Genomic DNA, 139716 nt, shown 5'->3' with positions numbered 1-139716 from the left:
GAATCTTCTCCCAGTCTTGATCGGGATACTGCAGGTCCGTACCCTGGAGTTAGACCCGAGGGGATGACTTCGGGTGGTTTACATGTTCCTATCCGTGAGGATAGTGAAATCTGATTTGGCATATTACATTTACCAAGAGTCAGGAGTTGATCATCTAGATGGTTAGACAATCTTCATGAAGTAGGGATCTATGAAGTTCCTTCAAGGCATAAATAGAAATCGAGTTTGCATATCTCATAAGTCTTTCGAAGGGCTAGGACCATTCCATACGCGAAACATGTCCTCCCACCAAACACGTCTTCATTTAGATTCCCGTCCCATGCCGCTAGACAATAACCCCTTACTGTTCCCCAGTTTCCTTTGGCTTTTGGCCAAAGACGGAAGCCCTAATTCTCGAGTCAGTAATAATCCCCTAAATCCTGAGGCGTTAAGGAGCCCTCTAAGACACTTACGTCTCGTAGTATGCGTGATTCTTCCGGTTGTGCAGCTCCTTGCGCACCGATGCGAGATAAACTTGTGTCTCCTCCAAGCCCCAGCCATGCACATTGGTGAGCACGTAAAGGGCAAAGCCTTCGAGCCCCTGCTCCGTAGCGATCAGATTATACTGTCCAATTGTCTTCCACTTGGGATCCGCCGGCCACGAGCCCAGCGGCAACTTAATCCTCTTCTCCTGGACATTTTCGAATCCCGCGTCTTTCATCCAGCCGTAGTTATTTCGATCGATAATGACGGAAAACGTCCGGCCCAGCTTCTCGCCAGCCTCGATGAAGATTTTGCCCCATTGATTCCACGGCGAGTCGGACCCAACTGTCCCGTCGTCCGAGACGACGCGCGGATCGTAGTCTTGGTGCTCGAACCAACCGCCCGGCTTGAGGCAGCGGTAGACTTCCTTGTAGAGAGCGGGCCAGTCTTTGATGGAGCCCATCATGAGGCGCATGTGGATGTAGTCGAAGTGGTTGTCGGGGTACGTCCAGGTGAGCTGGGCATCGTCAAGTTCAAATTTGCAGTTGGGAGGGACCCAGAGGGGCTGGGTAGGGGAGATGTCGGTGCCGGTAACTTCGGCGGATGGGAACTGGTCGGCAAAATCTCTGCGACGGGGAAAATGGGGTGGATGTTATTATTATTATCTCTGCTCGTGATCCGGAAAGAACGGAAAGTGGGTGTCTCACATTGCCCAGATACCCGTTCCCGTACCGATATCAATCACTCTCTGCGGGTCATCGCCGATCGGAGCATGGTAGAGCTTGTTATCCATCGCAACGAGGAGCATCTGGTGGCTGGAAATAGCAATTATCAATTATCTATTAGCGCCTAGTCGTCGCTGAACCGTGCCAATCGTGTGGAAGATGTCCTACTTGATATCGAGATGCTCGTTTTGCCTCTCATCGTTGGGGCCCCTAAATTGAAATGAATTTAATCAGCAAAGAGCTCGGGGCGGAATCCAGAAGCTGGCGAGGGAATGAACGAAAACGAGACGAACCAGTATTCGGTGTCGGTGTTGAAGTTGTGGAATGTCCGGCCATGGATCTTGCGGAATTCCAAAATACTTGCCGAGAGTGAAGTGGTGGAACTTGCACTGATCGCCATCATATCATCAGTAGCCATCTTAGCATCACGATGCTGGATCGAATGAGGTTCCTGGCTGTCCTACACGCTTCCTCCTAGCAGGGAATCGCCATCATCATCGGCGCCTTCGTGGCCGGGATCCTGCGTTAAAAGTAAATAACTACATTACGCTGAAAGAAACGCCGACGAGTGTAGAAAAGTCGATCTTACCACCTCGATGTCAGGGGATGCGGCCGGATTCAGCGGGGGAGATTTTGAAGGTGACTTGGTGGGGGATCGAGGAGATGGGCCAGCTGCGGCACCAGCTTCTTCGGCGGTTGAAGCCATGGCGAATGATAAGCACAGGGCAATAAAAGGTAAATTAACAAGGACACTCAGAGCCTATCGCAGAGGTTTCCACCAAAGCAGATCCAATCTGTCGGGACTCGAGGTGAAGATGTTGTGGAACAAACCGCAGTCATTCAAACATTCGGAGTGGGAACAAGCATGGCGGGGATTCAACCTCATCAGGCATGGATACGTCCTTCGTACTTACGAGGTAGCAGTCGCATCGAACGCATGTCGAGTCTGAGCTGAGAAGCATTGTTCGTGGGGGTTCACCGGCTGCAGTGCTTCTTCCGCGGACCAATGGCACGGATAGAATCACTTCGATATTTGCGATGGATGGCACAACGCTAGTCCCTTCGGGGAGACTGGCTTTCCCTGCGGGACCGTACCCGGGTTCACGGGGCTATCCGAAGACGTTAATCAACTAAACGTTTAGAACGTGGGAGGAAATTATTAGTCCAAGGGAGAAGCATGGGGCGTTCCCCCACACTTTGACTGCGATGCCCAATGAGGTCGTTGATGCATACCTGCGAGTTTGAGGGGAATGATGCCATCCTTACAAACTCGATCCGATAGCACGATCCTGCTGGAACAGCGAATGGAAACTGTCACCGCCTCTCCAGAAGCGTGCAGTTGTCTGAGCGCCAAAGATCTTGACCAAGTCCTGAGAGTTCTGACATTCGTATATATATATATACCTCGAAATGCGCTCATACGAGGAAATTTTTATGTGAGTCTTTTTTTTTTTTTTTTTTTTTTTTTTTTTTTTTGTCTTCCAGGTCAGCCTGGATTCCTCGATGCCATGTTTTGTACTCAGTATTTAAGTCATAAAACTAGCGCCGGCAGATGATGTTATAGGCATTTTGGGAGTCCAGTTATTCTGGCGCATAAGACCGACTCTCACACAGCTCAGTCTGAGTTGCCAACCGTAGTCTCTAGTAACTCGAGTAGGTGAAGAGTGGATGACTATTTTCATCTCAGCGTATTCTTCGTTTGTAAACGACCATGAATGGGAAGAAGGCTCGTTGAGGAGTGGGAGGAAAACTACGGTTAGATATTTACAACGAACTTCCAATGTACCAGCCTCCTCTAGGGATATGTTCCGCTAATGTCCGGGAGTCTTTGGCCGCCAGAGCCGGCCGACTAACCTATTGTCATGCTATGGAAGTGGCCGCACGGTTACGTATCCTTATTTTCGCTGCTAAGCATGTAAGGCCGTCGTTCAAGAGTGAATGAATCGGGAAAGTAGGCGAACTGGTTAGTATCTCGTCTCATACTAGACCCAAATCCAAGGCATAATCCAGACTTCTCACGGCCTTACACCCGGGCGTCCTTGAAGCGGGGCACACATTGAGCTGCATGGCAGGGGCATCTGAGGGCTCTCACTGGACCAACAGAGATGTTGAGATTATAACAAGGTCTCGTCAACTTTTCCGAGATTTGAGATGTGGATGGGATCTACTGTGACATTGACCTTCATCAAACACGGAGGCGGCGTGAGAAGAGCCCCCAACGACCCATTCATTGATTAAATATTCCCAAGTCGAGAGCCTAGTTTGTGTCGCCGGAGCCATCGCATCCACAAACTTCTACAGCCAGCGGTTATGAGTACTTTTAACGTGAGTGATTTCAAGGCGTTCTCCCAAATGTCTTTGACACACTTGATTCCTGGGTTGAATTGTATCAGTTGGATCGTGGGCCTGTATGGGGCAGGTGGATGGGTATAGCACAGTTGAGGGTGAACTTGGAGAAGTGTCAGGAGAATCTAGAACCGAGCCTGATGCAGTACATGAATGGGAAAGTGGGAAATAGAGGAGAGCGGTATTTTGATATTTAAAGAGGTGACAGTGATTTGGGTATACCAGTCATTCCTGTTAATTCCTCAGCTGTGTCATTGGGCTCGCTCCGCTATTAGGCTTTGTCTCTGATATTACTTCTCTCTCACCTATTCGGATTCAAACCCAAGGCAGTGATACTCAAACCTGTCTCGCTCGCTCCAAAGACCATCATGCGCCTCACCAACAGTAGCTCAATGAAGTTTGAAGGGTTTTTCGATGGTGCTATGCCTAGGCACGACATTCTTCCCTATACTTGGGGCAACAACGAAATATCTCCCCAGGATCAGCAAGGAGAGCAGAGCAGAGCCGAGCTTTCCGAGGCCATCAATTCTATGTACAAATGGTATGAGAATGCGTTTTACCGCTTCGTCTTCCCGCAGGAGATCGAAGAATCCGACCCCGATGCCGCAGGCTTTGGCGAGAGTCATTAGTTCACACGGAGCTCGGCGTCGCAAGAGCTCGTCTCCCAGAGGGGTGCTGTTCTATAACAAAGACTGGGCTTTTATCGCTCGAAGATCTGACAAGCGACGCGCCATCTCGGATGCGACTGGCATCAAAGATTGGTACTTGGGCCATGATGGACAGCATTGGATGAAGCGAACAAGTGTCGCGGAGAAGATGTCGTGGGCAGCTAGACGACGGGTGCCTCCTGGGTCCCTTTGGAGTTAACATGCCGCTGTTATACGGCGGAGGGGATAGGGAGTTGTATTTATCCGACTCCAGGACGAAATCGTCAAATCACCCAATGACCAGGGCATCTTTGCCTGGCGCTACGAACCCACCGGCGAGGAAAAGAACGGCCACTTCGATTATTGGCATGTTTCACCACGTCGCCGCAACTGTTCGCCCACTGCGCATCCGTCGGCCCCATGGGCAAGACGAAGGACGGCGCCGATTTTGAATACTCCACACTCCCCCACCGGGTGACTAACGTCGGGGTGGAAATGACGGTCGGCCCGGCTCGTCCGCGAGACCATTCGCTATCTTGTCCTGCCAAGTTGATGGGTAGGTGATTGGTTTTCCAATTTCTGGCCTCAAAGAGGCGGGGCTAGAGCATGTCAAGGACGGTGTCTGTATACACCGAATAGTCGCATCGCCTACTCCTCAATTCCCCGCCCTGCAGACGTGGATTTTTGAGGTGGTATGGAGGAGAGCTGTGATTCTCGATGCACTTCCGACTTGGCCTGAGATGCGGAGACATGGTTGAAGAGGACGGTCCCTTCTCCGACCTCACTTGTCGCAGGCAGATAGGCGGAGCATGCCTGAATAATTGACCCCATAACCTCTCTCTCTATCTGCCTCCTCGAGTTTTTTCTTCATATTTTTTTCTTCCTTATTTTAGCTGGTTGATTAGCAGCCTTCGGACCTGCGTGAATAAAATCCCGGAAAAAGAAATTCGCCGTTGTTACAGCGGGCTTGTTGAAATGGCACTCATCTCTAATTATTGTCCAAGGTATTGAACTCCCCAGGATCAGAATCACCCATCCCTAGTCTCAAGAATATGGCGAGAAAGGCTTCGCCTCCTTTCTCGTCGGTGACTCCTGTGCCGCTTGACCGGTCGCCCACTCTGAACCTGCCCACCCATCGCGTGATCCAGTCCAGATCTGGGATCTGACCTGGGGTGCCTGGGGAAACCAGCATCGAACGTTTATTGGCCACGCCAGCACAGTCCGATACTACCGTGGCTAAGTGCCACCGCCTGGCTTTTTGCGGGGTTTCCTGCAAAAAAACTCTCTTCGGCATGGGGTAAATTTGCCTTGGCGGAGGGAAAATAGGGGACGCGGGGAGGTTCGGCAGCACCTTGAGTGGCTTGATCAAATCAAATTGCGGTCTTCCCCACAAGAAATCCCCCCTAAAAAATCTAGGGTTTATTGCCTTGTAGGCGGAGAAGCTCTTTCTGTTGACGTTTTGACTCGGTGACTCGCATTTGTAGTTTATCAACTATCAAGGGAGCTCTACGGCAGATGTCTTAATATAGACAAAAGAGACCGAACAGGACTGGACCGGATGGAACAGGACAGTCGAATTAGGGGGAAAAGAAAACGAAAACCGAAATAATGGATCGAGAAGCGGCTGCCCGGTCGCTTTTGATGACGGGGAGGGCGCGACATGCTTGCGTGAGATGCAAGCGCCAAAAGCTCAAGGTATGATGAGGCCATCGTCGGGACCCTCTCGGCAATAGCATCGCCGCCCGCTCGTCCGTCCGGTTTAGTGAACGTTTCCGGGCTGACCATATTTTCCTTTTTTTCCCCTTCTTTTCTTTTATTTTTAGTGCGATAACCAACGACCGTGTTATCCGTGCATGCGGTCGGGGATGGAATGCAGAGATGACGATAGACGGTAAGCTTAATGGCGATCCATCCACCGGATTCACCTGCAGCATTTCACCTGCAGAAGTTATGTACACAGGACAGCTCGGTAACAATGGGATACAGAGATAATCGGAGATCAAAAACACGGAGTAGCCCCCGCAAAGCAGAACTCAACCGAGAACGATCGCGGACGACGGAGACTGACCGGGACGTCACTGTCTCGTTAGCAGCATCGCCTGCACCGTCACCTGCACCGTTGACTGGACCGGCAACTGCACCACCGGCCAGTTCTCATGGCTCACAACTATATATCGAACGTACCTCGACATTAAGGGTTGTCCAGCAGGTATGTGTAGCTTTGAAACATTAACAAATGCTTAGAAGCGCAGCCTCTAGATCCTTGCTCTGGAGAACTCATGCTCACAGCTCGTTTCTCTAGGTCTACCGAGAGCATCTCGGCAGTGCCACGGCATCAGGTCATCTCGATGCCCTCCCGGACAGTCCCCCCGACAGGGTGCAGCCCACAAACCGCCCCAAGAATGCCGTACCCATCGCCGAGCTCATCGGCGTCGAGCTCCCGCCCGTCCCCATCATCGAGTGCCTGCTCGAGACGTACATAGGGTCCATCCACTGGTATGTGACGCTATTTCACGAACCGACCCTGAGGGCACGTCTCCGATCCCTCCTCGCCTCCGGTAGGGCAAACGCCGACGACTTTTCCTTCCTCATGTTGATCGTCATCATCCTTGGCATGGCGGCGCGGTATGTATCACCCCAGCAGATGAAGCAGCACGGCGTGGAATTCAACGCACTTGCTCTCGAGGCCAAGCTCGTCGCCGCCGCCGAGCAACAGCTTCTCCAGGTCCTCGAGGACCCTACTTCTATGGCTGTTTCGTTCTTGGACTTGCTTGCGTCGCACTACTTGTTTAACCGGAAAGTGAGGCGGGCGTTTGTCATCATGGGTGTTGCCATGAGAGCTGCTCAAGCTATGGACCTGCATAATGAGCCGGCGTGGGGAGACATTCCTGCTGTGGAGAGGGAATGTCGTCGGCGTCTTTGGTGGACGCTCTACACTAGCGAAAAGTATCTTCACACCTTGTTATCTACCACTCCCTCTCCTCCTCATCATCATCCTCGTCATCCTAAGGCTCGTTCACACCACCTCTCTCAGACATCGTACTTACTTGCCGATCTAGGTTTGTCGCGCAATCATATGGCCGACCCGCCGTTATTCAAGACATAGACGTAGAAGTCAGCTTCGCAGACATGGACGACGACTCGTACACACCAATGCCCGTCACATCAAAAGAAATATTCGAAAACGGAACGCAAAAATTCGTCACGGCGAGCTCTTATCATCGATACAAGGCCAGGCTGTATCGGATCGCCGCGCCTATCACCAGAGTCATGCGGAAGGCGAGGACGGTCGCCGAAATTACGAACCAGATCCGGACGGTCCACGCGCAGATGCTCGAATTCAAGCGGGTGTTACCGATGGATTTGAGACTGGAAACGTACGAGGAGAGTAACCTGGACTACAACAAGAAGGGCCTCCGATCGATTCTTCATCTTCAGTCGCTGGCGCTACGAATTTCTTACGATAATATACAAATGCTTCTCCATCGGCCATTGATCTCGATTAAGGATCTAGAGAAGCAGTCTACAGACACGTCTAGTGCTACGCTGGGCAGAAATGGTGGGAGTGGTGGGAGTGGCGGAGGCGGAAGAGGAGGAGTAGGCGGTGGGCAGCAATCGGGTGACCTGAGCAGCGAAATAAGCGAAGACATGATCGCAGCATCGCGACGACAATGCTGGCAATCGGCCCTCCAATTATCGCATCTCAGTCGCCACCGGGGCGCTCTCGAATTCCTCAAGAACACTCCCCTAGGCGCCCACATCGGCATGAACTGCTTCACGGCCGGGGTCATGCTCGCTATTTTCGCGCTATCGAAGCCGTTCACGACGCAGGCGCAGGAGGCAAAGCAGGCTCTCGGTCGGCTCATCCGCATCGGGACGTGGGCGCAGTTGTCGATTGCCTCATTCAATCAGAGCACGGGCATCCTTAAAGACCTGCTGCGATTGATCATGGAGAAGGAACTCAAGGCGTTGACGGAACCGAATGAGCACGAGACGTTTTCGAGTCAATCGCAACAGCAGCAACGCAGACCGATCGGGGAGGACGTTTCGAGGGCCGGAGATAATAATAGCGATGCGGCAAGGGTGCCGACCGAGAATTCAATTAACCCTCATCATGTCGAGGCGCGGGTCGCTTTAATTCATCACGTCGATGCGGTGCAACAAGGGATTCAGCCGCAGCCGGGCGCATTCGGGGGCGGAAGCGGGCAGCAATACGCGTCGGATCCGTTTGGGGGGTTCGTGGACTGGTACGGATCCAGCGCAAATGAGGGGTTTGATGCGGCGCTGTCGTCTCTGCAGAATGGTAAGTTTGTTTCTCTTTGTTTCGTTTCTTCCCTTTCGTCCTTGCTTCCGTCCCATCCCGTCGCTCTTCACTCTTCTCTCTTTCCCTCACACTCTCTCTCCCTCTCTGCCCATTCTCATCCTTCCCATCCTTCCTATCCATTCCGTCTCCTCTCCGTGGAGAAAGACGAAACAAACAACAACAAAAATCACATCAAGCCACGCGCACAAAAGCAGAGAAAACCCCTCTCGTTACCCTGGCTTTTTTTTCTTTTTTCTGTTGGCCTTCCTTTTCTCCGAAAGCCCGAAACGCTCCGCTTTCCCCTATTGTCTCATTTCCCTTCCCCATCCTTTCCTCCACCTTCTCTCCACTTCCTCTCCACACCATCGTCGCCATTTTGTCTTGGCCTTCCCCGTTCCCCGCATTCCGCCGGAACTTCTCCAAACTAACGACGCGAATTCCACCGGAAATAGCCTTTTTGGGAAACGCCAGCAGCTCGGTCCTCGATCTAGAGTACCCTGATTGGCAGCTGATGCTAGACGAGCCACCCACCCCGAGGGGCACGGGGCAGATAGTTGGAGATTGCCAGGACGTTTCCGGTAATTCCGCCGGAACGTGGCACGACCACGAGGTGGAGCAGGACCACATCCAGCTCGACCCTCCCCATCCCCAGACTCGTCCCCATCCTCTTCCCCACGAGGGGCAGATGTAAGGTTTTCTCTGTCAGTTTTTTGGGGGGGGAAACTTAATTACCATTTGTTACCCAAAATAAGTGGGAAAATCTCTTTTCTTCCACCCTTCCCACTCCCTCACCGACCTTGACTGATAATCAAGACATATTAACAGCGTTCCCCCACTGTTTTATTTTGTCACGTCTTTTGTCAATCAGATCAGGTCATCAGTGGAAAGAAGAGTGCATCCAAATAATTGTTCTATTTTCTTTTACTTTTTTCACACACACACGCACACACACACGCACACACGCACACACACCGACACACACACAAAAAGCAATGATGCCTTCCACCCGTCGGAAATCATCCCTCAGGACCTCTGGGGACTCTCAGAAAGAAGTCACCTTCCTCCACTCGCCAGACTTCTCTCCCGCCACTCCAGATCTATCACCTCATTCTCCAGAATCCTCTCCGCCTACGCCGGGTTCCTCTGTTACCGTCACCACTGCTACTTCCGGCCCCTCACCCAAGACACCCACCTTCTCCCCCGCCGAGTCCTACTACGCCCTCCCCGACGAGATCGCCGCCTACGATCCCCTCGCCCACTTCCGCCCTGTGCTCGCCAACCTCAGATTGACTCCCCACGAGGGCAGCTTCCTCGAGACGCTGCTCATGAACCCTCGAGAATGCTACACACAAGAAAAGGTGCAGGAGAACTCTCTGCAAATCCTAGACGACACGTGGTACATCCAAGAGAGGATAGAAAACCCCTCGAGCAGCAAGAAACTCCAGGCAATGGACAGCATGTGGTTCCAATTCCGCGAGAGGCAAGCAAAGACACCCTCCAGCACATTGCAACCCACGCCGAGGATCACACATCGTGTCCCTGAGACTACGGTGACGAGGACGACGACAAAGCCACACCCCGCTCCAGCACCCAGGGAGATGGGACAGAAGACACACGGCTACTCGACACACGCCCTCGACGAGAAGTGGTACCAATTCGACGATCCCTGGTACGTGTATGACACGGACGACGATGAGGAGCACTACATCGCGCCACGCAAGAGGCCCCGCCTGGAACACAAGTTGGGCGTCGTCGAGAATGACACGGGACCATTGGGCATTCTCATGGAGTTTTCCAATCTTGACTCGGCCTTTGAATGTTGGAACAAATAATGCGGGGTTTTTCTATTATGATTATTCTTTAGTTGTGTCCGCGTGTGCATGTCTTTTTTTACTCTTATGTTTATCTTTTTATCCAAAGGGGTTCTAGGTATGGATGTTTATGTTCATTTGGGCAGGACGGTCTTGAGCTAGTTCATGGGGTGACGCAAGGGCTGCGAACCTTCAAATTTGTTCAGTTTTTTGTTTTCTTCACGGCTGCGAAAAGCATTGATGGGGTCTATCTCGTTACGATTGTCAGGCGGCGCTGGTACTGGAGTAATTACTTTTGAATATTGCAAACTATTCCCTCTGACATCAAAGCCCCATTTTCCCGTCCGCTGTGCTCTCCCGTGCCTCTTTGACGACAGGTACTCCCCCAGGGATAATGTTTAACTTCGTAGACGGCTGTCCATGAAACACGACGAGGATGAGCTACGGGAGATGAATGGCACGACCTTGGAAGGATGCATCGGATAAATCGGTCCACTGAATCCTTCCAATTCAATGACGCGATTAACAAGTCCGAGCACACCTGGACCGGCTCTGGCCCTCTTAACTTTAGACGACAATAAGGTTAAGTCATAGATACTACAATGGTTCAATCATGGTGCCACTGAGGCTTTCCAGATCTCATTCTTGCATGGATATATCCACGATGCCCGACGGGCGAGATCACTGAGTCTCCGACAGAATCTAGACATTTCTTTCACTCAAAAAACGATGGCCCCTTGGCGCTTGCCCCCGATCCCATTGTCCATTTTTACGTCACCCCCACGCCTTCTTCCCCGATCGCCTCAACCTTATCCCTCCCCTTATTTTCCCGCCAATACGTTATCAAAACAACAATGGTGGCTGTCATGGTCACACAAATCATAATAGTGAGTCGACATCCCAAGTCCACGAAATATTTCAACATCTTTCCCTAGCAAGGTGGACATTGGGCCTCATGATCGTGCCACAAGCGCAAAATCAATCGTTCACTTTTTGGAGACGCGGCAAGGATATTCGTGAGCTAGCTCACCGTTAAGGAGAGGGCGAAGGAGGCGGGGGCTGTGAAAGAGGGCCGGAAGGGACTCGGAACAGTTGCGGAGAATCAAAGAACGGATGGAAATTAGCATCATGCTCCTTGATTTCCGGTGAGCGTTCGGCCGATGAGGGGAATGGGCTCATTGCTCGACTTGAAGGCAGCCAGAGAAGACCTTTTCGAAGAGGCCCACGCTGTTTCTCACCGAGACACCCCAATCCAAAGAACCCGGCCTTTTACAGTGATGCCATTGTGTCTTATCCCGTGTCATGACGCGAGTCTGCCTCGAACCAGTGGTCTCCACCGCATGTCAACCGACGAAAAATCTTCGACCCTTGTGCCCAAGAAGCCTTGGCCGTCTCTAGCCTACCGACCAAAAGCTCAAGCCCCACGACGATGCAGACCTTCATTAGATATGCAAGAAGTGGGCCATTGTAAAGGGTACAGCATTCTGGTTGACGCGTTGGGCAGCGGGTAGTTCAATGGATCATATCTCTATGGGCTAGAGAAAGAAAAACCATCTGACAGCAGGGCGCTGTGACTATCTGCTAAACTTATACGGCTTCAGAGGGGTTGGGCAGAGGAATTCAGAAGCGGCAATGGCGTCTGAGAATACGGACACTCGCGTCACGACAGCGCAGTGAAGGAAGACCATATCCAGAGCGACAGCATGGGCATTAAGAAGAGGGTTAGGAACTCTAATCAAGGCAAAATGTCGACGGCGGTCCTGGACTATAGTCGGCTCTTCGAGTTATCGTGTTAGGGCGAGATGACTCTAGATATCAGACTTGACTCGCAAAGACGACGAGGTACACGAAGGATAACCACACCTGCCAGACTACGTCGGCCTTTTCTCGGGATCCCCGTTTCTTTATGTGGTGTAAGGGCAGTACCCGCACCATCCAAAGTGGCCCCCCTTCTCGTTATCGCGATGCTAAGACGTACCAAGGCAGCGGCTCCGGTAGAACTTTCTCCACATTCTGCGCCTTCTCGTGCCTGTCACCTGCAGCTTCAACGCTCGGGTTGGCGGTTGGGCTGCAGGATGTTGCCAAAAAGGATCAAAGATGGAAACGCAGAAGATGATGCTTGTGAGAGCAGGAGGTGGAGATGCGAAGGACTTATCCCAACACCAGAACTACCACCATGAGCCTACCCCACCTCTACTCTACGACACCAACTGATTTCCAGTCGTGCAAAAAGAAAAATGGCATACTGCGCAAATTATGGAAGACATCAACGTGATTTCAGATCATCATTCGCAAAGACAGGTATCCATCGCGACAAGTGTCCGCGTGGGGACCAAGACATAAACTTTGTGAACATGGATAGTTTTGCGGGGACCCCAGATATTCATGGGCCCATCTCCGGCTGTGAGTCTGTGTGCCATGTGCGAATGCGGGGATGGCACTTCAAAACAACAAGGGAATGTGGGTGTGGGGAGACTGGGGAGAGCCAGGGACCCCCATGATTGGCAATTTCCGCCGGAATTTTGGAAGATGAATACGACCCTCCAGACCCGCCACTTTGGAGATTCCGCAGGTCCCGGAGACATGATATTTGAGTCGTTTCCATTGGAACAAGGCATTCATAAAAGTGCGACGAGGTGGTCAGACCTTAACCAGGTTTACAGATGCATGATCTGTCTGAATCCTTCGAGACAATTCCTTCTGGTCGCATATTGCCATGATTGGCCGACCAAGTTACTGAAACGAGCAAATTCCGGCGGAAACGCTAAGCATGGGTGGCGACACAAGAAAAGCCGCCGGCAAAGGACACGACACCATCCCCGGAATTCTTTCAGCCAGCCAGAGCCTGGCCTAGCATGAACCTTGTTGGACTCCTTTTATTAGTGCAGTGTCTGGCCCTAGCACTTCAACTACTGCTTGTGGTAATAATCCCCCCAAATGCGAGATTTTGCATGGGAAGACTGCCTGCATCCGTCCTTCGAATGACCTCCACCCCAGCGGCACCTCCTAGTAATAATGCTACCTTCGTATTACCAACTTCATCCCACAAAAATTGGCATTCCCGGCCAGTACTTCGTCCATTAGAGTTTAGCGTCGATCTCGGCATTGAGCCGTTTGTCGTCTGCAAACTGATAGTAGTAGTCCAGACTCTGGGGATTCGCTAGGGTTCCAGATGGCGTAATCTTGAGGCCCGACACGATCTGCTTGACCGGCAACTCTACCTTTTTCATGTTGACCGTCGTCTGCGACCAAGTTAGCAAGAACCCCACATCGGAGAATAGATTTAATCCGAAAAAAAAAGGGTCGAGAAAAGCAAGAAGAAAAAAAAGGAAAAGAAAAAAAAAATAAGAAGTAAAAAAGAAGAGAGTGAGAGACTTACCGGAATCTCTGGCGTCTCAAAGACAAACGCCGGGACATGACGAGGACTCAGATCCGTCCGAATGGCCTGCTTAATATCCCGCACAAGGGATTTCGTAAACTTGTGACCCTCCTTCATGAGCACAAAGAGCAAGACTCTCTCATTACTATCCTGAGGCCGCCTCTGTCCCACGCAGATGCTATCAGCGATGCGATCCGCAAAGTGCGCGTTCAAAACGTTGTAAATCTCCGCCGAGCCAAACCGCACACCGCTCGGGTTCAGCACGCCATCGCTGCGTCCCAAGAAGGTGACTTGCTTCGTATGCGGGTGCACCTGGATAAAATCGCCGTGGGTCCACACGCTCGGGAACCGCGCAAAGTAACTATTGAAATACTTCTCTTGGCCACCGGGTCCGAAGAAACCGATGGGCATGGTAGGGAAAGCGGACACGCACACGAGCTCTCCGGCCTCGCCGTCGGGTAGCGGTTTTCCTTCCGGGTCGAACGCCTGCACGTCCATGCCCAGGCCGCGGTGCTGACATCCACCGGCGTAGAGGGGCATGAGGGGATTCTGCATGGTGAAGCAGGCGGCAATGTCGGTTCCGCCGGAGATGTTTCCGAGGTGGGTGTGGGCCGGGAAGCCGACGTCGTAGAACCATTCGAATAACGCCTCCGGGAGGACCATTCCGGTGCTTACGACGACTTTGAGGTGACTCAAATCCAGCATCTCTCGCGGGATGATTTTCTCCCTTTGTAGCTCCTCTAGATATCTGGGACTTATTCCTAGGTGGGTAATTTTCAAGTCTCCCACGAGGTTTAAGAGGACGCGGGCGTCGGGGAAGAAGGGGCTTCCGTCGTACAGGACAGGGTGGGCTCCGAGGAGGAGCGAAAAAGGTACCTGGACATACATAATCCAACCTGTCGTCGTGTACTGCAGATGAACACTGTTCTCGTCCACGCAGTGGTGCAGCCGGCCCTCCTTGTGCGCCGTCAAGATCAATCCGCCGATTGCATGGACGATGCACTTTGGCGGACCGGTCGTGCCAGAGGAGAAGACAATCAGGGCGGGGTCCGAAAACGAACACTCCTCGAAGAAGGGTTCACCCGAAGTATTCGTCGCATCGGCGATAAAGTTCGACCACGTCTCGCAGCGAGCAATGCCCGACACATTGGCGGGTTGACCAAGGAAGCGCTCCTGCGCGACCACGCCGCGAAACTCCGGGATGGACTTCATACCGTCGATGGTGTCCTTTATCTTTTGCCGCAGGTCGATCTTCTTGCCGTTGTACACGGCCCAGTCGTCGAAGAAGACGTAGGCCGGGCGGATCTGGAGGAGACGGTCGAGGATGCCCTTGATTCCCATGTCCGCGCTGCTGGAGCTGAACAGGGCTCCGAGGGACGTCGCCGCTAGGAACACAGTAAGGGTATCGATAGAGTTGCTGGCAACTAACGCAATTCTGTCGCCCTTCTTGACGCCGCGGGTTTTCATGGCGCTGGCTAAACGAGCGACCCGTTCTCGGAGCTCTCCCCAGGTCAATTGTCGCCTTAGATCGAGATGTCCACCTTCTCGGACCTCGGTGAGGGCCACCTTATCGTCCTCCTTGTGCTTCTTGGTAGCCCTGCCGCTCGCATCTCCGGTGTAGAGTATGTTCTGGGCCAAGTTGAGCTTGACGCCGGGGAACCAGACCGGGTTGGTCTCGATCTTGGCGGACTCATCGACAACCTTTTCGGGCAACACTCCGTGCCATACGAGTGGAAAGGACTCGAAAGTATGTCTCCAGAAGTCGGAGCGGTTTGTGACCGAGTAGGAGTGGAGATCTTCGAAATCCTGTTCATTGTTTTAGATCATTGTCGCTCACATCCCAGCTTTGAGGGGCAGGGAAGGTGATGAAGTATACCTTGAGAGTGACGCCGGCTTTTTGTTCGAGGCTACGCTTGAACTTGAACATTTCCGTCGTCTCTGGCGCTGGGTGCTCCCAGAGCTTGCGCGGTATGGGGGGACTCATGTTGGGGTTGGGGCGGTGTGAGTCAATGACTCAAGATGCAGCTGGGTGACGAGAACGAGGAATCCGCGACAGAGAGGCGTTGCTTCCAGCTTTAGGAGCTTAAGAGAGAGGAAGGGGGAAAGAGAGAGATGGAAAGAGATGGGCCCAATGGCTCTTTTCCAATTAGCTGGCTCGAACAACCATCTCGACGTCGTATCTTCAAAATCTGGGGATCACCGACAACGGAAACGTGAACCTTCTCATTCGCCCGATCCAAACCGAGCGCGGTGCTCCTCTGCATCTGCGGGGCTACCGTGGAACCGGGGAATGCAAAACCCCCGCATTTCGCATCTCACAAGTGCGCAAACATACCTCGGGTCGTGGGCTCGTTATCTCCCTTGAAAGCTTACTTCATTACGTTAGTCTTCGCTCGAATTTCGGAGCAACAGAGCCGGTTTGCAGACCGACCTAGCCGTCCCCACGCACGAGTTCACTAGAGTTACCCGAATTGGGGGTTGCCAAACCAGGGATGCTGGGGAGGAGCTTACTCTGTACTTTCCCCGATTCATACCATCCATAGTGTCGACCCCAGAATTCTGTGGATTGTTACCACGGTAATAAAGGCTAGTTCGGGCCGCGACTCTCCTCGGATCGGAGGTGGGATAAACTGGCTAGTTCGGCACTCTCCAAACTACCAAGGTAAGATGAAGTTGGCAGTCGACTCAACAAGTCCTCAAGAGGGTACAGGGGCCGATGGTCTAGTGGTATGATTCTCGCTTAGGGTTACACCCTCAGCTTGGTTGCGAGAGGTCCCGGGTTCAATCCCCGGTTGGCCCCCATCTTTCCCTTCTTCTCGACATTTTTTTTTTGGTTGTTTGCTTTTGTTCGCTTTTGTTTGGATTTTCATCTGATTTTTATTCCATTCATTTCTCATTTCTTCTATTGTAAATTTATTATTCTCCTCCCGCGCACATTCTAAAAGTATTAAATTCGTCGCCCAAAAGCGAATCAATTGAGCTTTGGAATAGTAACACAAGTTCAAGAGTGGAGAACATCGACAGTCAAATGCTGGATATTGATGGTGTACATGAAACATTCATTCTCTATCTATTATTAAACATGGCTTTTGTACAAGACGCTTTCTTTAAGCAGTATCCAAAACGATAACTTCGGCCTCCGCATCACCGATGCTCTCAATCGCAAGCTTGTCACCAGCATTAACAGCATCGACAAACGCTCCGTCGCCCTCATTCAATTCTGCATCTTCCCTTCCGTCTATCCTAATCTTGGCCGCACCCTTCTTTGTCATGGGCAAGTGCACATAAACCTTCCTCTTCGTCTCCTGCGTCGCATTGCCCCCGACAATCCACTCAAACGACTTGTTCGGCGCAATGATACCGGCCGACATGACAAAGTCGGCGTGGATCGGGATGGTATCGGGGACCGTCGGCACGGCATCCGCTTCCTCCTTATCTGTGGCCTCCGGTCCAGCCTTTAGCGGGCTGAGAATTTTGACGAACCCTTGCCTCTTGGCGTCCTCGTCGAAATGCAAAGTGTGGTATCGCGGCTTGAGACCCTTCTTCCAAGGGATGGCCCAGATCTGAAGGAAATGCACCGTATCAGACTTGTGCTCGTTCATCTCCGAATGCGCAATCCCCGTGCCGCCCGTGGTAAACTGCACGTCGCCACGGTGCATGCGGTAAAACTTGTCGGACTGCCCGCCCTCGTTGCCCTTGGCGAGCATGGAGTCGCGGTGGGTCAGCTCGCCGCCGAGGATGTAGCTGAAGATCTCAAAGTCCCGGTGGGGGTGTGTGGGGAAGCCCGAGTTGGCCTTGACGCGGTCCTCGTTGAGGACGCGGAGGGAGCCGAAGTGGGTGTATCTGGGGTCGTACCAGTTGGCGAAGGAGAAGCTGTGGTAGGTGTTTAGCCAGCCATGGTCGGCGTGGCCCCGGGAGGAGGACCGGTGAGGGGAGATTTTGGCGTGGCGGAGAGACTTGGCCATGTTCCTAGCTGTGTTGATCATTTATCGGGGGTGTATGTGTGTTGTGTTAGATCGAGTCTTGTTTGTGTACTGGGTGATCTTGAAGATTGGAAGAAACAATTAAAGAGCTTGTTCTCGGTCTGGTATGATTGATTGTATTGGTTTTCTAAAAAATCAGAACTCAGAGGAAGGGTCCAAGAGCAGCTCTTATATATTGGAGACTCCCTCCTCTGCGAATCGTCATGATGGGTCTTCCTGATTCCATCACGACAGCACCCGCTGCGATTAGCAAGTTACATAATGCTTCTCAATCTCAGCGTCAGCAGTGTGAAGTACTTCTCCAGTTGTCCAATATGGAGTGATACTAATCATTGTGCTTCGCAGCGGACACATCCAAATTTCTCTGCAAAACTCAGTCATGATTTGGGCAAGCCCTATTTGCAAAGCTGTATTCCAGGCTTAGACGATTATTAGCTAAGTCCGTCATCGAAACGTCAAGACGTAGGACACCATATCCTTCATACGAATCGCATATGTTCATAAGCAAGTTTTCACAATGCAATTAAGAGTCTACTATCGATAAGAATTCTCAATTATAATTGGACGATGCCGGATGACTAAATCTTAGTCCCCACCCACTAAGAATTACGTCACTTCCCACAAATTTGTGATGTTCACAATTATCGAGATTTATGGTGCGGATTTGTCTCTCCTTCGTAAGTTCTTGGTGAGCCTCCCCTGCCATTGAAAGTAATCTGGTCACTAGAGTGTCGGAGACGTCGCTAACGGGACGGGAACTCCCGAAGACCGAAGATGACCGTTGGGCTGAGGCTGATATAGTTTGGCGATGACGATGGGATGGCGAAGGTGGGGAGAGCATAATTTTGTGCAGTTCCAATGGTGGATTTATGTCGGTACAGTACATTTCGTTTTATGCAGCATCCTTTTTGGGGGCGATGGATGTACCTCGGTGCTTTGGTACCACGAAATCCTCAATGACGATCTCAGCATCAGAAACAATGCGAAAAACATATTATCCTCTAAAATAAAGAAATTTCGTTCAATTAGAGTATGGCATATGCCTCAATCGCACCAGGAGTTGCAGCAATTTCCGCTATCGAGGTGGAGTCAGAGGGAGAGCCCAGCCGCTCAGTGAGAGTTTCATCGCATCGGCCTGTTCGATCGACGGAGTTGACAACACAACACACAGCAGAGGATATAATCCAGGTTAGAACGAACACCTGGCACATACGACCATAGCTCGCAGAGAATTGAGGGTCCCGTCCGCTCCCCTGTACACAAGCTGCGAAGCGCCGGACTAGTAGTTGGGTCGGTGACGACCAGCGAATCCCTGGTGTTGTATGTTTTTTCTTTCTTTTTTTTTTTTTTTTCTTCTCTTTCTCACTTCTCTGTCTCCCCCCCTCCTTTTTTCTTCTCCTCTTGCCTCTTACCCGGCTCTATTAGGTACGAATATCAAATATGTCCCCTATGCCGGCGTGTGAGCTATGTGAGTGAGGAGAAGTAGGAGACCCGCAGAGGCAGCTGGATGTAATGGCTATATAAGACCACTCACGGTCAAGTGGTGCGGGTCGCGACATTTAGAGCATCCTTTTGCTGTTATATAGATCAGCTGTAAGTGAGCCAACCATGACGAGACCCCAGAGTCCAAGGCTGCCAAATATAACTGGGTAATGCGTGTCTAAAACTGGGGACCAGCCGAATCCAAATATAAACAACAGTTTCATTATGTGAGTAAAGACGACGAAAGAATGTGCCATGTACAGACAGTAATATAGAAACCAAGTAAGAACTTGGTCAGCCATCCACATTTCCCCTCCAACACCTCAACGCCGGATATCCCCCTACCAGTCCTTGACCAGATATACTACCTTACCCCATAACCAAGTCACCGTGACAAGTCCATTCCCCCCAAATTTTCTGTGGCTTGCACCGTCCTCTCCTCTAGGAGTAATACCTGCCTCACTTCAACAGTACGGATCGTATCATACATCATGCTTCACTATGACAAACTGCGCTCCTCCTGAACGGAGCATCTCCTCTTGCGACTCGCTCGTCGTCGGACACCTCACGCCAGCGTGCTTCCTCTCACTCGAGAGTGAGCTCAACACCACGCTGTTTTTGCGAGGGTCGTTATTGCTGAACTGGTGGTTCCTCGAGTCGTTGCGAGAGCGCTTCGCCGAAGCACGGTTCGTGATGAGAATCTTGAGAGGAGGGAGGCTACCAACAATGACCGCTAAAAGAAGGCAAGTTAATGAAATGAACATTTTTATGTATGCCTTCTTTCCGTGTTCTGCATAGATCAACTCACATATGGAAGCCGCAAGAGTAGACCAAATCATGAGCAACGTCAAGTTGACAAAGTACTGCGGCACGAGGACCTGCTTCGCGCGGATGATGGAAAAGGCAATCATGACGAAGCACAAGCTGAACACGCAGGCAAGCCCGGCCTTTTGCTTCAGAGAAATCTTTTTGACGTTGAAAATCAACTTGAGCGGCATTGCCATGACTGAACCATCTTGTTGTCAGCAAAAGATATCAAAGGCTCTCCTTACTAGTCAACCACTTACTGCAGAGGTCGGTAAAAACATCAATGGCCGTGCTAAAGTAAATGCTCAAATTCGACGCCCACACCTGCTGGGGCCCACCGCACTGCGCAAACTTGAAAAAGTTGTCGATGGGCCCGCACGAGACGCACAGCGTCGTCACGCAGCCAGCGTACGCCAGCACCGTAAACACGGCGAGGACATACCACGCCTTGCGGTAATGCGGCAGTTCCTTGAAGAGCTTGAAGTACAGCGCCAGAAAACTCGCCTTCACAAACCACAGTACGCTCCAGAAAAGTATGATGATGGCGAACTCGTAGCGCAGGTACTCCTCGGTCTGGGACATGAGCTCGGTAGAAATTGGGATGCGACCCTGTATGACGGCCGTGATGTGGTAGAGGCTCGGCAGCTGGATGGTCTCGAGGATGCATAACGTCAGGAGCGTGGCGAGGGCGAGGAAGATGCCGTAGTCGTCGACGGTGAGACGCGTGGCGATCTTGAAGCGGATGATGGTGCGTAAGACGACGAAGAGGAGGGCGGCGCTAAAGGAGGTCCAGACTAGAGCTAGGAGGGAACGGTGAGGCACCGTTCCGACGTTGTCGAGGGGGTCTGCTGCCATGCTTTTTGCCGACGGGTCGTCTTCTGTCTGTGTGCTGAGGTCATGGGTCGAGATGTAGTGGCCGAACGGAGGCGCATGGCGGAACAACTAAAACAGGGGGGTGAGGGGCTTCGAAGCCCCAGGAGGGAAAGGAGACAGAGGGAGATCCGTGCAGTATTATAGACTACGGGTTTGGTGTGCGTGACCGTTGTGATAAGGAGAAAGGTGATGGAGAAATGGCGTTTAAGCAAGGAAGCTCCTAGGAGCCGAGTTGGGTGGGCCATTGGTCCATTGACACAAAAGAAGTCACAATCACACGAATCCTACATTGACCTACTAGGGGAGGCGAAATGGGTCCCCTCTCCTCTGCTTTTGCGCTTCTCCAGTGATGTCGTGCGTCGCGGGATGCATGACTCGCTAGAGATGTATATCCTTGCTGCATCGTTGATGGGGTGTCTTGAGCGGAGAAGAACCACTGCCCGTCGACCCGGCTGTCCAGTGAGGGGAGAACTCCCTTCGGATACGAGGTAGCTGAGAGCGTGGGAATCTCTACGGGCTCTTTCTGCGTATGTTAGAGGCTACAACTGCTATCAATCACATCTCTTCCTTAGATGCCATGGATGTTGGTTCATGCGATAGGTCCGGAGCGGGGGTTCGTAGGCGTTCCATGATATTGCGCGTTCCTGGTATTTCTGCAACTCTTGCATCTTACTGGCTTGACGGCCCGTTGCTTCGAGGGTGATATAGCAGGGGGATGTACGAAGATTCTGGCCAGTCAAAGTCGAGAAGAGCATTTTTTGGATTTGAGCGCAGCAAATCGCCACGACGAAAAATGGACAGCGACGACGGTATTGGTGGTAAAAGAATCAATATTTCCAGGTGAGGGCTATTAACAATAAATTATATAAAAATATGATGTCTCGCAATGTGATAATTTTCTACGGAATCAATGGCATGTTGTTTTTGAGGGAATTGACGAGTGTCGAACCTCTTATTTTGCTGGTCGAATCTCCAAGATCCTTCAATTCGTTCCGACTGTCTCTTTCAGCTCCAGCCTGCCTGCACGCAGTCTTTCTTCCCTCTTGACAGGGTGCCAAACGGGTGTCCTTGTCAACAGTCTCGAATAACAATTCGGACCCTGCAGTCCCTGGCGTCTGGGGTCTGGGATGGAGTCGTTGAATGGATTGAATGGGATGGACAGACCACCCAGGATGGGATGGGAGCGACCTTGGATTAATTGGCATTGATTCGCCCAGTGGAACGCCATGCCCAGCCCCTCTCATCAAAACCCCTCAGCTCAGTGCTGCGGTATTTGGTCGGGGACGAAAGATTTGAACCGGGCGTCACAGGGAAACCGGGGCCAAGAAAAACCCCCGAGGTGAGACACGCATCTTGGGGACAAGGTCTGACTGACAGAAGAGTTTATATAGATCTGATATGCACTCCATTCGATCGGGTCTCATGATTCTTTCCTTCTCGTCTTTTGACCTAGCTTTTCAGGCCGATGGCATCTCCATCCCTACCCCTGCCATTGAGGTTGGGGCCTGACCTGACGGACCCTGGTCGGCCCCAGTGAGAGTGCTGGTCCCGCGCTGCCCTGGTCAATCCAGCCACTGAGTCGAGATCAATCCAGAGGCACTGTCTGTCCCTGAAGCATCTCTGCGGCATTTCCCAATCAGCGCCACATTCGGACAAAAAGAGTTGAGGTCTCTGCAGGCTCAACAAGCTCTAAAAGAACTCGCTGCACGCACTTGACGAAAACTGGGGCAGACGTTCATCCCACTGCACCATCAGACGAGTTTAGTATTAACGTATTGTGCTAGGCAAGCAGTTTCCGCTCTTGGCCAGGCCTCGACCGATCTTCTTCTCGTCCCCTTTCGGTTCCCGTCCCAACCGAGAAAACAACGCCCAACATTGGGCTCGCCCTCACTCCCAACCGACCGTATTCGGGACCCCGCCACGTGGATTTTATTGTTTCCTGTCCTGCGATGAGATCACAACGGTGCCTTGGCCGACACATCCGGTAGTCTGGTTCGCTGGCCAAACAAGCGAGGGTCGTCGGTCAAAGTCCAAGCCGCCAAGGAATCAATTGGACCCAAACCCAATACGACACCAGCCAACGCAAACCGCAGCGAACACGTCATATGGACGGCGCACCATGCGGGATGAGGGCAAAGACTTGCTGACAACACTGGAAAAAGAGGCGGGCTGCGGACAGCATGCAAAAAACATGCAAGGAGCGTGGAATAAGTCCTAGTGCACGATGCATTTCCTTGGGTGAGATGGCACGAATACGGTAAAGACACATCGGACCAAGCTGCGAACTTGGGAGGGCGGTCCTGGATGCGGATTAGTGCTCGCATTCGCGAAAAGCCTTGGATTCCGAGCATTTGAGCCTTTTGCATTTTGAGGACCAGCCACGGACCTGTTGCCGTTGAGCTTTGGGCTGCTGGGGCGTACGATGCTACGACATGGGTCCTTGGATCCATGCATTGTCAAGTCGCCACGTCGCTCGGCCGGTGTTGACCGCAAAATCAATCCTTGTCCGTATCGGCAGAAGCAGGCAATAGTTCACTTTTCTTGTACCATAATTTTTGTTTGGTCCCTTGTAGCATTCGGTATTGAATTCGTGGGGAGGTTGGGACATGACGATAAGAAAAGCTCTTCGTCCCCGTCGAGATGCAGAGACGATTTGTTCTCTCTTCTCTTTCTTCTCCGCATCCGCAATCATGTCCCTTTGAAATTTCCACTTATTTTTCTTCCAAAAGATAAGGAGGGGGGTTTCGAAGGAGAACATACCAATAAACCAAATAAAATTCCGAATCGAGCCATGCGTGCCTTTGATCTCCATTTCCTGAACATCGCCGCCTGCATCCTCCTCCTAGCATCCCTCTTCACCTCCGCCCTCGGCTCGCCGGTCGCCACGCGATCGAGGCGGCCGAAGCCGAAGCCGCGAAAATGCCACGACAAGCACCGCAACTTTAGGACCGTGTCCAGCATCTACAACCTCACCGTCTACCCCAACCAGCTCCCCATACTCGGCCAGGGCGGGGCGGGCGTCCCTCCCGGCCTCTTCAATCAAGACGTGGTCGGGAGGGTCGATCCGGTGGGCGATTTCGAAGGCTTCGAGCATTCCATCGAGTACTTTTTCGCTTTGGCCCCGGTGCCGAGCGGGAATGCTGCCAAGGCCGCCATCACGAGTTATAAGATTACCGAATTTAGCTCGGGGTGTCGGGATGTGGCGGCTTCGGTCGTGTACTTGTACTGCAGCGTCGTGGATCCCGGAGGACCGGATCATGGAAAGGAACTTGCCCCATTGAAGCAGGTGAGCAGAGCCCACATTTCGAGCAAACCTAGTCCCTCCTCGCCGAAGCTTACTTCTGGAAATATATCGACTAATACTTCGTCAGGTGGCATTTTGGAAATTTGACGACGAAGGCGCCGTCCTCAAGTACGACGCCTGGATCCCCAACCTCGACGACTGGGTCGAGGCTATCACAGGCTCCCCAACCAACTCGCAATACCAAGCGCAGACTATCCAGCAAATCTGCGGAGCCACCCAATTCACCTGTACCGGCAATAATACGCAATGGTCCAGCGTCGAAGAGTGCATTGTCGCCTTGTCCCAAAAACCATTCGGCACATACGACAAGGCGTGGGGCGATAACATTGTCTGCCGAACTATCCATCTCGTACTCACCCAAGTGAGGCCCGACGTAAGTTAACTTCCTCCGTCTGATAAATACCGATGCAAATTGAGGTTGCTGACAGTCTGAAAAACAGGTGCATTGTCCGCATGTCGGGCCTACTGGCGGTGGCAAGTGCGTAAACGTTGAATATCCCAACGACTTCTTCACCGACGAGTCCTTATACGGCGACCCCGTCGGAGAGACATTCTTTTGTCCTTAGGAAACCTAGGGGCGACAATTTCCTTCTACTATTTTTCTCTTCTTTTCTAGCGGGCGGCGTACTTGATTTTTTTTCGAGCATTATGACTTGACTAGCTTCGACGGCCATCGCGGGCTTTTTAGGGAGGCCGGCAGCGTCTCTTTGTTTTTTTTCCTTTGATGTTTCTTACGATCCCTATGGGTATGACGCCTGCGACGATTTAATGACTGAAAAATGATGTAGAGCTACACGCATCCACGCGATCTTTCATTTGTTAAATGAAAATAATAACAAATTCATGGCTCGAAGGCAATGTTCCAGATGCAATACTTGACGTGAAGTGATGATCACCGGAACATACCGGATGAACGAGTGAACCGACGTCCAAAAACCGCCGTCCAAACCTGGTTAGCATCCGATTCTTGCATTGAAAATCAATTCAAGAAGCGGTAAGATGGCCGAGCGGTCTAAGGCGCCAGGTTAAGGTTACCTTAACAGTAAATTCCTGGTCCAGGAAACTGGGCGTGAGTTCGAATCTCACTCTTATCATTAGTTCATTTTTTTTTCCTCTCTTCCCTTTCCTCTGCCTTTTTTGCTCCTTTTGCACGGCTTCCAACTTACCCTGAGATGTCTTGCTCGCTTCGTCTCGAGGCTTTCTTTTCTCCAACAAACAACGCGTCAAACGTCATTGATGCTCCCCTTCGTAAAATTTTTTTTTGGTTTACTTGTACTTATGCTTGTACTTGTAGCCATGTAGAAAGTTGGATCAACTCATAAGGGATTACATCGTACAGACTAGGAGTTCTGATATCAAGATGAACCGGGTGCCGGCTAAGCAGAATATCACGGCAGTATGTTGGTTGATGTTGATGTGCAAGAGAATTGCTTTGGTGAGAGAAGATACTTGGTCGACTCCTGACCGTTATGGGCTGTCTTCCAAGATCATAAGGCTCGACGGAAACCACATTCTTAACCGTTTCGGGCGGCTAATTGGAGGAAGCGCCTTATACATCTGTTTGGTATCGATGGATTCGACTATCCTTGATTTGGGGCTCGTGACCCGACATGGAAAGAGTCCAAACCACCAGCGAGGAGGGACGCTAGGGCGTGTGGTCCTGGTTGTCCCGATTGGGTTTTTTCACTCTTCGGAGTTCGTAATACGCAAGAAGAGACTTCTCGCTGCCTTTGTTATCGGCCCCGAAAATTCGGCCGGGGACAGTCTCTGAATGCTCGAGCACATTAACAAGATGAGGTTGCGGCGCTGAGCCCGATCCAGAATATCCTCTCAGCTCTGAAGCGATTCTTGGGCATTAGGAACTAAAGCCAACCAATCATCGAGCATCGCATTCGTTACCTAACTTAAAGCAGCCTCCCGCGCTCGGACATCGCAACCTGAATCTGAGTGGCGCAGTTTCCCGTGATTTCAGCTCCTCAACATTCCTGGACCTTTGTGAAGGGAGAATATTGGTTCCTAGGCGATACCGGCAAGCAAGCAATCTTCTTTTTTTCTCATCCCCGAAGCGTACGTCGCGCCGTCCATACGATGGCAAGATTGGAGAGTTTATCGGACGATGTTATCCTCTACATGATCGAGTGCTTCGAATACGAAAGAGACCTCAATTCTTTCTCGCAAACGAACAAGCGCTTCTACAGCCTCACCAATCCATATCTCTACAAACGTGACTTCCAGAAGCGGGACTTCACGGCTCTCACATGGGCACTTGAATTTGACCTCGTTGGTACGGCGCGAAAGGTCCTCGCCGCAGGCGCCCATGAGCTCCTCCAGGCGCATGCTCCTCACTGGCCAATGCTCCCCATTGTCCAAGCGGCAATGTGGGGCTCGGTCGAAGTGATGAAGGTCTTTCTGGAAACCGACGGAGTCGATCCCAACTTGGTGGACTGGGAGGGTTGTTCGGCGATTGCCGCAGCCGCGCGCAAAGGCCACGCCGAGATCATCAAGCTGCTCCTCGCCGACCCGAGGGTCGATCCTGGAATTCGCAATGAGGACGGTAAGACGCCGTTGGTTATTGCCATCTCAGACTCGGAGTCAGAGGAGTCTTGTGACAAAATAGTGAAGTTGCTTCTCCAAGATGCGCGGGTCGATCCGACTGTCGCTACCCGCCGCGGCGTCACACCTTTGATCTGCGCTATGACGTGCACGGAGAAGAACGAAGCCCTCGCGAGGCTACTGTTGGCCGATCCGCGTGTTGACCCCAACGTCGGCGATGATGAGGGCTGTACACCTTTGATGTGGGGCGTGCGGTACCCCGGTGATAAAGTGGGCGTCATTCAGCTGCTTCTAGCCGATTCACGAGTTAAACTAGATGCCGTCGATCAAAGAGGGAGGTCGGCGATGCACTGGGCCGCGTGTGCCGGCTATGCTCGGAATATCCAGGCATTACTTGATGCTGGTGGAAGTGTTACTGACGGAGAGACCAGTACCGGCTTGACCCCTTTGGCTCTCGCAGTGCAGTCAGAAAAGGTGGACGCTGTCAAGTTACTCCTCAATGTTCCAGAAGCCGACCCAAACGCACTGGACCTCTCGGGCCGCACACCACTCATGCACTCGACGGACTGGGAGCTCCCGGAAATGACCCGGGTACTGATCGCCGATGACCGAATCCTCCCCAACATAGTGGATAACTCTGGCGTCACGGCCCTGGGCTATGCCTGCGCCTCAGGTGACCTTGAGTGCGTGGAAGCGCTTCTAGCACACAAGGATCTCGATCCTAATACCAACTCGCGTAATAAGATTCCTGCCTTGTGCTATGCAGCCTCCGACGGCCAGTACGAGATTGCCAAGAGGCTGGTTGAGGATCCGCGGCTCGATGGGGACAAGGCGGTTGATGACCAGAAGTGGACGCCGGTGCACTACGCCGCGGCGAACGGCTACGGGGACATTATCAAGTTGTTGTACGATAGCGGCCGCTTTCGCATCGACAGCTTAGACGCTGACGGGCGGAATGCGTTGTCCTTTGCGGCGGAAATGGGAACGGAGAGTGTGGTGAAACTGCTGGTGAAGATATATAAGGAAATTGGAGGGATTCCTTGGAACGTACCTGATAATGACGGCCAAACTCCCGAATCGTACGCCGAGGATGGCGGGTTCGATGATGTGGCGGCCATCATAGCTAGTGGAGAGTGCCCGTCGGACGAGGAGATGGAATCATAGTTGGAAATGAAGTAGGACGGATATAGATGGAGTCGGGCCAATATTGCAACGAGATCTACGCAAACACTGGAAATCAAAAGAAGGGGAAAGGAAATCGAACGTGGACTTTGAACTGCTTCAATGGACATTGATCTCGTGTTTATTTTATTTGCAGCGCTTATCAACCAAAGAATTTCGCTATTGCATCTCTCAAAATTGTCTACGGGATATTCGTCCTCAGCGTCACCGTCTTTCCACCCCTTCCAACGAAGCCCCAACCAATCTGATGCGCCAGCTGCACGGAAGTCTGGAGCTCGTCGGCCCACTGCCAAACAAGACCAGGGTTCTTCTGGAACATACGACCGGAACCGACGAGGTCGACGGGCGTGTCGTTCTCATCCTTGCCTCCGACAATCAACTCCTCGGCCAAGGTACCTGTGGCGATGTTGCCAACAGTGCTGACGAGCATCTTGTCGCCGACTGCTTTCTTGATGGCCTTGGCGAAGGGGGCCTGGTAGCCGGGACCGCCCTTGACCTTTTGCAGAGCGCTGTTTCCACCAGTGGAGACGTCAAGAACGTCGACTCCGCGCTCGGCGAACAACTTGGCTAGTTCGATGCTCTGGTCGAGGGTCCAGCTCTCACCCTCGTACTGGGGGTTCGTGTCAAGCCACTCGGTAGCGCTGATGCGGACGAAAAGAGGCATATCGTCGGGCATCACGGCTCGGACGGCCTCAACAAGCTCGAGGGCTAGACGGGAGCGGTTCTCGAAGCTACCTCCGTACTTGTCCGTTCGCTTGTTACTTGCTGGCGAAAGGAAGCTAGAAACGAGATACCCGTGAGCGAAATGCAGCTCAATGACATCAAACCCAGCAGCGATGGCACGCTTAGCACCCAGGACGAAATCCTCCTTGAGTTGCTCGATCTCCGCAATCGTCATGGCGCGGGGCGTCGGGAACCCCTCGGAGAAGCGGATATCCGAAGGTCCGTAGACGTTGTCGGGCCAGCCGCCGGCTTCCTTGGTGGCGGTCGACGCCCAGCCCATCCAGGGGGCGACGGTGGAGGCCTTGCGACCGGCGTGGGCGAGCTGGATGGCAATGAGGCCGTTTTGGCTGTGGGCGAATTCGACGTGTTTCCTGAGGCCGTCTACGTGGGCGTCGAGCCAGATGCCGGAGTCCTCTGGGGTGATTCGGCCGTTGGCCTGGACAGCAGTGGCTTCTATCATCACGAGGCCGGGCTGATGACATCAAGTTAGCTCACGGCATCTTGATCATAGCCGGAACTACGACTTACTCCACGCTGAGCCATCCCGCCGTAATGAGTGGTATGCCACAAAGTGTGGAACCCCTCATGGGCGCTGTACTGGCACATGGGGCTCACCCATATACGGTTCTGCATGGTGATGCCCCGGATCTTGAGCGGGGTGAAGACCTTGGGGATGGGTTTTCCCGAGGGTTGGGGGTCCACGGCCGTGCCCGAGGGAGGGTTCTGCTCGGGCGTGAAGAAAGGCACTCCCTTGGCGGGAACATTAAAGATGGTTTCTGGGTCTTTCTTGTCGCTTTCGGCGGTGGTCTGTTGGCGAGTGACCGGGACGGCGGGGTCCAGCTGGTCTCGTTTCCTGGAGTCGGCCGTCATGATGAAGCTGGATTTTGCTAGGTTCCTGGGTAGAAATTAGGTAGTAGATGGGGTGGTGAACTCGTTATCTCGAATGGTAACGATAATTCAAAACAAATTATTCTAGAAGATCTAGAAGGCATTCGCGAAAAAGTTAGTCTTGAGGCTACTGTTTTATATTTTATATCCTCGCTATTCTATTGATTTATAAGCACGTTTTAGATTATAATTGTCTTCCCGATTGTGGTTGTATTGTTAAGGATCCGGTGGATCTTGAGTGGATCAAAGCGGCATTTGCCCTGCAACTCTAAGGTGTAACTATCGCCTCTGCAACTGCGAGATCTATCATAGTCCGGCGTCATCTAGCATAGTCCCATCAAGGTGCCAAGTCCGGCGCCGCTGCGGATCCGACCGATAGATTTGAAATTGAGCAATGCCGCCCGCAAACTATAGGGCCTTAGACATTGGTTGTCAGGCTCCTTTTCTGCCAGTCTCCCACCCCCCGCCTTTTCCCCTCGCTCTTGTCTTCTCAGATCCCACTGTGGCCCTCGGGATCTCGCTGAACCTCGGTCCCCTGGTAATTTTCGATCCACACCGTTTCTCTGGAAGACCTTCTGCTTGTGTTGGGGAAAGATTTGGTTATCGTACGATTGGCGGTGTCGATGGGGTGAACAGATACGACTCGCACTCCGTCGGGCGCATAATTCGCCGAATGCTTAAAAATGTGACGTCTACATCAGATGTGCCATGTGGGACGGACGCTATCTAGATTAGAGTTTTTTTAATCTACATTAGAAATCGAGATCGGATCCGCCTTTTTAGTCTTATTCTAAATTCACCTTCTCTGGGTACTGCAGGCAATTCCCTCATTGCTTACCAGGCATTTCCAGGGAAACTCACCGACGGGCATTCCGACCCCCAATGGACCCGAAATGTGTGCATGACGTATTGATACTTCTGAACACCAAGTACCTGGCACCCCTGGTCCCCCTGACGCCACCCATGCGCTAGTTTAGCTCAATCGTAAAGGAGGGGAACATTCCGCCAAGGCCAGTGCCGCTGATGGGTGTCGTCCACAGGGCATGGGCCAACACTGCGTGCTGCTGGTGGATGAAGTACGAAGTAGGACTAATCGTTGGACAAGTCACGGGATGGCTTTGACATCCGCGAATTGGCGGAGGTATTTATCTCCATCACCTTGGGTAAGCTGGCTGACAGACTGAGGGCAAATCAGATCGAGCTGGGAAGTAGTGTCGGGGAGATCTGGTCTCAGAGGAGAGACACCGCTGACAGGATCGTCATATCCGTAGTGGGGATCTAGGTGACTTTCGTATGGAGTTAAATAGATGTACAAGACAGACGCAGAATATTCCGGGAACTACTGCCGCCACATACTTCAGCCATCCATAGTCTCCTTGTGGCATATTGAGAATCACGCAAAAAAAGCGTATTCCACGATGGCTATATGACGCCTAAAGGCACCTTGCACCACGAAAAAGAATCCTCAAGCCCAAGACGAGAGTACAGGGAGAAGACGGGGGTCTGGAGCTACCACACAAATAAAGAAAGTGCTGCTGAGCAAGCCTAGTTAGTTGAGATATCTCTTTGTTCCGTCTTGGGATAGTCGTTAACATCGACTTTAGCTATCGGTTCCAGACGGGAAGACACCTACGCTGCATCTACTTCGCCCCTACAGGCTGTAGCACTCGCCAATCCCGGCTCGCGGGGTGGACTACATGCAGGGTGAGGTCGTTGGGCATCAATGCGGCGAACCGGTTCTTCCCCCATTCCTGGTGTTCTTCATGTAGAGTAAAGAGGAGTAGGCGTCTGTGGGCTTTGTGGTGTCATCTATAGGGCTGGAAATTCTGTATTGCCCAGCCCTCCTAGTCTTTATCCAGTTTCCCTTGCTTTTCCTTCCTAACATTAGGGATTTTTAATCTCATCGCTAGACATGGATAAACACGGCTCTGTCAATTTCCTCTCTCGGAGTGATCTTCGCGGGCACTCTGTATCCGGCTGCCCCGGACAATAACATCTAGTTCGTACTAGAGCAGGCCAGAAGAATAACCTGCTCGTTGATTATTGAACGTGGCGCCTATCGCGTGACTGGGAATTCGAGGTCTAGTTGGCTTTGGGCTTGCAGGTGGCTAACTGAGAACCGGGATCGGTGAGTCTTGACGATCTAAGTGTAATAAATACATGCACCATCCTGATTCTTGACGGTTTTGTGCCAATAGTTCGTCGGCGACGCAGCAATAGTTCTAGGCAAGGCGTGCGACCGTGCCGATTCGCGTTTTATGTCCATATTTAGCATTGCTCCTGCAATTCCTTATGAACTTAGCCAGCTCTCTCGCTCGCACTGACCCCATAATTCCCCCACGATTCTCGAGAAACCCAGCCAGCCACATGTCTATTTCGAGGATCATCGTCGAGTCCCATCAAGCTCTAGACCTCTGCGATGTGTGTTTTCATGGATGGATAAAGAGACCATAGCCGCGCGGTTTCCAGACGCTGGAGGGATCTGGGTTTATATGTACATCATTCTCAATTGGAGCCGTCGGAATTGAATCCTTCTGACAAAGCCTGCGGCAAGCCGCAAACGAGAGAAAACGGAACACATCATGGACTACGACCACTACATCCAGGAGCTCACCTCGGACTCGGTCCCCCAAGACCGCGCCGAGAGGGTCATCGCAGAGGCCGTCTGGGCTTATATGAACCGGCTTGCCGACAATGCCTGCGACCTTTACGAACAGAGACTGAAACAGCGGTGCCAGGACCAGGGGCAGGTTTACAGCGCCAATAGGCAACCGCGAGAGAACTTTCCTCTCGAGTTGTTCACCAAGAACATCAAGACCAACAAGCTTGACGCTGCTAAGTGGAATGCGACCATCCAGGACTACCTCGCCAGCCATATGCCAGAAGGCATGTCTCCTCCAGATCCAAATGAGGAGCAAGACATTTTGAACTGCCTTCGTGTCGCCGACCAACAGATCAATGCAGCGTTTCCTGATGAGAAAAACCAGGGCACTTCGTCTCATCGTCATGACGACAAGCTTCCTGACCACGAGCTCTTCGCTCCGGCCATACCATTTATCTACTACGTTGCGTCGGCAGCAGCAATGGCAGTGATGACCACTGCGGGTCTAACTCTTAGCACTCATCTGCGAAGAAAACGGGGGCCCGAGAATATACCTCGTATTCCCTTTGACTGGGACAGTTCCCAGGGACCAGGAGACAGCACGGTTGCGATTGTAGGTCCCTGGACAGGCACTGGAGGTAGTGGAGGGCATCCGCCTTCGCCGCCTCCACCGGCGCCTATCCCGGACATGATCCCGGACCGGCGACGGAAGAGAGAGAGGCGCGAGAAGAAGAAGAGGAGGCAGGGGGACAAAGACAAGCGCCGAAAGGATCGCAAGGACTACTACTTCGGCTACGTCGACCGAGTTGAGCCAGCTGGGGCGGGATACGAGATTCGCGTCGAGGCGATCGCGGAGAACTCGCTGTCGGATGAGGTCTTCATGCGCGAGCTCGAGAAACTCGCCGTGGCAGCTGGCGGCAACCCCGGGTTCGGCCGTTACCGTCTTGCACTTATCTCCATCTATGTTCACAGCGTTCCGCCGGCCGTTGAGGTGGGAAAGTGGATCAATTTCAAAGTGGAGACGAAGAACAAGACGCTTGCGACGACTGATAGCCCCGACGTCTCCGGCGCTTTTACGGACGGAGTCAGTCTTCTGGAGGCGCTGGAGCCCAGATTCAGCATCGTCAACATGAGGATAGAGTGCTATTTTGCGAATAATGATGGTTTTGTTGTCCAGACAGACGTCAACACAATCACCAAGGACATCACAGCTAACGCTTTTGCCATTTTGCAGGCTGGCTTCAGTACTTTCAACTTCGTTACGGAGGCCATCAAAAACTTACTGGACATGTTCATGAATAAGGACAAGAAGGAGGACGAAGAGCCATCAGATTCTGGGGTGAACCCATCCCGTTTCCGTTCGAGATCTCGTCACGGACAACATGCTAGCTAGATTGAAGAAGCCTAGGCAACCCATCAAGGTCAAGGAAGTTGTCTAGAAAGATGCGAACACTGCCCAAATCAAGAAGGTCCTCTTTCGTTCTGGAAAGCAGGCAACAAAGTACAACGTTTATGATGTGGGACAAGGTAACAAACCAACTCTTCCACCCATTTCGCGTCAACGAAGCGCTAATCAAGAGTGCACCGCTTCACAGGTCACAGCGGACGAGTCTTTAATAGTGACCTCACGGAGATGTTTGCCAATGACTTCGGATACGGGAGGGTTGGCACACGCAAGGCGACCGTGTGCTCCCACATGATCAAGGGCCAAGGCCGCGTGCCAATCCTTCTCTCCCACTGGGACGCGGACCATTTCCGTATTGCCAAGAGTTTCGTTGCGAAATATTACTCCGGCTCGGCCGACGACGTCACCTACCGTACCTGGGTGGCACCCGGCGGCGACCACATCCAAGGACCGGTCACCCACGAGCTGGCCTGGAACATCGAGCACCACAAGAAGCTTTTACAATGGCCGAGTGACATCGAGAGCCTCGAGGTCGGCAATGTCGGCATCGTCAATTGTGAGCGCAATTACCAGTACCAGATGCCGGACAAGAACAACTACGGCGCGCTGGCGCTCGTTATCGGCCGCGGAAATGAGATTTTGATTTATCCCGGTGACGCCAACTACGAGTCAATCCCAGGCATTTCGGACTGGAACCACAAAGTGAGCACATTGATTGCGACACATCACGGCAGCACGGTCGCCCTCCAAGGGCCTCGAGGCTCAGTTGGCGAGAGCATCCCTATCGCGAGTTCCGACCAGTCGTACGCTCTCTTTTCGTACGCTCAGGGCAACACATACGGCCACGACATAAAGACGGCATCCAAGTATTACGCGAATGCGGGCTACAAATTGGTCGACGCCACGGCGGCGCTCAAACCCCAGGAAGATACCTTTGAGATCACCAATTTTGGTGGGGATTTTTTGTCGGACAATTTTCTCCGGGCCTCGCCGGAGAACGAGCCTACGAAATCCAACCGGCCTGTGGCGGCGGCGACAGGCGGCCGGGAGATTCTGCCGGGGCTGCAGGCAACGTCGATGCCCCAGCCTCAGCCAGATTGGGCCAACTCGACGCAGAAGCAACCTCCGGTGCAGTTGAGTGACGAAAATAGTGCCAAGCAATTCCCAGCCCAGCTTACTCTCGGCAGCATCCCGGGCGGGGCGGCACCGGGGCCGGGCCAAGATGATCTCCTGAAGTATGCCACCCGAGACGAGGACGGGGATATTGTTATATACGACATCATGGCAACAAAGATCGTCCTCGAGAGACTCCCGCTCTGCGTCCCGTGCAATACCGACTATCCGGTCACGGTCCAGATTAGCTGTCGCGACCTTGAGATTCGTGGCGTCCAACCGCAGGACGGCTTCGTGCCGCTAGTGCGCTTCGACGTCGCTAACGGCTCCGAGTGGGTCCAAGGAGCCGACGCAGGCCAAGATGGCGAGCCGGGTAACCCGGGCTTTGCGGGGGGTCGCGTACGTCTCGCCGTTGCGGGAGAGTGGACCCGCACAGGCTCAGGAGGCTCTTCTCCCATTCGGGGCTTCACTATCCAGTACCGTGAGGGGTGGGGTAGCAGCGGACAAAATGGCGGAAACGGGCTGCCGGGTAGCAATGGAGTCAACGGCGGCGTCATGGCCATCGGCCCCACAGGCAAGGTGTCTTATAGCAGTGACAGACCGAAGGCGGGTGGCAACGGCGGCAACGGCGGTAGGGGAGGCGACGCTGGGGCGCCGGGGACGATTGCGGACTCGGAGGTCCTAGCTGTCAGCAGTAAATGGCCAGGTTGGGAGGTGATCATTGATACCGGGACCCCAGGGACGCAAAGCGAGTATGGGAAGGCCGGGACTGCTGGAAAAGGTATGTAGCTCTCCCTTGCCGGCTTCTATGTTGTCCATTTAGATTTCAGACTGACAACTTCCTTCTTCACCGCTCTCGCAGGAGGAACTGGCGGCCCGGGAGGTACAGGTAGCAAGTACACCTTGGCGTACACCGATAGCCATGGTAGAATGACGGGCTCAAATCTCGAAGAGGCTGCCATGGCTGATGGCGCGCATGGGCGGAATGGCGAGGATGGGAAGGAATTTGGCCGATCTGCGGCCCAGTCCAAGAAGGCGAGGGTGAATCTGAAGATGGTTGCGACGGAGGACGACATGCTTGATCAGATGGCACCTGCGGACTGGAGATTCTATTCGGATTAAGGAACGGTTGGATGCCGAGGGCGGATACCGCGGTGTGGCTCCCGGAAAGTGATATCAGGAATGTAGGCTGGATAAATGTTAGCTTGTGGTCCACACGAGATGAGGTCGATGTCCATACCGGTCCTTAGGTCGCTGCTTAACCGAATTCAACCAGTATAGCATATTCTAGTTCACGTACAATCCTGATCTTCTTTATTAAAATGGTGCCTCCTGAGAGCTTTCAAGTTATGGTCTATATTACTCATTACTAGATATAAAAACAACCAAGGAACCATCCCCAATGCCGTCTCAGGCATTCTTCCAGGACCCATTGTCTTGTTCGACTTCGACTTGAAATGTAGTTGTGATAATAACCTTGTTGCCGGATACTGGTGGGCTGTCCAGGGCCTCAACAGCGACGTTACTCTGAAATTCGGGGCCGTGTTTCGTAACAATCATTTCCTCGCTCGAGTTATTATGCCCAGGCATCGTTTCGGCTGTTTTCCGCCCAGAAAGGGTCTGCAGCATGTGCGAGGGATCTCTGCTGCTCGAGTGGAGATATGTATGACCAGACGGTCTGGTGCTGCTGCCGCCAGACCTACTTCCCTTGAGCCAACGTGACCTGGTGAAGAGTGGTTTGATTGCGGGCGCATTAACGGCGATGATTCCAACGAACTATCACAAACAGCCAGGTTAGTATCCGGTCAAGGAAAGCACCGTAGGAAGTGGGAAGACAGCGTGCTATCAAAGAAAGGATGGAGCATTAAGATAAAGGTGGGAGAGGCATGTCGACTGACCGTTTCCCGAATTCCCCAGATGGTACTGGTACCGATGCCTTCAATGTCTTTAATCGACTCGATGCAGTGAAGCAGTGTAGCAACCATGATAAAGACGCCGGAACATAGTAACACACCGATTGCGATCTTTCGGGGAAGGATAAGGTTGACCTTCCATAGCAGCGGGAGCGGAATGTAAACGATGAGTATATCTGTGCTGTGCGGAGCGTTAATGCGTTTCCAGACGGAGCAGTGTATCGTTATGATCGATTGAGGACTAACAAGACGTTGAGGGCCGCAACAGTCAAGTAAACTGGGACAGCGAGTGCACATGTGTCTTGATATGGAGTTAGCACGCACACGCACACACATATAGTACCGCCGAAGATTCTTAACCAAGAGTCTAGGACTGCCGCGGGGAAGAGGACATTACCTCCAGGATAGGGTATAATCTGCCATTTCTTAAGGATCGGCGTGCAATGGCCGAAAACGACGGCTATTACAGCAACGTATGTCATGGCGCATGCGAGGCCAGCCCACTTGATGAATTTCTGTTGTTTTAGGCCCAGGCTATCTCCCAAGTTAGCAATATGTTCGTGTCGTACACTCGCCTCGGCGCCCAACGTACGTGATACGGTTGAAGAAAAACAGCATGCATCCTTTGAGACTCCAGATGAGCGAGACATAAGCCACCCATCCCGCCAGCAGGACCTTGGAGCCGAATTCGCGCTTGGAAATTTCCTCGTCCGACAAGGTTGCGGCGATTTCATCGTTCAGTCCGACGTTCGTGCCGTTCTGGCCTGCGAAACGAGGTCGTTAGAATGGCATATGAAATACTTCGTATTCTTGCGTATCATACTTCGTACTTACCGATCAACTCTGCAGTCACAAGCAAAAGCTACACAAGCGCCGTCAGCATCAAAATTTGATCTATCACATTCTGGGGCGCAAGGGTTCCATCGGTGGTAACGCGTACAGTCCAGAAGATAAGAGCTGCAACCGCAAAATAGTCATCGCCCTGCCGACCCTGGAAGCCAACGGCCGACCACCTTGCAAAGAATCGAATAAGGAGGATGAGCACCCCGAGGCCGTACTCAACCCAGGCTTCGACTTGGAAAGGGGTATCCGCCATCGTGACTTTACCAGGCAGGACAGGGTGTTGTCAAGAAAAATTCGCAAGTGATCGGGGGCTCAATCCCCTGAGGGAGAAGCGTGGATCATGGCGTCTTAAGAGAGATCCCGGGGGTACTTCGTACACTAGGGCATATTAGAAATGAGGTCCGAGGGCGAACCGTGGCCCCGGAGAGGAAGGCGGACTTGCAGTTTTTGCTGGATCCAGAACCGGACGCTGAGAGCTGAGGTCTGAGCGTATTTAGCACATCCCTGGTAATTCCAAGCCCGGTTATTCATTCGCAGCTGTAATAAGCGATCGGACTTGGACCCTGAGGCTAGGAGGCTAGCGGGCACTAGACAGGGGCTATCTGGAACTATTGAACTGGGTATTTTTCATGCAAAGAACCACGCGAAAATACATGTCCAGATCCTTGCAAGCGTGGTCACGAATTTTAGAGCAAACAAGTCTAATCCCTGGTGCATATCGGACCCGGTGTGATCGATCGAATCGGTATGCCTTATGCCCCTGGCAGCCCTATAGGTTCGGAATACTCCTTTCTAATTATTCCTATTCCACCAAGGGAAATAAACACTGACCAGATGCGCCCAGGATCCATACTATCCAGAACAATCTCAAAATTTTACTATCTGGATTCAACACTTTACTAATCATCACTATTATTTAACTCTATCACTATTTTCCCTTTTTTCTATAATACTTCCCTTATTTAAGAAAATAGATTTATTAATAGAATCCTATTTATACTAAAAACACCCCTTTACCTTCTTACTTCTCTTTTCTCCACCTTATATTATTAGACTTTATTTTAGTTTATTTTAATATCTATAACTAATTACTTAATTACTTTTTATTCTAGATTTAAATCTAGTTAATAATTTTCTATATTCTCTTTAAATTTCTAAACTTTAATTTATCTACTCTAAAAAAATAAAATACCTTAATAGCTTCTAATAGAAAGTAAGTAATATTATTATTTTCTATTTTAGATTAATTTACTAATTATTATTATATATTATAGATTAAAATACTAGTAATTATATTAAGAGGTATTTATTATTAATATAATATAATATCTTATATTATTTTATAATTAGATAATATAAAATTACTTTTATCTAGTAGTAATAAGCTAGTCTATAGATACCTATTATATTAGAGCTATCTAGTTTATTTTATATTCCCTTCTACTAAAGCAATTATATTTTAATAAGGTTATAAGCTATATAATATTTCTAAATAAGATTTTATCTATATTAATAATATAATATAAATCTCTAGCTTAAGAATCTTATTATTTTTATCTTTTTATTAATAGTTTTTTTAAATTAAGAAAAGGTTAGAAAATAAAAAGTTAAGGCTATAGTTTAAGCTTCTTATATAATAACTATAAGATATTATTAATTATAAGATAATATATAATATCTTTTAATATATTTTAGGAATTAGCTTATTTAGTATTTAATTAATTAATAAAATTAAATTAAAATATTTAAAGTAAAAGGATTATATAATTATCTATAGGTAGTAAAGTAAAAACTAGTTGATTATATTAATTTAAGGAATATATAAGAAATAGAAAAGTATACTAAATTTATATCTTTTTTAAACTTAGACTTAGCTTTTATTAGTAATAGTAAAGTAGATAAATAAAGACTATCTAAGTAAGCTCTTTATAGAAAATATTAAAATTAATAATTAAAAGCTAAAAAGATTTATTAATATATTATTTAGCTAATTAATTAAAAAGGTTAGTTATCTAAGCTATTATTAAATAGAAAAAATATAAAATATTATTTTATAGTATATAAGCTTAGAAATCTTTATATATATCTTTATTTAAAGATTATAAATTGTAAAAGGAAAAGGATTATATAGTTATAATAAAGAGATTATATAATCTAAAATATTAATATTAAATAGGTAAAATTAGTTTTTAAAAAGAAGAGGCTACTAATAAGATATACTTAAAAATCTTATAATTATTACTATTCTATTTTTAATTAAGATAACTCTACTATAAAGTAATATATAATATATTTTATAATTTTAAGATCTATTTTCTAAGATAAAGTATTTTTTAGTACTTTATATTATTTATAAGAATATAAAACTCCTTACTTACTAGCTATAAATATATTAGTAGTTATAATATAACTTTTTAATTTAAAAACCCCTTTATTTTTAATTATCTTTCTTTTATTAGTAATCTTCTTAATTTACTTAGAGAAAAAATAATAAGGGATATCTACCTATTATATAATAAGTATAGGATATTATTAATTATAATACCTTATATAATATCTCTTACTATAATTATTAATTTAAAAATCTTTTTATTTATATCTAAACTAAAAATTTTATATTTTAAAAAAAATTAAATTAAAAAATAATATAGGAGGATTATATAATTATATATAGATAATAGGGAGTAAGAGCTAGTTAAGTATAATAGGTTATAAGATATATATAAAAAGTAGGGAAATATATAAAATCTATATATAAATAGTTAATTAATAAATAACTTTAAATTAGAGCTTATTAGGTCTTATAGAATATAGAAAGTTATCTAATAGGGAATCTACTTATTTATTTTCCCTTATTTAAAGATTATAAGTTATAGGAGTAGATTATATAGTAAATATTATATAATTAGAAATACTAGTCCTTAAGGGGCTATTAGTAAATTATAGCTAAAGATCCTACTATTTTTTATATTAAGATAGCTACTTTTATAGAAGTAGGATAAACTATATCCTATAACTTTAAAATCTAACTTCTATATTTAATTAGATTTATAAATTTCTTTTATAAAAGAGAAGATTATATATTACTAGAAGAAAATAAGATTAAAAGGAATATAAGAGATATATATAGTTCTAGATTTAATTAACTTTACTTAGTAAAAATTAGTTAATTATATATAATAGATTTTATATAAAGTAGACTAGGCTTTATAGAACTTAAATAATATAATAAAGGAACTTTATATAATTATTTAAAGTTAGTAATTTTTAATTTTTCTATAAGATATTAAGAGCTATAATTAATAAAGTTATATAATATTTTAATTTCTTTAAAATATATCTAACTTTTATATCTTCCTTTATTATTTAGCTTCCTTACTATTTATTTTTATATACTATTACTTAACTATTACTATTTTCCTTTTCTACTAGGCTTATCTTCCTATAAAATTCCTTTTTTTATATTTTACTTATAAATTATATATTAATATATTTAGTTTTAATATTATAATACTTTTATAAATATAGCTTAAATAAGAATTTCTACTTTATTAATATCTTATATTATATATATTATCCTATTACTTCTTAAATTAATATAAAACTTTTTTAAAAATATCTAATAAAAGATAGTAAAGATTAAAATAATACTATAAGTAGTCTTATATTATATAATTAGAAGATTTTAAAAAATATATAAATTTAGAAATAAATCTTTTTTAATTTCCTATACTTTTTCTCTTATTCTCTTTTTATAAGTACCTTTAATAGCTATAGTAGTTTACCCTTCTAATATTAAGGCTTATATACTTTAGTTAAGATATTTCTATTTAGTAGAGCTTACTTAAACTCTAAGATTACCCTAAAGCTTTTTTAATAGTTAAGGATCTTTATATAATAATACTATATAGATTTCTAATAATAAAGATAGTAAAGATTATAAAGATATAATAAAGAGGAAGAGGCTCTTACTTTATTTATTTTATTTATACTAAAAGTATGTAAAAAATAATAATAAGAAAACTTATAATATTTATATTTTTAATATTAAAAAGTATATATTAATAAAGCTAATAATTAAAATATAGATTTTATAAGCTTAGAGATTTTAGATAATCTATTTATTAGAAGATAATATTAAATATAAACTTTTTTACTTATATTTATAAAATATTTACTTAATTTTAAAAGCTTTAAGATATCTAATATTTAATATTCTTTTTATTAGTAACTTATTAATATAGATTACTTTAATAATTTCCTAAAGTTAACTAAAATAGCTTAGGTACTATTATTTTATATTAAGTATAAGAAAGATAAAGCTTATATTATATAGAAGAAAAGGGGCTATTTTAAGATTAATTAGTTATCTTTCTATATATAAATATTACTAAACTATAAGTATTTTAAAGAGGTATTAAATAATAAGTAATATTACTATAAGGCTTTAGTTTACTAGGATATTAAGGCTAGGAAGAAGCTATATTTTCTAATAACTACTTCTAATTATATAGGTATTCCTTACTATATAGTTATTATTTTACTAAGATATTATAATTTAAAAGGATTTAAAGCTATATTAGAAAATATAATAAATTATTTTTTAAATTTTCTAAGGGAGAGGGTAGTAAGTAATAAGCTAATATCAAATTTAAAACCCCTACTTTATATATAAATTATACTAGTTCCTAAGCTAGCTATAAGGCTAATAATAGATAATATAAAGGTTATAGAAAAGAAAGTAAAAAAGATATTAAAGAAAAGTAATTAAATTAAGAAGTTATTATATAAAGATTATAGTAATATAGTAAATAAAGATAAGGAGGAATTATTTTAATAATATTTTTTATATTAATATCTAATAATATATATATAATAACTTAAGCTTATTTTTAAATTAGGTATTAAAGTTAGTAATCTATATTATAAGATATATTAAGATTTAGATAGAGGATATTTTTAAGTTTAAAAAAGTATTTTAAGAGTTAGATTAAAATTTAGTAGATAAGTTATATAATTATAGTATATAAGCTAAGCTAATATAAGATAGGAAATAAAAGTAGTATAATAAGATAAGTATCTTTTACTATTACTAGCTATATCTTAATATTACTTATAGTAATAATCCTAAAGTACTTACTAACTTTTTAAAACCTATATTCTATAGTTTTTATATATAAGTATATTAAAAAAGTATATAATTTAAATATAATAAGGACTACTTTAGTAATATTTAATAAAAGCCCTGAAGAAAGCTTTACTTACTTTAATAATTTATTTTTTATAATAAAATATTAATTTATATTAAAATACTTTATTATTATAATATTTTAAAATAAATAATTTATAATTAAAATAGAAGGCTTTTATTAACTAAGGTAGTTATTTACTTTAATACTAGATAAAGCTAATACTATTATACTTTTAAAGAAAATCTAGGATTATAAAGAATTATTAATATTACTAGAAAATAAGAAATAGTAAAAAAGATTAATATTAGTTAATAAGTTATTATAAGATTTATCTAATAATAAGTAAAAGTAGTAATCTATCTTATAGAGGTTAGCTATACTTTAGAATTAACTAGTATAGCTTAAGTATATTAGGTAACTATATTTTAACTAGAAGTAAAGTTGTTTATATTAATATAAGAGTATACTTAAAGCTAAGTCTTTACTTTACTAGCTTAATAAATACTTATCTAATATTAGCTTACTATATATTAAGGCTATAATATAGACTATATACTATTATATTGATTTAGAGTAATAGGTTTACTTTTTAGGGTATAACTATCTAAATATAGATATATACCTATATTAACTTATAATAATAGTATTTATAAGTATTTATAAAATCTAAATCTAGCTAGGTATTTAAAAAAGCTTTAGAGAGCTTATCTATAATATAAATTAGTAAAGTAATTATAATAGTAGTTAAGGGAGTTATAGAAGAAAATAGGAGGCCTTAGAAAGAAAGTTAGTAGGATTAATATATATATATATATTAAAAAAAAAGCTATATTACTTAAAGTAGATTATATTATAGTATAATAGTAATTATATTAAATACTAAGCTATTAGTAAAAATTAAAATAAATCTTATATTATTAGTAATTATTATTAGCTAATATATAATACTTACTAGCTATATTAGTTTTAATATATTTCTATAATCTAGGTATCTATATATAAATATAAATATCTTTAAAATAATAATTATTATTATTTTATTATCTATTATATAAAATTATTATTACTGTTTACTAAGTCTAGGCCTTCTTTTATTTATTTTTTTTTATTAAATTATATTATAATATTACTTCTTTTTACTTAGTTAAGTAATATATTATATTATATAATAGTTATAATAGACTAGGAGGGAGAAATTAAGTAGCTTTAAAAATTATTATAAGATTTAAAATACTAATATAAAGAAAAATAGTATTAATATAAAGAAGAATAGTATTAATATAAAAAAGCTAAAAAACTAGTAAAATAATTATAGCTATAAGCTCTCTAGTAATATCTTAAGGCTTATTATAAGCTCTATTTTACTATATAAGTAATAATTAACTATTTTCTAATTATATAAGGTAATATTACTAACCTAACTAACTAAATCTTCTTTTAATATATTATACCCTAAGGTAATAACTTTATAATTTTATAAAAGAAGATTTAAAATAATCTTTTAGCTAGTACTCTATTTTTCTATTTACTTATCTTTCTATTTAAATATTAATTAAAATATATAAAATTATTACTTAAGCTTATTAGTAATAAGCTTAGGCTTTAGGATTTTATATAGGATATTATTAAAAATATAGTTTAGAAGTTAGTAGGTAGTATACTTATAGATCTATTATTATAAAGTAATCTTAGATTTTAGAAAATAATATCTTTTAAAAGCTATATAAATCTTAATACTATTAATAATAATTATATATCTAAGTACTTAGAGTATATATCTCTTAATATAAATAATACTAGTCTATTAAAGTTAATATTAGTTTTAATAGTACTAGTTAATAAGACTTATTAAAAAGTAAGGGGGAAAGGGAATTAAGTAGACTAATTTTATATATATAGGACTTTAGATAGCTAAAATATATTTACTTTAGCTATTAAATATAAGGTATTATATAAGTTAAGTATTAATAAATTTATTATAGGTTTAAAATTAGAAATTTAGCTTAAATATAATATAATTAATAAAAATAGGTAAGGTTTTACTTTTATAGCTAAGGTACTTTCTACTACTATTATTACTTAACTCTTTTTCTATATAATTAGTAAGGGAATTTAGTATAGCTATATATATATAGGCCTAGCTTTTATCTTCTTTTATATTTTAGATAATCTTTCTAGTATATATTTTTTAGTATATATATTAGCTCTAGATATAATAGATAATAATAAAATGTAGTTTTATTAGATAGCTATTATATAGGTCTTTGCTTTTATTTTTTAAGTACTTTATATAATACTACTTTTATAGTCCTAGTATAATAAAGTAGAGAAATTAGGTATTTAAGCTATTAAGTATAATAATATTTTTAAAACTATTTTAGTAATAGTATATAAATTTAAGGAGTATATATCTTTATATAAACTTTAATATTAGAAAGACTTTAAGTAGTTACTAATTTAGATTTATTCCTATTACCTATAGTTTAATCCTAATATTAAATACCTAGAAAATAATAATAATAATAAAGATCCCCTATTATTTACTTTTAAACTAGATTATCTTAGTAAGAAAATTATAATACTAAATAGTTTTTAATAAAGTAAAAAGTAAAGCTAAAATAACTAGTAGGATTATAGCTAAGTATTAAAACTAAATATATAAAGCTAGCTATTCTATATTATAAAATATCTTTTAAGATTAGTATATAATAAACCTATAAATAAAAAATATCTAAACTTAGATAACTATAGACTAAAATATATTAGTTAGTATAAGTTCCTTAATTTTATCTAAAATTAATTTACTATAGACTAAAGTAGTAATATAGATTATATACTACTATATTAATCTAAAATATTAAGTTTACTTTTTAAGGTGTAATTATTACTTTATAGATATATACTTATTATTAAAAGTTTTAAAAATATTAACTTTATCTATTTATAATATAAAAACTAGGTATATAATTAACTTTAGACTATTTAAGAAAGGTATATCTTAATATATCTTAGTAGTATAAATTTAGCTTTTTTATATTATTATAATAATAGTATTTATAAGTATTTTATATTTTTAAACTAGGCTAGATAGCTTATCTTTAATTATTTAAATAAGGTCTAGCTAGTAAGTAGCTTCTAATTTAAGGTAATTAAGATATTTAAAATAGTATATAAGTTAAGAGTTTTCTATTATAATGTAAAGGTATATAATATCCTATATAATAATTATTATAGTACTTTTATAGTTATAGATTTTAAGTATATAGAGTTCTATACCTGCTAGCCTTTTAATATAATAGATTTAAATACCTAATATTAAAAGAGGAAGTATAGAGTAGCTTTAAAATAAAAAAAAGATAATTTTATATAAAAACTAGACTTAACTATAGAAAATATCTCTAGGTTTGTTATATACTTATTATAAGGAGGTACTATTTAAGGAGGTATTATTTAAAAAGTAACTTTAATTAAATAAAGGAAAGAAAAAGAATAAGATATAATTAATATAGTTAACTATTTTATATAATAGAGAGAGGTATTTTTTATTAGATTATTATTTATAAATATAACTTTAAACCTAATATTAGAATATAATAAAATAGTATTTAAATAATAGCTTCTTCTATACTTATATAAGCACATCGCTAGGGCCAGGATATATAAGGTAAGTATATAAACTATACTACCCCCCTCTTTAAAGATAAGATAATCTTCTCTACTTTTTTCCTTTTTAACTCCCTTAATTAATAACTTTACTATTCCTTAAGCTCTTTATATATTAGCTAAGTAAACTTTATTATTATTATAGACTTTAATAATTTCTCTAATAACTTTTCTAATAACTTCTCTAATAATTTCTTAGATAACTTTCCTAATAACTTCCTTAATAACTTCTCTAATAACTTCCTTAATAACTTCTTTATAATAGTAGCTATTATAATAAAATTTTCTATAAAATTTCTAGATAATATAAAGGTATATTAGAGTAATAATAAAGAAAATTTTATAGATATATTTTACTAAAATAGAAATTAATATAACTTCTAGCTAAGAGTTTATATACTATTAAGTAATATTATTTATATATACTATTATAATTATCTAGAAGTATATATATAATATAAAAATAATAATATTATAATTATCTTTAAAGAGGGAATAATAGAAAGATAGCTTAAGTTTTACTAAAAAAATTAGGTAATAGCTTACTCTATCCTATAAACTTTAGCTCTTTTTTCTATAAATTTAGATACTTACTAAATACTAAGATTAATAAGCTTAGGAGTAAAAAAAAGTATCTAGAGTAATACTTTTTATTAATATAACTTAAATTTAAGTAAAAATATTAAGATTAATATTTATATTATATTAATAATATAATTAGTAGCTTATTTCCTATACTATTAAAAATTAATTATAATACTAGCTATATAATATTCTATATTAACTTAATAAATATAATTAAATATTATTATATATATTCTATATTTCTTTATAGTAAAGATAAATATAAAGATTATTTTACTTTTATAGAATATAATTATATAAGTATTAATTTACTTATTTTATACTTTCTTAGATATTAATATTAGAATAGGTTATTTATATTAAGTATTTATAATACTAAATATATAAGGTTTATAGTAAGTACTAAAAGTAAAAGATTATAAAAGTTTATAGTAAAATAATATATTTTATATATTATAAAGATAATATATCTTAGCTTATTACTAACTTTTATAATAAAAATATTATTTATAATATAAGTTTTCTAATATTAATTAAGCTTAAGGTTATATCTTTTATTATAATTATTATAATTAGGTTTATAATTATAAAGTTAAGTATTTTATATATAAAAGTTATTTTTAAAAATAACTAATAGTATTTTAGATTTCTACTAGGGGGGTAGGTTATTATATAAGGAAGAGAATTAAGAAATATATAGAAACTAGCTAATATAAAGCTAATATAGCTAGCTTGAAATCTAATTTAATAATAATAGATTAAGAAGATTAAAGATAGTAAAAATAATTATATTTAGTTTTTTATATTTTCTCTTATAAATCTAATTCCTTATTTTCTAAAATAGTAAATATAAAATAAAAAAGCTATCTTTATAAGTTATCTTATAAAATTAAATCTAAATTAATAGAAAGTTTATTTAATAATTACTATATAGTTATATTATCTTTATAACTATTAACCTAATAATATATTTAAGATTATTATTAATATTTTTACTTTCCTTATCCTAATAATATACTATATTTTAGAAGGTATTAGGATTTATAGGCTTATTAAGTACTACTAGCCCTAATATTTTAAATAACTACTTTAGCTAGTAGAATAATAGCTTAATTACTTATATTAATATTAGTACCTCTTATTAGCTACCTCTTTATCTAGTTTTTAATAAACTATTTATAAAAGATCTTATAGGGCCTTTAACTTTATTATAAAAGTAGTAAAGGTAGCTATAGTAGTAATAGAAATTAGAAGAGTTATATAGAAAGTAGGTCTATTTTCCTAATATATATTAAAATAAATCTAGAAGGGGAGGTTAGTAATTTAAGAGGCCTTACTTTATATACTACTTATAATAGTAAACCTAGGTTTCTAGATAACTATTGATATTAGTAAACCTAGTTCTTAGATAGCTATTAATATTAGTAAACCTAGTTTCTAGATAGTTATTAATATCTAAAAACTTAGTTTACTAAAGTTTATAGTAAAGATTATATAAATATAAAAAGTAGATAATTAAGTTAATAATAATATCTTTTCTAAATTTATAGATAATAATATTTAAATAAGCTATATTATATATATAGCTTTAATAAGAGCTTAAGCTAACTACTATACTAGTACTATAGTAATAGCTCTATAGTATAGGCTAGCTAGTACTTTAAATAGTAGTACTATAGTAATAATATTAATATAAATATCTACTTTGATTTCTTTTTAATTAAATTCCTTTCCTTTTTTTTTTCTATTAAAATCTTTATATATAGGCTTCTATTAAATAGTACTACTTTATAAAACCCTTATATTAACCTTTATAAGTAAATTTATAAAAGAGTATATATTATTTTTTAGTTTTAGTTAAAACCTTAGTCTTTATATTATAAGTATCTATAAATCTTTATATTTATAATTTAGAAAAAGATTATATAAAAATAAATTCTTATTTATTAGTTAAAATATTAATAATCTACTAAATATTAATTAGTTTTTTTTATTTAGTATTTAAATATAATAAGTATAATTATATATAACTTAATAACTTAATTATAAACTAAATTAAAGAAAACTAGAAAAATAATAAAAAAAGAAAGAAAATAAAATAATTATATCTTATCTATATAATAAATATAATTACTAATATAATTAATAATTATATCTATAAAAGAAAATCTAGAGATATTAGAATAGAGGTATATTATTATTATTATCTTTATTGTCTTTATTATTATTATTATTATTATTATTATTATTATTACTATAGCTACTATAGATAACTAAAATATATTTAATAAATATTATTATAATTAGTTCTTATTTAGCTATATATCTTTATTTATTAATAGAGCTATTTACCTATTTTAGAGTAGATATTTTATAAAATATATTTTTAAACTAGACTATTATCTTTAATATATTAGATTTATTTAATATTAAGAAAAATCTTATAATATATATATTTAGCTACTTTTTTTTATAATATTAGTTAATATAAATATAGTTTAAAATCTATAATTTATATTATTTACTTTTAATAAGAATAATACTTAGTAATATCTTTTTAAATATTAGTATTTTATTTTATATAGATACTTTAAATCTTTTTATTTTAGTTATATAATCTAATTATAAAACTATTATATATTTCTCTTTATTAAAATACTTTTTATTTAAATTTAGAAGATAGATATCTAAAATATTTAAAATAGATATTATAATTCTACCTTTAACTAGCTTACTTTTATTATTATTAAGATTATATTCTAGAGTTATCTTATTTTAGCTTACTAGAGGTTTAGGGATACCTTTTACCTAATTTTACCTTATTATTTCTAGGTTTAAAGACTAGGTATACTTTCCTTTGATATATTTATAGATTATAAACCTTCTTAAATTCTTCTTTTAGTAATTATAATAGGAATTAAAAAGTTCTAAGTTTTCTTTTTTTACTTCTTTTTAAAAATTCTTTAGTATAAAAGGGTATATAGATATAAAGGTAATAATTAGAATATAAATTATTAATACTTTAAGATTAGGGGCCTTTCTTAAGAAATATTTATTATAGAATTTAATATTAATATTATTATAATTATAATTAATATAATTAGTTATTAATAATTTCTATATAAGATTATTAAAAAACTCTTTTAGTATTATTGATTTAAATAATAGCTAATAGCTAGTAATATTATTCTAAGTAGTAATATTTTAAGTAGTAGTACTCTAAGCAGTAGTAGCACTCTGAGTAGTAGTATTTTAAGTAGTAATACTCTAAGCAGTAGTAGTATTTTAAATAGTAGCACTCTGAGCAGCAGTAGCATTTTAAGTAGTAGTATTTTGAATAGTAGTACTCTAAGTAGCAGTAGTAGTATTCTAAGTAGTAGTATTTTAAGTAGTAGTACTCTAAGTAGTAGTAATATTTTAAATAGTAGTAATATTTTAAGTAGTAATATTCTAAGTAATAGTATTTTAAGTAGTAATAGTATTTTAAGTAATAATAGTATTTTAAGTAGTAGTATTTTAAGTAGTAGTATTCTAAGTAGTAGTATTTTAAGTAGTAGTATTCTAAGTAGTAGTAGTATTTTAAGTAGTAGTAGTAATCTAAGTAATAATAGTAATCTAAGTAGTAATAGTAATCTAAATAGTAGTATTTTAAGTAGTAGTAGTATTTTAAATAGTAGTAATCTAAGTAGTAATAGTATTTTAAAAAGTAGTATTTTAAGTAGTAATATTTTAAGTAGTAATATTAGATCTAGTAGCTCTTAGCTAGCTAGTACTATTTAGAGTAGTAATATTGTTCTAGCTAGTTAGGTTTAATAGATTAGTAATTTAATTACTGCTATCTAGGGTTTAATTTTCTAGTATAGGATCTAAGATTATTAGTATTTACTAAGTTGAGGTAAGTAGAGTAATATAATTTCCTACTAGCTCTAGATTTTCTATTCTACTTTTACCTTTATTAGTTAGCTTTATAGGGTCTAGACCTGGGCTTATATTAGTATTAGTAGAAGTAGGAGATATAGGTTAATCTAAGCTTTCTTATATATTACTACCTTTTAGCTATATTATAATATTTACTAATATAGAAGATCTAGCTTTATTTCTCTTTAGAAAATATAATTTTAATAGCTTATTTACTATCCCTTATAAATTTTTTTTTAATATTAACTATTAGAAATTATAAATAACCTTAATAGTAGATTTATAGTTAGTATTTAGTACTAGCCTTTTAATATATTAGGTAATGTCTTATAATAGATAATTTCTATTATTATTATTAATAAGATATTTTAGTTAGTGGGCTAATATATACTTAGAGTTGATTTTCTTACCCCTATTACTTTTATTATCTTTATTATCTTTATTCTTCTTCTTTTTATTATTATTATTTTTCTTTTTCTTATTTACTATTTTAAAACTTAAATAAAAAGAATTTTAAAAATAATAGAAGAATAATTTAAATTATTTAATTTTAGAAGCTAGAGTAATATATGCTTAAGGATTAAATAATTAATTGATTAAGACATTAACTATATTTTAGTATAGTGTAAAAGTAGTTAGTTACCTATATATATATAGAACTTATTACTAGGAACTATAAGTTTTAGATATTAATATAACTATTAGGAAATATAGTTCTAGGGTACTAATGTGACAGCCTGGAACTATAGGGCTGGGATATATGCCGGGTATTGACTATAGTAATCCCCTATTATTATTTTTCCTACTTATATAAAAAGTAATTTTCTTATACTAGATATTATTACCCTATAGGACTAAATTAATTTTTGTAATAGAGCTAGTTATAATATACTCTATTATTTTTATAGTTTTTATTTTCTTTTATTTGTTTAGGTAGCTATTATAGCTTTTTATATAATTTTTCCTCTATATACTACTTCTTATATTTTACTTGCTCTTGTGAATAGTATTATAGTTTTAGATTCTCTTTTCCTATTATCTATATATTCTTATTTAGGATAGGAGATACTAGATAAGTATTACCTATATAGAATTTCTAACTTTTAACTTGTATATTTATATAAATACTATAGTCTTCTATCTTAGTAGAGAAAATATTGCTGGGATGGCTAGAATGCTGGCTATGATTAACACTACCTTACTATTCTTTAGAAGCTAAACTAATTCTATTACTAATTTCTTTAGTATTTTTTTATTATTATATTATATATTTTATTATTTTATAAGTAGAGTTGTCTTTATAGAGGAGCTACTATATACTACAATTCTCCTATAATAATTATAGTTTAATTAATTATTGATTTTAGGCTATATTATAAGTTTTATTCTCTCCCCTTCTATAAAAAAAGGAAAAAAAAAAAAAAAAATCTAAGCTGATAAGAGGAGGCCTTTAGTAGACTCTTACTTATTTTCTATATATTATTTTAGTTTATTTGCTACTATCTCTATTAAAGCTTTAATAAGATATATCTTGTGTTATAGCTATATATGGCTAGGATAGAAGGCTGGGTAGTTAAGACTAGTAGAAAAGGGTAAACTATAGAAGTATACTAGGTTATAAAAATACTAGATTATTTGTACTTATAGTGATCTAGGAGTAATCTAGATTATATAGGATTATAATAAGCTAAGGTAATCTAGGGAGAGCTTAGAAGGGAAATATCTATATAAATTATAATTTACTTTATATATCTAGTTTATCTTTTAAGATTTTTTAATAATTAATTTAAGTATAACTATATCCCTATACTTAAATATATACTTCTTACTAATATCTTATAAATACTATTTAACTACCTTACTTATTTTATAATAGGTACCCTATAACCCTATTACTAGTTATATCTACCTAATACTATTAATAGGCTAGTATTAGGATTGTAATAATAGTTATTAATATTTTTTAAAAAGCTATTAAAATTTATTTAATTAACTTTTTTATTAATAAGTTAAAAATAATATCTTTATATCTTTTTATTATTTAAAGATTTAACTAGATATTTTTATTTTAATTATTAATTTATATATAATCTATATCTATTATATTACTTTAATATTAAAAGATATTTATCTAGTATTTAATATATATTAAAAAATAGAAAAGAAAATTATATTTTAATTATCTATTAAAGTAAAATTAACTTAGATCTTAATATTTTTATATATAAAATTAATATATTTATCTCTTTTTTCTTTAAGTAATTATAGCTTCTTAATTTACTTAATCTTTTTACTATTCTAAACTTAAAATTAAATAAATTAATATTATAAAATTAGATTTATTTTCTTATTTATATAATCTTTTTCTTTTTTCTTTTTTCTCTTTTCCTCTTTTTTTTTTCTTCTCTTTTTATAAATATAAACTCTTTAAGTAAGTTATTATAAGATAAGAATTTTAATTAGTTTTTAACTAAAAAATAAAAAAACTAAATTTATAATTTAAACTTAAAATTATATCTTAACTTTAATAACCTTACTAAGTAAAATAATAAAATATTTATAAGAATATAAGAAGTAAATTTATATTTATTATAAAATTATAATAATCTTTATATTAATCTTTATAAACTATTAATATAAAAGCTATTTTATAATTATATTATTTTTAATAAAATAAACTTTTTATTTTTTTTATTTTAATTAAATATATTATAAATAATATTTTTTATAATTTAAAAAATAAAACTATTAAGAAGATATAGAAAAATATTATACTTATCTTATAAGAACTTCTTTAATAAGAATTTTATTTCTTTTTTATTTATAAATATATAATTTTCTAATTTTTTTTTTAAAAAGAAATCTAATAAATTTAATAGTTAATTTTATTATTTACTATATAGAATAAATAATTATTATAAAAAAAGATATAGACTTTATCCTCTAAATATTTACTAATTCTAAATATTTTTATTTAAATTATCTTATTAAAGATTAAAAAAGTAAGTTTTTAATATATTTTATAATAATTTTTATATTAATTATATTATAATTATATAAAAGGTTATTAATATTATTTCTTTAATTAAGTAAATTTAATATTTATAACTTTCTTAATTAATAATCTTAATATTTATAAGATCTAAAATCTTAAGAAGTTATTATTTTAAGATATTTTAAAAAATTTAAATAAAAAAACTTATTTTAAGATATTTATAATAATAAAGAAAATTTTAATATAAACTTTATAATAAATACTTTTATCTTAATTTTTATATTTCTAATAATATTTATTATAATTATATTAATTAATTATTATAATAATTATTATATATTTTAAAATTATTTTTTACTATTAATGGGTAGGTCTGGTTGTAGGTAACCTGCCCTAAAGTATAGGTACCTTCGAGAACTTGTTTGTAATGTTGCAGTGGGTTATGGGTTAGATGGGTAGCCTGCCATGGGTTGGTGGGCTCCCAGCCTACCCGCGGGCAATGTTGCAATGGGCGGCGGGTGGGTGGTGGGTGGGTATTCCGAGCCCTACTTGTGGATCGATAATGAGACGTCGCGCTACCGAGGCACCCCGCATTCTGCCCCGGACTTAACGATCCAGTCGTCATCAACATATTATTAAGAATAGAAACTTCCCCACAAGTCGGACATTTTATCCTTCCCTGGCACCAGCGGTCCCAAGCGTCCGTTTTATCTCCCCCATTTCGCGATTTCTATTGCTGTACTCGTTAATAACGACGCTGACCATGGCCCCATCCGCCGAGGAAGCGACAGCCGCAGTTGCTAGCGGGCCAGATGCAACGGTTGTCTCGTCTGGTCTCGCTAGTATCGGGCCGCCCAAATTTGCCGACCCTCATGAGGAGCGACAGTATTTGAAGGGCAGACTCGCTTTGGCGTTCCGTATTTTCGCGAAGCTTGGTTTCGATGAAGGGTGAGTCTTGCTCAGCAAAGGAGCCGCTTCTAGTTGCCCCGCTTGCTCACAATGATGGGACAGTGTTGCCGGCCATATCACGGTCAGGGTAGGGTCATCAGCGTCTCCATGTGATGGTATTCATTTTAATCGAGTATTTAGGATCCCGTTGAACCAACCAGCTTTTGGGTGAACCCGTTCGGTGTCGCATGGCCTCTGCTGAAGGCGTCGGATCTCATTCGCGTAAACTCCAAGGGCGAAGTTGTCGAAGGTGGTCCAGTCAGACTGCTAAACAATGCAGGTGAGTACATTGCACTTCCTCGCCATTTACGGCCTCGCTCCACCCAGCCTAATCTCCTCCGTAAAGCCTACATGATTCATCACGCGGTCCACGAGGCCCGGCCCGAGATTAACTGCGTTGCTCATTCGCACTCCGTCCACGGGAGGGCATTCTCCACTCTCGGCCGGTCCATCGATATCATTACCCAGGACTCGTGTGCGTTTTACAATGACCTCGCCTTCTATAATTCCTTCGGTGGGATTGTCCTCGGCGCCGAAGAGGGTGTCCGCATCGCTGGGGCCTTGGGGAACAAGAAAGCCGCTATTCTGGCCAATCACGGTCTTCTCACAGCTGGGAAATCTATCGAGAGCACCGTCTTCTGGTTTATGAGCCTTGAGACTTGTTGCCGTGTTCAACTTCTTGCCGACGCTGCTGCTGCCGGTCGGGGAGGGAAAGTTGTGAAAATTGAGGATGAGGAGGCAGCGTATACGTATAAGGCGGTCGGCAGTGAGCTCGCAGGTTGGTTCTCTGCCCAGCCAACGTTTAAGCTTATGGAGCTTGAGAGTGGAGAAGATTATACCTCCTGATGAATTCGGTTACTGCGATAGTTATTTGGCTGGAAGATCCGTCGTGATGAGCAACGACACTAAATTTACGCCCGATTGACAGCTGCGTGCCGACCAATAATTTGGTTCTGTGAACTAATCTGCTAGCCATGATTAAAAGTGCTTTAGGTGGTACCCTTTGGAAGGGCCTTTACCCCATGGCAAAGTCACTCGGTGTGTTGTCAAATAGAGCACGGTATTCGGTCTTTGAAGCAGCACAGAGGCGGAGGTAGCTGTTGGGAACTCCATTCCCCCAGGCGACCAGGCACAGCACTTCAAGACCGTCCCTGTCATTAGGATCTTGTTGAGCCCAAATCACCCACGAGTACTAGTTTCCAAAGCTATACTGTACTTCTGATTAGCCAGTATTGTAAGTTAAAATTGACTCGGCCAGTATAAATCACTGACAGAATGATCGCTAATCGTTAACAATACTCTGCGGCCCCTTATTTTTCCTCTTCTGCCATAGGGCAATCTTTCAAATTATTGGTGGCTATGTAATTTGTCCAGTTTGAATGCATGAGCGAGCACTGCCACTCCCCTTGGGATGGAAGTTCCAAGCCCGCCAGACAGCCTCATGTTCGGACAGGATTAAATTAGGATCTCTTCTTCCGTTGTAAAGTCGGTTAACTAATGCCTAGAGCTCTCGGTGACCCGTATTTGAATTTAAATGGGCTCACTCAGCATCACGCGCATCGTGATGGAACAACCACCGAACCTCATCTATGGACCACTTGACCACGAACGGAAGGAGATCCGCCTCCTCGAACTCATCCCCAATGGAGGTGATGCCGACGCCAAGATACATTGTCGAATGTATGTCGCATCGCTAAATGAAAACGACTTAATCTTTGACGCTCTCTCATACACATGGGGTACAGAGCCCGCAGACCGCCCGATCGACATTGATGGGAAAGCGACGCTTGTGACTGCGAATCTCGAAGCCGCGCTCCGTCGTCTTAACGAGTACTATAACCCCAACGATAAGGACAATGCAAGTGCCACGGCGCATAAAATCTGGATAGATGCTCTTTGTATCAACCAAAAAGACACTCCAGAGAGGGACAGCCAGGTCTCGATGATGCGTGATATTTACGAGGGAGCGAAAGATGTGATCGTCTGGCTGGGTGAATGGAAGGCCCCCGTCTCCTCGACAGGGGAAACACGAGAATGGGGGAATAGTGGAGGCCCAAACCCGAATCCCAATGAATCGGTCGCCCGCGCCATGGCTGCTCTCAGCGAGATCGGCCAGGGCCGCCATGCGTGCGAGATAGACCTCTTTGCCAACCTCAGGGAGCAAGAAAATCAGGAGGCACTCTCGGTGATGCGTTATCTCCTCAAGCACCCTTACTGGCACCGGGCCTGGGTAGTGCAAGAGACGGTTACAGCTCGTCATGCAATGATCCTCTGCGGCAACGTCACAGCCCAGTTTGATCACTTCCTTAATCTTGGTGGCCTTCGAGGCACGCAGGACATGGCCTGCTGCGAAGCTCGCTGGCATAGCCTATCCTACGACCTCCAGGAAGCATATTTTTCTCACACGCCCCTCGTTTGGAATCTAAAGACTACAAGGGAGTCCTTTTACGACCAGGGTAGCCTAAAGATGTCATTGGAAAATCTGCTGGTGCACTTTCGGCAGCGACAATCAACAGACCCGCTGGACATGGTTTATGCCTTTGTGGGCCTCGTTAAGCGGTGGCAGGATGACAAAGGACCTTTGGAGATAAGCTACGCGCTTGAACCTGCGCAGTTGTACACACGAGTGGCGTTCCGCATTCTCTCACAAGGCAAAAATCTGAATCTTCTGGCCCATTGTGAAAGACGAGGCCAAGTGGAGGGGCTTCCCTCCTGGGTACCAGATTGGACAAGCCGCGGCTACACAAAAGAGATGCTTGATGTGAGCTCGACGACGCTGGCACCCCTCATTTACAAGGCCTCTGGCGAGGGTGATGCCTATACCTTTATGCGACCAAAACTCTTTGGTGGATCTGTCTTACTGTTGGGTGGACACAAGGTCGGGGTTGTGACTGGCTCGGTGCCACCAGCGACTCACCCGATCGAAACCATCCAGAGGTGGTGGGCCGCCGCGACCGAATGGTTTGAGCATGACGAGGAAATTGCCCGCGTTAAGAATGCTCATCCCGAGGCTGCGGACATCGGGGATTCACAATCCGGCCGAGGCGTCTTGCCTAAGATGAAGCCAAGATGGTTCTTCTGGGGCTCAGACCTTCAAGATACATCGCTTTATGACTGCTTTTTCCGCACACTACTTGGAGATTTCATCACACCCTTGACTACCAGCGGTATTCCCTTCCGCCGTGCATCTAGCGAAGATGTGGCCCTGTTCCAGCACATGATGAGGGATGCATGTATTATACCGAGCCGTCCAAACCGCGAGGGTTCTGATTGGTTTGATTCGGGAACGAGACCGTACAGAGAGCAGGAGCTCTGGATATCATATTCCCGGTCTCAGAGTCTCAATAAGCGATTCTTTTCTGTAGCTGCTGAAGATTCTGCGCCTATACGCAAGCCAGGAGGGGATGTGACCGCTGAACCGGGGAACAGCCACGCTACAGCCGTTGAACCTCCAGGACGGAGTGAAGGCTACATGGGAATAGGCCCGACAGGGATGCGGGAGGGAGATGAGGTTTGGGTTTTATTCGGATCACCAATCCCATTTGTCCTGCGAAGGGTGGAAAAGTCTGTGGGCGTCTTACACCTGGATAACTGTCTAGAGGTGGTCGGGCCTTGCTTTGTAAATGGCATCATGTATGGCGAAACAGTGGAAAGGGCTAATCAAGAGGGGCTTTTTTTAGCTTGAAGGTGGTTTCTGGCGCGGTGGATATGTCGTTGAGTCTTGCCAAGAGTGGCTTTTTCCAAAACAGGGGGGATGTGCCCGTGCTTCCACAATCGTAGAGAATCGATCAGTATCTTCCTCACATCCCACGCCGAAGCCAGCCCTTCAACGTTGATGGCCAAGTTCAGACTCGGAAACCCGCTATGTGCCTATATCTCCACCTTTTTGGCTAGATATCTAAAAATCGGTCGAGATGGCTCTTCTAACTTCTAAGTCTTTTACCATGCCTGGCTTTCTCTCAGACATTTATATCAAGGTGCATCAATCACGTCCATATTTCGTCGGACGATGTTCTTGATTCAGCGGCTGCGTATTCGCTACCCTTACGATGTAGACCCTAGTTTAGCTATACCAAGAAGATATACGAGAAACAAAGGCTCCGTATCCAGCGTTTTCTCCCCACGCAGTTATGAAGATCCTTAACCAGATCCCTGGGCGGATACCCCACACTCTCATCAGTTCTGGACTCTCGCCGAGGGAGCGTTGACCCCGGGCTACCCCGCACAAATAGCGTTGCTGAAGGTGCCGCTTTGATCAATCCCAACGCCGATTTGGAAAAGGCTCCGATGACAATGTTACCCGTACAGACTATAAGACGGGGGATGCAACTTAGGGTGTCACTGGCCGGGACTAATTCGGTCGGAAACCCTACCTTTCACCCACGCCTATCAGCGGACGTGCCATGTCCACCTGAAGTCATGGATGTCACCGCTTGGCTCGAGGAGGTTCTGTCATTGGCGATAAAGAATTCATTTTCATGTCCGAAGACAACACCTACCTGTGTCTCGATTACGGCTCTTGTCAGTCAAATGATGGCTGATTGGCCGTCACGAGCGTGCTGGTCCTACCATGACGGTATCTCGAGGCCACCTCAACCTACCAATCCACCATGCACATGACTTGTTGATCGACCCCGGCGTCCATATTCTACAGATTCGGGCTTAGTGCGTTGTGTGGCACCCTAACAGCGATTGCATCGCGAGAGTCCTCTATTATAGGCCAGAGGGCGCGATGAGAAATTTGCGTCGGCGCAACGCCTGTTTTGGGCCTTCACTCGAGAGTATAAATTTTGTAGCCGTATAAGTTCGCATGTTTGCCCGCTGCCACGTTGCCGATCGCATACGCCCTCGAGAAGTAGGCGTTGATTCCCGCAGCTCGGCATCGGCGCGCCCCTTTTGTGACGTCCATCCGCAGCAACGTTACGACACGATTACTACCCTAAAGAATGGGGAACTCAGGCTCTCAGGTCAGCAGCTATGTTGCTGCGGACTACTATCCTGCCCCATACGGCGGTTGGGTTGGTGACTGGGCAGATAGCTATGCGAGAGCTCGTGAGCTAGTTGAGTCGATGACACTGGCAGAGAAAACAAACATCACCTCTGGAACGGGCATCTACATGGGTATGAATCTCGTCATTCTTGTCATCCACGTTGCATCTAACGAATTATCTTCTAGGGTACGTGCATGCGATGAGGTTATCACTGAAGGGTCTTATTGACACGTCGATAGGCGCTGTGTCGGCAATACTGGAAGTGCCGAACGCGTTGGCTTCCCTCAGCTGTGTCTAGGCGATGCTGCCAACGGAGTTCGTCTCGCCGACTTCGTCACCGTCTTCCCCGCCGGCATTACCACTGGCGCCACTTGGGACAAGGATCTCATGTACTCGAGAGCCGTTGCCATGGGAAAAGAGTTCCGTGGAAAGGGTGTGAATATCTACCTTGGCCCTTCCGTGGGTCCGCTTGGTAGAAAACCGAAAGGAGGGAGAAATTGGGAGGGATTTGGTGCCGATCCCGTCCTGCAAGCGACGGGCGCGTCCTTAACTATCAAAGGCGTTCAAGAGCAGGGCGTGATTGCCACGATCAAACATTTTATTGGTAATAAACAGGAGATGTATCGCATGTACAATCCGTTTCAAACTGGCTACAGCGCCAATATTGGTATGGCGATCCCAAAAAGTCCTTCATCTAATGAGCGTCGCGGTAATGACTTGAGATATTAGATGACCGAACCCTCCACGAACTCTACCTGTGGCCCTTCGCAGAAGGGGTGAGGGCTGGTGTTGGCTCGGTTATGACGGCATACAATGGCGTGCGCGAACTCTCTCATTATTCTTGCCCGATTTATTACAGAAGCCCCCCTTGACTAACAAAGATACCCCTCAGGTGAACAATTCGGCCTGCAGCCAGAATAGCATGCTTATCAACGGCATCCTAAAAGATGAGCTTGGATTCCAGGGATTCGTCATGTCAGATTGGCTTGCCCATATGTCTGGCGTTGGTTCAGCTTTAGCCGGGCTAGACATGAACATGCCAGGCGACACTCAGGTCCCACTCTTTGGTTATAGCTACTGGATGTACGATCTAACTCGCTCAGTTTTGAATGGATCGGTTCCTGTCGACCGACTAAATGATATGGCGACTCGTATCGTGGCGGCCTGGTACCGCTTCGGCCAAGACGACGGTTTCCCAGAGCCAAACTTCTCCACCACGACTCGGGACCGCGAGGGAGATCTATACGCTGCTGCCTGGCCATTTTCTCCGCGCGGGGTCGTGAATGAGTTCGTCGATGTTCAAGAAGACCACTACCTTGTCGCTAGGCAAGTGGCCCAGGATGCTATCACCCTGCTCAAGAACGATGGCCCGTTGCTGCCTCTATCAACTGATCGGCCTATCAAGGTCTTCGGCACGGGTGCTGCTGAGAATTCCGATGGACCCAATGCATGTTCAGACCGCAACTGTAACAAGGGAACACTTGGTCAGGGGTGGGGATCCGGAACAGTTGATTATCCTTATCTCGATTCTCCCATCGATGCTCTTAGGAAGAATGCAAAGGATGTCACGTTTTACGACACTGACAAGTTCCCCGGCGTTCCCACGCCTGGGGCGGATGACGTCGCCATCGTATTCATAACTTCCGACTCGGGAGAGAATACCTACACAGTGGAAGGAAATCACGGCGACCGTGACGGCTCCGGGCTTTACGCCTGGCACGATGGAGATGCCCTCGTGAAAAAGGCCGCCGAAACCTACGCCAACGTGATTGTGGTCGCGCAAACGGTTGGGCCTCTCGTCTTGGAGCGGTGGATTGATATGCCGAGTGTTAAATCCGTTCTGTTCGCCCATTTGCCAGGACAGGAGGCCGGGGAATCCCTGACGAATGTTCTTTTCGGCAAGGTATCGCCTAGTGGACACCTTCCCTACAGTATCACCAAGCAGGAATCCGACTACCCAAGTAGCATCACAGATCTGGTGACTGGCTCTGGCGTACAAGATGACTATGTCGAAGGATTGTGAGTGCCTGCTTCCCGACGTATTATTATAGATCCTGAAAACTCATCTCCTGACTACTGAATAGATATATCGACTACCGATACTTGAACAAAGCCGGCATCAAACCTCGTTATGCCTTTGGCCACGGACTTACCTACACAAATTTCTCCCTCACAAAGCCTGCAATTACCAAGGTCGCCAAACTCAGCGCTTTACCTCCAACTAGACCTGCAAAGGGAAATATTCTCGATTACTCCGGACCTGTCCCGGGCGAGTCGGAGGCATTGCCCCCTGCTGGATTCAACAAGATCTTTCGATACATCTACTCTTGGCTCCAACCTGATGAAGCGAAAAATGCAGTCAAGGACCGCCAGACGAAGACTTACGATGCATACCCCCGTGGCTACAGCACAGAGCAGAAGCCCGGCCCGAGATCTGGAGGCGACGAAGGAGGGAATCCTGCTCTGTGGGATGTCGCTTACAAGATTTCTGTCACTGTTACTAATTCCGGGGCAAAGCACTCCGGCAAGGAAGTCGTGCAAGCATACGTGCAATTTCCCGACAACATCCCCTATGATACCCCCATTACCCAGCTCCGAGACTTTGCGAAAACCCGGGAGCTGGGACCCAATGAGAGCCAGGTTGTTGAACTCCAGCTTACGCGCAAGGATATCAGTGTCTGGGACGTAGAAGTACAAGACTGGATTATCCCTAATGTGGATGGGAGATTCAAGGTGTGGATTGGCGAGGCAAGCGATCGGTTTTCTATTGTTTGCTACACAGATCAGTTGAACTGCGAGGCGAACGTCGAGCACCCGCTTTAAGGTTCTAGATTTGGGATGATTCAACGAGACACACACATTCCCAAATCGATAAAGCTCCTCTCCACATAGCTTGTGATATCGTAGTGTGAGACCAGCTATTATCACATTGGTATAGGGAGAGAGGGACCGTGGTCGGTGAAAATGAATGAAGTTGAGGAGAACAGTTCATAATACCCTAAGATCCCAAGGTGAACGGAGACCGGAAGTGGCTCCAATACGGCATGTGGCATAATACCGATTCAGAGAGCCCTCCCAGAAGACGTTGGAACTTGGAGTGCTACTAGCTTTCGACCTGACACGGCGCTCGTGTACGGTGTGCGTTTTATTTAGTAACTGCGAGGTAACTTGAGTACCCTCTCACTAATATAATTAAGGATCATCTCACGGCTGACTGGGGCGATTCGCGGGATGAGGCATTCTCTAAACCAACGCTCGACATCATATTCCGCCGCATATCCCATTCCACCATGCGTCAGAACGGCCTTCTCGCAAGCGTTGAATGCGGCCTCGGCCGCCATATATTTAGCGCTATTACATGCCACACCGACAGACTCCTGGGGAATGGCTAGACCATCCACCTTCTTTCCACTGTCGTCGTAGAGCTTGGCGGCGTGGTACGTCGCGAGTTTGGCACTTTCAAGCTTCATATACGCATCCGCTAGGGGGTGCGCAATACCTTGGTTCTGTCCGATGGGCCGTTTAAAGACGACGCGATCGCGAGCATACTGAACAGCCCTTCCAAGAGCAGCATAGCCAAGTCCTAGCGCCTCACCGGCAAGTAAACAACGTTCTGCGTTCATACCGTGGAGGATAATCTTGAAACCTTGACCTTCCTTCCCAATTAGAGCGTCCCCGGGAATCGCGTAGTTGTCGAAGAAGACCTCATTTGCGTCAATTGCCCTGCTGCCGAGCTTCTTGATTTTACGCATATCCAAGCCGGGCTGATCGCGGTTCAAGTCGATGCAGAACAGCGAAAGTCCTTCGCTAAGCTTCTTCACAGCGTCCAACGGGGTCGTTCTCGCGAGGAGAATCATTTTGGAGGCGACCTGGGCGCAAGTGATCCAGATCTTCTGCCCGGAAACACGGTATGATCCGTCTGGCTGCTTCGCCGCCGTGGTAGAGAGCCGTAATGTGTCCAGACCGGCATTTGGCTCTGTGACTCCAAAGCAGACGCGCCACTTGCCCGAGATAATGTGGGGTATCGTCTCCTCCAGCTGTACCTTGGTCCCGAACTTGGCCAGTGGCTGCGTCGCGTAGACGTTGGCATGGATAGCCTGGGCGCCTGCCATGCCCGCGCCGCTCTGTGTAATAGTCTGCATCATCATCGTTGCCTCGGAAATCCCCAGGCCCGATCCACCATGGGCCTCGGGGAGGGCTATGCCGAGCCAGCCGGCTTCCGCCAAAGCACGGTGGAATTCTTGGGGGTCTCGCTCAGTCTGGTCCCGTTCTTGCCAGTAAGTGTTGGGAAATTGTTCGCAGATCCGCGCCACGCCGTCTCGGACCTCCAGTTGCGTTTGTGTGAAGCTCGTCGTGTCCATAAGGCGCCGCGAGGTTGTTGTGGAAAACATGTGGGCGTTGGCCCTAGAGAGCGTGGGTTGCCATAATGTGCCCTGAGTGCGGCCGAGGAGTAAAATTCTCTTGAATGCCAGTCGAGACATGTTCGTGTGCGGGAAATGGTCGAATAATAAATGAACGTCTGATAAGTCAGGGAGAGAAGATATAAAACCCAAGTATTCCAATCATGTATATAACTAGTTGTAGCCTGTGAGCGTTGATGATGGATGGCTTGGTTCTGGACGGGCATGAATCGACCCATGTCATAAAGCCGATATGGGCCAAGTTCGGCTACTTGGTTCCCCACTTACCCGCCAGGCATCGTAGCATGTAGCCACACCGCTGTCTTCAGGCTAGTTCTGATCTCTTCAGGTCTCATTTCACATGGCTTCCCTCCTTCAGTCATCTAGAAAACCAATCATCACACCTAATTTATAATAATGCTCTTAGCAGAGGAAAAGCCAGGAAAACTAGATAGTCGGGCGTTGTTGCTTAGAAAGTGGTGAACCTGGTCCGTGGCGATGACCCACTGCTAGCGTGATTGGACATGGAAGTTCGGTGTTCAAAGGCAGCTCGCATAAAGCCGATCATCTTTTGGGATGGGGCCAGCTCTATTATCTAGCCAAATCGTGAGGAAAGTGTGAGTATTAGGCAATGTTATTTTCTTGTAATAAACCAGGCTTGTGTTTAGATGTAAGACGTTGACTTTGACTCCGATCCTCATTCTTCCAGGCAGGCCAGCACGTTGTCATCCCCCTTGCGCCTCTCTCCCGTGATAATGTTCCGTGACAATGCGAAGAGACGTTTTCTTCGCCTCACCGGTTCCACTTTGTTATTGTGCGATGTGAAATCTACTTATTTTATATATAAGGAAGAAGCGAATCCCATTTTCTTCCTCATCCGGAGGGCACTGTCCACCTATCATCTCTCTCCATAAATCATGCGCCTCTTCGCGCTCTGCAACCCCGTCTTTAGATTCTTCCGCCAATACTAGGGATAATTTGAATAGAGATCGCGCGAGCCGGGACTTGTAAAGCCTAGAGGGCCTCTGTCTGAGGATCCTAACGGCTTCTACGAGTAACATCCTATACATCTAAATTAGCCTGGGTTCTACTAAATCCCGCCATTGGCATCGTTAGCTATGCGATATGTGTGGTTCCCTTACCTTGCGGCTTCTAGTGAAAGGGCGCTGCCCGCCTTGCAATGGCAACAGGCAAGCAGGTGGATTCGCTGTAATTACGGCTCTACGCGAGTGGCCGCACATCCAGCCATCGGCGGCCCCACCTCTGGAGAGCGGTGTTGAAGCGGGGGACAGTAAGGCGACGGTGGTGGTCCGACATTTGCTCGGCGGAGTTGTTGCCTTGGGTATCTTCATTACCGCTACCGAGCTTACATTGACGTGGAACGATATACGAAGTGTTTACAGCTGCAGGAACTTTGGGCAACTGTTCCCGTTGGTGTGGGGCCGTCCAACCTGGCCCGGATATGTTTTCGAATCGCGAAGGCCATTATTATGGGGGACTTGTCCATACGGCTCTGAATCGGCAAGCATCTATTAGGCAATACGGGAACAGCTCATGTATATTTCATGCTGACACGAACTCCATCCTAGCTTGTCACACCGTCACCCTTAATATGACCCTCCCTGCGCCCTCTAATGAAGTTTCTGACTGTAAATTTTCGTTTGATTCGATCGGTTACCACTTTGTAGAGTTTTGTAAAATAGACCGTTCGTATATTAATGCCTTAATATTTGGGGTCCAGGTTCAATTGCTTTGAGTTGTGAGTCGTCATGTCCTCTCATGCCTCAAGGTCACGCTCGAGGCTAATAGGCCTACTCCCTAGCGATCGATCCGACTCCTTCAGAACGACCAGATCTTCTGATTTTCGAGAAGTCTTCCTTTTCCGGGGCGGCCGTGGAATACCAGGAATGCCGAGAGGGTCTGATCTTTGAGCTGCCCGGGTGATAGGTAATTATAGGTACAAAACTCGCGCTATAAGGATAGCCCCAAGAATATATCCACAGTAACTCATCGTCTCAGTCATAAACCCATTCGACTCGGCATCGCCTGAGACCATACTTCTGGAAAATCCAACGATGGGTTTCCAGTCTGGTTGTTCTCCCGATAGAAGCTCATCAGACCGCGCAGCGTCAATCCGGCCTAAGAAGTCAACGGTAATATCTCCACCCAATGTCCCCTTCACAGGCCGCTCTACATTATTTATCTTGAAGACGCCGTTCAGGGTCCATGAGGCAGCCTGGTCGTCAAACCGGCCATTGAGAACTGGGTCAACAAGGTGGACTCGATCGATCCAGGAACTGCTGCTGGCGCGCAGGATGTCGCCTCCCCACCAGGTCTCAGTTGCATTGTCACACTGGCTCATGTTGAACTGTATTCCCTCTGACCGGCTATTACTGGTCCCGAAAAGGCTGTAGGACGTATCAGATAGGTGTGTTGTGGATAGATTCCATCGAGGATCCGCAACACCTACTGAATACCCTCTTTGCCGTGGTCTACAAAGCTCGGATTAGCTCTCTCCAACATCGCAGGCTTATTTTGAACGCACTCGATTGATTCAAGGTGGAAGATATCATCGTTGATCTGCACTGGATAAGGGTTCGTGTTACCACCCAGTGGCCAGAGGTCAATGTTTTCGTCTGGCCATGAGTTGACAATAAACATGACCGGATTGCGCCCCCTGTCCTCTTTATTGGGCTTTACGATTGCTACTAGTGTCTTATAGGAGAATTCGAGAACCTGGTCTGTGAATCTGTCGCATGCTGTTTCGCCTTCATCTTCTTTTTTATCTTGGCCCCAGTCCCGGGGAGTCAGTCGGAAGTTTACGGTTCCGTTATAGTATCTGTCCACAATGTCAGGGCTCTAGTCAATAGAACACCGGGGTCTCGACCCGAATACTAGGTACTCTGGCTCTTGTACCTCTTGTACTTACGATCCAGTCCAGGCATACAGCCAATATGCGAGATCCGTGACGTTTTGAGGCCGATAATTCGATTCCGGGTTGTAAGCTATGTCTTTCGTCCCAAGAGCGGTGGCCGTGAAGAAGAGGAACGCCGCAAGACGGACTGCATAACTGAAAGACACCAAGTACATTTCCGCAGTAGTAATTGGCCACTGGTCTTCCTCAAGTCGGCGACGATGGCGTGTGGACCACATCAAGTTTTCAAATTTGATTCTTGGGCTGGGCACGGTATTTATGTCGTCCTCTGCCAAGAAAATATTCTGACCAAACTTCGGACGAATGTCAAGCCGACATTTCGAAGTGGTCTCGCCATTCCTTTAATCGGCGGTGGGTCCTCAGATGGCCAAGATGTAAAGGGACTAGTCGCAGATGAGGAGTTATACGGATCTTCACAAGGCTTAGAATACCGAGATCTACAAGAGAACACCGGAAAGCTGGGACGTGTTGGAGGAATCGTAAGCTGAGTCAAGCCCTTCTCTCAACGATCTAGAAGCACTCGCATATGTTATCCGAGTTTCGATTAACCTCTTACGAGGACCGTCCCGCCGCCCAATGAAGGCGTAGAATCCCGAGCCTACTCCCAATGCTAGGATCTTAGAATAATTCGGGAACGGTCTTATTCTTATTAAATTATCCAGCACTGGGAAACCATACAGATTATATTATTTGATATCTTAAATCTGGGCACTTCCTGGGGAAGGCTCTTGGTGGTGGGTCCAGGGATGGTGGCGTATGACTTTAAGGTCCTGTTAGTGCTAGGTAGCTGGCGTTCGCAGGTCTTCTCTCCTGCTGCTGCTGGGCTGTAATGGTTGTATGCGGCCCAGCAACGATTAAAGGCTTTGGGAAGTGGGTATTATAGTGGTCACGTGCTTACCGCGCCGCCATTCGCCATCGCAACATCGCAACAGTTTCTTGTTACTCTTCATCTCCAAACCAGGGCCTTTTCTGTTTCTTCCTTTCTACGTCTAGGTCTCGGCGCTAGGCTTTTCAATCGAATCTAGGCATTACGCTTGCGCCCGATCCCCTCTAGACAAGTTCCGCACTTCATCAGCCTGGACCCCGTCTCCATTCCCAGCAGCCATGCGCTATTGTAGATCATGCCTTCGCTAGATAGTATTGACAGCGCGCCTCGATCACGACGGACACGTGCGAAACAGGCATGCAAGAATTGCAACTCACGCCGCGTGCGCTGTAACGTTCACGAAACTAAACCTTGCTCCAATTGTGCAACAGCCCACGTCGCCTGCGAGGTGCCAGTGTCCAAGAGGGGGAAGTGGGTGCAACAAAGCGCGAGCGTTGCGCCATGCATGGCTCCGTCATGAACAGCGAACCAAGACTCTAACGTCCCTCCTTCGCAGGTATCAACGAAAGCGAAGCCAAAATGCGCCTGTGGAAGTTACGCCGCCTGTCCACTCGGACCCATCACCTGGCAACCTCAGGGCTCAACTCCAACTCGAGATTGATGATGGTGGCGCGGCAGGGCAAAGTCCGGGCGATATAGGTTACCATGGTGTCGAAAATCACATTCCTGCTAGCACCACGCAGATTAGAACGCCTTCAACGCTCCTAACACCCCTGCCTGCGTCGCGAGTGGGCGAGTCCCAGACAATAGACAGGACCTTGTTTTTTGGCGAGTCCAACATCTTGACATGCGTTGCCGGCGAGAGATTCGGCGTACCCTAGCCTCCCAACGTTTCCACCCAACCAAATAACAGGCTGGTCTACCCCATATCCGATGCCATTAATACCAAGGCTTGGAAACTCTCCACGACGCGGAATCTCCCGGTTAGTTCGTTGAGGTACGAATATCTGCAAGCTGAAGGCGCTTTCACATTTCCCGACCCGCCGGTTTGCCTGGAAGTATTACGAGCATACTTCCACTGGTTCCACCCATGCTTTCCTGTCCTCGATAGGGCCGAGACGGCGCGGATGTTCGAGGCTGGCGAATTGTCCCCATTGCTCTTCCAGGCAATGCTATTCATTGGGAGTAGCTATTGTGAAGAGGAGATTGTCCGTAGCATGGGATTCAAGGACCGCCCGGAGGCGAAGGCCGCGCTCTACCATCGCGTTCGGCTTCTCTACGATGCCGACTGGGAGTCGAACAAGGTGGCCGTCCTCCAGTCGTTATTCCTTACTAGTTTCTGGAGAGCAGGGCCGCTCAACGAGAAGAACACTCGGTACTGGCTGGGAGCTGCGATCAGTCTTGCTCAGACTCGCGGGTTCCACAGAACGTAAGTCGCTTGTCTAAAAGCCCCCCATCTGGAAATGTTGCTGAAATAGAGCTCAAGGGTACACGCCTCCACAAGAGGCGCGAATGAAGCTAAGATGCGGAGACGAATATGGTGGTCTATATACGTACGGCTACTCTAAGCCTCTACGTAAATGTCAAACTGAACTGACAGGCCACTTTATTTTCAGGTTCGGGATCGCCAATCCTCAGCTTCGCTAGGGCTACCGAGCCGAATACGCGACGAGGACTGTGATGTCGAAATGCTTAGCCCTTCAGATCTCGAGGAGACTGAGGGAATCGGCTCGGATATCTTCGGCACTGGGGAACCAGGACATGTTATGTATGCCCTAGAGATGGCAAAGTTGGCGAAACTGCGTACATTCTAACCTCCCCAAACGATATGACTTTCACGGTGGCTCCATGCACACCACTAACCCGTGCGCAAATAGTTGGCCATATCATAACAAACCAGTTCACCCCTGGCACGGGTCATCTCGATAAGAACCAAAGATCAAGCCTTCTAGATGCATTAGTAAGGTGGAAATCTGAGTTACCGGACAGCTTGCGCGAATGCGAATTGGAAAATCGACCCGGCATGATCTGGACTTACCTGCTCCACCTCTATTACAAGTAAGCTTCCACGTCCCATCTACGTGTGCCGTTTTGGGATTCAGTGCGTTGACCCATGATAGTAACCTGTTGATCCTCCTGCACCGACGTGCGTACGTGAGACCTCAGGATGAGTCCGATACTCAGGCCGGTGAGGTTGCTCTCCGGGCAGCGTGTCGGATCACGCGAATTGTCGAAGACATGCTATCTTCGGACTTGATTAGGTTTGGGCAATTACATGTGTAAGACAGCTCCTGGGAAGACTTTAACATACTATGAATTATCTAATTTTCTTCTTCACTAGGATAACGAGCCTCTTCTCGTCCCTTTGCATCCACACCATCAGCCTTCAACGATCCAAGAATACTGCACGGAGGCTGGCGGAACACAGAGCCCAAATGAGTCTACTTGGCTTGAAGGAGATACAAAAGTATTGGGAAGTCAACAACCTCGTATTGGAGTTATTCTTTCAGTATCTGGACGAGTCAACGGCAAAGAGGCTCCGCGCGGCAGAGCTAGACCCAACTTCTGACACAGCAGCGGCAGCAAACAATCCCGTTGTGCAGGCGGCGGGACACAACTCATCAGGTGTCGGCGACATGGCGACCATGGCAGCCAGCACCGCGGCCGATGATAACGACGACACGACACTTGGCACGTATCCGACTATGGGTCAAGATTCATTATGCTTTGTTACGCCATCCAATATCCTGTGTCAGAATAGCACATCGGACCCGTATGCCTTCCTCGTGGATTCCGAGGCTCGCGTTAATGATGGGCTGGATATGCTGGGACTACAATTTCTTCAACGCTGTCTTTAAAAGATCCACGAAGATCGCCCACTGCACGGAGTTGGAGGATGAGCATCATGATATCTTCTAGGCTTCGGGCCATTTGCCTATGTATCGGTTCATCATAAACGAGATTTCAACCTGCTATATCATTATAACAAGGAGCGAGTGATTCAATACTAATGATGACCTATTGTCAAGCTGTAGCATTCATAATCAACCAACAAGATTGGTCGTCATCGACTCGCCATCGAAGTACTTGTTGACTCACTAGCGAGCACTCTCTTTCCCTTAGACGCTCTGGTTAGAATCAGACGACGGTTGGCTTAACAAAGCTGTAGTCACTATTTCGAGTCTCTCAATCCTATTTCCGCCAGTATCGTCGCATTGTGCTCGCCCACTTTAGGTACGGGGTCCATACGCGGCCTCAGCCCGTTCGCAGCCGCAACAGAAGAGAGACCGGGCGGGATAAGGGCCGGAACGGGGCCAATCGGGGTATTGACCTCGGTCCAACGGCTGCGGGCGCGAAGTTGTGGATGATCCCATACGCCCTGCATGTCGTTGACGTTGGCATTGGCAATGCCAGCCTCATTCAGCTGCACCACGGCCTCAGACGCCGTCATTTTAGAGAGAGCGTCGAGAATAAGGGGGCATAATTCGGCGCGGTTCTGGGCGCGGAGGGAGTTGTTGGCGAAGCGCGGGTCGGCGGCGAGAGCCACATTGCCGAGGATCTTGGAGCAAAACGAAGTCCACTCCCGCTCGTTTTGGATACCAAGCATGACGGACTGCCCGTCACCAGTCTCAAATGGGCCGTACGGGTAGATGGTTGCATGTGCGGCGCCGACGGGCCTGGGACCGGGTGCATTCTTGTACGCGTAGTACATGGGGAAGCCCATCCATTCAACCATGCTCTCGAGCATCGAGATGTCGATCTTGGAGCCTTGGCCGGTCTTTTGGCGCTGGAGAATCGCGGCCAGGATGTTGCTGTATGCGTACATGCCAGCGGCAATGTCTGCGATGGAGATGCCCACCTTGGCCGGTTCGGTAGGACTATTACCGGTGACTGACAGCATGCCTGCTTCGCTTTGAATAAGCAGGTCGTAAGCCTTCTTGCTCTTGTAAGGTCCATCTTGCCCATACCCTGAGATATCACAGACGATCAATCCGGGATGTTGGGCTTGCAAGGCCTCATAGGATAGACCCATCCGCTCAGCTGCCCCCGGCGCCAGGTTCTGGACAAACACGTCTGCCTTCCTAAGGAGCTTCTTCAGCACCGCAAGGCCCTTGGGCTGCTTTAGGTCCAACGCCAAACTCTCCTTGGAGCGATTCGCCCACACGAAATGTGAGGCGAGCCCATCCACCCGGGTATCGTAGTCGCGCGCGAAATCGCCGACGCCGGGGCGCTCGACTTTGATCACTCGTGCTCCGAGATCTGCCAGTTGTCGGGTGCAATATGGTGCTGCGATCGCTTGCTCGGTACTGACAACTGTTATCCCGTCGAGAGGCCGAGGGGCAGTTGTGGAAGGTGATGATGACCCGCTTCTACGATGGCATGTTGATGAAAAGCATCGTATTTGAATCGAATAGTGTTGCGCGGCTGCCGGGCTCTGGAAATGCTGGCTCCTACCGAAGCAAGTGCGTAGAAGGCTGGAACTCCGTGAGGCGCTCATCGTGATGTGATGTCCTGGGGCGAAGATTAATACTATCTAAACGTAAAACGGAGAAAGCCACGACCACTTGTACCGATGTAACTCGGCAGATTTGAGACCGAGAGGAAAGATTTATTTTTGGCCAGTTCGAGTCGGCTACTGAGAGCTTGAGGTGCTCAATGCAACCCTCTCCACCTTGCCGACCCGCCTTTAGTTCTCTCTATTTGAAGTAGCCGACTCTCGGCAATATGCGTGCTGTCTACGAATCGGAACCACTAGTGGCATCCCGGAACTTCCAGCTGTTTTCAAACATCATTCGTCGTAGAATCCGAGCAACCCGAAACAACAAAAACAGTGTATCATTTATGACTTCGCCAAGAGCATTTGGGTGCGTAGTTCAATTATCGGTGGTCGCAGCAAATAGATATAGCTCCTAGAAGTCTAGTATTAAGGTCCAGCAAATTGAGACTCGCCCAAGTCGTTCGCAAAGCTTTCCCGACAGCAGCTACTTGCGCAACCATAAAGTCTTCTTATCGGATGTTCCCGACCGCCGCAAGGTCCGCTGGCCTTAGCCATGAAATTGCCCGCAACTTTCTCGCCCACGCACAGCGCCGCGGTCCGCTAATTCAGAAACAGCTCCTCGACGCCAATCAACTCCTGCGTCTATGCCAGACGTTAGGTCGAAAGGAGCTCCTCCACGGATCCCCGGTGACGGACAGCCCACCGGCAAACGGGACTCCGGTGCCCCCAGGCTATCACCTGGTGTACTTTACACCATCGAGCTTCGAGTCGGAGCTTGGCCGCGACGGCACCGACCGGACGTTTAACCCGTCGGCGCCGTTTACTAGGCGTATGTGGGCGGGCGGTGAGATTGTTTGGTTCGGGGACAACGTTTTGCGCGTGGGGCAGACAGTAACGGAGACGACAACCGTGGTGAAATCGGAACCGAAGAAGACGCGCGACGGAGCGGATATGATTGTTGTCGGCGTAGAGAAGAAGTTCGAGAACGAAAACGGCACTTCTCTGATAGACAGAAGGTAGATCGCACTCCCTCCTCACACAGAGACTTGGCGACCAGTTACTGACGGGGACGACAGAGACTGGTTGTTTCGGCCCGATTTGACAGAGGCCCCAGCGCTGATCCCACGAGGTGAAGCAAAGCCTTTTCCTAGTGGTATGATATACACCTCACAGCCTAGTGAGCCCTAGGCGCGTAGATCTCATCTAACCTCTGAACGACCAGGAACGCATACCCGCGACTTCACTCAAACTCCAATCAGTCTCTTCCGCTTCTCGGCCCTGACTTTCAACGCGCACATGATCCACTATTCGAAACAATGGTGCCGCGAAGTAGAAGGCCACCGAGACATCGTCGTGCACGGCCCCTTGAACCTTGTAAACATGCTTGACTTATGGCGTGACAGCGGAGGGGTGAAGGGGAGTGAGTTTCCTAAGCGTATTAGCTATCGAGCCTTGTCTCCTGTCTACGTTGGTGAACCATACAGAGCTGTGCTAGAGGGAGCCGAGGCTGAACAGGCAGAGGTGAAGTTTTGGACGGCAGATGGCAGGCTAGCCATGCAAGGAGCTATTGCACCTTGAAAGCGAACTTTCTCATCAAGGCAAGTCACGCGACAACAGTAAGACCCTCAGGAGTAGGGACAGAAAGCCCAAAATTATATAAGTTATACACCTAGACTATTGAGAGATGGTAACTGTAGCTTAGTTAAAGCAGTTGCGCCTGCTAGCTAGCGAGTGCTGGTGAAGTTGACAACCTGACAGACACACTCGTATGCTACCTGGCTATACGCTCAAGCACTCATTTTTCCCAGGCCTGCTCTTGCCTCCCCGCGTCTTCGACCCCCAATACAGCAAGACCAGCGCTGTGAGACCGCACGTCAACCCAAACCATATCCCAAGATACGGCGATACAATTCGGTCACTGTCTTCGGGGATCCATTTGAAAAAAGGCATAGAGAAGAATGTCTTCTCAACAGAGAGAATTAGTCTTAGACCAACGTAGCAGGATTGCTGCAGGGAACTCACCGCAAGAGACATTCCCGGGAGGAATATCATGCCGAGGAAAGCAATGGTCTTCATCCGTCCACTGTCCCTTGACGTGTGTTCTGCGATAGTCATGTTTGCCCTTGCATCCTTGCGCGAATAATGGTTCCATTCCTGTTGTGGAAGCAAGCCCGTGTAAGTGTGTGGGACAAAGTTTGGCATTTGGGAATTGTACCATTTGCGTTGCCAAGGACATGCCTCCGAGAAGGGTTTCGAAGTGACTAATCTTGCTATCCAACTCGTCTATCATCTCCCTCAATCTCGCCTCAATCCTCTCTCCGACCTCCCGCTCGTTGACATACGTGTCCCCTCGATCACCTTGCGCGATTGGATAGTGCGTTTTTGCTAACCACTCTGAGTGCTCTATCATCCGTACGAGCTGTGCCTTCATTCCCGCCAGCCCTGTCTTCAGCAAGCACGCAGTCATCCAAATGTCGGTAGCTGCAGAGTCAGTAAGCTCAGAGTCGCTTTCCTCCTTGGGTTCGAGGTATTCCTCAAAGGGGCCATTGGGGGTCTCTTGCTCGGATCGTTCCCTCGGTTTCTCGTCGGAACGGAATTTGTGTTTCAGATAGTTTATCCTATCGTAAACCATACCTTTTTGACCGTCAAAGTCATCAAGGAGACGCCGCCTCTCCAATTCGGCAAAGACCATGGGGAGCAGTAGAGGATGCAGGGCCGTGTCAGATTGGGCAATCTGGTTCATCAACCATTTAACATGATGAAAAGTACTCTCGGTGACCCCGTAGATAATCCCATACGTCTTCCCTAAAGATGGAAAGCTCGTCACCGACATGGCAATATCCTTCCCTTTGGGGCATGATTCCGTATCAGACTGGCAATTATACACTATACGAGTTAGAGCCCGGTCCCAACACGGTCGCCAGCGTGACCCTGAATTGGGCGGAGTGACTTTCACTTACCAATCGACGGTCCGAACGACATATCCACGTCAGGCCAAATAACCGTACGGCATGTAAAAACCGCGGTGGACTTTCTACAGACCACATAACTGATGGACCTGTGCTGAAATAATGTTTTGGCGGCTAGTTTGAAGGTTTCCTGAGTGTGCCGGACAGCAGTAGCCGCCGGAATTAGGCCAGAATTGCTATCTTTCCTTTCGACTCTCGGGTGCATAGCGAGAACTATGCTCGACTGAGGTCGAGAGGATGGTGACGGTATCTGGGGACGCATCGTTCAGCGTAAATCCGGGAACATCGGCTTCGTCGACTTACCATCCGCAGCCATTCCCTGTAATCTTCTTCTGTCATGCAGACACCATTGCTGCATTTCCGAGCCCCCGTCTACCAAACGTCAGAATAAAATTCGACCTTTATCAGAAGTTATTTCAAACATACACTGTCCCTTACTATCTCCACAGTCTGGACCGCACAAGTGGAATCGGGATAAAAGTCGAACTGACTGAGATCCCAGTCACTGAATGTATTTTTTTGATTCAACCATTCCATGACTGACACTGATTCACCAAAAAGTAAGATCGGCAAGAGCGTAGTTAATACACGATGTCGCCGGGCTTGCTGCAAAGAAGTCGCTCAAGAGGGGAAGCTCCGCGTTGAGACACAACGGGATTTCTCCTCACCTAAAATTACCGGTTTCTCAGGGCAGCGCGTGGGATACTCTTGGAATTCGCAGCTCATAGCTACGCGTAGTACCAAAGGAGTGTTGTGATCATATTCGTGCACAGCCAAGTGGCTGTTCAAGACACGTACACCAATTCGTATCCAGACACACCAATACACAGCATGACATAGCCCGCTCTACCCGATGCCGTGTTCCTTTAGCAATCATACTCTCTCCTACACTGAACGTTGTGCCATGTCGGAGTTGATCCAGGACAGATAGTTGTGAGACGGATCATTGAGGCCTGACCGCAATAAAATCACACATGCAAAAAAAAAGAAATTGCAAAAACAAATAACTATGTGTCCAATGGCCCTGAAACAGCTCCCGCCGGAAGCCGCTGCAAGACTCCTTCAAGAACTGGTGGGCTTCGTTTCCGCTGGTCTACGGAATACAATGCTCGGGACACACACACACACACACACACACACAATGGATACTAGAGAAAGCCGCCAGAAACAGAGCAGCCATGTAGAACAGTTGCTTCACAAAATAGATGAACAAGAGGTAGAATATCAATTGATAGGGACGAGAATTAACAGTGAAAGAACTGGATTGTAGTAACTAAAATGACTGGAGAACGGCTGAAAACTAGAAGCCGAATACTGTGATTATGGGTGAACTTATTGAACTGTAACGGCTGATTGCTCGTACGTGAATAGGATCCGTCAATGCCTCCCATATCATTCAGCACCCACCGTGACAGTCAGGGCTTGCCTAGCTGGTCCGCCACGGGCACCTCCGACTCTAGATAAGAAAACAACATGTTCCGCCAAAATGCAGCATACCGACAGCTCAGTGCAACATCAACAATCCATCTCGGTAGCACAAAAGATGCACTTCTGACGTCTTTCGTGCGTGACGGCCCTTACCAGACCTACATATATGACAGCTGTACCCCAATGCAGCACACCATGGCGGCCCCAAAAGAACAGGAAGAGGCTACGTCCTGGCTTCACAGAATCACAAGTTGGATAGCCGGACTTTTCCAAAGCAAAATGGCGAGTTCCCCAGTCTACTGTCAGACGGTCTTTTTCGACTCTCGATACAGAAACGAGAAAGCTATTAGGAAGGGCTTGCATATGGTCGGCTTCGTAGACGAACAGTTCCAAATGAGGGTATGCTGATACTATTTGAACACGTTAACCCACTCCATATTCAAATCTCTGACAACGCAGCACGGAATGCTAATTGAAATGAGCGATCATTAGGATTTGGGTTCTAGAATTGCGGTCGACTTAATCTGTGTCCTCCGAAATGTAAGTGTCTATCAAGCTGTCGATCTTGTTACCTGATTCTTTGGGGATTGAACTGACTTGGAGAAGTACCAACGGGACCAAATAAACCAATACCTTGAGTACTCTTACCTCTTGGAGCGGGAGCAGGAGCAGCAGCAACAGGAGCAACTGTCAGGGCTACAGGGCTAGGGACGAGGGAATCGTCGCGGGAGCACGGGAGCTTGGTTTTCTTGTTGCCTTTGCCCTCGTGTGGTGCAGCGTCTAGAGGGGCTTCGAACTTGGGCTTGGGCTGCTGTAGCAGCCCAGGGCTAGTGGAGTGGCGAGTCATCACTTGGCATGTTGAGGTCATGGAAGAATTGCAGAACTTCCTGTGAAGTGGCCCTTTCAGATACGCAGACGGCCAGCATGCCCCGCTCGACAAAATCAATAAATCTTTTCGTCTTCTCATTGCAGATTTTCTCATTTCTCAGCCGTTCATTGTGCTTTCAGGGGTAATTAGCTGACATATGTTGCGCGAGGGTCAAACCACAGTTGTTAATAACTCACCTCGATCACGGACTTGCGGAGTTCAGCGTCCACATCCGCTTGCTCGTTGCGCTTCAGACGAAAGAATATTGGCGTCGTTTCTTTAGTCATCATGCCCAATTGCTCGAGTGCTCCAGTATCGTGGAAGTCCTTCTCACGGGCACTCCTAAAATTTTCAATGTCGACATAGGAGCCCAAAACACACCAGATAACAAATTCAAGAAAGACACAACCTAGGCTCCAAACGTCACCCTTCAGCGTCAATAGAGCCTCAGTATTCGTATTCGACAGGTCGAATTCCGGTGCGTAGTATATCTGAGGCCTAAATGTTTCCGAGCTCCCCGTCTCGCCTTGGGCATTGACCTGCCGTGCAAACTGGAAATCCGCGATCTTAAGGGTGTAGGATGTCCGCTGATTGACCCTCGTTTGGAAGCAGAGGATGTTTTCCGGCGTGATGTCCGAGTGCAACTGAGGCGTAGGCGGAGTTTGGCCCTGTAGAAGGCTGTCGGTTTGATAACCATGGATGAAACTGAGACCATCAGCAAGACCAGAGCACTGCTCCAAAACCCATGCTAACGAGTAGCACTCAGTTGCTTTCGAATCCGGGTTCCCGCTGGATGGGACTTTGTCTTTCCACAAGCTCTCGAGGCTGCCCCCATCCGCCCAGGGAAACAAAAGATATGGCGTTTCGCCGTGATAGAACGCTGCCAGTAAAGGGACAATATTCCTGTGCAGCGATGAAGTTCTCTTGATGCCGTTGAATTCTGCCTGGAAATCTACCCACTTCCGTTTGGGAGACCTTTGGGTCTTGACAGCGAAGTATGACGCGTCATCCTTCGTCGGCGCATCAACCTTCTCCCACAACATGTCAACGATCGCCCCTGCGGATTAAGAATAGGGGTTCGGAACATACCAAATCATGGTGTCGTGCCCTGATACCGACTTTCTTAACGATTGATTGTCGTATATGATAGGCTATGCCACTGTTTCCGTCATGGCCCTGGTCTGGAATGCTTTGACAGTCGGCCCAAGGAAGCGAGACCTCAGCTGGTAGTCGCACAGGCACGAGCTGTGATATCTCCAATCTTGGGAAAAATGGTGACCACAGAGGCCACTGGTATCGGCACAGGCGACTTACCTCATGGGGTCGCCACTTTTCAACCTGGCCAACTAAAAAAGTATCCCCAGAGGAGGTTTCAATCCCTCCGTTCCTGACGCGGAGAGGAAGACTCCAGTCGCATATTCTTTCTGCGTGCAGGAGGGGGATACATTCCTCCCGCTTAATGAGTAACAGCAACATGAACAGAACCTTGGATCCAGTGCACCGTTCCTCCCCGCAGGAGCATTGGCCGGCTTTTGGGCAAACATACTCCGCCAGCGTCTCGTAGGTGTCCTCGGTGCAAGGGAAAACTTGGAGGAGATTGGACACGTTCTCGTGGTTGAGGTTTTGCAGGAGTTTCCTACGAAGCTCAGAGCGTTCGACCTCGTTAGCCGATCCAGTATTCGAAGCGAGCTGCAGGATTTGCGAAACGAAGTCGCGAGCAGCCCCAGTAGCATTTGGACAGTTCGTGGATTCGCACTTCTGAACAAAGCGTTCGGTTGGAAGATGGCATGAGGAGTCCATCGTAGAGTGAGGGGAAAAGCATGATCCTCAACATCAAGTTCAAAGATGGCCAGAAGGAAAAGGGAGCAGGATTTATACCGAGACTCCCCGTTACCAATATCATGACTTTGCAAAGCTGCCTGGCCAAACCGAACCACGGCCAAGCGATTTTGAGTATGGCCGTGGCCCTGAATTCCGTGGGGGCTTCTCGAAATGGGCATAATGCTAGCCACCTGGAATCTCGCGGTCCATGGGTCAAAGGACTCATAACCAAAGAGGTATCCAGAAGAGAATAGCTGCCTGCGAAAAGTCAACATTTTGCTGCCGGAAACAGCGCCGCATGTGCGAAACGAGCGCGAATTTTCGACACAACGCCCAGCGACTCTCTAGTACTGTGGCCTATTTTGAGTGCGAATTGCGGCTGCTCTTAGCGAAGCCGAGAGAGATGCTTGGCGTGGGACCTTCGTAAAATTAGAAGCAGCTTCATTCTTCGATCCGTAGGCACCCAAGTCAATTTCACTCTGTCTCCGTCTCGCCTTTACCTATTAATCCATGCTGTTGGCTAATGCAGGGTTTGTGATTTGCTCCTTCATTAGATAGAAACCAAACGAAACGGAGGATGGATGAGGCATCTGACACTCATGGCGGCATGATTCACAAAGGTTGACATACTAGACGTCTCTGAATCTGACTGCTATTTATCTACGTTGATTTGAAGTAAAGCATCATTGATAAATGCGTCACATACACGATGGACGCTTCGCGAATCAATAGAGTGACTCAATCATGTGTAGCATCTTGGACCAGCAAACGGGGGTTCTCGTACCGTTTCGCGCCGTCTTAATCTGCATTATCGTTCCCAGTCACAACAGCATCTTGTCAGTGTGCCCTTTCAATTTAGACCACGGCATTGGCCATGCCAGAGAATGTACGGCGTCGGCCTCTTAGTGTCTGTCGCTCTCTCGTCACGGAATCAGCAGCGCGGAAGCGCTGGAGAAAGAAGTTGCTCCACGCCAGCACCTTCTCTTCGCGACCAAGTCCCTCTTTCTCGCTAGAACCATATCGAACATTTCATCACTTTTCAACACTACACATTACTAGAGCCATGAAGTATTTCTCTAGCCCAATATCCAGTGTTCTACCCTCCGTTGCTGTAAATCCGGACTGTTCAATCAATCAGTCGACTCGCCCCCGTGATAACGTTTCCCGAGCCCCCGACCTGCGCGGTTCAGATGGTCAACAAGAAAATAGCATCCCTTGGTCGATCGCAAAAATCGTATCGAATTCAGGAGTGGTGGTCAGCTCCTTATCTCCCTCAATCAAACTGCAGGCCGGCCCGTCCTTGAGAACACGGAGTGGAGAAGTGGGTATGAAAGTGGGCATGAACCGATGACGTGGGGCCGAACTTGCCGGACAGACGGCTCCGAGCGGGAATGGCTCGCAGTGAAAACCTCGTAGTCTTGCACAACCACCCCCATTTCCCTCACGATCTCCTGGGCTAGACTTGGAAATCTATTTTTTTTTTCTCAAAGTGGGTAATTAAGTATGACCTGCCACGAACGCAGATCAACTCTTAGGAACGCCGTTGCCGCGCCCTAGAGAATCAAATCTAGTGAATCTGTTCATAGATTTTCCCAGGATGATGGAAGTCTTCTTCTCCAGTCAGAAATGAGGTTCATCTTGTCTCACCTTCAAAGGCACCACTTTTTTTACATCACCGTGATTGTGATTGAGACAAAGACGCTCTTAAGCGTACCCACGGTGTTTCTATAGATCAACGGAATACAACGTTAGGAGAACTGTATTATAATAACAACCGGCCGGAAACCGGAAGCTGAACACTACACTAATGAATGAACCGATTGAACCGTAATGACTTATTGAATTGAACCTGTCGGTGAAAAGAACCTGAAACAACCTATTTCTGTTTTATTGGGCCCTATTCGCATATCTTCCACGTCGAGAGATCGCTTTATACAACGAGCACATCCAACACTGTCACAATAGCAGGAGATATATATGTATAAGAAACCATGTGTGACGATCTGCCAGAATTGTAGCATGCCGAGCAACTTCAACAAATATATCCCGGCGACACAAGAGTTGCACTTTCTAGCTTTTCCGTGCATGACAGCCCCCACTAAACCTACTTGTATTCTCATTATATCCTCTAAGAACAATACCCTATGGCGACCTCACGAGAACCAGACGAGACTGTATCCTGGCTTCGCAGAATCATCACCCGAATGCCTAGACATCGCACCAAATGGTGGAAGCCCCGAGTCTTCCGTCACACAGTCACTTTCGCCTATGATGGAAGGCGAATACATCCGAGGCTTCTAAGGCATGCCTTGAACTACATCGGATTTGAAGATGACGAGTTCCGAATAAGGGTATAAGATTACTATTTAAATATACTAACTTCCTTAATACTTAAATCTCTGATGATATAGTATAGTGGGCTAATTAAAATGAATAAGAATTAGGTTTTCGATAGGTGGGTTGAGGTCGATTTCGTCCGCGTGTTCCGAGATGTAAGTGGTCATCAGCTCGCTTGAACTTGCTACCTGATTCTTTGCGTATTGAGCTGATGTGGGAAAGTACCAACGAGCCCAAGTCGATCAAATTACCATGAGTCATTGGGGGCTGCCAGAGCCAGGAACAAAGGATCTGTCGTAGGAAAGCGTCTGAGGCACTGAACTTGGACCTCGGCTCTTGTGATAAGATCCCAGGGCTATCGAAGCGGCGGGTTATCACTTAGCATGTTTAGGCTATGGAATTGCAGGGCTTCCCCCGAAATGGCCCTTTCAAGAGACACCGACGGCCAGCATGTCCCGCTCAACATAGTTAATGAACTTTTCGTTTTCGCGTCGCAGCTTTTCTAATGCATTATTTGGATCACCAGTAGCCTAGCGTAGTGCACCAGCCAACACTTCAGCGCAACTAACAGGAAATCAATATGTGACAACAGACAAGCCATTCCAACCGATAATCCTCTTTTCCCACCCCGTCCCTGTCTTTCTTTGGGCCTGTATACGAAGGCAGACAAGTGCTTGAAAGTAAATACGCATATTGTGATGAGACGAATCGCCATGGCGGAGGACAAAGGCGCGACCTGCGTCGACTGCATCATCAAACGTTTTCTCAGGCCAGAGCCCACACCGACCGTCATCGCTGATCCACTGTATAATTCGATAATCTTTCCCATGGTAGTATTTTGATTCTGGATCTTATTTAGATCCAATTATATAATCTCCAGCTGAGGTACCGACTTGTGGTTGCAAGATTTAGTCGTGGTGGTTGAAGGTTAAACCATAAAAGAGAACATGAAAAGAGGAAACTAGACGATGGAACTAACAAAGAGACGCAAGTATCTCGGTCTCCTTCCCTTGTGACAGGTTTAAAACCAATCTGCCGGACGTTATCGTTCCTGGGTATGGATGTACGCCGTCTCAAGAAGCCTATCGGCTTGTATAGATCGGGTGGATTTCTAAATTCTCTCCTAAATAGGCGGGGTTTAATCAGAAAATAATAATAATCTCTGTAACATCCCCCATCCAACCGTGATGCCGGTTCGATATGTTCGCCCGTCGGTGGTACCCATACAAGACGAAGTGTCAGACCATTCTTAAGTCTCTCCGGTTCCGAAAGAAAATAAACAGAAATAAGTTCTCCTGTGAACCTCGCCGCTTGAAATGGCTGCGCGGGTTCACAAGGATGTCGGGTGCTTCGCGCCCTTTGCTTGACTAGTGCTCGAAAGCCACGTCGACCAGGATAGTTTATCATTACTGGTGCCGAGGATTCACAACAAGAGCTCAAATTCAACTATAAAGGCCCGAGTATTCGCAACTTTTAACAGCTTACTCCTCGTCAACTCATCGCCCCCTTCCATCATTCCATAAAGCAACAACTCAATTCCACTATTCCACAATGGCTGCCTATTACGAAGACTCGTCTTTATTCCCCATGGAGGGCGGCTGCTCGTGCGGTCTCATCCGCTACCAAGTCACCAAAGCCCCCATCGTCGTCCACTGCTGCCACTGTACCTCCTGCCAGCGCGAAAGCGGCGCGGCCTTCGCCATAAACGCCATTGTCGAGTCCACGTATCTGAAGCAGCTCTCCCCCGGCCAGCCCATTGTCCCTGCCGGTGGCCAAGGAACTGTTCCCCCGGCCCCCGCTTTCCCTATTCTGGCGCACCCGCCACACGGGGGGGACTTGCCTGACGACGACCTACCCCTTCGGTATGCCTTAATCGACCGCCCAGATGACGCACCGGCACCGAAACGTGTCACTCTGCCGACCCAATCTGGGCGTGGTCAGTCCGTCGCTCGCTGCCCGAGCTGCGGGGTGTGCGTATGGAGCCATTATGGAGGTGCGGGTGGATATTTTGCTTTCGTTAAAGTCGGTACCCTTGACGAGGCGTGGAGGGTTAATCCCGACGTGCACATTTACACGAGGAGCAAGAGACCGTTCGTCACGTTGGATGACGGGGCGAAGCAATACGAGGCTTTCTACGCTCATTGGAATGAGGTGTATCGTCCTGAATCGATTGAGCGCTGGGAGAAGGTGTGGCCGGAGGTGCAAGCATACCGCGTTGCCGCTGCTGAGAGGTTCGAGAGACAGAAACAACAGGGCTGAGCCTGTATCTAGGGCTCGCTGTTTACTAGAGAGTCCGGAAGTTGTCCGCGATATTTGTCCGGGGTATTACCCGGCACCTGTCAGGACAACGTGCTCTGAGCTGCATTATGGCTTGTGTAGCTGCCGGGAAAAGATATGTCGTTTTTAGAATGTCCTACCTACTCGCCATCCTTATGGGCCGGTGACCAGGTCTATAGTGATTTTTAAAATAGTAGGGTTATAATTCCTCGTGCTAATGAATGTGTTAGCGAGTGAATGGTTGCATGTCATCCCAACCTATCGATTCTTGGCGTTCCATTCCAGAGTGGCCTTCAATCTTCGATATTAATGGTCGGAAGGATTTTGATCTTGTCCAATTATGACCCGCGAGCCAATCTTCTCACGTCCACCAATTGTCGTGGTCGGTTGATCATGACGTGGTGACGGTTTCCCCTCTCTTCCATGGTGGTTGCCTAGAGTAAGATGCAGCCCAGCCAGAATGAATGGCGACCTCAGTAACCATATCTAACCCCCCCGAACCCCGCGCAGATTCCTAATTCCAGTCTTTGAAATGTCACAGTCAAGTCTATTCCGCTCCGCTACCTCGCACTTAAAATCCTTGCCAAAATCAATGATACCCCATTCCAAACCTTAACTTGACATCAACTCCAACTTGATAAAAAACACAGTCAGAAGTCAGAATGACACCAAAATATGGCGAGTACACCCAGGCCCTGGCTTCGGCCGCGGGTGACTACGAATGCCGGCGAGCTGGCATAAAAGAGAGAGCCGATGGCACCTGCGAATGGATCTTGGAGCAGGGCATGTTCAAGCAGTGGCTCTCAGACGATGGTCCGTCTCTCCTTTGGCTCACCGGGATCATGAAATCCGGCAAATCAGTTCTCGCGGACTTCCTAGCCAGTGATCTTGCTTCTCGGAAACCAGATGCGATAATATGCTCGTACTTCTTCCCGGAACCGACTATGTTTGAGAAGAAGCCCATCTTTACGGCGGATGCAAGCCAAGCTCTCGCTGCTCTCCTTCACCAAGCACTCACAAAAGAACCCACGTTGGTTGCAGCTGCGAGGGCTCGGATTACAGAAAATGAAATCACCTCCTCACGAATTCCCACTGCAGCCCTCACAAGTGCCCTTTTTGATGTTTCCAAGAAGTTCGAAGCTGATGGTCGACGATTGATATGCATCATCGACGGCCTTGACAGTTGTGAGGACAGCTCTAGGGCTGAATTTATTTCCGAGTTAATATCCATCGACGCAAACCTGAAAGGGAATTTGAAGATATTCTTCACCAGTCGGCCTGATTTCGGCGTTTCCCGGGCCTTTGACGACGTCGGTCCACGTATCCGTATTCGAAGCGAAGACATTCCTGCGATTCTGGATCAAGACGTAAAGAAAGTCATTGAGAGCGAAGCTGATGTACTTCAATCTAAAGGGGTTATTGACGCGGTCAGAGCCCGCATTCTTAACCTCAATCTCTGGGCGGATTTGGACGGCTCGTACCTACGGTTTACGTCGATTCTCCAAGCTTTGGCAGAGGACACGTCGGCTGATAAGCCTCTTCGCCAAATTATCTTCGAGAATCGGAAATACTTCGATCAATATTATGAGACGCTGTTGGAGTCCCTGCCGGATGAGAATGGTACTTACGATTTGTTTCATTGTCTCCTGACATCACGAGATAATACCCTCACCTTGACGGATCTTAATGTCCTCCTAGCGCTTGAGGACAAGGTTCAATCCCTTCAAGACCTGGAGAAACGACTTGACCCCGACATTGAGACTACAATTCAACGGCTAGGAGGCTCCTTGGTGCGCATTTCTAGGTCTAGGGTTGGGCTCGTCAGTAATTCCGTCGTGGAGTCCTTCACGCGCCGGTGGGACAAGGACACGAAAGATGGACCACAGCGCTTCGATAAATCGAGTGCCTACCTCACATTGGCGGACAAGTGCACGAAGTTTCTCCTCCTCTGGACCCCTTCATCAATTCAAGGGTTATCAGCTGCTACGAAAGACACATTCGAAACAGCCTCGCGTGTGCCGGTCTTGTACTGGCATACTTACGCCAAAAACGCCGGGTTCCATGGCGAAAAGAAACCTCGGTCCCCTCCAGCTGACACTGGTCAGGTCGACCGTATATGGGGAGCAATGCAGAAGCTGTGTGACCCATCGCAGGATTACATTGGAACTTGGTGGCGGTACTTTGTAAGGGCGTCCGGTTACCGCTGCTACAAAGACGGCGATACATGGTACGAAGAAGTGAAGAAGCAGCAGCAGCAGCGTGAACCGATCGACTTTATTCGCCGTACAGTTTCCGAGGGCGACGTGACGATTTTACATCATCTCCTCTGCTTGAGGGACAAGGAGAATACGGCGAATGCGATTCTAGAAAGAGCAGCAGACGACACAGACCTGCTTCAATATGCAATCCAGCGGGACAAGGGCGAGGTTATGAGCTATATTCTTAGAGTCCACGGACACCTCCCTCTCCAAAGGGAAGTTGCGCTTGGCGAAGTTCTCGACCGAAACTCTACGTTGCTTCGATATCTTCTTTACCCAGAAGGAGACATCCCACCGAAGACGCTTTTAGCGCTTGCCACCACCATACCGAGGCCCAATATGTCCGAAAACTTGGACGAGGAGAGTAAAGAGCTGTTATCTCGCCATCTGGCTCTCGCGTGTCTATCCTCAGGGGATGAACTTGTCACGCAGCTTATCGAAGAAGGAGCCGACGTCAATGCAGCCACATGTGGATTGACGCCGCTGATGATTTCAGTGCTTGGAGACAATCCCAAGGTGGTGCGTCTGCTGTTGGATAAAGGAGCCCGGTCAGATTATGTGTGTCACTATGAGGATAGTGGCGTGGAACCGGCCCTAATTTACGAGGAGCTAGCTGAAGGTGGTATTAAGGGGAAACTCTTAGAGCACAATATTTTAGTTGTGATGCAATGCCTCTGGGACTTCTTACAACGCGAGAAATTTGTCGAGACGCCGTTAACGCTAGCTAGCCGCCTCGGCCAAACGGGAATTCGCTCCATGCTAACGGGCGACGACCGAGCCACCACAGCAACGACTACGCTTATCGCCCGAAGAGCCTTGGGTATCGAGAATGGAGACCCTAGTCCCGAACTCCGTCAAGTCATACTAAGAAACTTGGATCTCCTCGAGAAACCCAATGTTCTAGGCCGCGAGCTTTGTCATATTGTTGCCAAAGGAGACGCCCCGTCTGTCACCGAGGAACTGATTGTCTGCGATGCCATGAACGCGGCAGCAGATGAGGCTGGTAAGATGCCCATGCACTCGGCAGCGGAGAGCGGAATGACGGAGAATCTCGAAATCTTCATAAAGTACGGGGGAGAGGATGCGCTACTTGCCGCCGATAACAAAGGGTGGGGATGTTTCCAATACGCACTTCGGGCCGGCCGGGTCTCAACGGTGACGAGTCTGCTCGAAAACCACCCAATCATACGTACTATAAAACGTCCCGATGGCATGACAATGCTCCACAACGCCGTCTACGGAGCCGTAAACAAAGGCTGCCTAGACATTGTCGAGACCGTGCTCGGACAACAGAATTGCAACATCGATGATCGGGACGATAAAGGCCGCACCGCCCTACACCATGTGATTGAGGCTGTCCTGCAGTTGCAGACGCCTGACTCCCAAAATTTGTCCATTGGCGCAGAGGTGGCCAAGTTGCTTGTGGTCCGCGGTCTGGAGTACCTTATTGCGGATGCCAATGGGGAGACACCTCTATCGTTTGCGAAGAGGAGACGGAAGGAGAATCAGAAGGGCGAAGATGGAGGCCTGGAGCCTCGCATCATCGATGCGGTGAGAGATGTCGAGGATATTTTGAGACGGGCGCCGTTGTGGGGGGATAATAGGTTGAACCAGGCCCAGATTATGGCCAACTACCAGCAGTTTCTGGCAGGGCGCTGAGTCGAATCCCGTTTACCGCCGTCGCTGTTGAGCAATTGTATAATATTAGATCTAATTATTCCCGCTTGGGGGGGTTTGATCGTTCCGTTAAATTCAACCCGGGCTTTGCGTCACCCAGATCGCGCAATTGATCTTGACGAACCCATGCAATTAGATGAGATAGTTTACCATTACCTGGATTTTTAGGTGCCCTCTTGGTTTTACTCCTCTCTCTCCTCGAGTATTCCCTATTCAAAGGCCATTAGCAGCCCAATGAAAGACTTGCTAAAACAGATGTCGGCATCCCTGTCAGGCAGTTGGATGGCCGCCAAGGGATACTCCACTCGGCTAACCACTAGATACATTTCAAGAGAGAAGTTGGAGAGTGGGGAATTTTTCCAGAGACATTGGTGCGCCTACTCGTTCCGTTCTCTGGTCGGCATCGGCAGGGTCGGGCGCCGTCCTCATGTTAGTGTGGGCACCAATGTGCCTCAGTCTCCCTTCGATCGGAGCCCCTCGGCACCGACAATGAATGGCGACTCCCGTTAAACCCCCAGACTTGCCACTTCGATCATAATCTTCACTTCGCTTCTCCACTCACATCCGGTTCTGGACGTAGGATGCAACCTGAAGATGCGTTAGTAACTGAGAGGTTTTTTCCGTTCTATAAAGCCGAATGAACGGTTCCAATGACGATGCTTCTTCTCTTTCGTCGGCTGCGGATCATATAAACGCCTCAAGATCTACCAAACTCATCAGCCTTAGTATCAAGCCCGGTTCCGGGAGAGAAACGGATGCGTCGGAGGAGCTTCCAGATATTCCTTGCTCTACCTTGGACCGTCCACGTATGTCCGACCAGCCGTGCCAACTTTAACTTTCAGAAAGGCTCCACTTGTAACATCCAAGTTTCCAATCCTGAGCGATTGCATCCTACGATGAATTAGTGGACTCGTCCACCTTTGCATGATTTCTGCCGTTGAGATTACAAACCAGGTCCGGAAGGCCGGGGGTCTCGGAGGGTGCAATGACGTCTGATGTCTTGGGGAGATTTTTCTCATCTCCATATTACATGAGACAGACTCTTGCCATAATTTTAAGTGCAGGTATTCCCGCGACCGACAAAGCATTTAGACCACATGAATAGCATAAATTGTACGATTCCATCTCAATGCCAGCCTCGGGCCTCTGTCGGAGAATCGAGTTGGCAACTTTGTACCATGGACCCGCTAGCGAGAAGCTAGTTGAGCTCTGTCATTATGGCGAGCAGCGATGAGCTTTGGAGGACGATATCAGCCGAGTCCTACCTTGGCGAGACAGAATACCAGCGAGAGATATACGACACGGGGGTCGATACAACTACTGGCATTGCGCACGCCCAGCCGGACGAGAAGATAGACTCGACGGCAATCTCGATAAAATCTTTCTACGACAAGACGAGAGATCCGAATGAAAAGCCGCCAAGGCTTGGGCTGACCTGGACGGATCTATCGGTTCGTGGAGTAGCCGGGGGCCTTCGAGTTCACGAAAATGTGCTGTCGCAGTTTAACACCCCGCGGAGATTCAAGGAAGCGAGACAAAACAAAGCACACAAGGACCTTAGAATCATTCTGGACCGAGTTCACGGCTGTGTCAAACCTGGAGAAATGTTGCTCGTCCTCGGTCGGCCCGGCTCTGGCTGCACCTCACTTCTTAACATTCTCGCCAACCGGCGTTACGGATATGAAGAAATTGAGGGTAAAGTTCGCTTTGGGGCCATGGATGAGGTGCAGGCTCGACAGTATCGCGGACGCATCGTCATGAATACCGAAAACGATTTCTTCTTTCCGACTCTAACCGTAGACCAGACGGTGGAGTTTGCGACCAAGATGAAAATCCCACACGATTCATGCCCCATTCCGGCCGACTTTGCCACTCCGAAGGAGTACAGGAACGCTGTCAAGACTTTCATCCTCCGCACCCTTGGCATTTTCCACACCAGCGACACGATGGTGGGGAATGAGTTCATACGTGGCGTCTCGGGAGGCGAGAGGAAGCGAGTGTCTATTGCGGAAGTGCTGGCAACAGATGCTAGCATCTATTGCTGGGACAATAGCACGAGGGGCTTGGATGCCAGCAATGCGCTTGAATGGACTCGAGCGGTACGGGCAATGACGGACATTCTAGGTCTTACCACCATCGCGACGCTTTATCAGCCTGGAAACGGCATTTATAATTTATTCGACAAGGTCCTGGTGCTAGACGGAGGGAAAGAGATCTTCTACGGGCGGCGGGAGGAGGCACGGCCCTTCATGGAGAGTCTGGGATTCGTGTGTGCTGGTGGCGCAAATATTGGCGACTTCCTTACTGGCGTGACGGTCCCATCGGAGCGTCAGGTTCGTCCCGACAAGAGGGCCTCGTTCCCCAGGAGTGCTGTGGAAATCGAGGCTATTTACGATAAATCAGAAATCAGAATGAGGATGGCTAAGGAGTACAGCTATGGCGAGAGCGACGCTGCCGTATCAAATACCAAAAGCTTTCAGGATTCAGTGGCACACACCAAGTCCGCAAGTCTGGCTCACACTTCACCGTTTACAGTCTCATTTGCGCAGCAGGTGAGGGCACTAACCGCTCGTCAATACCAACTGCTCTGGGGAGATAAGGCAACGCTCGGCATCAAGCAGGCCTCAACCCTGATCCAGGCATTGATTGCTGGATCTCTCTTTTACAACGCCCCTGCCAATTCGCATGGGCTCTTCATCAAAGGCGGCGCATTATTCTGGTCAACCCTGTACCACTGCCTAGTCGCTATGTCTGAAACCATCGCTACTTTCTTTGGACGTCCCATCCTCTCGAAGCACAAGGAGTTTGCCTTCTACCACCCAGCCGCTTTCTGCTTAGCGCAGATCGCCGCAGACATACCACCATTGTTCGTCCAAGTTACCGTTTTTGGAATTATCGTCTACTGGATGGCGGGACTTAGAGAGACTGCCGGAGCCTTCTTTACCTATTGGCTTCTCATTTTCTCCAACTCCTTCTGCATGACAGCCTTTTTCCGGTTATGCGGTGCGGCTTTCCCGACGTTTGATGCAGCTTCCAAAGTGTCCGGATTTGTTATCAACGCTGTTGCGACATACACCGGCTTCATGATTCCCAAGCCTGGTGAGCGCGTACCTCCCTCTTTTGACCCACAAACGGCAAGCTGAAGTTAGGTTCTTATGCTGACGTCCTATAGAAATGCATCCGTGGTTCGTTTGGATTTATTGGATCAACCCATTAGCGTATACCTATGAGGCATTGGCCGCCAACGAGTTCCACAACACTGTCATCCCTTGCGTCGATAACAATCTGGTGCCTTCTGGCGACGGCTACACAGATTCGAACTTTGCCGCTTGCACTGGAGTCAGGGGCGCAACCCCAGGCGCCACTTTCGTTACGGGGGATCAATACCTAGACTCTCTGTCATATTCGCGGTCCCATCTATGGAGAAACTTTGGCATCGTTTGGGCTTGGGCGGCGTTATTTATCAGTTTAACGATCTTTTTCACAACTCGGTGGCGAACGTATATCGGGGGCGGAATCCATCTCGTTCCCCGAGAACGGATGGCCCGGAATAAACCCCTCGCGCCAAAGAAGGATGAAGAGTTCCAAGCTGGTTCGGGCTACCAGAGCACCGCACGGAGTGAGAATTCAGTCAAGGCCGAGCCGAACAACTCGGACGTGTCGGGCAATTCCCTTATGAGAAATGCTTCGGTTTTCACCTGGAAGAACCTCAGTTATACGGTTAAAACGCCGTCGGGAGACCTCAGGCTTCTCGACAACGTCAGTGGATGGGTCAAGCCAGGCATGCTTGGAGCTCTAATGGGAAGCAGCGGCGCCGGTAAAACCACATTGATGGATGTCCTGGCTCAACGAAAAACCAAGGGGACGATTACCGGCTCAGTTCTCGTCGACGGACGTGAATTGCCAGTCTCATTCCAACGGTCCGCTGGATACTGCGAACAATTCGACGTGCATGAGCCATTTTCGACCGTCCGGGAAGCTCTCGAGTTCTCGGCGCTTCTGCGGCAGAGGCGAGATACACCCGACAAGGAAAAGCTGGCCTATGTCGACACGGTAATCGACCTCCTCGAGCTTCGAGACATAGAGCACAGTCTCATCGGGCGCCCGGGAGTTGGGCTGTCGGTTGAGCAGCGCAAGCGCGTTAGTGTCGGGATAGAGCTTGTCGCTAAACCTGGTATCCTGATCTTTTTGGATGAGCCTACGTCGGGCCTCGACGGCCAAGCCGCCTACAATATTATGAGGTTCCTCCGAAAACTGGCTTCCGCCGGTCAATCTGTTCTTTGCACTATCCACCAGCCCAGCGAGCAAATTTTCTCTCAGTTCGATACCCTTCTACTTTTGGCAGAAGGCGGTAAGACCGTGTACCTGGGAGATATCGGCCCAGGAGCCGCCACTCTCAAGGGCTACTTTGCTCGACACGGCGCTCCCTGCCCTCCGGACGCAAACCCAGCCGAGCATATGATTGACGTGGTATCGGGGGTAGAACACGAGAAAGATTGGCATCAGGTGTGGCTGCATTCGTCGGAGTATGAACAGGCTATGGCGTATCTCGACAGCATGATCCGAACGGCTGCGTCGAACCCACCTGGGGTGGCAGATGACGGCCATGAGTTTGCCGCCTCCATGGCAACTCAAACCAAAGTTGTGACGAGACGGATGAATGTCACTCTCTACCGCAATACCGACTACGTCATGAACAAGATCGTTTTGCACATCATGTCCGGTCTGTTCAATGGTTTTACCTTTTGGCAGATTGGCAATAGCATAAAGGATCTTCAAAACGCTCTGTTCGCCATTTTTAACTTTCTCTTCGTTGCCCCCGGAGTCATCGCACAGCTCCAGCCTCTGTTTATCGACCGTCGAGACATGTTCGAAATCCGAGAGAAGAAGTCCAAAACTTACCACTGGGCGCCCTTCGTGACGGGCTTAATCCTATCAGAGGTCCCGTACCTTATCGTCTCCGGTTTTCTCTACTATGTGACCTTTTACTTTACGGTTGGCTTTCCCACGGAAGCCAACAAGGCCGGCGGTGTCTTCTTCGTCATGATAATGTACGAATTTCTCTATACCGGCATCGGTCAATTCATCGCCGCATACGCCCCGAATGCCATTTTCGCCTCTTTGGTAAATCCACTACTCATCAGCATCTTGGTTTCGTTCTGCGGTGTTCTGGTGCCCTACTCTCAGCTACAGGCATTCTGGCGCTACTGGATGTATTACATCGACCCGTTCACCTATTTGATGGGTTCCTTGATCAACTTTGCCCTCTTCGGCCGGCCCATCGAGTGTGAGGAATCAGAACTCGCCATTTTCAACCCTCCGGAAAATAGTACCTGCATCGACTTCCTGTCCGCGTACCTCCAAGGAGCGGGCTCTGGCGCCAATCTCCTTAACCCAGATGCCACAAGCGGTTGCCGCGTTTGTCAGTATGCCTCGGGCACCGATTACCTTCGTACGCTGAACCTAAAGGCCTCTTACTACGCCTGGAGAGATGCGGGCATCGTCGTTGGATTCGTGTTTTCGTCATATGGTCTAGTATATGGTTTGATGAAGCTAAGGACAAGGGCCACAAAGAAGGTCGAATAAACGAGAAGATTTGAGGTTGTATCATTTACTGCACCGCTGTTTAGACCATGCGAATTAACTAGCCTGCCAGTGATGGCAGGGCCCTTGAAAAGGTCAACCATGGAAGAAAGATTCGCCAGGCAAGCCGAAGGAAGTAGGTGTAATAACGGTTCCTCTCTTCTGCTTTTCCATTAAAAGGTCATGATCATCACAATCAGTCCGACGTTCCTCTTTCATGTAGAATTAAACATTACTCCCAGTTCTGCGCCGCTCAAACCAAGCTATCAGTATGGCCTAGTGCACCTCTCAGCTCAGGGAAAGGAATCTCTAGATGTAGAATTTCAACCAGACCAGGTTCATGAATTAGTGATCTCCTTTGGCGTCTACTCCATACAAATTCTACTGCGCACATAGCGGAGACACATCAAGTGAGATTCGGATGCACCTTTTGGTTAATTTATTATTCTGAGCCAGAAAATCTGTAGAGACTAGAGAGCCAGGCAGTCCAGACTCCAGGGGCTTCGAAACGTGACATTTGAAATATACCCGCGCCTCATGCTTAAAGAGCTTATACACTCAATTTCGCGGACCAGGACAATCAATAAATTACCGTAATCACTGCACATATCTGCGCTTGACGTAGACTTCGCTACAGTGGTACTTCCGACATTCGTAGATTATTATTGCATGCGTCCCTTGATGCTCTCAGCCCGCCACATCCCGGCATTCATATCAAAACGAGACGCTACTCACGACTCGGGCAATGGTGCGTTTTTGGCATCCCTTCTCCAGCGGTACATTATTGAATCGATCCGCAATCCAACCTAGATAATCCGCCTGCGCGGCATAAGATACAGGATCGTGGTCCAAGTCGGGGTAAAGTAGGAGCTCTGCCGTAGAATTCGGAAATGCTTCACAAGTAAGATCGAAATCCTCTTCAGTAGCATTTGCATACGTGAGCATGTCGGCAAGGCCCTGGACGACCAGCATAGGCCCGGCTAGCTTATGTGGGCCGGCACCGTTAAACCGTTGTTGCCAATCAAGAAGCTCTGGTAGCTCTAGCCAGCTGATATCCTTGTAGAGTTCGGTTTGAGTAAGATCCGAGTAGAGAGCTATGCCGGTCGCTAGGCATCCGTGATCCGCGAGCGGGATTCTATCAAGGACGATATCGCTGACGTAGTCTTCAACCCGGACGGAGGGAAAGAGGCGCGATACGGATTGCAAGAAGAAGATGGAAACGACGTCGCCAACAGGCCCACCGTTGGCTAGACGGAAAGACTCGGGAATAAGCGACAGAGGACGTAGGGCTGGAGCGGCGGAAACGGCACCGAGAAACCCTCCAGTCGCCTTGCGCGGCCGAGCCTCGCGCTCGTTGGTTCTCCAAGCCGTCATGCCGCCTTCACTATGTCCGACAACGACCCATTCGTGGGTGAGCAGATTCCCGAGGCGGCTTCGCACGGCTTGGACAGCAAAACTAATATCGCCAGCATGTAAAGCCCCAGATTCGTACATGAATCCTTGGGGTATGTCGCTGCCCTGTCCCGCGTAATCAGGGGCAATGACGATGTAGCCCTGTTGGACGAGAGCAAACGGCCCCTCCCATCCGTAGTAAAGAGCTTTGTGATTTGAAGGAGCGCATTGTCTCGTCCCCCCTGCAGTTCCGTGGGCCCAGACAACTGTACGCAGCGCCTGTCCTTCTCCTAGGGGGTTTGAATACGGGATCAAGACGAATCCCGTCGCCGGGATAGCGTTTCCGTTGATATCCTCGCTCATGTAGAAGATTCGAGACAAGGAAACTCCAGAGGGAAGGGACCATATCTGAGAAATCTGCTCGGGGGTCAAGTCGTCCCACTTGACAAGGTCTCCAGCTGCATAAGCGGAGACGTTAGCTGGACTATCGTAAAACTTGTCCGTAGCTACGTCAAAGCTGACCCAAGAGTCAGCCTCGGACGCAAGGGCCTTTTGGTATTGAACATGGCAGGCGACATCGCAAGCCGAAAAGGTATTTTCTGTGCCTGCGTGGCATGGCAAAGTGCCGATGGAGATCAATGAGAGGAGAGTGAGAAGCTTGTGAGTCATGGTGAAAGATTGGAAGATGAGAGTAGAGTCAAGGGGACCGTTGGGAAAACACCTGTTGAGCAGAATTAAAGAGGGCCGAAGGAGGCGGTCCCAGTCTTAATATAGTTATTTTTACGAGACTGTAAGGGCAACCCATCAATATCGTAATATCTTCCGAAGTCTTCAATGCTCTCCTGCCGAGGGTCAAAAGCCGATGGAACATGCCGACGTAGTTAATCCAACCAGAATGCCTCAGTATCCTCGGATGATATATTGAACTCCCATGAACCGTGAAACTCGCACGTCTAGAACGGATATTTTCTGTGAGGTGGGAAATGGATCGGGTCCAGGGATGTTGAGTCGTCGATTTGTGATTGGAACCGCGGACGTGGAGAGATGTCGGGCTATTACTGAAAAAGGAAGCTCCACCCACCATAAGTGGGGCTATCGTCAGTCTCCACTCCAAGTCTCCATCTGGCGAAGGTCCACCGCATACAATATTGGAAATTGAGGCGATTCCAGCCCAGTTTCTTCTCATCAGCTACATACTCATCCTACCTTTGTTGTTGTGCCGACTAGCTCGCGAATGTTGTATTATGGGGCGCGAAGACCTTACGAATACGGAACGTAAGACCCGATCCCGCGGCGGATGCGCGAATTGCAAGAAGCGGAGGCGGAAGTGTGACGAGACGAGTCCCGCTTGTCTTGCCTGCCAGCGCCGAGGCATATCATGCGGGGGCTATGGGATCAATCTACAGTGGAATTGTGGGGTAGCTTCCCGTGGTTATCTGGCTGGCGCGACTCTTCCTATCCTTCCGCCGCAGGACGGCTCAATGGACGAAAATCCCCGGAGACCCGCTCGCCCAGAGACGCGGAACACAGATAAGGGGCAAGATCGACCTTCCATTGTCAACAATCCTCCAATTGGTCAGTCTGCTTGTATAGACGACGATGAATACAGGCGACTTTTCTCCAAATGTTTGTCTCTCCACATGCTCTTCTATCAGACTACTAAGCCTAAGTAAACTACTAATGGTCTTTTCTGAGAATCAGTTCTTCAGACCGGGGTCTATATGATCTACAGGACCTCGACAGACTCCTGGATGAGGAACATGATAGAGGAGTTATCCGAAGAGTCACCGGCTTTAATATCCGTTTGTGCCGCTTTGGAGTTGACACACCCGGCCTATCCTCCAGAACAACACTACTTGTTTGTTGAGAACGCCTTACGCGTTTTCCGATCCGAAATTGCCGACAACGCGACTTTCACAAATTTCAGGAGAGGCACACTGTGTGCCTGCCTACTTATATGTACAATATCTGTAATGTGACCACTGCGCTTCTTGGCCCCTTCTCGGTTGTATGTGCTCACGATCTCCCATAGATCATACAAGGCGTGCGGTGGACCAGTCACTTGCGCTGTATCACGGACATATACAGACTGGACGGCGATCTCGAACGGCTGGCATCTCTCGATGACCCATTTTCGGTCCATCTCCTGGAAGTTGTAGGGGTGATGGACCTACCCAATTTTGTCTTCGGCCGCATCAGCCCACGCCTCGACTTCTGGAAAAGGTTCCGTCAGGCTCAATTCAAGGCGAAGAACACACTGGACAACGGCATTGAAATAGTCAGCGGACTCCCTCGCTCACTCTTGGACATTTTAGCCTGCTTCGATGAGCCGGCCGTAGAAGAGCGGTTATGGCTTTGGCATGGAACAACGGGCCACGTCCTGCAAATCCGGCTCTGGGACGCTTGGCGATTCAGTGGCATTCTGCTGGCACGGCGGACTCAAGGAAGCTACCATACTACCTCGATTTCTCTACCGACTTCAGAAGAGCTCCTAGGCCTCCTCGTCGCGTCGCTGGATTCTTTACGACTAGGCGTGCAACAGCCGGAAACTCAACACTTGCTCATATGCCATGCATTGCTCTATCCGTACATGATCACTGCCTCAGAGTTTACCCTGCTGCGATCCCATCCAGAGTGGAAAGCACAACTGAACCGACTACGCGACTTCTTATCGGAACTCGACCCTACAGATAATTGTCAAATTGGACTCCAGATCATTGATGAGGCTTGGCAGAATGGCGATGAAGCCGTGGACCTCGATGTGGGAGTTAGGCTACGCGGCCTGGAGCTTGCCTTGTTTTGAGAACACTCTACGGTTATTATAGCGACGGAGCAAGGCTCTAATTTCCTATCCGGTCTCATTTAATATTCTGACTCTATCGAGGAAACCATTTACTTCAAGTACAGTTTCGGTTGGCTTCTTAAGATATCTAAATATCTCCCTCATCCCATTCTTTAAGATTCATTCGTGTTCTTTTGTAGGAAGCAATTTTATTTTAGCCCCACAAAATAGATCTCCTTTACAAACAACTTGAGGCTTTACTCGAAAACACAGTATACGCATTGGACTATAAAAGGCGCGATAGAACAACTGGAAAGCCAACTTCATGAGATAACGGGGATCGATGTAGAAGCCCTGCGAGATGGCGCTTCGAGAAAGACTATACCTGTGGCGAGGAAGACAGCATGGCCTTCGTCCCGACAAGCTATGAGGACGGAAGAGACTGCATACTGTCTTCAAGGGCATCTTCGAAGTCAACGTGCCCTCGTTATATGGGGAGAGGGACAAAGAATTCCCACGGTTACAGCAAGAAATTATCAGGACAACACATGGCATGACTCTCTTTGGATGGAAATCCTCCAAAATGTCGCAGTGGTACAACGGAGTTGAGATTCGATTTCTATTCTATTCTTCCAGTAATGTAACTGTCTATTTTTCTTAGTTTTCATTGGGACTTCCATTGCGTGTTTCCATCATTGTTTCCATTGATCAACGGAACATCCCCTCATTAGTGATTACAAACCCCCGCCAATACCGCCTCTCGGCAGTAGAGCATAATGGCTGCCTGGTTGGAGTTTTGCGTAGCTTATGGCCGCAGAGAAACCGACGACGTGAATTACTGTGGTGGTTTATCTCTATTGTCGTTAGGTTCGTTAGTATAAAAGTAGGTTTACCAGGTATGATGGTCTCCCTAGATCCTCGACTTGGTCCTTCTCACAGAAAAAATAAAATAAAATAAATAAATAAATAAAATAAATTTTTTTTTTTCCGTAGGTCGAATCCTAGAGTCCAAATTGAATACTTCTACTTCTTTTATGACCCCTGCTTTACATGATGGCTGCCCCCTTGGCATAAAGTACGTCACTGGAGTTTGTTCAGATACAATCAACATTTTGGTCCAAATAATTCTTTGGGCCTTTGGGCTTGGGTGGGGTGTACAGTAGCTGTAAGGAACCGTCGTTAGCAGTTGCAGGGATTTAGGGACTCTCTCGATGACTCCATGGCCTGTTGCCTTCGACCTGGATGAGCAGCCATCTATCTGTGTTTGTGTAAATGCCAAAGTTGATTGTTGAGAGAGCAATCAAGGCCTGATTGACCTAGGTGGAGGCCGCCTGCAGCGATTGCGCAGCGACCAAACGCCACAATGAAGTGTAATTATTATTAGGGGCTGTTCCTCCAAACTAATCCTCACTCGGCTGCTGTTTGGGGGCTCATCGATGACTCCGCCGAATGACTAACAAGGGCCAAGGAGGCCAAGGACAGGGGTGGGGGCCGGGGCAGGCAGCATCGATCAATTGGTCTCTTGATCCCTGCCTTTGGGGTGGCTGCCTACCTCCAGTTTTCCGTGAGAATTGGGGAGAAACGACGCAAAGGAGGTATAAAGGAATGGCTTCTTCCTTGCCCAGTCTTCATCTTTCAAATTCCAAATCCCAAACTCCAAACTCCGAACTCCAAATTCTTTCTGACTCGTCATTCCCAAGCAATGAGAAACTGGGCTGACGGCTCTTCTAACCTCCTCGGGCTTGCCTCCATCGGCAACCTGGTTGGGGCAGAGCCTAAAATAGCGTCGTTTATCGAATCGTCGCCGTTATTATCCTATATCTCTTCCTTCTTCGCCTCTTGGCTCCGCATCGATGTCGCGTCCTTAACAATTGCGCTCGCCATCCTTGGCACCTTCCCTTCCGCCTTTGACCGCCTCCGTTCCATCGCATCCCGCCTCGCATGGTGGATTGCCAAGCACTTTATGGCCGCCGTGTGCATCAGCGGGAATGACCTCCTGAACAAAGAAGTCATCAATTGGCTCAGTTACAACGTTCTACCTGCTCGCTCCGTACGGATGCTGTCTGCTCGTACCGAGGCCATCCCGGACCCTTACAACCATTGTCGGCAAGAGCAGGAAAGGAACGACATCCGGGACGAGAAGCGCGTCCCGGTGCGCTATCTTCCCACGTACGGCACTACTTGGTTCTTCTATGACTGGAATCTCTTCTTCGTGAAGCGGAACCCTCAGAACTACCACGGCCTGGCCGACGACGGAATCATCCCGGTCGAGTTCACGACCGCCCCAGAAGGTTCCGAACCGGTGACCGTCATGTGCCTGGGGCGGTCCGCCGAGCCAATTAAGAAATTCCTGCAAGCTTGTCGAGACTTTACAGACGAGCAGCGAAATGCATACACGAGTGTCCGGTCGTCCAAGAAGACCGACTACATTGCCGAGGATTGCTGGGGCTGTGTCGTCTTGCGTCCCATTCGGCGAATGGAAACCGTCCACTTCGACGAGAAAACCAAAACCAGGCTGGTGAGGGACGTCAAGCAATACCTCGATCCCAAGACTAGGAAATTTTACAACAGCAAAGGCATCCCGTACCGGAGAGGATACCTCCTTCACGGCCCTCCAGGAACCGGGAAGACGTCCCTTTCTCTTGCTCTGGCCGGTCTTTTCGGCCTGGACCTCTATCTTTGCCACGTTCCCAGCATCAAGAGCGACTCTGACCTGGAGAACCATTTTTCAACGCTGCCGCCTAAGTGCATTGTGCTCCTCGAGGATATCGACGCCGTGGGCATTAAACGACGGAGAGAGAACGATGAGGACTCGGACGACGACGATGATTCCGACATCGATGAAGACGAAAACTACCCGAAGAACCATTCATATCCCGGTTGCTCTCTCGGCGGGTTGCTGAACGTTCTAGACGGCGTGTCCTCCCAGGAGGGTCGCATCGTACTAATGACATCCAATTTTGCCCACCGACTTGACCGCGCCCTTGTTCGCCCCGGACGGATCGACAAGATGATCTTCCTCGGTAACATCTCGCGGCGGAGCGCCGAGTTGATGTTCGAGAGGATGTACCTAGCCGCGGAGGACGGTCTGCAAGGCGAGCTAGAAAATAAACTCTCCAGGGAGGAACTCAGGGAGCTCTCGGAGAAGTTCGGATCCAAGGTCCCGAACGAGGTCTTCACTCCAGCCCAACTGCAGGGATACTTGCTAAATTACAGGCAAGACCCTCACCTCGCGGTTGAGGAGATCGAGTCCTGGGTGGAGGAGGAGAGGAAGGCGATGGAAGATATGGAGGCGCTGAAGCGGGCGGAGGCGGAAAGGCGCAGGAGGAAGCGGGAGGCTAAGAGGACTCAGGTGAATATTGACTTGGCAGGTATATCGGATCCGCGGAGGCGAGTGGAGGACATGGTGCATGAGGTTCCGGTAATCTGCGATGATCAGTCCCAAGCGCTGACGGCGGAGGAATCAGCGAAAGAATCACCTGATAAAGTGGATGGCCCCGATTCTCCCACAAGTAGTGGGGATCCTGTCAACTCGGCGGACGGCTTCGTTCGTGTACGTGACTTTTAGGTAGAAAGGGGGAAACGGTGGCTCCAACGCCACGCTTTCAGAGCAATAGCTTGTGGTGGCTTGCTAGCCGTCCCTGACTCCTGCCTGGCTGTACTACTAGTTCCTCAATATGAATTTTCTCTCTATTTGAAGCACCGCAATGGGTTATCATGTATGTTTGCCTATGTGGCCCTTGTACTTCCAAGTAAAAGACGCTAGGTTCTACCGTAAGGTCGCCCGAATGGCGGGAGATCCTTCCGTACACTTCCTTTCAAGGCTAGGCCCAGGATGTTAAGATGCGAAGATGCTCTATTTGGAGAGTCTGATGAGGATGACTACGGCGAGGACCAAGCCGCCTTCAATAAACGCTCTCGTACAAATCCAGACGGGTGTCGTTTTGCGCGTCCATATCACCGGGCAAACGAAACACCCTACTGGGGTCAGTAATGGTAAAGGGTTTAAGAATGTTTACCGGCTAAAGTAAGTCTCAGGCGGACATTATGCAGCGGAATTGTGATATTGCGTTATTCCGATGTCGCCCGCGGAAGTGGGACAGTGTATGAGCCGGGTTCCAGAGGTGGCTGGCGAGAACGGAAAAGGGGCAGAGTTGGCCTCACTATCGCGTATGCACACATAGGAGATAACATCATGATTGTCCTCGCATGTACTGCCCTGCTACCACGGATCGCAGGGCAATACCCTAGTATCGCGTCTTTGGATCTCTATTATTGCGATGGAAAGCTAGATCTGCAATACACTAGGGATATCAGACGATGGGGTGCCAGGGCCGGCGTTTGCGTCTCTCCTAGCCGACGTTATTCTTGTGTAAAGAAAAAGTCTGATGACAGGCTAAACTTAGACGTGAAACGAAATAAGAAATAAAGCTTTACCCGATCCAACTCAACGTGTGAAAAATCCGACACCTCATCCTCTCTGAATCACAAATCGATTCAGTGTCTTATCCCCATTCGGCAATAGTTCAACCACATCTACAACACTTTCCCCTGGCAAATCATCACCTGTGACGGTGTTCGTTCCCCTCTCTGCTACCGTTCCAGTAATAAACCACGTAAACGAGTGGCCCGGCTGCGTAACCAACACCATGTCCCCTTCCTCGTCCACATTCGTCGTCACCTCCTCCCCGTTAACCTCCCCCCTCACCGGGAGCGGCATCACTGTGCTGTCGAACCCCGTGTGCCTGCTGTACGACGTCGACACAAGCGCCGCCTCCATGGGTGTATCGTTGCCCACTGGCATCCTCTGGATGATGTGGTCGCCGTTGGTTAGCGGTTGGACGCTCTCCGGCGCGGTAACCACCTCTCGCGCTATGAATTGACGCTCTGTGAAGAGACATCTGTCATCATTGCCACCTAGCCAAGAGAGAGTCACACAGCTGATTTCGACAGGCTCGCTCGATTCATTCTTAGCCGTAATTTTGAGGGTGCGTGTGGCCCCCTCGGCCCACGTCGTCTGCCCCAGAGTGTACTTGAGTTTTGAGGGCGGAGGGTCGAGCATGGGCACCAGTAGAGGCTTGGCCTGGTCCCTGATGAACAACTCCATGTCCGAGAGTGGTGGCTCCTCGGGTTCCTGTATCCCGTCGCCCATGAAGATTATACTAAGCGCTAGGCCCACGAGCGCTAAGACGAAACCAACTACCGGCACGAGCAGCAATGTAGAGGAAATACCTATGAACTCGACGACCGTTGCAAGCGCAGTGAATGTGATCTGCGCAATGGCAACGCGCCTACCCTTGTCTGTCAGGTTGCCGTCCTTGATCTGCTGGGTCAGGGAGAAACTGGTGGCAAACAAGGCACCCAGACTGGCGAGGAAGCTCAAGGCAACAAAGACTCGGACGGCCATGGTCGAGCTCTTCATAGCAGCATAGCGGGGGGTGGTGCCATCACTGTCGAGGGCAGCCATCCTCTCCTTCCACTTCTCCCCCCATATCTTATTTCGGGTTTCTTTGCTCATGTGTTTTCCCTTCATCCCTTCCTCCATTTGCATATGCTGTGCGTTTGCATTTTTGATTTCCACGTCGGTAAGGCCGGAAGCTTCTGGGTTGGCGGCGTTCTGGAGCCTGTTGTAATTGTTCATCCGGGTTTGAAACGCCTCAGCATCGTTCAAGCCAAGATCCTTCTTAATGGCCTTGTCGAGCTCTATGGAGGTAATGGAGTTGCCGATTGTGGCTGCTCTGTAGTCTCTCCAGATGCCAGAGAAGCCCGACAGCATCTGGAAGAATCCACGTGTGAACTCGGTCGCGCAGGCTGCCCTGTCGGCAAGGCTCATTACGGGCCAAGCGTCCTTCATCATCCTGACGGTGATGACGGAGAAGACGACAAACTAAGTTGTTGCAAACAAGGTGTTAGCTGTGTTCCAAGCAGTTGGAGATCGGCCGCCATCTCGAGAGGCTGAGAAGACAAGAACCATCGACTCACCAATCCTGCGCTTAACAACCCCCTGAGACCCGCCATGGTCTTTGGTCCCATACCCGTGGCCGAGCTGGTGATTTTATTCACCAGCCGATGGACAAGATCGCTTCTGCCTGTAGTAGCCGTTAGGAAATCGTTTAGGGTTCCTGTTGATTCTGCCATCAGAAGTGCCATCTGGTGGGCCATCTGGGCCTTTCTCTCTTCTATCGTGGTGTTATCGGAAATACCCCAGTGGTCCATGAGCGCCGCAAAATCCTCTTCAAACTGAGCGCGGAACTCGGCGTCCATAGCGTCACCGCCTTGGTACGTGAGCTCTAGGATGGCGCCGATGGCGTCGATTACCCAGTCCTCAAGCTTGTAGTTGAGGATGTCCTCTGGCACCTCGCCGGGGTGACTCTCATTCCTCGCCATAAAGTAGTTCATGCACCTGAGGTAAATTTCGGTGGCGTAGTCGACGTAGTCCTCATCCGCGGTACGTGCCGCGTTTTCGGGGGTGTTCGCATTGCTTTCTAAGCGAGGGTCGAGACAAAAGGCCAGCGTGCACCAGTTGCTAAGAATGTTTCTCTGGAACGCTGTCAGCGCGTGGCTCGCCCACTAGTTGGTTTGCGTATCAAAGAGACTCACATCCTGGTTGACGGGGTCAATAAGCGCCTGGCCAAGGTATCTCGAGGATGTCACCCTGTCAACCAATTTCTGGGCCCAGACTGGACCTTGTGCGTTGGCCAGATACTCCTCGCTGAAGTCGTCGCCCAGATGCTCCCGCGTGACGTGCAGGGATATGAGCTCATTGATCTCGTTGTACTCTACTGACTGCGAGAGACTTGTAGCGCCCTATTCATTCATACGCGTCCCCAGTCAGTACGTATTATTCTCGTTTTGAAGTTCGCGAAAATTCTCAATCAAACTCACAGATCCAGTCCAAAAATACCAAATCTTCTTCTTCTCGGCTTCTGTCAACTTGTGACGAAGCCCATGGCCGTCTTCCGTACCGTCGCCATCCTCGACGACCTTGCTCAGTCTCGAGAAACTATATGTCACGTAGGCCTTTCCGTATACTCCCCTAATCCACTCAATGTGATTGGAGTTCAGGCTGCCGTCGATGCCAGGAGTGAACTCAAGCGGATCGGGTTTCGCATCCGATGTGAACTTCTCTCTGTCCTCGTCGTCCATGTAGTACAGCATGAGCTTCTGGAACATTGCCTGGGTTTTATCATGGAGCTGTAGGTCCTCTGGTAAGACGCTGCTGCACTGGTCCGAATAATTCGATTCATTACATACCTGAGTTTGCGAAATGTCCCTCTCTAGCAACCGGTTGAGAGCATCCGTATCCGTAGCCGTTGCTCTTATCAATGCTCCGTCTGAGATGAGGGCAGGCTTCGTAGACATCTTTGAGTCGTCCAACTTCGCCGCCAGGTACGAGACTTTGGCCCTCTTCCGCTGCAACGCACTGCTTGTCCTCATCAAGTCTGCTGACGTTGACATTGAGAACCCGAAGGGGTCATACGTGGCTTCGAAAAGGTAGCTTCAGAACCCCATTAGCCAACTACTCACCCAAGTTTGCGAGCTTACCACGTACCGTTCTCCTAGACAGCCCGTCATTTCGGGGTCGTATTCCCAGACAGACCCCCGCAGCTCTTCGTAGTGGACGTCAAAATCCATTTCAGCTTCGGCAAACAAGAGGGGGATGGTAATGTCGCTGTCGAGGTTATTCCGGAACGTCAGGTTCTTCGTCGGATAGTCGAGCTGCTGCTCTCCCTCAGCTGCTGGGACAAACTGGTCAGAGAGCGCAGAGATGGCGGCAGCTGCCGTTATCTGGACCTTTCCGTGAGTCGTGTTGTCGGGGTTGCCGATAATCTGGGCATCGTAGAACGAAGGAAACCGCTGATATGGCTCGACCCTAGCGTTATACGCTTCTAGTAGACGGTCTAGCTCCGGGATAATGATCTCCGGGAGAATTAGGCCGTGCTCCGCATCTGTGTGATAGAGGCCAATACCCAAGGTGCCCCAACGCTTGGGCTCCACACAGCTCGTCCTGACTTCGACATCCTTAGGCCACGCGACCTCATCCACAAAGGTCTGGAAGAAGTCGCTCTCGTCCCAGATGGGATTCATAAAACCAGAACCCACCTGTGAGAGATCAATCTGCTTGTCAGGGTCAATAGGTATGTCATTTTCATTGCCATCACTGTCGCCTCCCGCTGGCGGATCGCTAGGAGTCAGAGGCCCACCGGGCTCAAACAGACCAGGGACACGATCAGGTACTGGGATCTTGCGAACGCCGTCCCCGGCTGCACCCAAACCTCTGGAAGGCAAAATGGCGTGGGTTCCCACTTTTATCTTTCGAGTGAGATCCGGCTTCGGTACGCTTGGATTTTGAGTTCGGCCTTGTGGTCCAGAGCATGTGAAAGGCACAATATAATCATTCCCGTCTCTCAGATCCTCGGGGTCTTCATCGTCTGAGACCAAAACGGCACCTCGCGCACCAAACCCATGGGTGTGAAAAGCCATCAAGCCGTGCTCGTAGCCAAAATTTTCAATCTCCCGAGACCATCGCAGGCGGCTCTTGGCCGAGTCAAACGAGACGCGAGTGGCCAGTTCGCCATCGAGAAAGAGATTGCCCTCAAAAATATCCACTTCGGGCAGCTCATATCCTTTAGGCTTCCTGGCTTGTATGAGTCTCGAGGTGTCGGCTTTGAGTACAAAACGGCGGCGCATCTCCTGGAAGCGAGGACCCTTGAGATGCCGCTTTGTTTTCACCTTGTCCTCCTTGGCAAGTTTGAGCTCATTCTGCAGTAGGGCATCAACGCCATTGACGCCGAGGCTCCAGAATAATGGCCGAAGCTCCTGTATATGGTATAGCGCTTGGGCTTGTTGCTTTCGTGAAAGTTTCCCTAGAGCGGCAGCAACACTCTTGATGGTGATTTCTGGGTAGTTGACGGCCACAAGGAAGCCATTAGCGAAGTAACTTCTATCACCTTCACGAAGGTGCACGCCGTGGAGCGTAGTAACCGAGGGGACTCTTTCAATCTCGATGGAATCGATGGGAACTAGTTCACAGCACGTGCGATCCTCGGATAGCTGGTATAGAATGTGTCCAACCTGAAGCCTGCCAACATCCAGCCACGGGTTCTCTCCTAGGGCAATGGTGGGGTCAACCGCACGTAGGCCCGTTGTGGTGTGGAATACGTGCCCTAGCGAAGCAAACACGCCAGTTCCGTCTATTGGTTCACCTCTTGTCAGCAGTGCTATCCGCCATGGCCGCATACACGCCTAGGATAGTACTCACTGAATCCAACAAGTAGAGGATCTGAAACCTCGATCCTGACGTCTTCATCTGAGCAAATGCCCGTACGCGAGTTTATATTTGTCAAAAGCAAGGTGCCTTCGACGATGGACTCGATAGCAATGTCGTCCGCCTTGGTAGCAATCTTGGTCCCCGGCCTGAAACAAGAAGCCCTGGGCACTTCGGTCGTCGTTACTTCCTTGACCTTGGGTGACTTGCCGGTAAAAAGACGTGGATGCGGGGATTGGACTATCAGAATTTAGCTCCCTGCACTCTCAAACAAGTAGAGACGGATAACAGAGAATATACCTTGTTCAATCCAGTCGGCAAGTGGGCGTCCAGTATATGTGGTGACTTCGAGCCACTAGTGAAATGCTGTTAGTTGTTCGCCGAATCTCGCAATGTTGTAATGAAAAAGGTACCCACCTCTTGCTCCCTCGAGCTCACGTGTGTGAGCGAAAAGCCCGTAAAGGCCTGGCCAGTCGAGAACCGACGAGAGCTCTGCTTCGAAACAGTGGCCAGACCGGCAGAGGCAGCGTGCCACTTGTCCTCCTTGGTGGCCCAATTCTGCTTACACTGAGTGACGATTGACTTGAAGTTATCATTGGCTCCGTCCACCAGGCTCTCGAAGCTAATGTCGTCGACACCTAGCACGCTGAGATTGATAACGGAAATTCCTTGCGACTGTGTCTGGTCCGCAGCTAGCTCTCTGGCAGATTCGCTGCTTCGCAAGTGGGAGACCGGAACCCTCTTCGGTCCAGAAATTTTGGACGTGACATTCTTCGCAGCTTTGACTGCGGCGGGCCGGAAAGTCTTCGACATGACGAGGTCGCGCATGTGGAATCCAGTGCTGCTCTGTAGCTTTCCGCTAATATCAACGGGAGCAACAACGATAGAGGCAACAGCAGCAGCAAAACCAAAGATTTCGGCTACCCCTTGCTTGCTCTGGAGTTTGGGCACTTCCAACAGCGCCTCAATCCACTTCTGAAGCACGGAATTGCTAGAAGACGTATCGAAGCCATGATCCAGGAATGGGGTGAAGCCCGGCCCTTGGTTCAAGTACTCGCATACAAAAAGGAGGGAAGTACTGCAGGCGTCGGTTCTGTTAGCCAAGTCTGTGGCGATGACTGACCCAATGAACCTCGGCCTTGAAATATAACTCTCATAGACAGCAGCAAAGCCGCTTGTCCCGTGGAGTTGTTCGAGACTAGGGAGCTTGTTCTTTTCCAGAGCCCAATTGACATGTTCGGCGTACAGAAGCGTCGTAAGCTTGGTCATGTCCTCGAATGTGTCGTCCTTGGCATTTTTCTAGGACTATAGTCAAAACCGGAATTGATTACTCGCTTTGAACGGGCGTATTTTCATACCTTGTCGACGCAGTCTTTGAACTTGGCCTTGTCTGAAGTCCTGTTGATTGTGGAGATCCCATTCACAACGGACTGCACACCAAGACGGTTGAGCAGAAAAGACTCATCCCGGCCGTTTAGCACAGTACCACGAAGTTCAGGACCAAAGGCCGGCTCCGGGTCCAACTCGGGCCTAATGCGGGAGGTATGAGGGGCGTTTCGAGTTGCGTTGAAGAGCCTGTCCATGAATTTCGTGACGGGGAATGCAGCGAGGCTTACGATGGCCTCGACGGTGTTTCTTACAAGATCTTCGATATCCATAATGATGCTTGCTGGTGGTAAATTGAGTAGACGAATAGTTGATCAATCAGGATTCTTCGGATATTTTGGAGGTTGCTAAAGACCAACCTGGTACTTTTCTGACAGCAGGAACTCGCAGCTTTTAAGTCCGGACAGCCCTGGCGATATACTCAATGAAGATGCCCGGGGTGATTCATGGCACGACGGCAACAAGTGACTACAATAATTCATTCCCCAGACTATCATAGCCGCAAGCATTATGGAACGGATGAAACCCCCCCCCCCCCCCCCCCCCCCCAAAGACCAGTAGAATGTCAGGTCGCGGATGTCATCATGGGCATCAGTGGAACTACCCAATCGTCGCATTAGCAAGTAACCGTCCGCTGACACATTTCTTCAGCCGGCCATCTTGGCATTACACCCTCATGAAGCCAAATCTGTAAGAATTAAGCTTAATGGAGGATGCTGCCAAAAGCTGAGGACGTGGCGTCCATTCAAGAGCTCTGGAACGGTGCCGAATAGTGCCGTTGACGCTTCAGCCCAGGCTTGGCAATGTAAACGACGTTACGAGCTCACTCTGGTGGGTGGCAATGCGTCTGAGGTAATACGATGGGCTCGAATATTCGGAGGAGCCGAATTAGGCCTGGGGATTGCAGTTGTTAAACACTCAGTATAACAGTTTTAATTCAAGCTAGCCAGGCATATATGCTCGAATCAAAGGTGCAGAGGGGATGCATGCCTTTGGATAAGTTGGTACCACCCTCTCAGCAACCCCCAAATCCACACCGCCATTTTCCTCTGTCCCAACTTCAAACTGCATTTTTTTTTCTCCACCATATTCCTCTCCTGCCAAACGCAAAGGACTATAACGAAAAATGCCTTCAGGGCGCATTTGATACCATTGCAAATGGGATGCCAATTGCTAGGGCCGCCAGAGAATAGGGTATTCCAAAACACGCTCCCTCAGAAATGTCAGGTTCATTCCTGTGAACCGGACGGCGGATGGCCTTTCCTCAGCTCCAGGATACATGCTTTAGTCTTTTTAACACATGCCCATCTGTCTTCCCATTCCTTCTGTGTCAAATTTTCTTTTACGCCTTCAATCGCCGGGATCACATTTGCTCTAGATCTTCTTCCAAAATGGTCGCCATCGCTTTCCTTCTCTGTCGACGGAGGTTGCTGCCGTATTGTCACCACCCTGTGTGACCACAATAAACGACCAGGCGGCGGTCAAGGATGGCATAACAGGAATAACTACGGACGACGTCACCAATCGCTGCCAAGATCGATCGAACACGACCGTCGGAAGAGCTTGGAAGGAAACGTCTATATAAACTACAGTCTCCACCATGTATCTAGTTTGTCGTCCGAGGGTTCGTAAGTGGCATCACAGTCCATGCTATCGCGCATTTGCCCCAGCATATACCGAAGTGATTCCGATCTTTTGAATCCCCTCCGGTGGGGATACAAGCAGCGATAGAAATGCTAATGCTTGAACCGTGAATCTGCTCTTGATAGAAAATGGGTGATTCATTGGGCCACAAGGCATCCTTTAAAGGACGGGGATCAGGCATCGCTCCCAGGGCAAGTAATCTGTGAATAGGCTTTTGAAATGAGTTAAGCTTCCTGAGACAAAGAGTAAGATAGCTCACAAGAGACATTTCTGATCCGGGTTCTGCTGGTGTCTGCGCAAAGTCGAATGCGAGTCCTCCTTCTGCAATAAAGATCACACTCTTCTTTTGCGTCCTCCTTCCGAGAGCTGCACAATATCTGTCACTTGTCGTCCATATGCCTCGAGCCATTCACCCACTGTGAGCATGCTTCACCACCCGCTCACAGCATGTCTCGCTGAGCTTCCAGGCCGTCCCCTGAGCCTACTGTTCACACATTTGTAAGGATCTCGGTCCGGACACCGTGCGCCCATTTCCTTTTCCGGTAGCTGCAGGCCCAAAGGTAGCGACGCAGCCGCAGGGCTTGTCTGATTGATGAGGTTATATATTAACCAGGGCGCATGCGGAATACATTACTCTCGGTTCCGTAGGGAACATTTCTGCACCCCAAAGATCCGTGGGTGATCACTAAACGGACCGGTGCTACTTTGCCGGGGGAGCAATTGGTGGAATGATCGATTATGATGGGATGACCTCCGAACACTCGCAGGGGCCATTGGTGCGTGTTCGACATCTTGTTGATCTGGTACATTCTCACAAATGATGAAACTTTTAAAACAGAGAAGAATACAAAGTTATTTTTCAGCACCAGGATCGGACACGGTAGGGCTTGCTGGAATCTCCCGTGGAACATGTCCCTTGTTCTGCTTTCTGACGCTACTCGCCTTCCGGTGCTGAGACTGCCCCGTACTTGTGCCCGTTGATCCGCCGTTCCCCGATTTATTGACGTGTCTAAATATGTTCCCTTTCTCGGATCATCTAGGCTAAATCCATCATTCCCTTTATCCTTCCTTTTTAGACTCATTATCTATTACACTATTCCTGGATTTCAACCATAATTTGGTTGTGATAGAGAGGTCGGTCCCATCCCGGTCCGCCGGCCCCGCGTTTGGAAACGGACTCGAACCCTGGAAATGCTTTCTACCCGTGTTTAGAACTGCTCTTGCAGATGCGGGGCAAAGGTGCCGCATGAATCAATAGATCTCGATTATATGTCCGTCGCATGGGTGATAGAACTTGGAAAGAATTAGCCCAACAGCATCAATGTTTCCTAAGTTTCGACCATGTGAGCCAACTTTCAGAGATACATCAGTTAGCACTAAAAATAAGGGTTGAACAGCGTTAGACATGGCCGAGCGAAGCTATGAATTTCTGGTGATAAAGTCTGGACTAGATAGGTGGAATGGTGGCAAGGTCTGTTTCTATTGTCTCCATTGAGGAAAAGGCAGACCTGGCTAGTTTACACCTCAGTACCTAGGTCTGGCTTCCTGACCCTGTTCGTCTAAGAAGAAACCTCTCCTGGCTACCGATCCTCTCCCCACCGCCCTGGTTGATAATACGATTGAAATCCTCGCTGTTGCCGTCGTAAACATTAGGCCCCCAGGTGGGTGGATGTGACGCTACTCGGCATCAAAATCTAGCTCTTAATTAGACAGGTAGTTGGCGTCTTAACGCTTCAGGAATCAGGCCATCGATTGCTGCATCCGGGCGGTTGTAACCAAAACTCCATCACCATGCTATATCAATGTATATAGACCGCGGAGACATCCGTCCAATCACATACTCATTTATTCACCGAGGCAAAAGGCCCCGGCTCGATAACCTAAAGATGAATTTACTAAGTAGATCAATTAATCTTCCCTTTAAATTGAAATTATCGGACCATCTCATGTAACCTTGTGCCGCAGGGAATCGACTATGATTCGAGCAGATTCTCTTATGCCTCAAGGAATCGGGGCATGATTTGAGGAGAATCTCCGCTGCGAAGAACTCGCTGAACCGAATGCAGCTTTCCATGAGATGAAAAGAAGAAAGGACTTTACGAAGGCGAGTTGCTAATGAAGACATTCCCTTCAATGTCTTCAGTCTATATAAGGGTGGGAAGATCTGTTCCTTGAGCCCACCCTCAAACCAGCCAACACTCCTTGAGATAATCACCATCCTCCGTCAAATACACTTCCAGTTCCAGAAAGCACCCTAGCCTTCGACTGCCCTTCAATTCCCCTTCGACACCTACGTCTCTTTCAACACAATGCGGTTTTACATCCCTCTCAGCTCCCTCGCCGTTCTTGCCTTGCGCGCAAGTGCCACTCCCGTGGATCCCCCGAGTGGATACTCTGCATCCTACAGCACCTTCAATAACCTCAACTGCGACACTCAAAGCTGGAGCATGCAGCTTATCCCCAAGGACGTAGTTGGGCTTTGTGAAGATCTCAGCCACCCGGCCATATCTGTGGATCTCAATAATCTAGCCGAGGGCTGCTCCGGTAGGTTGATTCTTATATTAGTGTCGGCTAGTCAGATCAGAGATGCTACATGCTTGAGAAACCCGAGTGCTGGCGCATAATGTTGGTGCCTTTGCTGACTTAGGTGCAGTGGTCTTCTACCCTGACTTCGACTGCAAGGGCCGACCCGAGTCCGTTAGCGAGATTGGGTGCTATAAAAGTGATGTCATTATTCAGTCCACCTCGGTAACTTGCGAGACTGTTGACGATGGAGAGGATGACAACTAGAGTTTTTGAGGGCTTCATAGGGCGGACTACGAGGCGGCTATCTACTTTACATTCTTCTAACCAACCATGATCCAACACCATGGGCTGGCTTTACTTGTTACATCTTCCATGTAAATATGGATGTGGATGGGGGTTCACTTTGATTAGATATACTAGTCGCTCTCTTCATCCGTGGCTAGGTCTGATATATCGAAGTTTCTTCCTTACCCTCTTAATGCGTATCGATCGAAGACATTGACCTCGACAGCAATCTGCGAGACAGAACAGTGTGGCCTGGCTAGACAGAAACAAAAAAAAAAAAAAAAAAAAAAAAAAAAAAAATAGAGAACAAGACTAGAAGTAAGGATAAAAAGCCAATTGTGTCGAATGCGAAACAAGAGCATAAATCATATGGTCAGATGGTTAAGTTAGTCCAGGCGGTCAACAGTCAGGGACCAAACCTTTACAGAAGGCTACCACAGACTCTTACCAGGTTCAAGGACATCAGCAACTGGTTGGTCAATGGGAACAAGAATAAATAACGTGAGGCCATTTTGAATAGAACAGAAACAGAAGAAGAAACGAGACACAATACACAGTTACAGAAGACTACCAAGCCTTAATTCAAAACAACCTTGTCAATTGAGGGAGCTCTCCAATGAAAGATGGGTGTCTAAGAAAAGCTTGCTTCTCAACCCTTTTTTAACCTTTTTTTTTTTAAAAAAAAAAAAAAAAAAAAGGTCAGAAGAAGATACCTTTATAATCGCCTTTCCGTGTCGATTTATGACGAACCTGTCGAGAGACAGCGAAGCCGATTAGCAAGTCTCCTGCATGCCGCTGCGCCCCTATGCTGGCCGACTCGGCTGTACCTGCCAGGCTGCCAGGTCACCAAGTCGAGCCCGGTGAGTTCCATGGTGCTAGCTCCGACAATTGGGGTTACACTAAAGAGAATTTCAAGCCAATTTATCATGTTAGAGCGGCGGGAGATGACTTGCCGTCATGAACGATTAGATGTCGCAATAAGGGGGGCAGGCTTCGATTGATGGATTCCGACATGAACCGAAGGTTCCCAGGCAGTGGTCCTTGGCGCTGTTGGTCGCCTTGTCCCCAATTCTACTGGGATCTTCTGTTTCATGGGCCGCAGGTGTAATCACAGTTACACTGCATTATGCTGGCCTTCCTGTTTTCCGTGGCTGGGGCCAGCAGGTGGGCGCCGCTCACGCATGAGCAGAACCAGTTCAGGTCGGTCTCCTTGGAAAATATGGTCAGCTGACTATTTATTTACCCCACTTTCACCCGAATACAATATCGTTCTGGTCCGTTCTCTCATTGAGATGTGGTTATTTCTCTTGTACACCCTGATAATTCGCCAAGAATCTTGGACTGATGGAAAAGCGCCGGCAAGACCTCCTTTCCCTCTGACTCTCGCCGTGGAAAAGAAAATATGAAGACTCGGCAGCCAACAGTCTGTGATGCCTGCAGGTCCCGGAAGCTAGGAGTAAGTGGTCGTAAAGAGTCGTAGCCTGGGCGGAACGTTCAAGACTAATACAGCTTAGTGCGATGGAAGACAGCCCGCATGCTCCCAGTGCCGGGTTAGAGGGTTGGAGTGTCCCGGGTATACTGCTGGTATCACCTTCCGGCCCCCTCTTGTTTCTACACCTCCAAAGGCACAGAACCGTGTACAACACAAGACGCCGACTCCCTATCAGAGCCCGCAGCATCAGCAGAAGCATCAGCATCGCCGACAAAATCCATCTAAATCATCGGAGTCCACTCTTCGAAAACGGGCTCCTCCTCGCGCTTTAAGTTGGCCTCTACGTGATGTCATCTCGTTCTGCGTTCAGAATTTTCTCCCGTCAAGTGAGATCTCTCTACTTTCCGAAGACTGGAGTCGATCGCAGTCCCGTATATGTGGTGGTGCTTGGATGGAAGTGCTTCCAGGGTTGGTGAGCAGGGATGATGCTATAAATCCTCTTCCTTCCGCCATTCGCGCCCTTGCCGTTTCGATGGCGGCGGCGGCGAACAAGGGCTGGGCGCCGATTCCTGACGCCCTAGAAGCACAAGGTTCTGCTCTTAACGCCCTTCGATCCGCCATTCCCCGAAGTACAGCTTCGCCTTCCAATGAACTGGCCGTCTCTACTATGTGCATGTTTTTTTCAGAGGTTAGCCGTAATCCATTCCAAATCCAGCCCTAAGTTTTCTTACTACGCAAGGCTCTGGCAGCCAACTTTATTCGCATTTTAACTTTTAGTAGATGCTACTGTCAGCCTCTAGTACAAGTGCTGTAGTCCACGCAAGAGGCGTTAGCGATATGATCCAGCTAAAGCCGCCTACTTTCTATTCAGTTGGAGTGCCGCATAAGCTCTTTATTGGATTTCGTCCGGTTCTTGTACGCTCCATGCGACCCTACCCTCCTGTTATTGTATTTTTTTTTTCTCTTCCTAACTCTTTTAGTAGCTTCATCAGGCTTTAGCATCACGCACGTCCACGTTCCTCGCAGATGAAGACTGGAAAACCGAACCATTCCGTACTATCCCTATAACCCCTCTCCAGGCCCTTATGAGTGTGAGCAGCGAGATCCCATATATTTTTGAAAAGCTGGATAAGTCGACACATACTCAAGAAAACATCGAATCGGCAAGTCTGGAAACAATATCTAGGCTCATTGCAGTACTAGATCATCTTCAGAGTTGGCAGAAATTAATATCGAAGGCTTACAAAGGGCCCCTATGGCGGCGCGTTATGAGAACCGATGGCGAGGTCGTCCTCCGGTTCCAAGACTTTACAATAGCCAACGGGACTACCTGGTTCTGGGCTCTCTGGATCATATGTGTCGTAAACCTCCGGCAGTTGAGACGAGATTACCCCGGTTTACGCGGACAGGAGTTGATGATAGATGGGAAATCCCTAGAGAGCATCGAGGTTTCGCGGAGCCTGATCCGGTTCTCTGATCAGATTCTGCGAAGCGCAGAGTTCCTGACTCAGGAGAAGATGGGGATATGTGGGGCTGCGTCGACTGCCTTTCCTCTACAGACTGCCATTGAGGTACTGAGCAACGCCAGAGGCGATACGGAATCAAGTTCCATAATGCCGTGGGAGACTATCAGAAGGATAGCGGGGAAGACATGTAGTGGATTTTTACCGTGACTTTCATGACAATGTGAGGATGACTCTTTTTCCCTGAACTCAGTGAACTCCATTCCTTATCATAGAAGACGCTTGGGGCCCCGACGTGTATTCCAGTACAATGTAAACAAATAGAGTTTGAGAATGAAAGCCTATTGAGATTTCGTCAACTGACTTAGAAGTGGGCTTTCTTTGTCTCACGGCTGAATAGCTCTAGCAGGATTTCCCACTTGTCGTCACGCCGGAGCTAAGCTAATAGCAGCAACCCTTTTCGGCAACCTCGGTAGACAGGGTCGACGATTGTGGCGGCCGAAACAATGGTCACCGTTCGATGCAGTACTGATATCATTTAATGTTTATTTACCGACATTGAATTCTCCTAATATATACAGACGAGGTCCCGTGGTGTCGATTCGGCCCTCGAAGTCTCAGAAAACCCTTCAGCGTAGAGTTGAAGAGTCCTCATTCACGGTTAATCTCCCAAAATCCCCCTCAATGTACACCCCAGAGCACTCAAACCCGTATGCGGGAACAATGGAGCGAGTGTACTATCAGCTGGTAGCAGCTAATTATATTTGTGTAGCCAGGAAAGAACGGTCAGGCATTCTCGTTGGGGCCGAAATTCTTCGTACTCGCTCAGGAACTCGTATCGAGAGAGTGTCCATCTGATGGACGGCAGATCTGTATGGTAAATTCTGTCTCCTCGGTTGAATATGGCCGGTTGGTAATCCACAACTTGTCAATCCCGCCCCGTCGTCAGAATAACTCATTCTTATTAGACCAGCATCGATCAGCCTCTGTCGTTGATCGACAGCACCCCTGATAGCGTACCGTCTGGTGGGCGCCCCATATGTGGGAGCAACTGGTGCCCTCGGTGAGCCGGCGCGCGTCGACGCTTTGCTGGATCGCAGGTATAAGTAGAGCCCACTCATCACTAGGCCCATGGTGTTCGCAGCGACAGAAGCGAGGATATTCAAGCTAAACGCCTGGTGTCTTATTCTGTGTTGATCCGTGAAGGCGAGTGTGAAGAAAAAAGGCATCGCGAGTGTCTGCATTTCCGTTAATGACCGAATCTATGCCAGATGAAACGAGTGGGCTCTTACGTTTGACAGGATTCCAGCGGCAACGTAGCACATCATCCTCGACGCAGCTGCCCTTTCGCGTGTATTGGTCGTGTTACTTTCTTTCAGTCGCACGAAGATATTTACCACGCATATCAATTGCGTAACTGAGATCAGCAGCAGGACCCCAAAGCTACCCGCTGCGTACTTCTCTAATTTCCAAGAGAGGAATCTGAGGCAATAGTCTGGTGCTCGGGAGAAGTACTCAACCAGGAAGTTCGTTAATAGCAACGTCCCAATGATGAGGAGACATATGACGACGGTCGGTTTTGATCTTGGCAGGAAAGGATTGCTTCGTAAGGCCCGAATAGTAATCTCAAGTACGAAAACCAACTCAATATACGGCACGATAAATGCTCCTGTGTATAAACAGTTTAGCTCCGTAAGTTCCAGTGGAGGATAGCAGGCGAGCAGTCATAACTTACCAGCCAGCATGAATTGAAAGTCCAAAGTGCAATCACGCCCCACCAACCGCTCAAGTCCCCTGGCCTCCATAATGACATATCCGACTCCTTGAATCGCGATACCGATGAATAAAACGAGAGGGAAGACTTCCGTATCCGGAATAAGGGGGCTATCTCTTCCACTTTCATATAAATGTTACCAATAAGCTCCTTTTTGGTCCCTCGTCTAGTTCTGTTCTGAGAAAATGAGAGACTTACCGAGATTCGTGCCTTCTTTGATCCCACCGCAGGACGAAGGAGGTGTATAGAATCCTATACGTCACCGTGACGGCGGCAATCGAGTTGAAGGAAGCTAGGATGATGATGATGACCGTGCTAATCTGCTTTGCGGCGGCGAATCCCGGCTCGTTGGCTAACTGGAAGAGGGCTGCTGCGCTGGCCGGTAGTATGAGAGGCTGGGGGGACGCTGAGAGGTCTCCAACGCCATCCATGCTGGGCCTGGTGTTCTGCAAGAGAGATATCGTTGGGGCTTGGTTTGTATTGGAAATATTGATGAGAAACAACGACCAGGCGCCCCTAGTTTAATATGTCGTGGGCTTACTCGGCATGCGTTGACGATGCCGAGCTTTTGATGATGCGGTGTGCCAAGAAGGGTTAAAAAGTAGATAGGCAGTACATGCAGACACCCGTCTTGGCGAGGCGGCAGCAGCAGTTGCCAATAAAGGGAAATGGGGAGCGGCTAATTGTTAAATGTTCAGGATTGGGAATCGGGATAGCACCAAAGGGGATAGAATCCTCCTCTCTCCAATAGAAATGTTTGCTGTCAAGCTTGCACCTTTTCACGGATAAAGGTAGAGCGCCGGAACGTTGCAGGGCCGTAATTTCCTGCGTGCTTGTAGCTCCGATGAGCTGCCGGAGCTGGAGACTCTCGAGGAGACTCTCATTGGATGCAAGACTACTGATCTACGGAGAAAACCTGGATAAGGCACTGGATGGTCCTGCCGCGATCGGCTCGGGACCGACGAGGCCCTCGGATCCAGGACAACCGTGATCATCCTGAAGTTAGCGATGCGGCGCACCGTAAACCCTTGGAGGTGATCAAAGTCTCTAGATTTCCGGATAGGGAAAACCCTCCATATCTGGCCTAATACATGTGACGCGAAGGCCGCCGGTACATATTTCGATAAGGCTGCTAGTTTGCGAATAAAACTTTGGTTCCCACCGCTTTCACAAAACGGCGCGCTGATCCCGGCGACGATGGGCGTCGCAGAGGGAGGACCATTTTGTCGTATGCAGTTGAGTCGTCTAAAGGCGTATTCAACCTCAAATTACCTCGGTAGACCGGAATATGAAGTCACCCCCGTATCATCGACGGAACCTTATGCGGTTTCTGCATGCAACCATTTTGAACATTACAGCCGGATTGGCCACACGTATAGGCGGAAAAGCTGCTCAAGTCTGATAGGGAAAACAGTAAGCCGTATCACGGGTTCTGACTCTTTTCGGGTAAATGGCATGCTTTGAGTAGTTAGTTAGGAAGAGGCTGAAAACCCGAGCTGTCTACATTCGTACGTCTACTATTGGTCCTATGTGGGTGTTGTGCCTCCTGGGTGGCTACTACTGCGAACCTTTCCTCTCTGGATCTAGTAATCAATCCTGGAACAAGATTGCCTTGTGGATGTATTGACACCTGAGGGACTCCGTAGAATACCGAATTCGTCTTTAGATATCTTATTTTGGATCCGCCGGGGTTGTTGTCGGCCGGGATCGCCCTTCCCATGGGGTGATTCAAATCGTCCGACCACTCAGTCTCGAAGAAAATGTCTGTGACACCGGAAAATTAGCACGCGGCCTAAGAACTGCCCATATCCAGGTCTTTTCGGATTGTAGAATGCGGGCTAGAAAATCTGGGGCGCATTTTATCCAATACTTCCTGTTTTCTACTATCCAGGATTCATGTTCCGCAGCGGTGTCGGATACGGGGTATGCGACCAGGGGCACACGAAACCCTGCCGGCTTCTGCTACTGAACTTCATACAAGCTCGCGATGTAACGTCAATTCTATTCAATCACTTATTACTAGAATTCGTCGGGGCCGGCCACGTTTTGGTATTGTATATGTGGTGGCTCATCTTCTCGTTCCTTTGGCTGTGTCTCATTCACATTTGAAGCACCGGTACGAGGAGCGGCTTCTGCAAGTTCGGAAAATGTGTGATCTACACCCGTGGAAGAGAATAGAATTCATGCCGAGTCGACGTCGCGCTGGTTGGGATGGTTAGCCTGAACGTGCTGAGCAAGGATTGAGTCACCCGGTTTGCGATGAATGGTCGTAACTTGAGGAGAGGAAGATCTTACTCCAGGGGCTAAGGTGGCAGCTAAACTCCGGGCGTGATGGTCAGACCGCGCCCATCCCAACTATTCGCAGTGGCTGAGCACCCATACGGACAAAAATATCAAGTTGCCAGCGCCGTTTAAATTGACCCATATCCTAACCTGGAGCTTGGAATCTAGCCAGTCCTTGTTCCGCTATACCTGGTTTTTATAACACTTCAATTATCACTGAGTTCGCCAGCTTAACTCGATCCAGCTTGTCTAGTATAAACAGGTCTGCAAGACAGACTATCGCCTGCCGCAGATGTCCTCTCCAGGATCAACTGATGACTACGGACCGGTACTCAACGGCACGATCTGGCTGCTCACGGCTCTAGCCGCATGTTTCCTTATTCTACGAGCATATCTTAAGCTGCGAAGCCGTCGGGCCCTATGGTGGGATGACTACGTCCTGATTATCAGCTTGGTAAGAACTCGAAAGCCAGACCCATCTCTAAACTAGCCCCGTCTTCCAAGCTGAGTATTGATATGTATAGATCACTCTGGTGGCGTCGAGCGCGCTACAGTCCGTGTGTGTCAGCCTGGGATTCGGTAAGCATAACGCCGACATACCAGCAGCCGAGTTCCAGAGCATCCTCCTCCTCGGCAACGCGGCCGGGTTCGCGTCCATTCTGGCAGCCATGTGGAGCAAGACATCATTTGCTATGACGCTGCTAGGTGTATCGAAGGGCTGGGCAAAGTGCTTTATCTGGTTCATCATCATTAGCGTACACATCGTCCTTGGCGCCAACGCTACAATCCAGTGGATCCAATGTTGGCCAATTGAAAAGTATTGGGAGCAAACAATACCGGGCAAATGTTGGCCTAGGTTGGTTCTTATTGAGTATAATATCTTTGCAGCTGGTTAGTTGCCTGCCTGAATGAACGAGCAATCTGTTTTCCTCCCCCCCCCCCCAAAAAAAAAGAAAAAAAAAATTAAATAAAAAGGTTCTGCTGACGGCTATTCACCAGGGTATTCGGGCACGATGGACATCGTTCTCTCGCTGCTTCCGTGGCGGCTTTTGCGGAATGTTGCCATCAACAAGAAGGAAAAAATCCGCGCAATCTTCGCCTTGAGTTTGGGTATCTTGTGAGTTCGAGACGGATTCCACGATGAGCTCTATATTGTAAATGAAAGCACCTAATATTTAAATGTAATTACAATAGTGCCGGCATCACATCTTATCTGAAGATAATTACTATCCCGGCTATCGGTAGTAACGACATTAGTGAGTCTAGAGAAGGGACCCTTCATTGTCGCTGGTCGATGATATTGACATAACTGCCCACATAGTCGATGCTGTCGGTTTATTAATATTCGGCACGGCGGAGAGCGCCATCACCATCATGGCCGTATCGATACCTGTCGTCAGGACAGTTCTTCTCGAGTGTCAGGATTCGCGTCGACAGCTTATCCAGGGTATAGAAGGCAAGCTTGATGATTCAACGGATAGCTTCTCAGGCGTGGAAGAGGGTAAAAAACCGGAAGCTGCGATCGATGCGAGACTCTCCAGATAGTGGCATAGTAGCCATGAAATCGGGGCAGGAGGTACCATCGGTATTGGGAAGGAAATTAGCTGTACGAAGTACACTAGGTGAATAAAGCAAAGTAGCACGAAGCCAGGCAGGAACCGATATCGCAGGAAAACCCAACCAGCGTGATACCCAAGTGTCGATTGGCCGTAAAACTCATACTAGCCCACCCGTCCTCCATAGTCTTTTGCTCGTGAACGGTATTCAAGCTCGGCGTCGGGAGGCTGGTGGGAATCGCTCAGCGGATCCAGGAGAATGAGGTTGAGGTTGGGACCGGGGATGCGACGGCGATCATCGGACACGGACGCGCCTCGTCTCACCCGACCGGGCACGATACTAAGCCGTATTAGGAAATATAATTCGCCAAGACATCCGTATTTGGAAGTATAATTCGCCAAGATTTACGAAAGGCGGCCCGCTCAGATCTGGAGCGAATCATCAAAGCGAATTCTGCGGAACTTTGCCGATCATCAGGAAATAAAGGATGGTTCGCTAAGACTTATGCAGGTGCCGCGAAACAAGCATGTCGTGGTTTCCGAGATCCGACTCCACGTCGTCACGAAAGGGGTCTAGTAGATTAAACTACGTAGAATGAGAAACCACATTGAGGGATCTCCGAGAACCGTGTGATGCAGTGAATATGGAGGTCGGATTGCCCTTAACCCGGAGGCGGGGTAGCGTAGGGGCTTCGGTTTCAGCGCCGCAGCCTGCCGTTCCGGGTGTGGCCTCTTCACCATCCGCCATTCCGCACAGTCGCTCCCCATCTTCTACGAGTACGTTATGCCACCCATAGTATCGGGAAGCGAGCCTGTAATATATAGCAATTTCTCTTGTGATTTCTAGTAGTGCGCTTACTAGGCTCGGGCGAAAACGGCTTCGGACGTACTCAGTGATACGTTCTGCGAGGAATCAAGGGTGGGCAGCAAATACTCTTGCTGTGAGGTTACTAGCAGTAGTGGCATCGCCCTTGTTGTCCGTCACTTTTCTGAATTCTACAATTAATAACCTATCGGATGAATACACCAGCAGGACAAATGCCTTTTATTCCATTTGTCGTGTATCAGGTATAGACATCATCTCCTTGCACTCAATCTCGAATAGACTTGGGGAATAGTGCTCGATTGGGACGAGTATACAACTTTGGATGAGAGTAGAAAAGAATTACTACTACAAATATCAGATCCAAGACGTGATTTGATCATGTAGGGAGGAGTACGTTTGCTCTCTAACCAAGAGTCTACCTTGAAAGTCCACTCCATCATGCGATCGGCGTTATATCTTCTCGTCGCTGCCATCCTCCGGGCGGTTAGGATTCTCGCCGTCCCAATCCCGGCAACGCTACCGGAAGATCAAGGGGCAGTAGCAACGAGCGCCGCAATCGCGCCGCCGGCGGAGTTTACCCCGAACCCTAACGTTGGCCCAGGATCCCGTGGCAGCTTTAAGGACTCGGCTCATTTCCGCCTCTACAACTCTCCCAATGAGGCCGGCACCGCTATGGCTCTTTCCGTCCTCGAGGCTGTCTACGGCTGCTTTGTAGAGGACCTGGGGTGGCGCTCACCCGGTCTATCTTTCAGCGCGGGAGTCGGCGACGACGGTCCATGGTATAAGCAGAACATCTTCGCGGCTGCCAATCTTGGTTCGGCGGGCGTCACGGTCCCTGATTTCCGCACCGGCCTGAGCTATATCCAAATCTCGACCGATTACCTGCGAGGAGACGAAGCTATGCCGGCAGCTGTCTTCTCCCACGAGTACGGCCATAGCTTGACAATGGCTGAGAGGAACTGGAATTTGTAGGGTTCTCTCCTCGACACATGGTTCGAGACACTCGGCAATTGGTTCCAGGACTTGTACAAGACTAGCGATCTGTGCGAGCCGTCAAGAGGGAGACACGGCCGAAAGAGGACGGAAACTGAGATTAACCTACGTAAGAACATCGGTGACTCATACCAGACCATCGTCGATGCGGTCGGCAACAATGCCAACTTCTACCAGGCTTGGCCGTTCCTCACGTACATGACCTACAACCTCGACAATATGGCCGGACTCGGCACCAACACCATCCGGGAGATGGTGCGCCAGTACAAGCAGGGAGAAACTCCTCTTCACACGCTTTCGCGCATAGCCACCAACAACACGGTTAGTGAGATCGTCGGCCGCTACTGGGCCCGCATGTCTTATGTCGATATTGGCCACCCTACGGCGCAGCCACTCTTCCTCGGAATGCGGAGCTTCCTGAACTTTGCGAACTACGACTCCGCCGGCACCAACACCTGGAGAGTCAAGAGTGCCCGAGCGCCACGATACATGGGCTCCAATATCACCCCCCTGAAGAAGACGGGTGCCGTCACTGTCGATATCTCTATCGACGCCGGCCAGGCCATCTTTCGCGCTACGCTCGCCGTTCGCAACACTAACTCCGGTGCGATTCGCTACGTCACCCTAGTCGACGGGAAGGGATCTGCTTCGATCGAAACCAACGAGGAGGCAACATTAGTAGTTGCCAACGCACCCACTACTCTAATTGTCTACGACCCCGCTAACCTGCAGGGCAGTCCGGCCAACATAGGCATGCCATACACGGTGACCATGACTGGTGCCACTTTCTAGACGTTGGGTGATTGGAGATGTCAGCCTGCCCCTTTTTAGGGAGCAAAACGATGATATATGTGGAGTCGTTGGTTGGTCTGCTGAATAATGAGCCATGGAGGGTAGTGAGATGGTGGAGGATGACATCTCAGTCCTGTCACGGCAGAATAAGCGACGGGGCGATCGCTCGCAGAACGTTCGCCGGATCGATGAGGAAGCTATCGAGCAACTGAAGATGGATGGAAGAAGTGTCTATATAAGCTATGGAGTCCGCCCTGTATCTAGTATGTTCTTACAGACTCTTCAGTAGTCAATTCGAGTACAACCAGACCCCTACGCTTGAATACGCACTTCTCACCGATATCTTGTGATCACTGATTGACTGCCTCACTTATCCCTTAACAGGCAACCACCTCGACCCCGTCACCAGTTGTATCCACCCAATACCGTCGACGGGCTAGTGTTAGGATCGTAACACGGAGCGCCCTCAACACTAGATACTGACATACTATTACCGCCTCAATAGTAGAAATTGGGTTGGCCAAATAACCGAGAGCTTGACCGCTCGGCCACAACGTGTGTCCGCAGCTCATATTCCTGCAGGATCTGAGATGGCCATCCTTTAGAACGCGTCGGTCATCAGTCGACTGGTCTCAGCGAGATTGCCCGTACCTTTCGAATAAAATTCTGATTACCGTACAATAGATCCCACGCGAAGAAGGATTACTCCTGAGTGCAGCACTGGCAGCGGTGCCATATCAGTCAGGGCTTCAAAACGGCGGTGTGTGGTGAATGAAGATCGCACAAGTGGTAGTAATACACAATCGCAGAATTGTTTCCTCGACTCGATTTTCCCAAAGTCTCAATGGGCAAGCTCGGTCCAGCTCCGTCGTGTAATAGTTTACTTCGTAAGCCGTCGAGGCGCAGCTGTCTCGGCGAGAGGGGGAAAATCCCACGATTGGATCTTGACTTGGCCGTTGTTCCTCAGCCCCTTTCCGCTCCCTACTCACACTCCCGATCTACGACCAACCCCCTTCTATCCGTAGCCCCTCTGCTGCCACCGTTCATATCCGCAAACTTAGGAGAAACCCACTTCCAGCCTATGTTAAACAACCTCGCGGGAGATCATCAAGGTTATAGGCAATATTTTCCTATACTGGGCTAATCCCCTTTCTAGAAGATACCATCTGGGACTACTATAGCTCATTCAATCCCCATAGATCAGCCATGTCGAACTCCGGTCTAGCTCACTCTAGAGTCTACCCCTCTAGGCTTTTTGATGACTGTATGTTGCGAGTGGCTTGTTTCTACGCCTTCGGCCATCATATACCTCCCGTGCAATAGTTCGCGGATCTTCATCCTTCAACCCTACAAGTATTACTCCGCGGAGAATGTAAATCGACCGGTCTTTCCGTCTAGCACCTGTGCATGCAGGAGGGCTACGGTATTGGTATTGGGGGGGGGGGTTATCCTATTGAACTGCGGCTTCATTGGAAGAACTTTGGGAATTAAGGCGACTTGGAAAGAGGGGCATGCCGCGGAATTCGGGGGAATTCTTAGACTTCTGGAATACCATGCATTCTCAATTGCTCAGTATCCCACCGATGACACTATTTCTGTGGCCCAATTGGCTGATAATCAAGGACATCACTCGCCCACCCCCTGCCAGGCTGGCGGATGGGCGTGGCACCACCTCTTTTTCAGGCCTTGCCATGTCATTTTACTGGTCGTGTTCGCATCCAGTGCAAAAACTCATGCAGCGCGAAATCTAAAGATGCAGTACGTGTAAAGCTGTGCATAGGTGTGCGGGGCCAGGCTGTGTAAAACCGCGAAGTGTGCGCAGCGTAGTGCACTTCTGTTAGATTGCGGTCGTGTGAAAATAACATTTATATCTTAGGGTCTCCTTGCCCAGATTGTGCTCGTAGTCGGCTCTCCTGATGCAAGCCCCTCTTTCTGCTGTTTTGTATGTCCCTCATTCCCATCACACAAGCTCGCTCTTCGTAAAGCTGAAAGATGGCCGCCCCCCAGGGTTCAATCTCTTAGCTGAGGATGCTTCGTCGACTGACCCAGGGGCAGACATCATTGCCGTCCACGGACTTGGGGGCAATGATTGCTGGAAAGCACGCACTGCTGACCCCTCTAACGAAAGCGGAAGCAAGTCCGAATATTGGCTACGCGACTGGCTGCCGACAGACGTCCCTTCGGTGAGAATTTTCACATACACTTACGACTCGTCCTTGTTCCTCGACGGCTCGGGCATTACTGAGGCCGCGGACACCCTGCTGAAAGGGCTTCAAAAACTGAGGCTGACGGCGGACAGTGTTAAGGTAGGTCTCCCCTTCTATCTCCCCTTCGATAACGGGCTTAGGCACGGGCATCTTCGTGGCTCCAAGTCCTCTGGCGCTCCAACGATCGTTTGGGAAACGAGGTTGTGCATCTACTAACTGCCGAACGCGTTCTAGAAATCACGACGGCTATTATTTATTTGCCACAGCCTTGGTGGGTTGGTTGTCAAATGCGCTCTCAGCAGAGCATTCCAAGACAGAGGCGAGGAGCTGCTCGGCGACATCGTCACCGCAACACAGGGGGTCATCTTCCTAGGGACGCCCCATTCGAACTCAAAATTCGAATTACACACCAGTATTTCTAGGATTGCCCTCGGTATTAACGAGCCGAACAACGTCACCATGGTTGCTATTCAATTAATGCAACAGATTGTCGCTCAGTTCATACTGTTACCTTTCCATAGTCTACCCTGGAAGATCGTGTCTTTCTATGAAGAGTTGCCTTTACCGGGCTACGACTTCAGGGTGAGTCCATCTGCCCAGGGTTCTTTGGTCAGCGAGCGAACACAAACGACTCACGCTTCCCATCTTGATCAGGCTGTTGACAGCAACCAGGAGGAATTGTGGAACTTCCCGCAGGTTTCGTTACACAGCCATCATCATGTAAGGACTTCGGCCGTTTAGTATTTCGTCTCTATCTGACACAGTAACCCTTTTTCAGGATTTGTGCCGTTTCACCTCACGCGATGACCTTTCTTACGTCAAACTTCTCGAGTCGTTGCGAAATATCACTCTCGCACCCAGCGTTACAGACAAGCTCACGGTGCATCCGACTCTTTCAGCAGCGGAGCACGGTAGGCCCCTCCTGCCCCGAAACGCGACAAGACCATTAGCTCATTATTGCTTTAGAGGTGCTCAAAAGTCTCGAATTTGAAGATGCATTCCCCAACACCCGAGATGCCGCTCAGGGCACATGTGATTGGATCCTCGAACACGAGGTCTACAGGTCCTGGAAAGAGCAGAGTTCTGGGTTGCTGTGGCTCCACGGCGGGCCAGGAACCGGCAAAAGTACCTTGATGAAGCACATTATCAAGCATGACTTGCCGGGAGGCACCACGAGCTCTACATTGGGAGCTTATTTCTTCTTCTCTCACAGCACCGCAAATGGCTCCGTGACGAACCTTCTGAGGTCCTTCTTGTATCAAATCCTAAAGTCGACTCCGTCCTCCCTAACCTTCGAAATATTTGCCGCATTTGCCGAGAGGAGGGAGCTCCTCGGCTCGGACTGGCCATGAGATGATGATGAGCTAACGGAGAGCTTCCTACACATGATCGATAAATCAACAGCCCTGGGCGATTATTCCTTCTGTTTCGTGATTGACGCCTTGGACGAATGTGATGATCCAGACAGGGTTATTTCTTTAATCCAGCGCCTCAGCATTACCTCCAATGCTCGCCGGCGCATTCGGACGTTCCTTTCTTCCCGGCATCGCCCCCACTTAAGCTCGGCGTCAGAAATACGCATGGAGGACAACAATTCCTTCGATATACTGAGATATATTGATAACAAATTCATGGTCTGGCAAAGCCTCTGTCCCTCAGCCTTTTCCTCTCAACAGCCGACCCAAACCATTATGGAAAAGGCTGAAGGGTCGTTTCTTTGGGCGAACTTAGCGGTGTCAATTCTGCTTCGCGAATCCACCCTAGAGCCCTTTGAGATAGCACATCGCTTGGCGCTGCTGCCGACGGACCTTGATGCGGTATATGAGACTATTCTGAGACGGATTCGGGACTCACGCGACGATCGGCTGAGGAAGGCCGCCCGCGATGCTCTCACCTTGGTGTTGTGCGCCCAGCGGCCGCTTTCGATCCTCGAGCTACGGGAGGCGCTGGTGGTGACCAGAAAATTAGAAATCACGCAGAAGACACAGAAGGGAGACATTCCACGGGATATCGCTGCCCAGCTCCCTGTCTTATGTGGTGGTCTCATCGAGGTCTTGCCGGAAACCCCGACGCTGGAAAACAGCGTGAGCGGTATCCTTGGACAGACGGTAACACTCATCCACATAACTGCCAAAGAGTTCCTCATGAGGGAAGCGTCGTCCGCCTTGGTGATACACTGGGACGAAGGTGGAAAAGCCGATTTGCACTTCCATGCTGCTTTGATATGCCTTAGCTTTGTTAATGCAACATTTGAGCATGAAAGCTATGCATTCCCGCACCTTCCCACTGCCAGCAAGGCAATTGCTTCATCTCACTTCTTGGAGTACGCCGTGCTATACGGTATGCAGCACCTTCGTCAGGCTAGCCGAATGGGCGTGAGGCCCAGGGCAGACAAGACCTAGCAGTCGTCTCTATTCCAAGACGGGTTTATCGATCGATGGGCCTATCTTCATAATCAACTCTTTGCAGACTGGAACCTGTTCAAACCGCGGAAGACCAAGGCAACACATGTTATGTCCTATTTTGGCTTACCATGGCTTGGTACAGGCCTCTGGGGTGAGAACCTTGAAAATATCAACGAAGAGGATCATTGCGGCCAGACCCCCTTGTCTTTTGCGGCAGCAATGGGACATATCGATCTCTGCAAAGCCTTGGTTAAGCTCGGCGCAGATGTGAATCATCGCGATCAGATATATGGCCAAACACCATTGAATTGGGCTGCATTTCATGGACATGACAATGTCGTCGAATTTCTACTTCAAGCCGGCTCTGACTGCAAAAATCGCAAAAGCGGTGTTTCTGCCTTGTGGATAGCCGCTCGCGGTGCCCATCGGAAAGTCGTCCAGCTTCTCTTAAAAGCGGCTGCGAAGGCCCAGACTTCCGACGAGCGCACTGGCGAGAGCGCTTTATCTCAAGCCGCCGCACTCGGTCATATTCCCATTGTCTCCTTGCTTCTTAAATCGGGCGCCGACATAGAAAACCGGGACAAACACGGATGGACGCCAATCCATCATTGCGTCAGCCGGGGCCGACGCAAGACCCTGGAATTGCTCCTCGGGACCGCCAGGCAAGACCAACTCCAGGCTTTGCGGGTCGGTCCTGTTAAGACTCAGCCTTCTTGGGTTGACACGGTTCTCAGAGCCATTCTTCTCAGTCTATGTTTCCGCAAGTGCAACCAGTCTGAAACACCTTCGACCGGCAATACTACCAGGGATGCCAAGACATGGAGCGGGCCGGGCCAGAATCGAAACTCTATGATTTCGAACCGCAAACGAGGGAGACACAAACTGGATCAAGAGTCTGATGAAGATGACTACGGAGAGGACCAAGCCGCCTTCAACAAACGCTCTCGTCGTACAAATTCAGACGGGCGTCGTTTTGCATGTCCATACCACCGGAGAAACGCAGTGAAATATCATACTGGAGCCTGTAACGGTAAAGGGTTTGAGAATATTTATCGGCTAAAGTGAGTCTCCTTCGGAACGCGTCGGTCATCAGTCGACTGGTGCCAGCGTGATTGCCCTGCTTCTCAGATGAAAGCTAATCCCAGGGTAATAGATCGCACTTGAAGAAGCAACACTCCCGAGCGGGGGGACTTGCATTGGTGCCATATCTGCCAGGCGCGATTTTCCCATGACAAGATCAGGGACCATAGTCCTTGTGTAAAACGAGAGCGGGCGACCGACTATGAGGAGGGCTTCGACGCTGTTCAGCTTGGGAAACTGGATTCAGACGAGATGCGTGTAGGACAGACTTCCGGGGAGGAATGCTGGTACGCAATCTTCAAGATGCTGTTTCCCGACTGGCCCGAGAACGAAGATATGCCCAGTCCGTGTAAGTCTTCCAGGTTTTATACAACCCCATCAACACTAAACCTAGGTTTCTATTGCTTACTTCCGCGTATCAGACCAAGATGACCAAAATAAGGTCACATTACCTTATCAATCCTGGATAGAATTCCGCGAGGGATTGGCGGGCTCGGACATAATCAATGAGATCATGAACTACATTGCGAACGGCCGCGGGGAACAAGGCGTTAGAGAGATTCTGGAGCGACGGACTGAGGAACTTTCAAGCCGACTTGGGCTCCCGCCCATGACTAGCAGGGGACAGGCCTACAATGCACTTGCTACTAACTTGGCCGTTATTCCTCAGCCCCTTTCTGCTGCAAACTCACGCTCCCGATCGACAACCAACGCCCTTCCATATGCGGCTCCTTCGCTGCCACTGTCCATGTCTGCAAACTTAGGGGAAACTCATTTCCAGGCCATGGTAAACAACCCCATAGGAGATCATCAAGGCTATGGCCAATATTTGCCCCTCCCGGATCAATCCCATTTCCAGGGGAATCCCATCCAGGACCACCATGGCTCATTCAATCCCCATAGCACAGCCATGTCGAACTCCGGCCTAGGCACCAGCTCGTTTGTTGAAATACCTACGACCGGATCTCATATTTATATGGAAAATACAGATTCTTTTGAATATTACCAGAGTGGTCGTGGGCAACGGGGAAGCCTGAACAGCAGCAGCAGTGGTCGGGTACCATTATCGACATATGTGCGGGCAGGCGGCGACCCCAGTGGAACTCAACCGACAATGTCTCATGCTACGAACAATCAGCGCCTGGCCTTGACCTACCCTGGACATGGAGTCCCCTTGCCTCAGCCGTGGCTAACACCAATGGAACTTGGGCAGAATGTCATAGCCGAACCTGCGCCCCGTGGGCGCAACGATAACCACAACAATGTTGGTGCCCAATCTCAGGCTAAGTCGGACCCCCCCCTCACCACCACCCCCCCCTTTCCGCCACCCCAAATTCCACACCGCCATTTCCATATTCCCAACTTCAAACATCCATTTCTCCACTATTTCAGTTCTAATCCATTTCAAATTCTACATCCCACTTCTCTTATTAAATATAACTTTATATACTAAAGAAGACTTACAGCACACCCTTAATACCATCAACAATAGGATATCAAAGTCTAAAGCTTCTAAGGAATAGGGTATTCCAATAACAACTATCAGAGACCATCTACAAGGCCACCAGCTAAGAAAGGAAGCCTTTTCCAAATTTCAGAAACTCAATACTACCCAGGAAACCCATCTAACCTCATAGGTCTTAACCCAAGGAGCCCTAGGACTTTCCCCAACCCATATACAAGTCCACTCCTTTACAGAAAGGATTCTCAGAGCCCAAGGAAACATACAGCCACTTAGAAAAAGATAGAAGGATTTTTAAAAAGAAACCTATCTATTAAAACTATAAAAAGGAAATTTATTAATTCTACCTATATTAATAATACTATAACTAAAATAATAAAGCTTTAATTTTAATACTTTTAACTATTTAATATTAAAAATATTAAATAAGAAAATAGATAAAATACTAATAAAATAAAAATAATAGAAAACTATATTAATAATAAACTTATTTTTAAAAATATTAGAAAATATTTAATCTAAAAGAAATAACTTAGTTCTTAGCTATAGATATTATTTATTAAATATATCTTAATTACTAGCTAAGCTCTTTTTCTATTAATTATTTTTAAAAGAAAATTAATTTAATAATAATAATTTTTATTAAATTTAACTTCTTTTAAAGACTAGTATTTTATAATAATTAATAATAAGTAAATAACTAATAATATTATTTTAAAATAGCTTAAAAAGATCTTTATCTTTTATATTAAGCTAGCCTATTACTAGAAAATCTATCTTCTTATCTTAAATAGCTATAAAAGTTATACTATAAAGGAATTTATATATAAATATTTTTAATATAATATCTACTTTCTTTTTTTATTTCTATATATATCTTATATCCTCTAACTATTAAATCTAGCTATATTTAGCTCTCTAAAAATAATATATTAAAAAAAAGTTAACTTTTTAGTTTTAATTATTATTTCTATAATAATAAAAAAAAAAACTTATTTTTTTATTATTATAAAATTTAAAATAATAATTTAATTAATAAAAATATTAAAAATAAATTTATAATATTTAAATTTTAGCTTATAAATATAATTAAACTTTTTTTTAATTTTTTTATTTTTTTAAAAACTAATTTTACTATAAAAATAACTTCCTAAAAATAAAATTTCTATTATTAAAGCTTTTTAGATATCTATTTTAATTCCCTAACTACTTTTTATAATTTTTAATAATTTTATTATAATATAATTAATCTTAAAAAAAACTAAAAACTTTTAAAAATATATATACTAATCTAATTTTATTAATTAATATACTACTATATAATATTAACTATTCTAAAAAGTTTTTAAAGCTTTTAATAAAAAAAATATCTAATTAGCTATAGCCTAAGCTAGAATTTAAGCTCTAAAAAGCTAAATTATAATAATAAAGCTTAGGAAAAAGAAGAAGATTAAAATAAGTTTTAATTTAAAGTTTATTATTATTAAAAATATATAGAGAATAATAAAAAATAATTTAGAAGAAGAAATTATTTCTATTAGAAGTAGTAATAGTAAAAGTAATAGTTTAATAGCTTTATGTATTGAAGTAAGGTGAAATATAGAAGAAATAGAAGATGGAAGATGGTGGTGGCTATCTGGGCTGTTGAAATTTGGGGTGGTGGAAAAGGGGGGGTGGCGGTGAAGGGGGGGTCCAACTTAATGAGCACAATTATAGACCACAGCCATGGAAATAAGGTGCTATGGGATCTTAGATCTTAGACTGAAGGTTAGATGATAGAATTAGATTGGGTAACTTAGTTTCTTCTTTATATTATATTGTAAATGTTACGAGCCTTTTTTCCGTTCTCTCGGAGGCTCAACCCTGATTACCTTGATGCCACTTTCGAGTAGGGTACGATGCTCTTTTAAAGCCCCCTGCCCGAATTTACTTTAATTTATTTTTCTTCCTTTACTTTGTTCTTCCCTTTTCCAGTCTATCTAGTGTTGGAATGCGACTGGCGCGGGAATTGGTCTGGACTGAACGTAGCAATGGATAAATCCAGTTGTTTTAACCGCCACCATTCGGGATTCATCGCCGAGTTGTTCGTTCTCTTAATTGCCACGAAAAAAAAAACCGCCTGCTGCCCGCCCACCCTAAAAAAAAAAAAAGATCAACCTAATTTTACTCCTCAGTTTTTATGAAAACTACCAAACCTGAAAATGCTCTCGAGATCTTTGGCTGCTCTCGTCTTCACGGCCGCCGCCGCCAGCGCCACGGTGCACCTCTGCGGTGACAGTACGATGGCCCGCGGAAACGGTATAATCGACGGATGGGGCCAGTATCTGCAATATTCGCTAAATGAGCCCGTAGTCAACCACGCCGTCGGTGGGCGTAGCGCTCGATCGTTTACGCGAGAGGGCAGGTTCGACGAGGTGCTTGCGCAGGTTGAGAGTGGGGATTTCGTAGTAATCGAGTTCGGCCATGTACGTTTGTTTCGCCGCCCCAAGGTTCAACTTGGCACCATATTCCTCGCTTGCTCACTCATTTGTTCTAGAACGACGGAGGATCTCTCAATAACGACAATGGAAGGTCCGCTTGCTTCGGAGATGGGGGGGAGACATGTTCAACGGTCTACAAGTAAGCTTGTCAAAGAGACTTTTCGCGGTGTTGTCTGGTGGGCAGATGAAATTAACGGCTCTCTAGCGGTGTCTCGGAGACGGTTCACACATTCCCGTGGTACCTTAAGCAGGCTTCTACGAAGTTCCTTGACAAGGGAGCCAATGTCATTCTCTCAGAAACGACTCCCAACAACCCTTGGTAGTCAGGGTCCTTCGCCTGGGCGCCATCCCGCTTTTTCTATTACACGTGGCTCGCGGCTTCTCGGCTTGGGGGACCAGCCAAGGGAGTTCATTTCGTACCACATGGTCAGTACACGGCGCAGGCGATGAAGAATGCGGGTGCTGCTGTTGTCAACGCCGGGTTCCCGCAAGATCATACCCACACGAGCCCGTCCATGGCGGACTTTGTCTCTCAAGCCTTCGTCTTGGGATTAGCCTGCGGAACAAGTGACCTCAAGGCTGCACTAAAGAATTCGACGGCCGATTTAACCTCGGGCCCTCTCGGCCAGTGCGTCAGCGACTACAACTCCACTGTTACTGGACTGTTGAGGTAGACTCAGACTCGGGGACAGAAATATTCGGTGGCTTTAAATATACGTCTTCAAATACGATATTAATATAATTGCCATGCTAAGAGTATTGGGCTAGGGACTGTACTAAATGCTGTGTGCCGTGAGATATATTCTAGGTGATCCCCTAGAATAGGTGGCGTACTCCCTTTATATTCTGTGTCGTGGGTCGCCCCAAGACGTGAAAGGTTGTCACCATCGGGTAAGAACTCTACGGACACATCCCGCCCAATTTCCGACAAACTAGATACAAAGACCCGCACGTCATTCAGGGACAGGTCTTCCTTAATACTGGGTTATATCTCGGTAGGAAAAATGCGCAGAGTATGGTGTTCAGCATCCCCGTATTACTCTTTCACATCTATGCCTGCCGCTTTCCATACAATCTTACACGTCCCTCAGATCACAGCCCAGGGAGTGTCAAGAATACCATAACCTCTGGGAAATGACCTCGTACCAAACCGCTTGCCAGGTTGTCTTGCACCATAAGCCACTTCCCTGTGCGACTCGGGAGACCTACCATATCCTCACATACGTTCCCACCCCGTTAGCCCGAGTCTGATATACAACAGCATTGCATCGCCCGTGATGAAAGGGTTATTTTGATAAAGTCACCAATACTCATGGTCAAACATCCCACAAGATCGGCCTAAATGGGCCGGGACGGAGATCCTGGGTCTTTTCAAGATTATTTTAATAATCCTGCATTTTTTTTTCTGGTTTTTCTTCTACTAAAGATTGTGCGTGCCTTTCGACAAAGTTGCGACCTCCTATAACATACGTGTACGGCACATCATCGATTATTTAAGCTCACGCAAAGAGAATAAGTGATATGGAACAAAGTAAGTTTTAAATGTTCATATGATATCTTGATCCAACCAGTCAAGACTCACGTCACAGAGAGATTCTCTGTCCTATTAAATTCCATCCCTCAGGTAGGACAACGAGCGGGGAAGCATGGATAATGAAGGGGAAAGGGGAACTTAGAAGTATACACACCAGAAGATTCCTTGTCAAGTGCAGCCAAACCAGATTACCCCTCACGATTCCAATTTGCCAAAGGGATCTAATATTCACCCCTTCTGGCTGCCGGCAAGCGAAGGCGGAACCCTCGCAGAGTGTTGAAACTCAACAAACACTGAACACCATGTCCACAGCCCCATCATCTTCCAAGCCCCGCATTATTCTTGGTCTTATGACCTTCGGGCCCGACCCATCGCGGGGTGGCAGGATTACGGACCTCGATGATCTTGCAAAGGCCCTGGACATTTTCCAACAATGGGGATACAACGAGCTCGATACTGCCCGGAGCTATCTTGGAGGCAAGCAAGAGGCATGGACTCGTGCAGCTGGGTGGAAGGAGAAGGGGATGACCATAGCGACCAAGGTGTATCCCAACCCCGCGGGAAACCATAAAGCTGAGGTCATCACGGAAAGATTTGAGACAAGCTTGAGAGAGCTCGGGACGGACTGTGTAGATGTAAGTTTTTTCCTGGGCGGAACGGCACTCTAAGGTGTTACCATTGCCCTAACTAGTTCTAAAGATCGCATATCTCCATGCTGCCGTAAGTATCTCATCCACTCCTTCAGGACCTGTTTGAATGTGTGGGGACTTATATAGCGCCCAAGGATCGATCGGTCCCATTTGCTGAAACGTTGGAAGCCATGGACAAACTCTACAAAGCAGGGAAATTCCGAAAATTGGGCCTCAGTAACTTCACTGCCTTTGAAGTCGCTGAAGTCGTCATGACATGCAAGTACAATAATTGGGTCCGACCGACGGTGTACCAGGGCATGTACAACGTTCTGCTGCGATCTATTGAGCCTGAGCTTATCCCAGCGTGCAGAAGATACGGCCTGGACATTGTGGTCTATAACCCCATTGCCGGCGGACTATTCAAGCGGGAGATACAAGACAAGGACCAGATTCCCGCAGAGGGTCGGTTTTCAGATGTGTGGAAGGGATGGCAGTCTCGGGGTCGCTACTACAGGGACTCCACGTTCGAGGCGTTGAGGCTGGTGGACAAGGTCCTCGAGGACCATGGTATCACGATGATTGAGGCTGCACTCAGATGGCTCATGCACCATTCTGCTCTGAAGATCAAGGATGGGAATGACGGGGTCATCATAGGAGTGTCCAAGCTACACCATGTGGCAGACAACCTCGCGTACCTGGAAAAGGGCCCACTTTCGGAGGAGGTTGTCGAAGCTTTGGATGCAGCATGGGCCGTGGCAAAAGGGGGAGCGGCGAACTACTGGCACCTCGACTTGAAGTACACGTATGATACAGAAGCGGCGCTGTTTGGAGGAGAAGATGGAAATTAAATTTGCAAGCGAGGAATCCACCAAACTTGACAGAAGAGTATCGCGAGGTAGTATGATGCTTTAATATATCTTTGGAAGTTGTAGTAAGGAGGGTAGTATGACTCTTGGCATTTAGGAGCACAGTCATTATTACTTAAAGGGAGCCCTTGGCGGTGATCATCCCAAAATCAAAGAATCTGCCTGATAAGGTCGACAACAACACAGGGCGGATAACGGCGTAGCTAGATGCAGGCGTAGGTGCTATTCAAGAGACGAAGAAGGACTCGCGAGTATTACGGAGAATGGTAACGACGTCCGGACGGAACCTATACCCGATTGCAAATAACCCATCTAGGTCCGTGGTCTCGTTGCACTCTATCGCCTATGTAAAACTAACAAGCAGTGGGAACCGTCTAGATCATTGCATCGAGATCATTCGCCAAGTAATTTCCCGTTACGGAGATACTGGCCTAATAACCTTCCACTGGGTGGAGGGAAACCCAGTTCCCTATCCTGACTTTAATACATGGCATCAATGTCGAGATCCTGAGGAGATCTTGGCTTGGTCCCAAGCACGCGAGACACAATACCATGAGAAACTGAGAAAGGGCTGGTTCCCTAACCCAGTAGAGTGGCATCATGCGCCGTGACAAGACCAAACCTTTGGAATGAAAGGGCCTCAGCCTAAGATCTACCAGATGCTTGGTTAACGCTCAGTGAGCAGAACTGGGCAAAAGAGTCACAGATAGCTGGCATAGCCCAAATGGTTGAATAAATAGGGAGAAAAAAAATTGAAAGCAAAAAACAGCATACTGCAGACTTGTCAATTTATCCCATGAATACGAGATATAGCACAGTTTCTGCATGTTTCGCAGAGCTCAGCGCCTCATTTCGGTGTATTCATAGTCCAGTCCCATAAATCAACCTGAGGAGACCATTGATTGCCCAGTTGGGCTGCGCACGTGCCATGGATGCGTATTTCGATATTTGCCCGACTTCGGTCGGGGCAGGGGCTGTGGCGTGGCATTGGTGATCCAACCGTGGACAAGAATGACCCCAGCCGAGACTCGCTCGACACATTGGACCTCCACAAAATCATCCTGGGACCCCACTTCGACGCCGACATGGCTTGTCACCAAGCCCATAATATCCCGTGGAGTGTCCTCGCCTCGCAATTTACATACAAACACTGCAACCGCAGCGACGGGGGCCGCACCAACCTCTACCCACGATTCAAGGACAACCCAGGAAAAGAGCTGCGCTACTTCGTGAACGCCCTGCATCGAACCATCGCCTCCCACGGCGAAGTTGAGCGTCTTCAGCAATACGCGAAAGTGTCCGTGCCGCCCGAGCCAGATGACGTTGTTCTAACGGATGATGTCGTGAAGCGTATCGGCCCATCCCTTCATCATGCAATCAAGGAATTGGATTTCCGAGATGAGTTCCATCCATCCCTTACCCGGATCCCCACCAGGTTCGCGAAGATGCGCGCTTTTCTTCATTCCAGGGAGGATGAGTATGGATGGACCGGACACGGTACCTTCTTCAGCATCGAGCTGTTCAAATTGCTGATCCTATACGGTGAGATGGAAACTCTCCAGAAAATCTGCGGCCACCCTGGGGCAAAATGGATTGAAGTTTGGGAGAAGCACCGTGATGCAGATGGCGATCCGAACACCTGCGGATGGTCCTATGTGCCGCGACTGGCGCTCAAGGCCTATTTATATCTCAACCTCCTGCTCTGCTATCCTCAGTTGTGGGATTATGGCAGTGGCCGCTCCGCCGAGTCGGACTACAGGAACACTAAATCCTACCAGGGGATGCTCCGAGAATGCACCAGGTCTGACTTATCTACAAACATTGCTGCGCTTCCCCACCGTCAATTTTTCGGCATCCCAGAAAACCAATTCTCCCGCTATCCGTGTCCACGAAAGGGAGGGAAACACAGACACCTTTTCCACGAACATTACGGCAGGGATGGCTACCCGTACGGTATGGTGCCGTTCGACGACTTCTTGGAGTTTGAGGCCAAGCTGGAGTACCAGCCCACAATCTCGGATGTCTCTCACGTCCGATGGTGTCTGTGCAAGCTTGGCTTGCCGACCGAGATGGCAATTCAAATTATGGATTTCGCGGGCTACGTGCCCAAGAGGCGCCTGGAGAAGGCCCACGATCCACTACACGCATCGAACAGGGAGGAACTGTCGAAATACCTCAACTATTGCTGGAACATCCTCGTCCGCTGCGACGTCGTGGCAAAGTGGCTTGGGGACGAGATACCTTGGGATCAAATGATACCAGAGGCACTGATACTTTCTTTTGGTCGAGGGTGAGGGAGAAAGTTCTACGAGCAGAGTTACGACGATGTGGACCGTGGATTCCGTGGGCACGAGAACATTATATACACATTTTCGTAACAGACTCCCCGCGGTGCCAAAGCTAACAAATTCGATGCGTAGTCCCAATATATATATGGATCTGTTATATCCAGCAAGTGGGCATATCTCATCCCTCCCACCTCGACAAAATACTACCTATATTTTCATCTATTAAGTTGGACCCCCCACTTATCATCACCCCCCCCTTTTCGTCACCCCAAATTTCAACAGCCCAAATAGCCACTATCATCTTCTATCTTCTATTTCTTCTACATTTTACCTTACTTCAATACATAAAGCTACTAAACTATTACTTTTACTATTACTACTTCTAATAAAAATAATTTCTTCTTCTAAATTATTTCTCCTTAATCTCTATATATCCTTAATAATAGTAAACTTTAAATTAAAACTTATTTTAATTCTCTTCCTTTTCTTAGGCTTTATTATTATAATTTAGCTTTTTAAAGTTTTAATTTTAATTTAAGCTATAGCTAATTAAATATTTTTTTTATTAAAAGTTTTAAAAACTTTTTAAAATAGCTAATATTATAATCCTAATACTAGCTTATTAATAATATTAAATAGATATAACTAATAATAAGATTAAAGTAGTTATCTATTAGTAATAAAGTAAATAGTATTAAGTAAATATAACTAATAATAAGATTAAAATAGTTATCTATTAATAATAAAGTAAAGTAGTTAACTAGTATTTATAAGATATAAGTAAAAAGTATATATTTAAATATAAAAGTATAATAATACTTAAATTAACTATTAAAAAGTCTTAAAA

The 139716-nt window shown here is 47.0% G+C and overlaps 23 protein-coding genes and 13 pseudogenes across 23 annotated transcripts; 24 read left to right on the top strand and 12 right to left on the bottom strand.

Moving 5' to 3' along the window:
- Nucleotides 1-340: 340 nt before the first annotated feature.
- On the bottom strand, nt 341-1893 carry SAPIO_CDS2265 (uncharacterized protein; the record flags this gene model as incomplete). Its single annotated transcript, XM_016785337.1, has 7 exons — nt 341-386; nt 453-1088; nt 1170-1277; nt 1356-1397; nt 1481-1576; nt 1652-1707; nt 1777-1893. The coding sequence occupies 7 exons, from the start codon at nt 1891-1893 to the stop codon at nt 341-343; spliced, it is 1101 nt and encodes a 366-aa protein (XP_016644713.1).
- Nucleotides 1894-3901: 2008 nt separating this feature from the next.
- SAPIO_CDS2264 lies at nt 3902-4162 on the top strand (annotated as a pseudogene; the record flags this gene model as incomplete).
- A 1626-nt stretch (nt 4163-5788) lies between these two features.
- SAPIO_CDS2263 (uncharacterized protein) lies at nt 5789-9174 on the top strand (the record flags this gene model as incomplete). Its single annotated transcript, XM_016785336.1, has 4 exons — nt 5789-5875; nt 6483-7126; nt 7240-8483; nt 8936-9174. 4 exons carry the CDS (start codon nt 5789-5791, stop codon nt 9172-9174), a joined length of 2214 nt encoding a protein of 737 aa, XP_016644712.1.
- Nucleotides 9175-9475: 301 nt separating this feature from the next.
- Nucleotides 9476-10315, top strand: SAPIO_CDS2262 (annotated as a pseudogene; the record flags this gene model as incomplete).
- Nucleotides 10316-13374: 3059 nt separating this feature from the next.
- Nucleotides 13375-15657, bottom strand: SAPIO_CDS2261 (Acetoacetyl-CoA synthetase; the record flags this gene model as incomplete). The annotated part of the gene is made up of 3 exons (XM_016785335.1): nt 13375-13536; nt 13674-15479; nt 15550-15657. The coding sequence occupies 3 exons, from the start codon at nt 15655-15657 to the stop codon at nt 13375-13377; spliced, it is 2076 nt and encodes a 691-aa protein (XP_016644711.1).
- A 1123-nt stretch (nt 15658-16780) lies between these two features.
- SAPIO_CDS2260 lies at nt 16781-17638 on the bottom strand (annotated as a pseudogene; the record flags this gene model as incomplete).
- A 1982-nt stretch (nt 17639-19620) lies between these two features.
- On the bottom strand, nt 19621-20800 carry SAPIO_CDS2259 (uncharacterized protein; the record flags this gene model as incomplete). Its single annotated transcript, XM_016785334.1, has 3 exons — nt 19621-19871; nt 19947-20144; nt 20206-20800. 3 exons carry the CDS (start codon nt 20798-20800, stop codon nt 19621-19623), a joined length of 1044 nt encoding a protein of 347 aa, XP_016644710.1.
- A 2809-nt stretch (nt 20801-23609) lies between these two features.
- On the top strand, nt 23610-24688 carry SAPIO_CDS2258 (Uncharacterized protein; the record flags this gene model as incomplete). The annotated part of the gene is made up of 3 exons (XM_016785333.1): nt 23610-24104; nt 24190-24495; nt 24563-24688. 3 exons carry the CDS (start codon nt 23610-23612, stop codon nt 24686-24688), a joined length of 927 nt encoding a protein of 308 aa, XP_016644709.1.
- Nucleotides 24689-26210: 1522 nt separating this feature from the next.
- SAPIO_CDS2257 lies at nt 26211-27839 on the top strand (annotated as a pseudogene; the record flags this gene model as incomplete).
- Nucleotides 27840-28038: 199 nt separating this feature from the next.
- On the bottom strand, nt 28039-29450 carry SAPIO_CDS2256 (putative NADPH dehydrogenase C23G7.10c; the record flags this gene model as incomplete). Its single annotated transcript, XM_016785332.1, has 2 exons — nt 28039-29052; nt 29109-29450. 2 exons carry the CDS (start codon nt 29448-29450, stop codon nt 28039-28041), a joined length of 1356 nt encoding a protein of 451 aa, XP_016644708.1.
- Nucleotides 29451-32050: 2600 nt separating this feature from the next.
- SAPIO_CDS2255 (uncharacterized protein) lies at nt 32051-35710 on the top strand (the record flags this gene model as incomplete). The annotated part of the gene is made up of 3 exons (XM_016785331.1): nt 32051-33428; nt 33666-35369; nt 35451-35710. 3 exons carry the CDS (start codon nt 32051-32053, stop codon nt 35708-35710), a joined length of 3342 nt encoding a protein of 1113 aa, XP_016644707.1.
- Nucleotides 35711-35998: 288 nt separating this feature from the next.
- On the bottom strand, nt 35999-37597 carry SAPIO_CDS2254 (uncharacterized protein; the record flags this gene model as incomplete). The annotated part of the gene is made up of 7 exons (XM_016785330.1): nt 35999-36364; nt 36487-36682; nt 36748-36778; nt 36836-37035; nt 37094-37265; nt 37336-37363; nt 37442-37597. The coding sequence occupies 7 exons, from the start codon at nt 37595-37597 to the stop codon at nt 35999-36001; spliced, it is 1149 nt and encodes a 382-aa protein (XP_016644706.1).
- A 16863-nt stretch (nt 37598-54460) lies between these two features.
- On the top strand, nt 54461-55491 carry SAPIO_CDS2253 (Class II aldolase adducin domain protein; the record flags this gene model as incomplete). Its single annotated transcript, XM_016785329.1, has 3 exons — nt 54461-54645; nt 54709-54733; nt 54787-55491. The coding sequence occupies 3 exons, from the start codon at nt 54461-54463 to the stop codon at nt 55489-55491; spliced, it is 915 nt and encodes a 304-aa protein (XP_016644705.1).
- Nucleotides 55492-56179: 688 nt separating this feature from the next.
- SAPIO_CDS2252 lies at nt 56180-58330 on the top strand (annotated as a pseudogene; the record flags this gene model as incomplete).
- Nucleotides 58331-59591: 1261 nt separating this feature from the next.
- Nucleotides 59592-62459, top strand: SAPIO_CDS2251 (putative beta-glucosidase F; the record flags this gene model as incomplete). Its single annotated transcript, XM_016785328.1, has 5 exons — nt 59592-59822; nt 59925-60303; nt 60366-60412; nt 60529-61655; nt 61721-62459. 5 exons carry the CDS (start codon nt 59592-59594, stop codon nt 62457-62459), a joined length of 2523 nt encoding a protein of 840 aa, XP_016644704.1.
- Nucleotides 62460-62785: 326 nt separating this feature from the next.
- On the bottom strand, nt 62786-64117 carry SAPIO_CDS2250 (annotated as a pseudogene; the record flags this gene model as incomplete).
- A 1938-nt stretch (nt 64118-66055) lies between these two features.
- SAPIO_CDS2249 (uncharacterized protein) lies at nt 66056-67126 on the bottom strand (the record flags this gene model as incomplete). The annotated part of the gene is made up of 4 exons (XM_016785327.1): nt 66056-66175; nt 66231-66444; nt 66507-66875; nt 66966-67126. 4 exons carry the CDS (start codon nt 67124-67126, stop codon nt 66056-66058), a joined length of 864 nt encoding a protein of 287 aa, XP_016644703.1.
- Nucleotides 67127-68075: 949 nt separating this feature from the next.
- SAPIO_CDS2248 (uncharacterized protein) lies at nt 68076-70655 on the top strand (the record flags this gene model as incomplete). Its single annotated transcript, XM_016785326.1, has 9 exons — nt 68076-68085; nt 68229-68268; nt 68354-68617; nt 68711-68794; nt 68909-69226; nt 69398-69600; nt 69675-69855; nt 69918-70058; nt 70139-70655. The coding sequence occupies 9 exons, from the start codon at nt 68076-68078 to the stop codon at nt 70653-70655; spliced, it is 1758 nt and encodes a 585-aa protein (XP_016644702.1).
- Nucleotides 70656-70969: 314 nt separating this feature from the next.
- On the bottom strand, nt 70970-72295 carry SAPIO_CDS2247 (annotated as a pseudogene; the record flags this gene model as incomplete).
- A 516-nt stretch (nt 72296-72811) lies between these two features.
- Nucleotides 72812-73873, top strand: SAPIO_CDS2246 (Uncharacterized protein; the record flags this gene model as incomplete). The annotated part of the gene is made up of 3 exons (XM_016785325.1): nt 72812-73311; nt 73372-73448; nt 73518-73873. 3 exons carry the CDS (start codon nt 72812-72814, stop codon nt 73871-73873), a joined length of 933 nt encoding a protein of 310 aa, XP_016644701.1.
- A 3338-nt stretch (nt 73874-77211) lies between these two features.
- Nucleotides 77212-79360, bottom strand: SAPIO_CDS2245 (uncharacterized protein; the record flags this gene model as incomplete). Its single annotated transcript, XM_016785324.1, has 5 exons — nt 77212-77264; nt 77341-77503; nt 77758-78588; nt 78650-78805; nt 78875-79360. 5 exons carry the CDS (start codon nt 79358-79360, stop codon nt 77212-77214), a joined length of 1689 nt encoding a protein of 562 aa, XP_016644700.1.
- A 3909-nt stretch (nt 79361-83269) lies between these two features.
- On the top strand, nt 83270-83977 carry SAPIO_CDS2244 (annotated as a pseudogene; the record flags this gene model as incomplete).
- Nucleotides 83978-84657: 680 nt separating this feature from the next.
- SAPIO_CDS2243 lies at nt 84658-87912 on the top strand (annotated as a pseudogene; the record flags this gene model as incomplete).
- A 1235-nt stretch (nt 87913-89147) lies between these two features.
- SAPIO_CDS2242 (ABC transporter) lies at nt 89148-93516 on the top strand (the record flags this gene model as incomplete). The annotated part of the gene is made up of 2 exons (XM_016785323.1): nt 89148-91029; nt 91103-93516. The coding sequence occupies 2 exons, from the start codon at nt 89148-89150 to the stop codon at nt 93514-93516; spliced, it is 4296 nt and encodes a 1431-aa protein (XP_016644699.1).
- A 711-nt stretch (nt 93517-94227) lies between these two features.
- On the bottom strand, nt 94228-95574 carry SAPIO_CDS2241 (annotated as a pseudogene; the record flags this gene model as incomplete).
- Nucleotides 95575-97069: 1495 nt separating this feature from the next.
- On the top strand, nt 97070-97708 carry SAPIO_CDS2240 (annotated as a pseudogene; the record flags this gene model as incomplete).
- Nucleotides 97709-99389: 1681 nt separating this feature from the next.
- On the top strand, nt 99390-101255 carry SAPIO_CDS2239 (annotated as a pseudogene; the record flags this gene model as incomplete).
- Nucleotides 101256-102158: 903 nt separating this feature from the next.
- Nucleotides 102159-108613, bottom strand: SAPIO_CDS2238 (uncharacterized protein; the record flags this gene model as incomplete). Its single annotated transcript, XM_016785322.1, has 10 exons — nt 102159-103574; nt 103670-104227; nt 104288-104494; nt 104573-104863; nt 104942-105185; nt 105240-106881; nt 106950-107195; nt 107256-107310; nt 107373-108254; nt 108314-108613. 10 exons carry the CDS (start codon nt 108611-108613, stop codon nt 102159-102161), a joined length of 5841 nt encoding a protein of 1946 aa, XP_016644698.1.
- Nucleotides 108614-112294: 3681 nt separating this feature from the next.
- Nucleotides 112295-112775, top strand: SAPIO_CDS2237 (uncharacterized protein; the record flags this gene model as incomplete). Its single annotated transcript, XM_016785321.1, has 2 exons — nt 112295-112529; nt 112639-112775. 2 exons carry the CDS (start codon nt 112295-112297, stop codon nt 112773-112775), a joined length of 372 nt encoding a protein of 123 aa, XP_016644697.1.
- Nucleotides 112776-120040: 7265 nt separating this feature from the next.
- Nucleotides 120041-121293, top strand: SAPIO_CDS2236 (uncharacterized protein; the record flags this gene model as incomplete). Its single annotated transcript, XM_016785320.1, has 5 exons — nt 120041-120202; nt 120273-120639; nt 120748-120865; nt 120943-121004; nt 121070-121293. The coding sequence occupies 5 exons, from the start codon at nt 120041-120043 to the stop codon at nt 121291-121293; spliced, it is 933 nt and encodes a 310-aa protein (XP_016644696.1).
- A 1275-nt stretch (nt 121294-122568) lies between these two features.
- SAPIO_CDS2235 (putative dockerin type 1 protein) lies at nt 122569-123915 on the top strand (the record flags this gene model as incomplete). The annotated part of the gene is made up of 2 exons (XM_016785319.1): nt 122569-123098; nt 123168-123915. The coding sequence occupies 2 exons, from the start codon at nt 122569-122571 to the stop codon at nt 123913-123915; spliced, it is 1278 nt and encodes a 425-aa protein (XP_016644695.1).
- Nucleotides 123916-126581: 2666 nt separating this feature from the next.
- Nucleotides 126582-127474, top strand: SAPIO_CDS2234 (uncharacterized protein; the record flags this gene model as incomplete). Its single annotated transcript, XM_016785318.1, has 4 exons — nt 126582-126704; nt 126777-126842; nt 126901-127033; nt 127089-127474. The coding sequence occupies 4 exons, from the start codon at nt 126582-126584 to the stop codon at nt 127472-127474; spliced, it is 708 nt and encodes a 235-aa protein (XP_016644694.1).
- A 339-nt stretch (nt 127475-127813) lies between these two features.
- Nucleotides 127814-130644, top strand: SAPIO_CDS2233 (uncharacterized protein; the record flags this gene model as incomplete). Its single annotated transcript, XM_016785317.1, has 5 exons — nt 127814-128462; nt 128670-129588; nt 129769-129956; nt 130030-130546; nt 130617-130644. The coding sequence occupies 5 exons, from the start codon at nt 127814-127816 to the stop codon at nt 130642-130644; spliced, it is 2301 nt and encodes a 766-aa protein (XP_016644693.1).
- A 2626-nt stretch (nt 130645-133270) lies between these two features.
- SAPIO_CDS2232 (Rhamnogalacturonan acetylesterase) lies at nt 133271-134223 on the top strand (the record flags this gene model as incomplete). Its single annotated transcript, XM_016785316.1, has 2 exons — nt 133271-133534; nt 133873-134223. 2 exons carry the CDS (start codon nt 133271-133273, stop codon nt 134221-134223), a joined length of 615 nt encoding a protein of 204 aa, XP_016644692.1.
- Nucleotides 134224-135385: 1162 nt separating this feature from the next.
- SAPIO_CDS2231 (Aflatoxin B1 aldehyde reductase member 2) lies at nt 135386-136563 on the top strand (the record flags this gene model as incomplete). Its single annotated transcript, XM_016785315.1, has 3 exons — nt 135386-135718; nt 135783-135803; nt 135868-136563. The coding sequence occupies 3 exons, from the start codon at nt 135386-135388 to the stop codon at nt 136561-136563; spliced, it is 1050 nt and encodes a 349-aa protein (XP_016644691.1).
- Nucleotides 136564-137513: 950 nt separating this feature from the next.
- Nucleotides 137514-138875, top strand: SAPIO_CDS2230 (annotated as a pseudogene; the record flags this gene model as incomplete).
- Between the last annotated feature and the right edge of the window lie 841 nt (nt 138876-139716).

Source organism: Scedosporium apiospermum (genome assembly GCF_000732125.1).
Source record: "Scedosporium apiospermum strain IHEM 14462 chromosome Unknown SEQ_SAPIO_0086, whole genome shotgun sequence".
Lineage (NCBI taxonomy): Eukaryota > Fungi > Ascomycota > Sordariomycetes > Microascales > Microascaceae > Scedosporium > Scedosporium apiospermum.
This window is presented reverse-complemented; position numbering and strand designations above follow the sequence as displayed.